At 41.0% G+C, this 144,179-nt stretch overlaps 4 protein-coding genes across 4 annotated transcripts; 1 reads left to right on the top strand and 3 right to left on the bottom strand.

Moving 5' to 3' along the window:
• Window positions 1-33,249: 33,249 nt before the first annotated feature.
• On the bottom strand, window positions 33,250-49,597 carry LOC116409627 (olfactory receptor 6P1-like). Its single transcript, XM_031898355.1, has 2 exons — window positions 49,490-49,597; window positions 33,250-33,990 (listed from the first exon to the last, which is right to left on the bottom strand). Exons 1-2 carry the CDS (start codon window positions 49,595-49,597, stop codon window positions 33,250-33,252), a joined length of 849 nt encoding a protein of 282 aa, XP_031754215.1.
• A 1,505-nt stretch (window positions 49,598-51,102) lies between these two features.
• On the bottom strand, window positions 51,103-72,865 carry LOC116409628 (olfactory receptor 10A7-like). Its single transcript, XM_031898357.1, has 3 exons — window positions 72,832-72,865; window positions 58,550-58,635; window positions 51,103-51,843 (listed from the first exon to the last, which is right to left on the bottom strand). The coding sequence occupies exons 1-3, from the start codon at window positions 72,863-72,865 to the stop codon at window positions 51,103-51,105; spliced, it is 861 nt and encodes a 286-aa protein (XP_031754217.1).
• A 132-nt stretch (window positions 72,866-72,997) lies between these two features.
• Window positions 72,998-74,617, bottom strand: or6c70 (olfactory receptor family 6 subfamily C member 70). Its single transcript, XM_004913247.2, has one exon. The coding sequence runs from the start codon at window positions 73,997-73,999 to the stop codon at window positions 72,998-73,000; it is 1,002 nt and encodes a 333-aa protein (XP_004913304.2). The 5' UTR covers window positions 74,000-74,617.
• Window positions 74,319-118,361, top strand: LOC116409629 (olfactory receptor 10A7-like; the record flags this gene model as incomplete). Its single annotated transcript, XM_031898358.1, has 3 exons — window positions 74,319-74,336; window positions 75,156-75,203; window positions 117,795-118,361. Coding segments are annotated over exons 1-3 (633 nt in total), but the record flags the coding sequence as incomplete, so codon positions are not given.
• Window positions 118,362-144,179: the final 25,818 nt, after the last annotated feature.

The raw sequence follows: 144,179 nt of genomic DNA on the forward strand, positions 1-144,179 counted from the left end.
AGCTTGACTTTGCTTTTGACAACCTTTTTGACTCTGATGCTTCTGTGCATGATCTTGAAACCCTCCCATAGAGCTCAATGGCACTCTGCAGCTCCAACCCGGCCCAAGGAAAGTCTCCCATAGGGCTCAATGGCACTCTGCAGCTCCAACCCAGCCCAAGGAAAGTCTCCCATAGGGCTCAATGGCACTCTGCAACTCCAACCCGGCCCAAGGAAAGTCTCCCATAGGGCTCAATGGCACTCTGCAGCTCCAACCTGGCCCAAGGAAAGTCTCCCATAGGGCTCAATGGCACTCTGCAGCTCCAACCTGGCCCAAGGAAAGTCTCCCATAGGGCTCAATGGCACTCTGCAGCTCCAACCCGGCCCAAGGAAAGTCTCCCATAGGGCTCAATGGCACTCTGCAGCTCCAACCCGGCCCAGGGAAAGTCTCCCATAGGGCTCAATGGCACTCTGCAGCTCCAACCCGGCCCAGGGAAAGTCTCCCATAGGGCTCAATGGCACTCTGCAGCTCCAACCCGGCCCAAGGAAAGTCTCCCATAGGGCTCAATGGCACTCTGCAGCTCCAACCCGGCCCAAGGAAAGTCTCCCATAGGGCTCAATGGCACTCTGCAGCTCCAACCCGGCCCAAGGAAAGTCTCCCATAGGGCTCAATGGCACTCTGCAGCTCCAACCCGGCCCAAGGAAAGTCTCCCATAGGGCTCAATGGCACTCTGCAGCTCCAACCCGGCCCAGGGAAAGTCTCCCATAGGGCTCAATGGCACTCTGCAGCTCCAACCCGGCCCAAGGAAAGTCTCCCATAGGGCTCAATGGCACTCTGCAGCTCCAACCCGGCCCAAGGAAAGTCTCCCATAGGGCTCAATGGCACTCTGCAGCTCCAACCCGGCCCAGGGAAAGTCTCCCATAGGGCTCAATGGCACTCTGCAGCTCCAACCCGGCCCAGGGAAAGTCTCCCATAGGGCTCAATGGCACTCTGCAGCTCCAACCCGGCCCAAGGAAAGTCTCCCATAGGGCTCAATGGCACTCTGCAGCTCCAACCCGGCCCAAGGAAAGTCTCCCATAGGGCTCAATAGCACTCTGCAGCTCCAACCCGGCCCAAGGAAAGTCTCCCATAGGGCTCAATGGCACTCTGCAGCTCCAACCCGGCCCAAGGAAAGTCTCCCATAGGGCTCAATAGCACTCTGCAGCTCCAACCCGGCCCAAGGAAAGTCTCCCATAGGGCTCAATAGCACTCTGCAGCTCCAACCCGGCCCAAGGAAAGTCTCCCATAGGGCTCAATAGCACTCTGCAGCTCCAACCCGGCCCAAGGAAAGTCTCCCATAGGGCTCAATAGCACTCTGCAGCTCCAACCCGGCCCAAGGAAAGTCTCCCATAGGGCTCAATGGCACTCTGCAGCTCCAACCCGGCCCAAGGAAAGTCACTATACCGAAGCTTGAATGATATCTGAAACCTTCATACTCGTTGCGACAAATACGATTTTGTCGCATAAATTTTGTCGCAAAGTACGAAAAAGTTACAGAAATACTTACGGAAAAAATCTTATTAGTCACAATAATATTGCAAAATGTTCATATCCAAACGATCGTAAATGGCGGGGAAACCTTTTTGACGTTTTTTTTTGTCGCATAAATTTTGTCGCAAAGTACGAAAAAGTTGCGCAAATTAACAAAAAAAAAATTCGCAGAAAATACACACAGTTCTATAAATTAGAAAAAAATACACATTTTTTTATATTCGGACTCAATCATACTTACATGAAAACTCACCCACGTTCTATTCACTTCTATGAGATTTTTATAAGCATATTTACCAAATGGTGAATTTTTCACCCATTCTAAAAATCCCATGGGAATAAATAGAACGTGAGTGAGTTTTTATGTGTTAAGCTCTAAACTCACATTTCGATAAATCTGCAGATTTACTAAAGGTCGTTTTTTTGGGGATTTTTTTCTCATTTTTCACAAATCATATTTTTTTAAGCACTAAAAATCGTGGATTTTATTATTTTTTTGGAAACCACATTTGTTGTGATTTATTAAAGAAAAAATCCAAGGAAAAAACATACAAAACATATAAATCTAAAAGCTGTTGAGATCATGTAGAAGTCAATGGGACCAGTCCTGGGCAAATTGAAAAAATCTTTCTTTGCTTCCTGTTTTGAGAGATTTTTTGTGTTTTTTTAATTGTAAGTGCACAGAAATTCTTACAAAAATGTTTTTTGATGGATTTTGAGGTTTCCGAGGATTCTTTTCCGTTTTTTTTTATTTATGCTGTTTATAAAAGGCTGTTTTAACATTTTTTTTCATTGTTTTAGTAGCTTCAAAAATCTCAATAATGTTGACAATTTGGCCTCCCCATGTTTTTAACATTATGAGCATTAGACGAGATAATTAAAGGGGTAATAAACTCCCCTTATTCAACATGAACTTGTGCTGACAATTTTTTAGCCTAGAATCAATTCAAAGAATCAATTCTTATTAGACAGAATCAAGTACAGGTATGGGATCCCATATCCGGAAAATCGTTATCCAGAAAGCTCTGAATTATGGAAAGCCTGTCTCCCATAGACTCCATTTTAATCAAATAATTCAGAATTTTAAAACTGATTTCCTTTTTCTCTGTAATAATAAAACAGTACCTGTACTTGATCCTAACTAAGATATAGTTACCCCTTATTGGGGGCAGAACAGCCCTATTGGGTTTATTTAATGGTTAAATGATTCCCTTTTCTCTGTAATAATAAAACAGTACCTGTACTTGATCCCAACTAAGATATAATTACCCCTTATTGGGGCAGAACAGCCCTATTGGGTTTATTTCATGGTTAATTGATTCCCTTTTCTCTGTAATAATAAAACAGTACCTGTACTTGATCCCAACTAAGATATAATTACCCCTTATTGGGGCAGAACAGCCCTATTGGGTTTATTTAATGGTTAAATGATTCCCTTTTCTCTGTAATAATAAAACAGTACCTGTACTTGATCCCAACTAAGATATAATTACCCCTTATTGGGGGCAGAACAGCCCTATTGGGTTTATTTCATGGTTAAATGATTCCCTTTTCTCTGTAATAATAAAACAGTACCTGTACTTGATCCCAACTAAGATATAATTACCCCTTATTGGGGGCAGAACGGCCCTATTGGGTTTATTTAATGGTTAAATGATTCCCTTTTCTCTGTAATAATAAAACAGTACCTGTACTTGATCCCAACTAAGATATAATTACCCCTTATTGGGGCAGAACAGCCCTATTGGGTTTATTTCATGGTTAAATGATTCCCTTTTCTCTGTAATAATAAAACAGTACCTGTACTTGATCCCAACTAAGATATAATTACCCCTTATTGGGGCAGAACAGCCCTATTGGGTTTATTTAATGGTTAAATGATTCCCTTTTCTCTGTAATAATAAAACAGTACCTGTACTTGATCCCAACTAAGATATAATTAATCCTTATTGGGGGCAGAACAGCCCTATTGGGTTTATTTAATGGTTAAATGATTCCCTTTTCTCTGTAATAATAAAACAGTACCTGTACTTGATCCCAACTAAGATATAATTACCCCTTATTGGGGGCAGAACAGCCCTATTGGGTTTATTTCATGGTTAAATGATTCCCTTTTCTCTGTAATAATAAAACAGTACCTGTACTTGATCCCAACTAAGATATAATTACCCCTTATTGGGGCAGAACAGCCCTATTGGGTTTATTTAATGGTTAAATGATTCCCTTTTCTCTGTAATAATAAAACAGTACCTGTACTTGATCCCAACTAAGATATAATTAATCCTTATTGGGGGCAGAACGGCCCTATTGGGTTTATTTAATGGTTAAATGATTCCCTTTTCTCTGTAATAATAAAACAGTACCTGTACTTGATCCCAACTAAGATATAATTACCCCTTATTGGGGCAGAACAGCCCTATTGGGTTTATTTAATGGTTAAATGATTCCCTTTTCTCTGTAATAATAAAACAATACCTGTACTTGATCCCAACTAAGATATAATTACCCCTTATTGGGGCAGAACAGCCCTATTGGGTTTATTTAATGGTTAAATGATTCCCTTTTCTCTGTAATAATAAAACAGTACCTGTACTTGATCCCAACTAAGATATAATTACCCCTTATTGGGGGCAGAACAGCCCTATTGGGTTTATTTCATGGTTAAATGATTCCCTTTTCTCTGTAATAATAAAACAGTACCTGTACTTGATCCCAACTAAGATATAATTACCCCTTATTGGGGCAGAACAGCCCTATTGGGTTTATTTCATGGTTAAATGATTCCCTTTTCTCTGTAATAATAAAACAGTAGCTGTACTTGATCCCAACTAAGATATAATTACCCCTTATTGGGGGCAGAACAGCCCTATTGGGTTTATTTAATGGTTAAATGATTCCCTTTTCTCTGTAATAATAAAACAGTACCTGTACTTGATCCCAACTAAGATATAATTAATCCTTATTGGGGGCAGAACAGCCCTATTGGGTTTATTTCATGGTTAAATGATTCCCTTTTCTCTGTAATAATAAAACAGTACCTGTACTTGATCCCAACTAAGATATAATTACCCCTTATTGGGGGCAGAACAGCCCTATTGGGTTTATTTCATGGTTAAATGATTCCCTTTTCTCTGTAATAATAAAACAGTACCTGTACTTGATCCCAACTAAGATATAATTACCCCTTATTGGGGCAGAACAGCCCTATTGGGTTTATTTAATGGTTAAATGATTCCCTTTTCTCTGTAATAATAAAACAGTACCTGTACTTGATCCCAACTAAGATATAATTACCCCTTATTGGGGGCAGAACAGCCCTATTGGGTTTATTTCATGGTTAAATGATTCCCTTTTCTCTGTAATAATAAAACAGTACCTGTACTTGATCCCAACTAAGATATAATTACCCCTTATTGGGAGCAGAACGGCCCTATTGGGTTTATTTAATGGTTAAATGATGAGTCCTATACCTATACAGGCCATAGATTCCTCAAACATTATCATGTATACAGGAATACCAAGTTAACATCTATAATACAAATATTGTATCATTTTTGTTAGTCCAAGAGAAAATGGGAGTTAAAGATTTCCTCTGTCTAATCCTCTGCCAGTCTAATATATGAGCAAAGATGATCTACTGGGAATACTTTCTGATGTCTGGCAACCCCAGTCCCCCCATTGGATTTGGGTCTTATCAAAACCAGTCTAAAGATTCTACAAAATTCTCATCTTCCAAGGAATTTTGTGAACAAATGTTTTGTAGGGATCGCATTCAACTTAATTACATTAGATAAAAGAATATACTGCCCCTTTGAATCCAAAGCTTTGTAGTCTAAGGAGAAAAGCAAATGAAAAATGACAGAAATTAAATATAAAAAGACCACAGAACTGCAACTGCTAATTTCTAAGATCTACACCCCCATAAATAATGTACGAACAAAGGTTGAAATCCATAACTGAGACAGAATTAAATTGATCACATATGGCCAGATAACATAGGAAATGACTGTGAGGAGAAGGGATTCTATGGCTGTAATATCCCAATAGGAGAAATTGGTGCAGATTTATTAAAATTTGGATTTTCTATATATTTTTTTAAATTTGAGAAAACTCAAAAATAAAATAACTCTTGAAAACGTCTTAATTCATTTTCAGTTTGATTTTAATGCTCTTAACTAGTGTTCTGGCCTGCCAGGTTATAGTATTATGGTCAAGATTCTAATCCAAAATGGATAATTTTATAAGGGCAAAATATTTAGAAACTCAAATGTAAAATGTCATCATCTAAAACAGCAGTTCTCAACCTGGGGGGCGAACAACCCTTTCACAGGAGTCGCCTAAGAATAATTTTATGGTAGGGGGTCACCACAATATGAGGAACTGTATAAAAGGGTTGTGGCATTAGGAAGGTTGAGAACCACTGATCTAAAAGCTTGTGAGTTCATGTAGAAGTCAGTTGTGTTGGGCAAAAAAGGGAATTTTCATAAAGTAGAGAATGACAGAAGTTTAAAAAAAATTACATCATAAAACCTTAAATATATGGTTTTTTTTGATCCATAGATAGGGCAGGCCTTTGATTAAAAAAAGCAAGGAATACATCTGTAACTAATGATGATGTCCATGGTGAAGGTAAAAAGGTTGTCCTAAAGATCACACTTTTTGTGAAACACGGTTATGAATAGTTCAGATATACAGTATCTAGTAGAATCAAGTCTAAAACAAGTGGATTTTTCTGAGTTTTTTTTTTTTAAAACATTTCACCACTCATCCGAGTGGCTTCTTCAGTTGATGACTGGTAGGGAATTCCCTTGGGGGTAGTACAGTTACAGACATGCAATCATAATGGTTTCATTGAACTTATTCAGTTGGGTGTTGGCTGAAACTGACAGGTGTAAGAAGGTATGATCCAGTCACAATGGTACCATGATTCTCATTGATGCAGGGGTTAATCCTTCAAAGTACATGAGTGGAAGTGTGAACTGTTGTGAAACTGCCGGGGTAAGGATGGCAAAGCGGCATTGTATGTTGACAAGTGGTGTCTCAGGCCCCTCCTCTGTTCAGGATGGTTGTTCCAGACTTGCATAAATGGCCTCTTTCACACATTTTTTTAAACCATCTGTCCTCTCGGTCCAAAATATGCATGTTACTGTCCTCAAAGGAGTGTGTCTTTTCCTTGAGGTGTAGAGAGACTGCTGAGTCTTGTCCTGAGGAGTTACCCTCCTATGTTGGGCCATTGTCTTACAGAGAGGTTGTTTTGTCTCCCCAATGTATAAGTCTGAGCACTCTTCACTACACTGGGGGCACAGACCCCATTACTTTTCATGTGCTTGGGTGTAGGGTCTTTTGGGTTCACCGGCTTCTGTCTCAGAGTGTTTCTGGGTTTGAAAAACACAGGAATGTGATGTTTGTTGATCTTCCAGCAACTTATGGGATGGCTATGTTGCTTTGCCTGCTGTGTTCCTCCCTTCTGTGTGTTGGGCTGGTCTTTGTGCTTGTCTTTGATTTAGACTCTACATCATGGGGCTGAAACTGTGGCACCCAATGCAGAGGCTAAAGAGAAGAAATACAGACATCTAAAAGGAGCTCTTAAAACTTGGCCCTTATCAAAACTAAATCAGAGACAAGCAAAAAGACCAGCCCAACACCCAGAAGGGAGGAACAAAGCAGGCAAAGCAACAAAGTAATCCCATATTTTGCTTGACCATCAGAAAAACTGTTGTGATTGGGTCTGGGACTGCACAACCCTCAAGGGTTTAAATGCCGGGGAATTCCCTATCAGTAGTGATGGGTGAAAAGTTTCGCCAGGCATGGATTCGCGTCGAATTTCCGTGTTTCGCCTTTAGTGGATTGTTTCGTGAAACGGATGAAAAATTTCGCGGCGGAAATATTCGCTGCACGTCCAAAAATTGTGACAAAATTGCGACAAAATAATAGCCGCGGGCGACAAAACAATAGCCGCGGGCGACAAAACAATAGCCGCGCGACAAAATAATAGCCGTGGGCGACGAAATAATAGCCGCGGGCGACAAAACAATAGCCGCGGGCGACAAAACAATAGCCGCGGGCGACAAAACAATAGCCGCGCGACAAAATAATAGCCGTGGGCGACGAAATAATAGCCGCGTGCGACGAAACAATAGCCGTGCAACAAAACAATAGCCGCGGGCGACGAAACAATAGCCGCACAACAAAATAATAGCCTCGTGCGACGAAACAATAGCCGTGCGACAAAACAATAGCCGCGCGACAAAATATTAGCAGCGGGTAGGGATGTAGCGAACCTCAAAAAAAAAATTGCGAATATTCGCGAACTTTGCGAACCCCATAGACTTCAATGGGAAGGCGAACTTTAAAAAATAGAAAAGCCATTTCTGCCCAGAAAACTGATTTTAAAGTTGTTTAAAGGGTGCCACGACCTGGACAGTGGCATGCAGGAGGGGGATCAAGGGCAAAAACCTCTGAAAAATTGACACACGCCGTTTTTCGAAATGATCGGTAATTTTGCGACTTTTTCGTATTTTCCGGCGCTTTCGTAAAGTTATCGTAAGTTTTGCGACTTTTTCGGAGCTTTCGTAACGTTATCGTAAGTTTTGCGACTTTTTCGGAGCTTTCATAACGTTATCGTAAGTTTTGCGACTTTTTCGGAGCTTTCGTAACGTTATCGTAAGTTTTGCGACTTTTTCGGATCATTCGTACCGTTATCGTAAGTTTTGCGAATTTTTCGGATCATTCGTACCGTTATCGTAAGTTTTGCGACTTTTTCGGATCATTCGTAACGTTATCGTAAGTTTTGCGTCTTTTTCGTACCGTTATCGTAAGTTTTGCGATTTTTTCGGAGAATTGGTACCGTTATCGTAAGTTTTGCGATTTTTTCGGTGCCGGCGAACCCAAATTGCGAACATCACGAAAAGTTCACGAATTTGCGGACTTGCGAACACCCGATGTTCGCGCAAATTAGTTCGCCGGCGAACAGTTCGCTACATCTCTAGCCGCGGGCGACGAAACAATAGCCGCGCAACAAAATAATAGCCACAGGCGACAATTTTTTTTTGTCGCACAACATTTTCGCCGTTTCGCGGATCTTTTGAAAGATTCGCGAATTTTTCGGCGAAGCGAAACGGAACAGATTCGCTCATCACTACCTATCAGTTATTTGAACTGAAGAAGCCACTCGAAAGAGTGGTGAAACGATTTCAAGATAAACTCAAATAAGTCCAGTTTTTTTAGACTTAATTCTACTAGAGACTGTATATAATGACCTGGATGAATGAGAATTTTCATAGACAGATATGTTGAGATACCCATTTTATATTCTTTAATTCATTTTGCTTATACAGAATATGACAATCTTCATAAGTAGATTTCATTTCTCATATACTTTAGAAGAACAGATTTTATCTCCTTGTTTCTCAAGCTGTATATTATTGGGTTGAAAAATGGGGTTCCAACTGTGTATAGAAGGGACAGCATTTTCTTTAAATTGAAGTTATGGCCCTTGGATGGTACCATATAAACTATTATCAGAGTCCCATAGTACGTGCACACAACTATTAAATGGGAGCTGCAAGTGGAGAAGGCTTTGTGTCTTCCTTCAGTAGAGGAGATCCTGAGAATGGCAAGGCCAATGGCAACATAAGTGTAAATGATGAAGCAAAAAGGGACCAACATAAACGGTATGTTCAAAATAATATCCGTTAGTTCCAGAGCTTTATAATCTGTGCAGGAAAGTTTAATAAGAGGGGTAAAGTCACAGAAATAATGATCTATAACAAATGGGCCGCAGAACTGCAAATTAAATGTCAGAAGATTCATAATCAAACACAATTTAAGGGCTAAGCCCCAAGAACAAAGACTCATATAGAGGCAAAGCCTGAAACCCATAATGGAGGCATAATGAAGTGGGGAGCAGATGGCCAGATATCGGTCATAGGCCATGGCTGTGAGGAGATAAAATTCCGCAACTGTTGAAACACAATAGTAGTAAAACTGTGTGATACAACCAGTAGCAGATATTGTGCCCCCTCCATTCAGTAATAACCACAAGAAATTTGGAGTAATACTGGTACTGAGCAAAACATCAGCCAGAGACAGCTGGGAGAGAAGGGCGTACATGGGAGATCTCAGGGCTGAGACTGTTATTACCAATATAATTATAAGATGATTCCCAAATAATGTCAAAATATAAATCCAGAGAAACAGAACAAAGAGAAACTCATTGATTATCTGAGAGTTCTGAAATCCCAAGAGAAGGAAAGATATACCTGATGTCTGATTCACCTTATGCATTGCCTGGAACCATAAAATAAGATATACAGTTGAGTCAGAGTGTGGAGCCACTTCAACACTCTCTAATAAAAAACATATAGGGGTCCCCCACCCAAAAAGAATCCTGTAGGGTGAGCAGTGCCATTGAGGAAAGAGCAGCCATAACTCTATACTGCATGGATAAGGGAAGCCATTTGGCATTACAGAGATGGGGTTTTTATACCTTTGGAAAGGAACATAACAGCCATTCTGTAACTATCCCCTGGGCCGTGTATAACACAGACACTCACAGGGAGCTCCCTGGGGCACAACCAGAAGCTGGTTATGAACAGCAATTTCTTTCAATGTTAATAAGATACTTATTAACTCCTAAAACAAATTAATTAAATTTTTTTTTACCCCAATCCAATCAAGTGGGCTCAATATTTTTATTTTTGGGTACTACTTACAAGGTCTACTTTTTTTCTAAACACATGAAATATTTAGCCCATTTTAGCAAAGTCCTTGTTGCTTGAAATGGAGATGTTGTGTTTTCAAAAATGCTCATCTTCGCTTCCCGCTGCTATGGTTGGGTAGGAGACTCATTATTCAGAGGCCCCAGGTTCCAGTGCCATTAGGCAAGTCAGCCAAAGCTAGTTATTTAAAGAGAACAGAACTAATTGTTGGACACTACCATTTCTAGGAATAAAAGACAGCTTTCACTAAAAAATTATACTTGAAAATACCCCAGATAATATAGTGCATACTCAGGTATTTATTCTGATTACTGATGAGCGAATCTGTTGCTTTGCCATAAAATTTGCGAAATGGCGAAAAATTCACAAACACATTTGTCACGAGATTCTTTTTTTATCAGCCGCATCTTTTTTGTCACCCGCATCTATTTTTTCTTGACCGTATCTATTTTTGTTTGTCGCCCTTTTTTGATGCGACTGCGTCTTTTTTACGTGGCCGCGCCTTTTTTGACAGGACTGCACCAAATTTGATGCCAAAGCAACCTTTTTTTTTTTTAATTATATTTTTATTGAGTTTTAAACCTAGTACAAAAATGGATCCATCTGAACATATGGCTATATAAAAGCATGGTAAGGCAAGAGAAAGGCATATCGGGTGTTATACATTTTTACAGAGAAGTCAAGAATACATTCCTATACATTCGGTTAGGGGGGCCAGCTGGTGAAGTCATGGAAGGTTCTTGAGTTGCATGGACTGGTTGTTAGCCATATGGTAGTGGATCGTCCAGCAGAATAATTAAAACATTATAACATTATAACAGGGGGATAAGAAAAAATAAAAAAGAGGGGACAGGATTTTGGGGGGGGAAGGATCAGAGGGGGATATAGAACTGGGATAGAAGGGTAGGTGAGGTAGGGGGATAGGGGGGATTGGGGGAAGTCCTGTCTGGAAAGGTTACAGTTATACCGTTCGTGTGATGCTCAAGAGCGTACGGATGAGTGACGGGAGAATCTTAGGAGGCTTTAGTGGGCTAGAAAAAGAGAATGAGTTTAATTCTGCTGGTTAGTAGGGTGCGCACATGGTGTCGGGGTGCCAGCCGAGGCCCGTGTTTAAATCTATATTGTTTGTCCCTGTTGGCTTAATCCCAAGTCTAGGTGGGGGAATTTTTGCAGTTAAGACCTTATGCGAGACATAAACGCCTGTAGGTGTCCTGTAGTAGTAAACTTCTGAGAGTCCACAGCAGAATTGGATTTCAGCTCCTCAAATTTATGGTTCTCTGCCACTTTGTGTAGCCAGTCCCTTATTGTGGGGCTTTCTGTGGTTCTCCATTTTACTGGTATAAGAGCTTTGGCTGTGTCTAACAATATTGGGACTAGAGAATTTCTATAAGTTTTAGTTGAGGAGAGAGTGTCATGTAGCAGAATTGTCGGGGCGGTATCTAGGATCTCTATGTCTGTGAGTGACTTGATGGTATCTAGTATTGTAGACCAAAAAGAGGTCAGTGCTGGGCAGCTCCAGAATATGTGCGTGAAAGTGCCTGGGTGTTTGCTGCATCTCCAGCAGTTTGGGGAGACTGCACTGTATATTTTATTTAATTTTGTGGGATATCTGTACCATTTGGTTAGTATTTTATTAATGAGTTCTTGTATTTTTGTACACTGGGAGGAGGTGTGTATTAGGCGAATCGTTTTGGCCCATTGGATTTCATCTATGTTAATGTTTTTACGATCATTCTCCCATTTTTTCTAAAATGGTCTGCCGGGTGCGGTCTAAGATTCAAAATCTGTTTGTATAGGAGTGAGATAGCCCTTTTGGGGGCTCTATCTTTGGACCAGATTGTTTCTATTTCTGTTGGTACTGGCTTCTCTTTGTGTGGTGGGAAGGTTGATTGTATGAAGTGCCTGATTTGGCAATATTTGAACCTATCTAGGTCGGTGGGGGAGATGTCACCTAGTATGTCTTCCAGGGTTTTGGGTTGGTTTCGTTTGTAGAAAAAGTTAATTCCTGAGTGCAGTTCTAGCTTCCATTTCTTATAGTTATCTAGAACTAGCCCTGGTGTAATGGCCGGGTTGCTAAAAACGGGGAGAAGAGGCGTGGGTGAATTGCTCCATTTTCCTGACTTGATTAGGGAGTCCCAGGTATCTAGGGTATATCTTAGTTTAGTGTCTGTTTTGTCTCTGTATATTCTTTCGAAGTGGGGTAACCAGATAGCTGCCCATAGTGGAGTGGTGGAAGATTCCTGTTCCACTCTAATCCATAATTTTGAAGTTCTATGGAAAGACCAGTCTAAACATCTGTTTATGACCGTCGCCTTGTGGTAACTTTCCCAGTCAGGAAGACTGAGGCCCCCGTCAGATTTTAGGGCGCAAGGTGTGTTTCTAGCCAATCTGGGATTTTTGTTGTCCCACACGAATGATTTAGTTAAAGCACTTAAAGTGTGAAATGTATTTTTTGGTGGGGGATATGGGATAGCTTGAGAAATATAAAGAAATCCATGATAAGGTTGGCTTAGACCAGTTGAGTAGGTCTGTTTTGATGGTGTTAAGAAAGTCTCCGTAATTTCTGTCTATTGTGAGCTTTAAATCTGAATAAATCTTATTCCTAGATGTGTGAAATAGGAGTGGAACGTTTTAATCGGAAAATTGTGCATTACCTCTGTGAACTCTGCGGGAGGGATAGATAGATTTTGGGCTACTGACTTCGTTAGGTTAATCTTAAAGTTGCAAAATTTTTGAGCTTGTTTAGCAGGTTGGGTAGTGTAATTCGTGGGTTCCTAAGGAAAAAGAGTAGGTCATCGGCGTAAGCAGCAGTTTTATGCTCTCTATTTCCTATTTTGATGCCGCTAATGTCTGGGTTATTTCTGATTCTACCTAAAAAGCTCTCTAAGGATAGGACAAATAAAAGTGGGGAAAGTGGGCAGCCTTGGCGGGTCCCATTGCGAATGTGGAATGGTAGGGAGAGTTCTCCATTAATGCGTAGTTTTGCAGTCGGGGATGTGTATAGTGTGGAAATCCACGCTTGCTTCCTGGGGCCTAGATTAATGGCAGCTAATGAGTTCTTTAAGAAAGTCCAGTCCACCCGATCAAAAGCCTTCTCTGCATCGGTGGAGAGGAGCATTGCAGGAATGGACTGTCTTTTACAGTGGTGCATTATGCTGAATAGTCTGTTGGTGTTATCTCATGCCTCTCGGCCCGGGATAAACCCGACTTGTTCTGGAGATATCAAATCTGCTAGAATCTAATTGAGCCTGAAGGCTATGACTTTAGCATATAATTTCGTGTCTGTGTTCAATAAGGAAATCAGTCTCTGGATCAGATCTTTTTTTGGTAGATGGGTCTCTCAGAAGAGAGTCAGTTAGTCTCCAGGTTGATGAATGGTGATGGGGTGTCACATGTAGAAGTGTACATGTGATGGGGGCATGATCTGACCATGATATCATGTCAATATCGGCTCCTTTCAGGAGTCCGATATCTGTGTGGCAGATAAAAATATAGTCCAGTCTGCTATACGTGTTATGTGGATGTGAGTAAAATCTCGCATTGTTGGGTTGGTGATACGCTATGTATCTATCAGTGTATGGGTTCTGAGATGCTTTTTAAATGTTTCAATTTTTCTGTAGGGTATACTTGAGCGGCCTGAGGAGGAGTCAAAAGTTGGTTCTAAGGTTACATTAAAATCTCCTCCCAGGATAAGTGTGCCTTCTTCAAACAAAGCTTGCAACACCTCTGTTAGGGCGGTATGTTGTTCAGTTGGGGGGAGGTATATTGAAGCCAGTGTATATTTAATTCCGTTTATGAGGCCTTTAGAAAAGCTCCCAAATCTGAGGAGCGGAGTTTGGTTTTTCTTAAAATGTGTTTCTTGAACAAGCATGATTTGTACCTTAAGGCGTTTCATATCTCGCGCAAGACTGTATCTTTTAATAGGTGAGTTAAGACCTTTCGCATTGATAGAGCCGATACGTATGTCTGTCATGATTTCTGTGTCGAGCGAGTGGGTCAGGTGGCATCCCCTAGCCCATGTGCGAACCGTACTGTTGGGATAAACAAAATGTGAGTTTTCCAGACAGGGTGGAGAAATGGAGGGGAAAAGGTACAGAGAAAAAAACTTATATACATAGCTGTAATATTTGCTAGAACCGGGGGTGCAGGGCAAAAATTGACCATACAGTGGGTGTGACTTAAGCCCCTGTCACATCCATGATATACCCAATAATGGTCTATCCCCTGGGGTGTGTGGGGTTGACTTCTTGGAACCATGTAAGTGTGGCTCCCGCTCGCAAGCCGTTTCTGGTGGTTTGGGGCGCAGACCTTTTTTGGCGCGACCAATTTTTCAGAGGAGAATCCATGCCTGACGAAAAAATTCACTCATCTCATTCAAAGTGGTACACCACAAGACTAATAGATCATATTGCTGTATGGCCATTATCTAGTGTTGTACGAGGGAAATAAGAGTAATGTTTCTGGTAGAATTCTACTAATAAAAAATACATGATATTTAATAGCTGGAAGTAAATGGCTTACATAGGAAAGCTCATGTCTGGGTTTTTACCTTATATTCCCTGAATGAAGATCAAATGATGATATGTCCCATCCTTTACATGGGGGGGCACTTACTTTTTCACATGACTAAATATAGAATATTCCCAATGAATATTAAAATAATAACCAAGCCATATAGAACAAAGACCAACTTTTATCTAATAGGGTTGTTCATCAATTTTCGAGTTTGTGAATTCGAGTTTTTTTTCTAGCCGCTTATTTATTGAAAAGGAAAACTCTTTTGAATAAAAACTCAAATATCTTGAATTATTTCGAGTTTATGAGCTTGAAAAATTTGAGTTTGAGAATATAGCTTGACTTTACCTATGACAACTCCCATTAACTTCTGCAGAAATTCGCAAGCTTTTACATGGCAAATTTTTACATTTGAGTTTTTGGGATTTTTCCACTTAATAAATACCAGACATTCAAGTTCTCAAACCATAAATCGAATTTGAGTATTTTAAGCCCAGAAAAAGTCGAATCGAGAAAAAAAATAAAATTCGACAATTGATAAATCATCCCTTTTATGTCACAAATGGAACAATGATATTTAGCTTTCACCTGTTGATACACTTCTAAAAATCCCACGGGAATGAAGCTCTGATCTCACATGTTGATAAATTTGCTTTTATGGGGAATATTTACCAAAGGTCTTTTTTTTTTCTTTTTTCATGAATCATATTTTTTAATGCTAAAAATCTGAGATTTAATTATTTTTGCTAAACCATTTATTAAACAAAAATCCAAGAAAAAACAAATACAAAAATTCTCCCTCTAAAAGCTGTCGAGGTCATGTAAAAGTCAATAGGAGCTGCCCCGGGCAAATTGTAACATTCTTTCTCTGTTTTTTTGTGTTGCTTTTATTTGTAAATGCACAAAAATTCTCACAAAATTGTTTTTTTTTCATGGATTTAGTGGTTTACAAGGATTCATTTTGTGTTTTTTTTTCATTCATGCTATTTTGAAAGGTTATTTATTTTTTTTTCTTTATTTTCGTGGTTTCAAAACCCTCTAAAAAGTTGATAATTTGGCCTCCCCATGTTTAAAACATTATGAGCATTAGACAAGAATATTAACAGGGTAATATACTCCCCTTATTCAACATGAACTTGTGATGACAATTTTTTTGTCTATTTTTTATTTTTCATTTTTGACCAGCATAGAGATGCAAAGTGTAGAAAACAAGAAAATAACACAATTAAAATGCAGAGACAGAATCAAGTACAGGCCAAAGATTCCCAAAACATTATCATTGTATGCATGAATACCAAGGTAATCTCTATACAAATATTGTATAATTCTTGTTAGGGAGGTGAAGATTTCCTCTGCCTATTATATTTAATGTCCCTTTTGTTTATCTGTTCTCTGATGGTACTTGTTTATTGATATATCCTCGCCATGGTAGCCAGACTGCCAAGTAATCATAGTATTTGTCCTTAATAGATGCTGTCAATTCCTCCATTAGGCATAGTTCATTGATTACTTTGAACCATTGGTCCTTTGTAGGGATATTGCTGGTTCGCCAGTGTACCAGTATTGTGGACTTAGTTGTCATAAGTAACTTTAATGCTAATTCTTTTTTGGCCCAGTCTACAGGTTCGTATCGGTGAAAGAGAAGTATCGTTGGGGCATTTATATCTATCTGGCTTCCTATGATTTCTTCACACACATCTTTCACTAGTTTCCAAAATGAGGTAAGTTTTATACATGTTAACCATAAGGGTTCTAAGGTTCCTGTAGATTGGTTGCATCTCCAGCATATATCATTAAGCATTAATCCCATCTTATGTAGTATTACTGGGGTTCTATACCATCTAGATATTAATTTATAGGAGGACTCCTGGAATCTGCTGCTTACTGAGCATTTGGCTATATTCATTTCCAATCTTCTTCCGTTAAAATTATATTTAGGTCTCGTTCCCATGCCTTGGTATACGTGGGTAATACTTTATATTTTTCTTCTATTAAGATTTTGTAGCTAATTAGGTTTTTAAAGGGTCAAACATTGCTGAGTGCACAGTGCAGAGTGAAAATTTTTCAACTTCCGTGCTCATGTGACAAAAAGTCATGTGATTTTTTGGATTCAGATTCGGTTCGGCCAGGATTCGGTCGAATCCAAATTCTGCTGAAAAAGGCTGAATCTTGGCCAAATACCAAACCAAATCCTGGATTCAGTGCATCCCCAAAGGGATCTTCTGAGAATACTTTTTGATGTCTGGCAACCCCAGTCCCCCAATTTGGATTTGGGTCTTATCAAAACCAGTCTAAAGATTCTACTAAATTTTCATCCTCCTAGAAATTTTGTGAACAATTTTTTTGTAGGGAACACATTCAACTTAATTACATTAGATTTGCTGAACCAGGAGAGATTCAGCTAAAAGATCTATTGACATTATGAAAAAAATGTTATACTGCCCCTTTGCATCCACAACTTTGTAGTCTAAGGAAAAAAGTTTCAAAAGCGGATGGGAAATTTCAGAAATTAAATATAAATAGACCACAGAACTGCAACTGCTAATTTCTAAGATCTACACCACCATAAATAATGTACGAACAAAGCTTGAAATCCATAACTGAGCCAGAATTAAATTGATCACATATGACCAGATAACAGTCATAGGAGAAGAAGGGATTATATTTCTGTAATATCACAATAGGAGAAATTGGTGCAGATTTATTAGAATTTTAATTTCCTCTAAATTTTTAAATTTGAGAAAACTCAAAAACAAAATAACTCTTGAAAGCCTCTTAATTCATTTTTAATGATTCTGACAAATGAGTCTTTACAAAGGGTAACATATTCAAAAACTCAAATGTAAAATGTCAGCATCTAAAAGCTTGTGAGTTCAAGTAGAAGTCAGTTGTGTTGAGCAAAAAAAAGGAATTTTCATAAAGTAGAGAATGTCAGAAAAAAAAATATGCCTCATAAAGCCTTAAGTATATAGTTTTTCATTGATCCATAGGTAGGGTAGGCCTTTGATGAAAACAAGCAAGAAATACATCTGTGACTAATGATGATATCCATGGTGAAGATAAAAAGGTTGTCCTAAAGATCACAGTTTTTGTGAAACACGGTTATGAATAGTTCAGAAATACAGCATCTAGTAGAATCAAGTGTAAAACAACTGGACTTTTCTGAGTTTATCTTGAAAACGTTTGACCACTCATCCGAGTGGCTTCTCCCATTCAAATTACTGGTAGGGAAATCCCTTGGGGGTAGTACAGTTACAGGCATCCAATCATAATGGTTTCATTGAACTTATTCAGTTAGGTGTTGGCTGAAACTGACAGTTGTAAGAAGGTACGATCCAGTCACAATGGTTCTCATTGCTGCAGGGGGTTAATCCTTCAAAGTACATAACTGGAACTGTAAACTGTTGTGAAACCACCGGGGTAAGGATGTCAAAGCGGCATTGTATGTTGATGACAAGCGGTGTCACAGGTCCCTCCCTCTGTTCAGGGATGGTTTTTCCAGGCTGGTATAAATGGCTCCTTTCCCAACGTCCTCGCGGTCCAAAATATGCATGTTACTGTCCTCAAAGGAGTGTCCCTTTTCCTTGAGGTGTAGAGAGACTGTTGAGTCTTGGCCTGAGGAGTTACCCTCCTATGTTGGGCCAGTCTCTTACAGAGAGGTTGTTTTGTCTCCCCAATGTAAAACTTCTATCTCAGAGTGTTACTGGGTTTGAAAAATACAGGAATGCAATGTTTGTTGAAAGTTTTTCTGATGTTCCAGCCACATATGGGATGACTATGTTGCTTTGCCTGCTGTGTTCCTCCATTCTGTGTGTTAGGCTGGTCTTTTTGCTTGTCTTAGACTCAACATCATCAGGCTGAAACTACTGGCATCCAACACAGAGGCTAAAGAGAAGGAATACAGACATCTAAAAGGAGCTCTGAAAACTTGTGGGTACCCAGACGTGGCCTTTGTCAAAACTAAATCAAAGGCAAGCAAAAAGCAAAAAGACCAGACCAACATACCTAAGGGAGGAACAAAGCAGGTGGAGCAACAAAGTCATCCCATATGTTGCTGGAACATCAGAAAAACTGTTGTGGTTGGGTCTGTGACTGTGCTACCCTCAAGGGTTTAAATGCCGGGGAATTCCCTACCAATCATTTGACTGAAGAAGCCGATCGAAAGAGCGGTGAAACGATTTCAAGATAAACTCAAATAAGTCCAGTTATTTTAGACTTAATTCTACTAGATACTGTATATAATGACCTGGATGAATGAGAATCTTCATAGACAAATATGTTAAGATGCCCATTTTATATTCTTTAATTCATTTTACTTATACAGAATATGACAATCTTCATAAGTAGATTTGATTTCTCATATACTTTAGAAGAACAGATTTTATCTCCTTGTTTCTCAAGCTGTATACTATTGGGTTGAAAAAAGGCGTTCCAACTGTGTATAGAAGGGACAGCATTTTCTTTAAATTTAAGTTATGGCCCTTGGATGGTACCATATAAACAGTAAAGAGACTCCCATAGTACATGCACACAACAATTAAATGGGAGCTGCAAGTGGAGAAGGCTTTGTGTCTTCCTTCAGTAGAGGAGATCCTGAGAATGGCAAGGCCAATGGAAACGTAACTGTAAATAATGAAGCAAAAAGGGAGCAACATAAACGGTATGTTTAAAATAATATCTGTTAGTTCCACAGCTTTATAATCTGTGCAGGAAAGTTTAATAAGAGGGGTAAAGTCACAGAAATAATGATCTATAACAAATGGGCCACAGAACTGTAAATTAAAAATCAGAAGATTCATAATCAAACACAATATAAGGGCTAAGCCCCAAGAACAAAGGCTCATATAGAGGCAAAGCCTGGAATCCATAATGGAGGCATAATGAAGTGGGGAGCTGATGGCCAGATATCGGTCATAGGCCATGGCTGTGAGGAGATAAAATTCTGAAGATGCTGAAACACCATAAAAGTAAAGCTGTGTGATACAACCAGTAGCCGATATTGTGCCCCCTCCATTCAGTAATAACCGCAAGAAATTTGGAGTAATACTGGTACTGAGCAAAACATCAGCCAGAGACAGCTGGGAGAGAAGGACGTACATGGGAGATCTCAGGGCTGAGACTGTTATTACCAATATAATTATAAGAAGATTTCCAAATAATGTCACAATATAAATCCAGAGAAATGGAACAAAGAGAAACTCATTGATTATCTGAGAGTTCTGAAATCCCAAGAGAAGGAAAGATATACCTGATGTCTGATTCACCTTATGCATTGCCTGGAACCGTACAACATAGAGGTAGAACACACACTGATATAGAGTAGTTAAAAATAATTTATTAGCATTTCATGATCTATATGCACATCTGTGATAGAAATAACAAAACCCTGCACTTCCCAGTGCCTCAAGCTTAACATATAAAGTTTAGTAGGAATGTGAAATTTGCAGCATCTGAGCAAACAAAGAGCAGCACCAACATCCAGCAGAATCCCATCCTACGGTAACTCAGGGCAGGTTCCTCACCTCAGTAAGTGAGCCGGCTACATATTTTAGAAAACTATAAAAAAGGTTGAAACATATTAGTTCAAAAGACTTGTTTACGTGGCAAATATAGCCTGTTACGTGAAATAATAATATATCAGAACATGTGAACAAGTTTGAGTTCAGTTCATGTTTGGGGGGACCTCAGAGCTTCCTTATATTACCTAATAGAGAGGTCCTAAATATAGTCAATTAATCTTATAATCACAAAGGTACCTATGATAAAATTTCAAAGAGGTAGAGGAAAGAATACTGTCAGATGATCAGCCATAACTCTATACTGCATGGATAAGGGAAGCCATTTGGCATTACAGAGATGGGGTTTTTATACCTTTGGAAAGGAACATAACAGCCATTCTGTAACTATCCCCTGGGCCGTGTATAACACAGACACTCACAGGGAGCTCCCTGGGGCACAACCAGAAGTTTGTTATGAACAGCAATTTCTTTCAATGTTAATAATTTGATATTAACTCTAACCTAAGGCAAATTAAGATATTTTTTTTACCCCAATCCCACCAAGTGCACTCAATATTTTTATTTTTCTGTACTACTTACAAGGTCTACTTACATGAAATATTTAGCCCATTTTAGCAAAGTCCTTGTTGCTTGAAATGGAGATGATGTGTTTTCAAAAATGCTCATCTTCGCTTCCCGCTGCTATGGTTGGGTAGGAGACTCATTATTCAGAGGCCCCAGGTTCCAGTGCCATTAGGCAAGTCAGCCAAAGCTAGTTATTTAAAGAGAACAGAACTAATTGCTGGACACTATCATTTCTAGGAATAAAAAGCTTACACTAAAATATTATACTTGAAAACACCCGATAATATAGTGCATACACAGGTATTTATTCTGATTAGTGATAAGCGAATCTGTCGCTTTGCCATAAAATTCGCGAAACAGCGAAAAATTCACAAAATTCACAAAATTGTCAACAGATTTTTTTTTCATTGCCCACGTCTTTTTTTGTCGCCCGCATCTATTTTTGTTTGTCACCCGTGCTTTTTTTGGCGTGACTGCGCCTTTTGTACGTCACCACGCCTTTTTTTACGGGACTGCGCCCAATTTGAAAAATTCTGCGCAATCAATTTTTCCACGGCGAATTTTCTCTGTCTTTTTGTGAAACAATTCACCAATGGCGAAATGGGGAAATTTGCTGCAAATCCATCCAAAAATTCACTCATCAGGCATTTTGATCTCTTATTTCAAAGTGGCGCACCACAAGACTAATAGATCATATTGCTGTATGGCCATTATCTGGTTTGTATGACGGACATAAGAGTAATGTTTCTGGTGGAATTCTACTAATAAAAAATGCATGAGATTTAATGGCTGGAAGTCAACGGCTTATATAGGAAATCTCATGTCTGGGTTTTTACCTTATATTCCCTGAATGAAGATCAAATGATGATATGTCCCCACCTTTACATGGGGGGCAATTAATTTTTCCCATGACATAATATAGAATTTTCCCAATGAATATTAAAATAATAACCAAACCATATAGACCAAAGACCAACTTTTATCTAATGGGCTTATTTGTGAATTCGAGTTTGTTTATCTAAATCATATAAACTTGCATATCAAATGGTCACTAATTTATTAAAAATGAAAACTATGAAGAATAAAAAACTCGAATATCTAAAATTTTTCGCGTTGATGAGCTTGAAAAATTTGAGTTTGAGAATATAGCTTGACTTTGTTTATGAGAACTCCCATTGACTACTATAGAAATTCACAAGCTTTAACATGGCAAATTTTTACATTTGAGTTTTGAGATTTTTTAATAAATACCAGACATTCAAATTCTTGAACTATAAATTGAATTTGAGTATTTTAATCACAGAAAAACTTGAATCGAGAAAAAAAAAATCAAACTCGACAATTGATAAATCATCCCTTTAATGTCCCAAACTGAACAATGATACTTAGGGGCAGATCTATCAGAATATGAGTTAAGTGTATTTAGCAAATGGTGAACTCTAACTTTCACCCATTGATACACTTCTAAAAATCCCATGGGAATGAATAGACTGTGGTTTTTATATATTAAGCTCTAATCTCACATTTTGATACATTTGCCTTACTAAAGTTAAGAACTTTTTTTTACTTTTTTCATGAATCATATTTTTTAGTACTAAAAATCTGAGATTTTATTATTTTCTCTTAACCACAAAAAATATGTGATTTATTAAACAAAAATCCAAGAAAAAAAAATACAAAACTTCTCCATCTAAAAGCTGTTGAGGTCATGCAGAAGTCAATGGGAGCTGTCCTTGGCAAAGTGCAATAATCTTTCTTTGCTTCCTGTTTGGGAGATATTTTTTTTTAATTGTGTGCACGAAAATTCTCACAAAAATGTCTTTCCGTGGATTTTGTGGTTTACAAGGATTCGGTTTGTGCGTTTTTTCATTCATGCTATTTAGAAAGGCTATTTAATATTATTTTTCATTATTTTTGTGGTTTCAAAAGCCTCTAAAACCATTAAAAATTAAAAAGTTGATAATTTGGCCTCCCCATATTTAAAAAATTTTGAGCATTAGACATGAATATTAAAGGGGTAATTCAACATGAACTTGTACTGACAATTTTTTCATCTATTTTTTTATTTTTCATTTTTGACCAGCATAGAAATGCAAAGTGTAGAAAACAAGAAAAAAACACAATTAAAATGCAGAGACAAAATCAAGTACAGGCCATCAATTTCCCAATCATTATCAGTGTATACAGGAATACCAAGTTAACATCTATAATAAAAATATTGTATAATTCTCGTTACTCCTAGAGAAAAAGGGAGATAAAGATTTCCTCTGCCTATTTTATTTAAGGGAGGAATATATATGTTGCCAGTACGGATGCATTGAATCCACTTTTTTGGATTCTGCTGAACCCCCAATCCTTAACAAAGAATTTGGGGGTTCAGCAGAATCCCAAAAAGTGCAAATACCGAACCGAATCCTAATTAGCACATGCTAATTAGGTTTTGGAAGGGCAAAAAGTTGGCAAGTGCGCAGCGAAAAATTTTCGTGTTTATGTGACAAAAAGTTGTGTGATTTTTTTGGATTCAGCCAAATCCAAATCCTGCTGAAAAAGGCAGAATCTTTGCCTAATACTGAACCGAATCCTGGGTTCGGTGCATCCCTAGTTGCCAGTATAATATACGAGCAAAGGTGATCTCCTGCAAATACTTTTTGATGTCTGGCAACCCCAGTCCCCCCATTGGATTTGGGTCTTATCAAAACCAATCAAGAGATTCTACAAAATTTCATCCTCCTAGAAATTTTGTGAACAATATTTTTTGTAGGGGATACATTCAACTTAATTACATTAGATCTGCCGAACCAGGAGAGATTCAGCTAAAAAATCTATTGACATTATGGAAAAAAATAATGTTGAAAAGAAGGTTATATTGCCTCTTTGAATCCACAACTTTGTAGTCTAAGGAAAAAGGTTTAAAAAGTGGATGGGAAATGACAAAAATTAAATATAAAAAGACCACAGAACTGCAACTGCTAATTTCTAAGATCTACACCCCCATAAATAATGTACAAACAAAGTCTGAAATCCATAATTGAGCCAGAATTAAATAAATTGAATATGGCCAGATAACAGTCATAGGAAATGACTGTGAGGAGAAGGAATTCTATGGCTGTAATACAACAACAGATAAAATTGGGGCAGATTTATTAAAATTTGAATTTTCTATATTTTTTTTAAATTTGAGAAAACTTAACTGTATCAGTCTGTACTGTAAAGATTTTTCCAACTCGAATTTGAGTAGCAAATTGAGTTTTTCCATAAGTTTGAATATTCCGAATTTTTTTTAGATTTTTTGATAGAACATGCATTACCAATAAATAAACATATAAAAGAAAAAGAAAGTGCATTTTATATAGGAACAGGAATGCTTTGAGAAAAAAATTATTTTAAAGTATTCTACGAAGAACTTTCTTTCCAGCTTTAACACAAAGTTGTAGAGAGATGTAACACGCAATACAACATCAAAAATCTTTAGTGTACAGAATGGAACATACCAACCTCAACACAAACTACCGGGGTAATATTGACTGAATTGATATAAAATATGAAAATAATATGAAAATGATTATATTGAATAAAACCACTGGCAGAAAACAAGAAACTTGAGCAGTGCGTTTCTCTACATTTTCTTTATTACAGCTCACATTTCAATTCAGTAGGAGAATTTGACTGCCACTAGTGATGAGCAAGTCTGTCCTAATTCATTTTGCTGAAAAATTCACAAAACTGCTGAAAAATTCACAAAATGCTGAAAAATTCACGAAATGCTGAAAAAAAAGGTTCTCATTTTTTTTCGTGCTCCAAGTGCATTATAATCAGTGGGTGTTTGTTTATCAAGTTTTTTTTCTCACTTCAATTGACTTAAAGTCCATGGGTGTTTTTTCTTGCTCCAAATGCATTGAAGTGAATAGGCTTTTTGGTTTTTTTTGCTGTGCGTTTCTTGTCACTAATGGTGAGACTTGGAATTCATTCATGAATATAGGTAAGGCCTTTGATGAAATACATCTATGACTAATAATGATGTCCATGGTAAAGGTAAAAAGATTGTCCTAAAGATCACACTTTTTGGGGTACCTGTATGAATCTTCATAAACAAATAGTTCAGATACACATTTTAAATTATTTAATTATTTTGCTTATACTGAATATGACAATCCTCATAAGTAGACTTGATTTCTCATATACTTTAGAAGAGCAGATTTTATCTCCTTGTTTCTCAGGCTGTATACTATTGGGTTGAAAAAAGGCGTTCCAACTGTGTATAGAAGGGACAGTATTTTCTTTATATTGAAGTTATAGCCCTTGGATGGTACCATATAAACTATTATCAGAGTCCCATAGTACATGCACACAACAATTAAATGGGAGCTGCAAGTGGAGAAGGCTTTGTGTCTTCCTTCAGTAGAGGAGATCCTGAGAATTGCAAGGCCAATGGAAACATAAGAAAAAATGATTCAACAAAAAGGGAGCAACATAAATAGTATGGTCAAAATAATATTTGTTAGTTCCAGAACTTTATAATCTGTGCAGGAAAGTTTAATAATAGGGGTAAAGTCACAGAAATAATGATCTATAACAAATGGGCCACAGAACTGCAAATTAGATGTCAGAATATTCATAATCAAACACAATATAAGGGCTAAGCCCCAAGAACAAAGACTCATATAGAGGCAAAGCCTGAAACCCATAATGGAGGCATAATGAAGTGGGGAGCAGATGGCCAGATATCGGTCATAGGCCATGGCTGTGAGGAGATAAAATTCTGAAGATGCTGAAACACAATAGAAGAAAAGCTGTGTGATACAACCAGTAGCAGATATTGTGCCCCCTCCATTCAGTAATAACCACAAGAAATTTGGAGTAATACTGGTACTGAGCAAAACATCAGCCAGAGACAGCTGGGAGAGAAGGGCGTACATGGGAGATCTCAGGGCTGAGACTGTTACCACTAATATGATTATAAGAACATTTCCAACTAATGTCAAAATATAAATCCAGAGAAACAGAACAAAGAGAAACTCATTGATTATCTGAGAGTTCTGAAATCCCAAGAGAAGGAAAGATATACCTGATGTCTGATTCACCTTATGCATTGCCTGGAAAAATACAACAGAGGTAGAACACACACTGATATAGAGTAGTTAAAAATAATTTATTAGCATTTCATGATCTATGTGCACATCTGTGATAGAAATAACAGAACCCTGCGCTTCCCAGTGCCTCAAGCTTAACATATAAAGTTTAGTAGGAATGTGAAATTTGCAGCTTCTGAGCAAACAAAGAGCAGCACCAACATCCAACTGTTAGAGATGTAGCGAACTGTTCGCCGGCGAACTAATTCGCGCGAACATCGGGTGTTCGCGTTCGCGCAAATTCGCGGACTTTTGCCGATGTTTTGGCACTTTGGGTTCACGGCGTTTTTTTTGGCGCCGCGTTTTTTCGCCTTGGGTTTTCCGCCACATTTTTTCGCTTCGTTTTATCGCCTATGCATATACATAGGAATAGCTTGCGTTTTTTTTTTTCGTTATTTTTTTTCGTTTTTTTTTTTTTGCATTATTTTTTTGTGTTTTTTTTTTGGCGTAAGTATTTTTCAGAGAAGTTTTTGCCCTTGATCCCCCTCCTGCATGCCACTGTCCAGGTGGTGGCACCATTTAAACAACTTTAAAATCAGTTTTCTGGGCAGAAATGGCTTTTCTAGGTTTTAAAGTTCGCCTTCCCATTGAAGTCTATGGGGTTCGCAAAGTTCGCGAATATTCGCGAGTTTTGGCGAAAGTCCGCGAACGGGTTCGCGAACATTTTCGGCGATGTTCGCTACATCACTACCAACTGTGCAGAGAATGAGAAACATCCAGCAGAATCTCATCCTACAGTAACTCAGGGCAGGTTCCTCACCTCAGTAAGTGAGCCGGCTACATATTTTAGAAAACTGAAATCACTATAAAAAAAAAAGGTTGGAACATATTAGTTTAAAAGACTTGTTTTTGTGTTTATGTGGTAAGCCTGTTACATGAAATAATAATTTTTCTTATAATGAAAAAGGTACCTATGCTCACAATTTCAAAGAGGGAAAGGAAAGAATCCTGTAGGGTGAGCAGTGCCATTGAGCAAAGAGCAGCCATAACTCTATACTGCATGGATAAGGGAAGCCATTTGGCATTACAGAGATGGGGTTTTTATACCTTTGGAAAGGAACATAACAGCCATTCTGTAACTATCCCCTGGGCCGTGTATAACACAGACACTCACAGGGAGCTCCCTGGGGCACAACCAGAAGCTTGTTACTAATAACAATTTGTTTTAATGTTGACTCCTAAAGCGAATGGCAGAAACAATTTGTTAAAAGATATTTTTGCACCCCCATCCCAAAAAACACACTCAGTGATTTTATTTTTGTGCACTCCTTACAAGGTCTAATTGTTAACAACGTTTTATAAACACACCAAAATATTTAGCCCATTTTAGGAAAGCCATTGTTGCTTGAAATGGGGAACTAAATCTAAATAATTTTATGAAACAAAATTTTGTATGATTTTTGTTCCGTGTGGGGGTTTCGAATTCTTGCCCCTACAATTATCATACTATGGCAATCCATTTTCAGAGGATCAGACAGGTTTGAAAATATCTGTCGGAAAACAGTATTATCTGTGCATGTATTGCCTACCCCCAATGTATTTCCGCAACATACCTTTCATACCATTGTTGTCAGATGACAATTATTAATGCCCAGAACATCATCGGACATTATTTGTAGGACTTTAATCCTACAATTTCAATCTGAATGTTCATTTTAGATCGTAATTTTAGGTAAATTTCTGAATGTTCATTACAAGAAAAGAAAATGAAAATGTGAACATGTGTGACTAGTGATGAGCGAATCTGTCCCGTTTTGGTTCCCTGAAAAACTGCAAATCTTTCAAAAGATTCGTGAAACAGGAAAAATGTTGCACGACAATAAGTTTGACGCGCAACAATTCTTTTGACGAGAGACAATTATTTTTTTACGTGAGAGACAATTATTTTTTTTACGTGAGAGACAATTTTTTTGTGTGCAAGACAATTCTTTTGATGAGAGAGACAATTCTTTTGATGAAAGAGACAATTCTTTCTGCCGCAAGAGACAATTCTTTTTGGTGGAATTCAATTCTTTTGATGAGAGACAATTCTTTTTGACAAGAGAGACAATTCTTTTTGACAAGAGAGACAATTCTTTTGATGAGAGAGACCATTCTTTTTGACATGAGAGACAATTCTTTTGATGAGAGACAATTCTTTTAGGTGGAAGAGAATTTTTTTTATGAGTCAATTCTTTTTGATGAGAGAGACAATTCTTTTTGATGAGAGACAATCCTTTTGATGAACAAGACAATTATTTTGATGCTCATGACAATTTTTGGCCCGCAGTGAATTTTTCCACTGCAAATTTTGTCGCCCGTTTCGTGAAAAAATCCGCCAATGGCAAAATGCAGAAATTCACTGCAAATCCATTCCTGGCAAATGTTTTCACCCATCACTATGTTTGACCAAATTAAGAATAATGTTATACCTACAATCTTGTTTTTGAAAATGAAAGGCACTACATGTTATCACTTCCCTCTTTAATAATCGGACAAAAGACTCATTATTCAGAGGCCCCAGGTTCCAGTGCATTAGTGTTGGTCACCTTTGCTTAGCAAAGTCCCATTGCTAGTTATTTAAAAAGAATAGACCTAATTAATGGGCACTACCATTTCTCAGGGAAAAAGATGGCTATTGCTAAAGAATTAAAGATTCGGGTTTCACATTAAAAACACCCCAGATAACATAGCTGGTTTTCAACTTTTATTTGAAAGTAGTACACCACAAAAAAAGGCTAATAGATTATATTACTGTATGGCTATTATCTGATGTTGTTTCCTTTTCTGTATTGCATTACATGTTGGAATATCAATGGAGTCATTTATCAAAAGATCCAAACTGAAAAAGTATTAACCAAAAAAGTTGTGAAAACCGCTCCTTTTTCGACTTTTTTTGTATTGCCGTACAAAAGCCAGCATAAAAAAAACCCTCTAAAACTATAAAGCCAACTGTACAAGGGACATCTGACTTTGACCTCTACAAGTTTTTGACAGGTTTTAGATGGTGTATTTTTGCCTTCAAAAATAATTCATGGAAAAGTTGTTGTTTTTCTCCACAACAAGCCTGGTATTTGGCATCAATATGTATCTTTTCATATGACTGAAACCCTGGAACTTTCTGCGGTGGAGCAAACAGGTAACCTGCACATTTCAGAGTGAAACCTGGTACAGACAAGGAGGAGGCTAAAGTGTAATTGGGAACAGGCCAAGGTAGGGACAGGCTGCAAGAATCAAATTCAGTAACCAGGAAGGAGTAAACAAAACAAATAACAAACATGGGCTTGAACAGGATCTGATAAACAGAAGTCAGCTTGGGCAAAGTACAGTGGGAAAGAGTGAGATTTAAAGGGCAGAGAACCAATAAGAAGTTCAAAAGTGTGAGTGACAAAAGGGAAACCCAATAAAAACCTTTAATTTTTTGTTTATAAACAATACCTGCGACACACACACTTGTGATATCATTACATGACAACATGTGATGTCCGCTGAAGACCCCTGAAGAGGACCCAATGGCCAGCGTGACTAAAGGTAAGAAGATGCGTCTGACCCCTCCACAAAATGAACTCAGCACTCACAGGACTCACTATAAAAGAAAGAAAAAATCAATGTATTATCAAGATGCCTCACAGTGTACACAACCCATTGAAATAACCCAGTGCAGAGTTTTGCGCCAAATTACATCATCATGATGTCACCAATTACAGTGTAAAGCTGCAGTATGAATTTTTTATGCTGAATTTTTTTGCCAGGCATAGATTCGCAACAAATTTCCACATTTCACCATGTTTTGTGAAACTTCCGTGAAAATTCGCACTGGAATAATTCATGGGCGCGGTCACATAAAAAAAGGGTGCGGTTGCGACAAAAATGTGGGTGACCAAAAAAGTCGCGGACGACAAAAAAAAAAGGTGCGACAAAAGCGTTTCGCGAATTTTTCGCAAATTTCATGGTGAAACGGGACAGATTCGCTCATCACTAGCCATACTGTAAATCTCCACATTCCCCACGCAGTTATAAACAATAGGAATAGGATATTACATTCATTAAGGTGTTGCGTCTCTCTTATATTTTTCTGTTCCTAAATACAGTCCTACTGTATCTATACAGTCACATATCTATGTGATTTTTTGCATTTTTGTGTAAAAGTAAAAACTGTGACCTAGTAGTTTTAATTTTTAACAAATCATATTTTTTAGCACTAAAAATTGTAGACTTTACTAATTTCTTTAAACCAGGAAAAAATCATAATTTATTGAATGAAAAATCCCCCAAAAAAACCCAAACTTCACCATCTAAAATGAGCAACATTTTTTGGCAAGTTTTGCCGCAAAAACACACCCATACACCAATGGTTGCAAAAAAGTGCAGGTTGAAGTCAATGGCAACTATTCTAGGCAAAATATAACAATCTTTCTTTACTTCATTTACTTTGTTGTTGTTATTATTTGTAAGTGCACAAAATGTGTTACAAAAGGTTTTTAAGGTTTTCAAATATTATTTTCATAATTTTTTATTTGTACTTTTTAAAAAAGACTGTTTAAATAAATTATTTTACTTTAGTAGTTTTAGGGATGAGTTTTTTGTGGTTTCAAAAAATGGCACCCAACATACAATATGTGACCAATGATAAACAGACTTGGGGCATTTTGCTTTGCAGAAAAGCTTGCCAAAAAACACAAAATTTCACCGAAATGCACTGGAATAAATGAATGGTGGTGACAACTTCTTCATCAATATTGAACTATCTAGATATCCTTTCTCCCATTTTCTGAAGCCAGAAATTCTCCCAACCCAACCAAATCTCTAACCTCCTACAAATTAATGTTAAGGACTGGGAGGGAGAATCTCTCCATGTTGCCAAAATAATGATTTCAAAAATCAGCCCAAAAGTTTTAGCTGGGAAACATTTGTGTATAAATTTTCCTATAAAGCACTTGTTTTTTTTTATGAGATACAATCTTCACAAATATTATTAAATTGAAGAAAAAATGTAAGGTTTTGTTCATTTTAGTAATGTTGGTGAGGATTGTTTATCATTAGTGATGAGCGAATCTGTTCCGTTTCGCTTCGCCGAAAAATTCGCGAATCTTTGAAAAGATCCGCGAAACGGCGAAAAATTCGCGAAACGGCGAAAATGTCGTGCGACAAAAAAAATTGTCGCCCGCGGCTATTATTTTGTCGCGCGGCTCTTGTTTCGTCGCGCGGCTCTTGTTTCGTCGCCCGCGGCTCTTGTTTCGTCGCACGGCTATTATTTCGTCGCCCGCAGCTATTATTTTGTCGCACAGCTATTGTTTCGTCGCGCGCAGCTCTTGTTTCGTCGCGCGCCTCTTGTTTCGTTGCGCGGCTCTTGTTTCGTCGCCCGCGGCTATTATTTTGACGCCCGCGACTATTCTTTTTTGACGCCGGCGACAATTTTTGGACGTGCGGCGAATTTTTACGCGCCGAAATTTTTCATCCGTTTCGCGAAACAATCCGCCAATGGCGAAACGCGGAAATTCGCCGTGAATCCATGCCTGGCGAAACTTTTCGCCCATCACTATTTATCATGGCTAGTGATGAGTGAATCTTTTCGCCAGGCATGGATGTGCAGCGAATTCCACATTTCGCCATTGGCAAATAGTTTCGCGAAACTCCCACAAAATTTCACCAACGTCATGATGATGTAATTTGGTCGTATCAAAAAAGTCATTCCATGCATTTTTTGCCATTTCACAAATTTTTACTTGGGGGCCCATTAATTAAAGCATGATTGACCACAATTGAGAAATATCCATTTCTTTGGTACAGTATGTGATACAAAAATGTTCAGTCTGGATAAGCAAAGTGTTTAAATTTCAGACCCAAGTCATTACTGTTTGAATAATCAACAAAGCATTCAAAATCACAATGTGCTACACAGAATTAGTAATAGATTGTCAAAGTAGCGCCCCATTTGGTACTTTTTGATTGGCTAAAGCTCCTTTAAAAGAAAGTGGGTAACCAAGCCTATTAGCCTATGAGTTAGTACCCCATAAGGCACAAAATGCGTTAGGGCTTTTTCTATGTCCTAATAAGGCATTTTTCTACATTTTTCTACTTTTAATTTACTTTTGGGTGTGGAATACTTTATAAGGTCTCCATATTTAATGTTGTTAAATCAGAACTCCTAAAACAGACCATTCATTTTTCATAAATAAATAATTGGTATATAGTCAGTTAGAGAAGAAACATTATTGCAGGAAACCATGTTCAAATAACTCTTACCTCCAATTCTGTTTCTGCCCCTCAGGCAGTGCGTCATCACAGTCAGCATCGTTAGTGATGAGCGAATCTGGCCGATTCGCAAAACCGTGAAAAATTCATGAAATGGCGAAAATGTCACACGGCAAAAAAATTGTTGCACAATTCTTTTGACATACAACAATTCTTTAGACGCGGGAGACAATTTTTTTTTGACACGGGTGACAATTTTTGGACGTGCAGCGTATTTTTCCGCAACAATTTATTTTCATCCGTTTCACAAAAAAATCTGCCATTGGCGAAACGCGGAAATTCTCTGTGAATCCATGCCTGGAGAAACATTTCACCCATCACTAATCATTAGTAGCGATGAGCAAAATTTTTCGCCAGGCATGGATTCACACCGAATTTCCACATTTCGCCAAACTTCCAAGAAAAATTTGGCGTGTGTAAAAAAAAAGTCAAATTGGGCACGGTCGCATCAAAATAGGTGCCAAAAAGTTGTGCGATTTTTCTCCTTTTTGCTAATTTTCTTGTTGTTTCATGAATTTTATGGCAAAGCGAAACGGGGCAGATTCACTAATCACTAACCGTTAGTCCTACAAGCATTCTTTCCTAAAGCATTCTCTCCTGTCCTAGCTATATTATAGTCCTACAAGCAGTGTGTAATAGCCTCTAGAATTGTTCAATACAAATTCCTCCTAGTGTAGCCTCTCGGCACTGGTGAATTTCTGCACCCCATCATCCCCTGCTAGGCCAAGCCTACACTGCACACCTACAGGCAGCAGCTTGAGGAGAACCCTGTCTAGCTTTCAGTCAATGAGATATATTGAGGCCTTTAGTGGTCAATAACCAGAAGGCCCTTGTACCATTTCACAGGGACCTTATAGTGACTGTGCCAACTTCTGAGATGAGGCCAATGCAATGAAACAAAGAGATACACATATAACTATTGATGATCTACCAAGCATCTAACTACCATAAAGTCAGCCCTAAAACATCATGATTTCAGTGCGAGTAAACAAAGGGAAAAAAAATGCCATAAGGAGACTTTAATAATATTTCCTTTGATGACAGGGTAAAATAAAAACATCATAAGGAGATTCCTTTTGACATAAATTTCAGAAGAACAACTTTAATGTCACTGTTTCTCAGGCTGTATACAACTGGATTGAAAAATGGGGTTCCAACTGTGTATAGAAGGGACAGAATTTTATTGATATTGAATTTATTTCCCCTGGATGGTACCATATAAACTGTTATGAGAGTCCCATAGTAAGTGCACACAACTATTAAATGGGAGCTGCAAGTGGAGAAGGCTTTGTGTCTTCCTTCAGTAGAGGAGATCCTAAGAATGGCAAGGCCAATGGAAACATAAGTGTAAATTATGAAGCAGAAAGGGAGCAGAGTGAAAGGTATGCCAAAAATGATATCTGTTAGTTCCACTGGTTTATAATTGGAGCAAGAAAGTTCAAGAAGGGGGGTGAAATCACAAAAATAATGATCTACAACAAATGGGCCACAGAACTGCAAATTATATATGAGAAGATTTATAACCAAACTCCATATATTGGCTAAACCCCAAGAACAAAGACTCATATAGAGGCAAAGCCTGAAACCCATAATGGAGGCATAATGAAGTGGGGAGCAGATGGCCAGATATCGGTCATAGGCCATGGCTGTGAGGAGAAAATATTCTGAAGTTGCTAAAACACCACAGAAGTAAAGCTGTGTGATACAACCAGTAGCAGATATTGTGCCCCCTCCATTCAGTAATAACCAGAGCAAGTTTGGAGTAATACTGGTACTGAGCAAAACATCAGCCAGAGACAGCTGGGAGAGAAGGGCGTACATGGGAGATCTCAGGGCTGAGACTTTTACCACTAATATAATTATAACAAAATTTCCAACTATAGTCAAAATATAAATCCAGAGAAACAGAACAAAGAGAAACTCATTGATTATCTGAGAGTTCTGAAATCCCAAGAGAAGGAAAGATATACCTGATGTCTGATTCACCTTATGCATTGCCTGGAACCATTAAAAAGAGCAGTTAGAAGATATACTAATTTCCTTCCGATACAAAACTAAACAAAACTGTGCTAATCTGATGCACGGTGGAAATTACAGAGGTTCAGATTTAAGATTTACATTTTGAATTTTTTAATATTTATGTTTATTTGTTGTGATTTAAAAGTTGGCAAAACGTGTACCCTCCTACGTTTGTATATAACTATTTCCCTTTCTAATCTGACTTTTCCTTAGCCTTATAACAGGGATCCCCAACCTTTTTTACCTGTGAGCCACATTCAAATATAAAAATAGTTGGAGAGCAACAAAAGCAAGCGGAAAAAATTCCTTGAGATGCCTAACTTGTCTCCAAGTCAACATCCAAGGGGTTGGTTGACCCCGAGGCACTGGTTGGAGATCACTGACTTAAATGCCCTCTGGTTGTTGGACATTATTGTTCTCAGCATCTACAAAATAGCTGTGAGGGTAGATTCATGACTAGCGATGAGTGAAACTGGCATCAGCAATAACATATACATTGCCCTACATTCCTAGAAACAGAAAAAGCCCCCATGTTGCCATTTTCTTACAAACATGGCAGGAACATCTCCATCAATATGGAAAATCTAATTATACTTTCTCCCAGTTGCTCAGGTCAGAAACTTTCAAATTGCATTGCCTAAATCTCCTTATAATTTTTCATTATTTATGCATTGCAGTATATTGATCTGTATCTCCAGAGAGCAAACAAAGAGGAGCAGGACTTTATTGCATGGCAGGCACCTTCTGATCCTATTGGTTGATGTGGAGACAAGGGGAGGACAGCAATGATGTCTATATTTTTTCCCAGTGGCTGTCTGAACTACAAACTTTCTTGAAATGTGTATCTGGTGAAAAAGTTTTATTCATCTTTATTCATGACATATCTTTCAATTCAGCCCCCTCTCCTGCTCACTATCTGGTTTGTCATTGAAGTTACTACCTGATTACTTAGCGTTAAATCCCTGGAAAGAAGAGAGAGCCCCCAACATAAAAGGTTGTATCACCGGAGAGCTGCTTTCCTAAACTACACCACTTTGCCCCCATTAATTTTTCACATAGAGATGAAACAAAGTATCACAGTGGGATTGACAGGCACCATGTCCCTGTAGGGGGTCTGCTCGGCTCCTGCTGGTGTTGTAGTCAGGACCAAGGAGGAAGCTTGAGTGCAGGCAAGCGAACAGTCCAAGTTGTGGTATCAGAAGGGCTTAAGAGAGCCTCTTTGTCAATTTCAAGGCAAAGGTTGCAATCAACAAAGTCAGGATCAAGCTGAAGGGACAAAAACATAAAGACAGTCAAATAAAGTAATTTAAGGCGCACTCAAGAACTCGTAGGAAAAGTCCTATACTCAGGCATTGAACCCGGGTCTTTGGCCAATATTTATTTAGAATTTTCATGCCAGACGCACCAGAGATGACATCACTGCACTGCGATCCACATGGCGGTGAAAGAGAAGGGAGGAACACTGGAGAAGAGAGGAGCATCATAAGGTGCTCCTCACATTTACACAGATAAATTGCTAACAACTAATTGAAAAAAATGAGCATGCAAGGTTGAAGCCAGGTTCCTATCAGCCTCAACTGTGTGTGCTCAGTGTTGGTGATTGCATACAGGAATTATTGGGGGGAAATTTGGTTCCGTTCAGAAAGGGTCTCTCCAGGAACACTACCTTTCATGTAAGATGACCAGAACTAGGGGTTAGGAAGAAGGTACACCTGCCTTGGGGACAATGGTGGTGCAGGGCAGGTCTTCTTCTGCCTACCTCTAGTCTGAGCTCTCTTGCCCCCACCACTGTATAAAGCACCAACATAAACTACAGTGCTGCACAATGGAAGGACATAAACATATAACATACAGGTTACATAAAAAAATGGTGGTGACAAAGAGGGTCCTTCCTATTTCTATGTAACAGTTCATAAGAGGAACATGTCAAGTCAATGAGATTAATTTTATAATAGAGAGTTACCTTTAAGGCTTGTTGGAAACCACAAACGGAAAATGAAAGAATCCTGTAGGGTGAGCAGTGCCATTCAGCAAAGAGCAGCCATAACTCTATACTGCATGGATAAGGGAAGCCATTTGGCATTACAGAGATGGGGTTTTTATACCTTTGGAAAGGAACATAACAGCCATTCTGTAACTATCCCCTGGGCCGTGTATAACACAGAGGCTCACAGGGAGCTCCCTGGAGGAGAATCTTGAAGTTATTTACACTGACTTCTAAAGTAAAGATGAGGAACAAATTATTTGTGATATTTTGCAACCCCATCCTCTAGTAGCACTCAGTATTTTGATTTTTGTGTAATCACATGATATAATATTTCTATTTTCACGATATAACAGATATTTAACTTCTTCAACATGAATTTGTTCCCCATGTTCCTAGGGAAATCCACAGTGGAGGCTGGGGGCATTTTCTTTTTAAATTAAAAAAAAAAGGCACCCGAGGGCCGCCCCCCAAAATGTGCTGCCCTAGGTACCAGACCTAAATAAGTTCCTACATCATTCGCGTGATGTCACTTCCCCCAAAGCCTGCGACCCCCCTCTTCCCCCAGCTCCATTGCTGGATTTTCTAGGGAAATCGACGGCGGAGGCTGGGGTCATTTTCTTTTTAAATAAAAAAAAGGGTGCTTTATTATAAATATGGATGTTGCTCCCAGTGGAGGTGCTTATTTTTGAATTCCAGGCTTGGGGGCAAGTTTTGGTTGTATAAAAACCAGGTGTACAGAACCTCTTGCTGCCAGTCCACATAGGTAACGATGAGCAAATTTTTTTCGCCATTGGTGAATTGTTTTGCGAAACTTCTGTGAAAATTCACGGCGGAAAAATTCACTGCACGTAAAATGGTTTTTTTTGGCCTTCAAATTAGGCGCGGTCACGTCAAAAAAGGGTGCGTCAAATTGGTTGTGATCACGTCAAAAAGGTGACAAAAAAACGCGCTACAAATGCCTTTTGCAGATTTTTCGCCGCTTTGCAAATTTTCTTGCCTTTTCGCAAATTTTATGGCTAAGCGAAACGGGACAGATTAGCTCATCACTACACATAGGGGTTACCAAATAGCCAATCACAGCTCTTATTTGGCACCCCTGGAACCTTTTTCATGCTTGAGTTGCTCCCCAACACTTTTTCCAATGAATGTTGCTCACATGTATAAAAAGTTGGGGATCCCTGCATTAAGGTGAGTGTTAGATGGGAAGTTACATAGCGTTTACTTGGTAGGTGTAGTTCCAGCAATGGTAGGGGTTAATTTTACCTGCGCCTCTCCCCCAATCAGCAACAGGAGAAACCTTTTTATAGACCCCGCCTTGCTTCACCCCTTGCCTGAGCAAACAGGTTCTGTTGTTTGTTGGAGTTTAGCATTTGGGCTGTAGCTAGAATATACTGTTGGGAAATCTGCCTCTGACCCTGCTAATCCCTAACCCCCTGGTACTGGGTTGTTGTTGGTTCTTGTGTATGACTTTGGCTGTTTCCTGACCATCCGCTTAGTCTCATCCATTGGTGCTGCATGTCTCTGATTTCTGTGTAGGAACCGGCTAGGCCCCTCCAAACTGCAATTTTGTGAGTCCTGATTGGCCCTTTCCCCCCCCAGACTGCCCCAACATTTGAACAGGTTCTGCCCCTCTGAGTTACTGCTCCTATCTGTGCCGGCACAGTTCCCTAGCCTGTAGTACTCATTCCTGGGGGGAATTCAGTGTAAGCCCCCTGCAGCCTGTTCTTGGGGGACTCCCACTGGGGTCTATGACACCCTTTATGTGATTCCCTAACATTTTGCTGAGGTCATATTGTGATAATATATATAATATATAATATAATATGGATTCCGTTGAGTCTGAAGCAATCTTAGCTGGTTTAAATCCGCAATTTACAAGCTTAGCCCAAGCAAACCTTGCAGATTCAGATTCACAACAGCTGCAAGGGCAAGTAGCCCAGGGAATGGCTTCTCCCACAGTAGCTCCTATTTCTGCTTTCCCAAGTGCTAAGATGTCCTTTCCTGATATAGTTGATGGAAATAGGGCTAAATATTGTAGTTTTATTAATCAATGTGAACTGCATTTTCTAATTCAGCCAATTCGTTTCCCTAATGATTGTTCAAGGGTTGGTTTTAGTTTAACCCTGCTCCAGGGCGATGCAGCAGCAACATGGGCTTCTCCCCTAATGGAGCAAAGGAGCCCTTTATTAAACAATTACAATGAGTTTTTGGCTGCTATGTCTATGATATTCCATGACACTAATCACTGTGTTAACGCAGAAACCTCCCTATTTAACCTTTCACTATCCCTGGCGGAATATTCTGCCTTATTTAGAAGGTGGGTGGCTGATACTGCCTGGAATGAGGCTGCACAGAAGTCAATTTGTAGGAAAGGTTTGGCTAAGAATATTAAAGATGAAGTGGCCGGAGTGGGTTCCCCTGAGAATTTTGCAGTAAAATTGACTTATGCCTCGTTGAGAGACAAATGGAGGAAAGGGAGGCACGTTGAGTAGTTACCCCAGTTACTGCCATTAGTGATGAGCACATCTGCCCCGTTTTGCTTCGGCAAAAAATTCCCAAAACTAGGGGAAAATTTGCAAAACCGCGTAAAGTTACCAAAACACAGTTGTAGCTCAACTATTCGCAATTATTTTTTTTGTGCGACTGTCCCTATTTGATGCGACTGCAACATTTTTTGACTTAAGTCGAATATTTCCGTGGTGAACTTTTGCTGAAGTTTCACAAAACAATTTGCCAATGGTGAAATGCAGAAATTTGCTGCAAATACATGCCTGCTGAAAAAATTCACTCATTACTAGCTGCCTCTTGGAGAGATATCTCTCCCCTAGCCAATAAGCCTCACCCAAGGAACCAATGCAACTTGGGTTTATTTGGGGCCCTATATCTTCAGCTGAAAAACGACGACGCAGACAGAATAATCTGTTTGTACTGTGGGGGACAGGGCCATTTTGCAGGTCTGTTAGAAAAAAGCCCAAGGTTCAATCAAGTTCAATCAAGTTTTGAGAAATAAATCACCCTCCCCCTCTTTAGCTCAGCCTCTTGAGATTGGAAACAATAATATTTCTCCCTCCCATTTTCTTCTTAATAAATATTTAACTGTGGTGGTTTGTTTGCAGCAGGGAAGCCACAAGATTGAGGGAACTGCATTGGGGAAACTCTTTCTTTTTGGATTCATCCAGCGAGCACAACTCCTTCCTAGTCCCAAGTCTCATCCTTGGGGACTCTCATCCTTCTGTTGTTCAAAATAAACAACATTGTGAAATAATATCTTTCCATACCCTTCCTTCCTTTGACGTTTGATATAGTTTTGGGATTCCCTTGGTTGGTTAGAAATAATGCCATTATTGATTGGGTTAAGGGAACGCTATTATTTCCTAACACCAATTAAAGGGGAACTAACACATCCAGTTCCCCTTCTTCCAATTTAACCTCTGTTCTTCCAATCCTCCCTTTGCCCTATCTTGAATTTTCAGATTTCTTCGATTAAAAAGAAGCTGATAAGATACCCCTACACCGTCCCTTTGATTGTCCTATTGATCTTCTACCTGGTGTTAAAGTTCCTTATGGCAGGGTAAAAATTAATCTTTATAAAAAAAAAGAATGGAACACTTCAGCCGTGTATTGATTACAGGGAGTTGAATGGGTCACGATCAACAATAGATATCCCTTACTAGGGATGCACTGAAGCCAGTTTTTTGGGTTCTGCCAAACCCATGTTAAGGGATTTGGCCAAATACCAAAACAGATCCGAATCCTAAGTAGCATATACTATGTGGAAGGGTTAAATGTTACACTTCTGTGTTTACGCGGAGACACTAACTCTTCAAAATCCTAATTAGCATTTGGTTCGCCCAGGACCAGGGATTTGGGTGAATCCCAACCCTGCCGAAAAAGGCCGAATCCTGGATTCAGTGCATCCCTATCCCTTACTCTTGGTTTCTCAACTTCTAGATTGAATGGGGGAAGCCCGTATTTTCACAAAACTAGATCTGAGGAGGGCATACAATTTCATTCGTATTTGACAAGGAGATGAATGGACGGTGGCCTTCAGAACTCGCTATGGGCATTTTGAGTACCTTGTGATGCCTTTTGGCCTCTGTAACGTTCCAGTTCTTTATTAATGACATATTTCATGATCTCTTAGATCAGTTTGTAATTGTTTAACTTGACAATATTCCCCTCTAGATGAGGGGTGGGAAATATTTCAATCGCAGTCAATCAGTCGAACCCTCCGTGGATCACTGGTGGACCGCGATGAAGCCGGGGATGAGAAAGTGTTGCGTGAATGCGTACATACGTATTTATGCCACACTTCCACATTCCCCGGTCGTTGGTCGACTGCGGAATGGAAAAGTCTGGCCACCCCTGCTCTAGATCAACACAGGACCCATGTCCTGAGATTTTGCTTTGGTTAAGGAAACATCACCTTCATGAAATGATAGAAAATTGCATTTCCCCTAATTAACTTTCTGGGTTCTGAGATTTCTCCAGATGGTGTTGCTATGGACCAAGATAAGGTTCGGACTATTGCACAATGGCCAGTTCCTTTCTCTATTAAAGAAGTACAATATATAAGAGATGTATCCGTGGTTTTTCTTCAGTCATTGGTCCAATCACTCCGCTAACTCATAAGAACATGCCTTTTAAATGGCCCGGTGCGTCTCATTCTGCCTTCTCTAAACTTAAGGGACTTCTGCACCTATCTTAGTGCATCCTGATCCTCATGTCCGCATTTTGCCACTGGCGGATTGTTTTGTGAAATGGGCGGAAAAACTTTTCCTGGCAAGGTAATAAGGGGCTTCTGCATCTTTGTGCCTTTCTCTCCTATAAGCTTAGCCAGGCAGAAAGGAATTATGATATTGGAAATGTTTGGCTATTTGGTGCACTTTGCCAGGCAGATTTTCTTCAAGATATTCAAGATGCCACTTTTGAACCCCAATTTTCAAATAATTCCACAGATTATTAGCTACATTGAGATCAGGATGTTGACTAGGTCATTGCAGGACATTCATCTTACAGGGCAGAAATGAGCATGGGTTCCTACTAGAAGATTATTTTGTAGTTTGTTAACCCTGAAATGCTGGGGATGTTTTCAGTGTCGGACTGGGGCACCTGGGGCCCACCAGAGAACTTGATCTCAAGGAGCCCCCATTAACTCGTGAAAAAACACAAGGGAAAATAAAGGAAATTCATACCAAAGAGAACATTTTTGTTTAGATTAAATTACTATTAAATAACATTAAGTTGCAACAACCGCTAAATAAATAACTGAAAAACACAATGTTATTCAAGTTGTATAAAAGAAAATCACTACACATACAGTATTAATGAGTATAACTAGTGATGGGCGAAATGTTTCGTGGCGAATTTCCGCGTTTTGCCATTGGCGGATTGTTTCATGAAACAGATGAAAAAATCCGCTGCGGAAAAATTCGCCACACATCCAAAAATTGTCACCGCCGTCGAAAAAGAATAGTTGCGGGCGTCAAAAGAATAGTGTGGGCGACAAAATAATAGCCGTGCGACAAAATAGCTGCAGCCGACAAAATAATAGCCGCGGGCGACAAAAGAATAGCCGTGCGACAATATAGCCGTGGATGACAAAAGAATAGTCACGGGCGACAATTTTTTTTGCCGCACAACATTTTCGCCGTTTCGCAAATTTTTCGCTGTTTCGCTGATCTTCTATAGTTACCTATAAAAAAAAAAGATTCCCTGCGTCTCAAATAAGCAATTTCTGCAAGAGGGAAGATGATTTTGTAAAGTTATCAATTATATCATCGTAAACAAAATTATTTGTAATGTCCCTTCAATATTAATTAGCAAAAGTGATTCAAGCAGCTCCTGTCCAATCATAGATTTTACTGGCTCTTTCCTCATCATCATCACTTCCCTCTATAGTGACAGTGGCAGTTCGAGGAAGGCTGGATTTTTTTAGTAGTGGATAGTTATCTTTAAAGTACAAAAGCTCAGATTTTGACTGAACAGAATCCATACCAGCAAAATCAGCGACTGTATTGAAGGATCCTGCTGGAATGTTCTCTTCCCTGATGTTACCGAACTGCTTGGGGTCTAGAAAGGCAAGATCTTGAATGAGTTTTTTATTTTTAGAGAATTTCTTGTCTATACTACCCACAGCCTGATCTATGACTGAATAGTATCTGTGGCCCTCAAATCCTTTCAGAGGATCTAGAGTAGGCTCATCTCTAGCCAACTCTCCAGGCAGCCTTTTTTTCCCTTTCCACTCTTTTCTGCAGAAGGCTCTTCTCTACCTCAGCACTGACAGACATTTCGTCAAGGGAACCAGTGTTACAAGCTTTGCAAAGGATGATTTCAGTTACTGAAACTGGCTTTTAGCCATTTCAACCATTCTCCAACCATTCTCCAACCATGCTCCAACCATGCTCCAACCATGCTCCAACCATGCACCAACCATGCACCAACCATGCACCAACCATGCATCAACCATGCACCAACCATGCACCAACCATGCACCAACCATGCACCAACCATGCACCAACCATGCACCAACCATGCACCAACCATGCTCCAACCATGCTCCAACCATGCTCCAACCATGCTCCAACCATGCTCCAAGAATGCAGGATGTCCAGCCCACTAGTTTGGAGATAATCTGAAACAGGTGTGGCAATTTCAAAAATTAGCATGAAGAGAAATGAAACAAGCAATGTTTCATATCGTGTCCAACCAAAGATTAAATATTTAGCCTCACCGACCACTTTGCTGTCAAACTGGGGGGACAAAGACATGTGCTGTTTTGACCGGAGCATGATCCAAAAATTATACTGAGTGCTCTTGCCTTACTCCACCAACAGGTGTCACCAAGTCTTGAAAGTGTTTCCTGCCCATGATGCAGGGAAGAGACGTTCTGTCCACACAGACAGCCTCTTGTAGGATTCTGAGAAAAAGCAAGCAGTCTTTTCTGAAAGGCCAAACAAAGATTTTACAGGTATTACACACTGGGTTATATCCATAATTACCAGATTGAGGATACGAGCATAACACCAGGTATAAACTGAACTGCAGCTCACATTTCTTATATGGGCCTGAACCCCATTGTAGCACCCACTCATGTTTGCTGCACCATCAATAGAGCAGCCAATAATGTTATTTACACTCAAAGATACCTTTTCCAGCTGCTTTTTGAGAGATAGGTAAAGTGCTTCCCCTGTTGTGCTCGTAACATTTGTGAGAGCAATAAGTCTTTCGTGTACATCTCTCTCTCTCTCACATATCTCAGAATGATGCTACACGGTTCCATGACACCAACTTCCTGAGCATGTCCTGCCTTCTGAACATTTCCACACTCAATTCTACTGCATCTGTAACTATCTGGCTAATTCTTTGCTTTACCATCATTCCCATGAGAATAATCAAGTTATTTATTGTAGTTTTACTTAAAAATGTTACCAGGCCACCTCTTCCTTTGCTCTGAGGATGTCTCCTTTTTCTTTCCTCACTTAGTGCTACTACCTCTTTGACATGGTTTTGTAGAACACTGTATTATCTACTAAGCAGCAGAACCAGCTCATGGTTCAGATCTCTATTCAGTAAGGAATGAGCAGCTTCATCCTGTCCTCTGTAGGCAACGCCCAGTTTTGCAAAATGCTGAATGATGTCAATTAACCTCATTATGATCAAACAATTATTCCTTATTTTTTTCTTTATCAACTAAATTTACATTGATTAGTGTTTCAATGTCTTTTTCTTTTGGCTGTGATATAGGATATTACTGACACCTGATGCAGGGCAGACTCCTCATGTTCCTTGACCCTTTCATTGACATGCACTTTAATAACTGGCCAGCCACTAATAAACATGCTTCGTTAGTACAGAAAGCCATGCATGTTGAACAGTAAAGTTTTTGGCACAGAAAGAAAGCCATTTTCTCTGAATTGTACTCCCACCAGGCACTAAAGGGAAGGATACTTTGTGTGCTTGGAAAGGACGTGTATGGGAAGCATCTGAAAGTGGCTTCACTGGGTGGGGATTTCATAAAATGTAGTTTAACAAATACATTGCAAGTTGGGTCTGGTGCACTGAATGGGTTACAGCTAGCAGAAGTTGAAGTAATTGGAGAAAGAACATCTGACTCAACATCAGCCGTACTTTCAAACTCTTTATCAGATCCCTCAGGGATAGGAGAGGGGTCTTTCTGTTCACCTTCCTGTTCTCTTATAAGCAATGAGGGCCCTTCACCTTCCTAATCAACTCTTGATGATGATGAAGCCATCACTATTGGCAAAGGGGTATCTTCCTGGGGTAAGACCTCAAGTTCTCCAGAGCTCTCACTGGGCTGGCTCTTTGGTTGCCCAGGGCAGTCCCTGCACCCACTAGGGCACTGAATGGTTTGGTGGTTGCAGGGGGGGCTTATTTGCAGTGGTAGTGGGACCAGGGGCCCACCGGGATTTTTCCCAATATCCCGTTGGGCCAGTCCGAGCCTGGATGTTTTTTAAACATTGTCGCTTTAAGATTGCAACTCTAATATTGCACAGCTCTCAGCATGTTTTAAATTTGACAAATTATTATCATTATAAAGCAACAATATATTCTGAAGCACTGTACAATGAATGAAACATAGAACATACAGATTACAAAAAAGAAAGAGTTGGCAGGCACCAATCATACAAAAGTGACTTCCCCCAAGCATATTGTCAGATACACAATACATACGCAGATTTTTTCATTAGCCGACTGAAATCTTTCTGTCCGATCGACTAAATGACTAACAGATAATTTGTACCCCACACACAGTCCGAAAATCATACAATCATACTGTACAACCTACAGTAGCTGCTCCGACCCCAGCTTTGTGCAGATGGAAGCAGTTTTATTTTTTATCCCTATAATCATAACTCCTTCTATCATTGTCATTGTATCCTACATCTGTATTGGCCATGAAATCCTAAAGATAGTGTCCAATACTGGGAGATCCGTGACCACAAATAAAGTTATTTCCCTTTTGTACACTGTAGGCTCTGCATTATTTAATCCCATGATTCATACTCTAAGGCAGGGGTCGGGAACCTTTTTGGCTGAGAGATCCATAAACACCACATATTTTAAAATGTAATTCCATGAGAGCCATACAATATGTTTGGCCACGGATGCTGCGGGGCAAGGTAGGGTGGGTCCCAAGGATGCTGGATGTAGATGCAATGTGTAGGAGGGCGTGGCCTGCGCTCTGTGGATAGAAGACATGTTCTAAGGCTTAGAACACGTCTTCTATCTGCCGAGTGCAGGCCACACCCCCCGTTATTTTTTTTCATTAAAGATTTGGCAGTGAGCCAGATGCAGCCATCAAAAGAGCCACATCTGGCTCCCGAGCCATAGGTTCCCTACCCCTGCTCTAAGGAATCAAGAAATGAAAGATTATTTTAAGAGGGTTCTAGGTGCATCACTGAACTTTCTTATGAAGCACAACCAGCAGAGCTTACCTGGCGAAGCCATAAGGGAATGTAGATACTTGTTGTTGCTTTTGTAGATACATTTACATTCCATTTAAACTCTAGAACCCTAGAATTTTTTTAACATGTCTCTTTCACTTCATACCTCAATGCTAGATCGGCTTGATACTAATTTTCTTCTTGACACTGCCTTCTATGATGCTCTATGGAATTTCTTATCCCACGTCTTTCTTTAATCTCACTTGACTTTTCCTGGACCCGATACCCTAGTGTGACAATTTGTTTGCCCGGTTCCCCCCTTATTTATAGACAACTGACTTGGGACAGAGTACAGCCTATATGTTATGCTTTATTTATAATGATGAGCAAAGTTTTTTGCTTGGCATGGCTTGGGTTCGCAGTGAAATTCCACAGTTCGTCATTGGCAAATGTTTTTGCAAAACTGCGGCAACAATTTGGTGCGGAAAAAAAATTTGCAGAGACAAAAAAGTCACCAAGACAAAATATAGCTGAGACAAAAAAGTTGCAGCAAAGAAAAAAAACCACCCATTGACGAATGCATTTGGAGTGCAAAAAAAATGGCCAATGCATTTGGGGTAAGAAAAAAAAGTTGCGTGTAAAAAATTGAGTGCAAAAATGTGTTGAATGTAAAAATTTTGGGGCGTAAAATTCATTGCATTTCACAAATTTTCCACCATTTCACAATTTTTTTGTGAAACAAAGCGGGGCAGATTCACTCATCACTATTTATTTATACATGGGCTTTACCTTTGCCCTGCTACTCAAATAATGTATTAGTTTGATTGTTGAGTAAAACATTTCTACAAAAAGAAGGTTGTAAGGCTTGACTACACACATTTACCAGTAAAATAAGTGCATCGGAAAACGAGAACCATTGGGTGAACTTTTATTGAAGGCGTTAATAGATATTATTTCAAAAAGAGTTGGCGCTTAATAACCACCCAATAAGTGAAAAATCAATTTATATTTATTTAAATAAATCAATATGTTACAACATAGTAAAAATCAGTTTTATACAATATTAAATTCACACAAATCACTAAATAAAAATATCCAATAAATTCTATATACAGGAGAATATCACAATAAGCAGAAATTCATTTAATACAAAGAAGGGAAACAGTACCTACAGATAATTTACCCTTGAATTACCAATTAATAAATAACACAAACCCCTCCTTGTCCCGGCCGGGAACTTACTTGGGATCAAGCTAAGAGAGGCACTCTGGTTGCCAGAAGCGGCGTGAACGCCATTCCCTTCCCTCCGGTGACGTCACCAGTAAGTGCCGAGTCCGTCAATACGGGTCCTCTCTTGTGCCAGTTACAAAGTCGACGCGTTTCGCGCTCTGCGCTTCCTCATGGACTACCAAGTCCCTAGGGACTAACCTCCCCCATTTACATACCCGCCTGCACTTAGCATCATTAGTGAATTAACCCATTGTTAGCCCTTCAAATACACCTTTTTAATGGATTAGCACTTCTTGTTAGGCACAGTAATTAAAAAGAGAATCGACTAACGAAATAAGGCTCACGAACATTACACTCAAATAAAGATAATACTATAAACCAAACAGAAAAAAAAACAAAAACAAAACCCACACTACTCCCATGCCCCTAGTAGTGTTATTGGAAGGGTATAGACAATAGTCATTTAGGGTATAAGAACCCATATTGAGGCTACCTAGCACACACGCTGGAATTATTCATTTGATGACTACATACCTAGATCCTATCCCACAATACTCTAGTATTCCAGTTTTCATTACAACCTGCTGGTTCACATATGTTTGGAAATCCAAATGGATTCTCTCTAGTGATGGGTGAAAAGTTTCGCCAGGCATGGATTCGCGGCGAATTTCCGCGTTTCGCCATTGGCGGATTGTTTCGCGAAACTGATGAAAAATTTCACCGCAGAAAAATTCGCCGCACGTCCAAAAATTGTTGCCGGCGTCAAAAAAGAATAGTCGCGGGCGACAAAATAATAGCCGCGTGCGACGAAACAATCGCCGCATGCGACGAAACAATAGCCGCGTGCGACGAAACAATAGCCGCGTGCGACGAAACAATAGCCGCGTGCGACGAAACAATAGCCGCGGGCGATGAAACAATCGCCGTGCTACGAAACAATAGCCGCGTGTGACGAAACAATCGTTGTGCGACGAAACGATCGCCGTGCGACGAAACAATAGACGCGTGCGACAAAATGATCGCCGTGCAACGAAACAATAGCCGCAGGCGACGAAACAATCGCCGTGCGACGAAACAATAGCCGTGTGTGACGAAACAATCGCTGTGCGATGAAACGATCGCCGTGCGATGAAACAATAGGCGCGTGCGACGAAATGATCGCCGTGCAACGAAACAATAGCCGCGTGCGACGAAACAATCGGCGTGCGACGAAACAATAGCCGCGTGCGACGAAACGATCGCCGTGCGACGAAACAATAGCCGCGCACGACATTTTTTTTTTTGTCGCACGACATTTTCGCCGTTTCGCTAATTTTTCGCCGTGTCGCGGCTCTTTTGAAAGATTCGCGAATTTTTCGGCGAAGCGAAACGGAACAGATTCGCTCATCACTAATTCTCCCTAAACCCTAGCTATCATTAGGTCAGCACCTTTATGCAGGAGGCATTATTAAGAAATATTAGTTAAACTACAAAAGATTTAATATTCCAATTCTCATTAAAACCTGCTGGTTCAAATGTATTTAAAGAAAACATCCAAAAGGATTCTCTTCTATCCAAAGCTGCCAACCTGTCCCCACCTCTATAGTCTAAAGGTGGCCATACACGAGCAGATCCGCTCGCTTGGCGATGTCGCCAAGCGAGCGGATCTTCCCCCGATATCCCCACCTACCGGCATTTAGGTTAAAAAAAAAATAATCCGATCGTTTGGCCCTGGGGCGGCAATGGGGCAGTCGGATCGGGGACCGCATCAACGAGCCGATGCGGTCCCCGATCCGACCAGATTTTCTAACCTGGCCGATCGAGATCTGGCCAATTTCAGGCCAGATCTCGGTCAGCCAGGCCGCTCTGCTCTCCCCATACACGGGCCGATTAGCTGCCGAATCGGTCCAAGGGACCGATATCGGCAGCTATAGTCGGCCCGTGTATGGCCACCTTAACTCTACTTGTTCAATGGCCCATGCCTTAAGATGCCTCACATCTGAGGCATGTACATCCTTAAAATGTTTTATATAATGGTATTTCAGAGGAACCCAATCTAATTTTCCGGATATGTTCATACAACCTCGTACGAAATGACCTTATAGTTCGTCCCACATATTTCTTACTACAACTGCATTCAACTACAGTATATCACATGTTGAGACCAGCAAGAAATATGATAATTTGATATTTTTTCTTTGTATTATAAAATTTCATGTTGGTAATTTTTCTCGGACAATAATTACATTGAGAACAACTGCCGCACGCATGCCAGCCCCCCGACCTCAAGTTCTTCCCTTAATCCTTTTCCTTTAAAGTGCTGCAAAAATAATCTAAAATAGACTCTCCCCTAGTAGCAGGGTTTTTTCTGTGTTGTCTCAAGACTGTAGGGGCTAGGATATCCCTTAAAGATTTATTTTTCTTATAGATCACGGGTAAACTTTTAGGTAAATTATTCTTCAAAAAGGGGGCATTCAGTAATATAGGCCAGTATTTTTCAAGCAAATGTATTCTCTCTTAATTTACAGTGGTACCGCACCACTAAAGCCAACTCGCCATACACTTTGGATGGCTCATTGACAGTGGGTTGTAACACTACCATTTCTTCTATTTTATTAATAAAGTACTTTTTCTGTTTGGTCCTCACTAGTGATCTTAATCTCTCCGAATCAATTACCTTTTTGTCTTTCGTTTTACCCTTGTTGTCAAACCTGCCCCTTTTGTCTCCCACACATGCCTCCCTAATGCATTCACTTTCAAGAAAGGAATCCAAAGCATCTTTCATCTGGGTATCCTGGGTCTTTTTTAAAAGGAATAGACCCTATTTGGTCCGCTCTAAAAAAAAACCTACCTAACCTTGGAAGAAAAACAGAAAAACTATTGCCCGCTACTTTAACAAATTCGCTTATAAGGTGCTTTCTGTCGTACATTTTTTCCACAAATCTCTGAAAGAGAAAAATACTCTGTTCCATAAAATCACACATTTGCGTTAATAGATATTCTTATTAGGCTCCATGTGTGAGACAGATTAGAGACTGCAGGAAACTATTGGAGCTTCTCCATATCCTGACCATAATGTGCTCCTTCCCAAGTTTGCGACTGTGCCCTATTGTCCTTCCATTTAGGGCTATAATATATATATACCTATAAGAAGCACCAGCACACCAGTTCACATCAATATCTTCTCTTTATTCACCATGCAATCCATTTTGGTCCCTCTTGGGACCTTTATCAAGGTCTTTCGTATAGGTATTTACATGTTTTGACCCAGTACCCAGTAATCCTCCTGTTATTTTCAATGTAGCCTCTCAACATGGCGAGCTTCAGCACCCCATCAACCTCTGCTAGGCCAAGACTCTACTGTACTCCTCTGCTGCAGATTTGGGAGAACCCTGACCAGCTTTCAGTCAAGGAAATATATCCAGGCTTTGGTGGTCAGTAACCAGAAGGCCAATGTACCGTTTCACCGGAACCGTATACTGACTGTGCCGGGTTCTGAGATAAAGCCAATGCAATGAAACAATGAGATAAATATATATCTACTGATGATCTACCAAACATCTAACTAATACTACTGTTGCTCAAATAAAATTGAACCTATACTTGAAAGTCAGCCCTAAAAGTTCATGGTTTTGGTGCGAGTGAACAAAGGAGATTAAATACTCATTCTAACAGAACAACCTCTACTGACCTGCTCCCCAACTCCTCTCTCATTCCCTCCTCACACACTCGCATTCAAGACTTTGCAAGGGCTGCCCCCCTTCTCTGGAATTCGCTCCCACAATCTATCAGACTTTCTCCCAATCTCTCTGCCTTCAAGAGATCTCTAAAAACACATTTATTTAGAGAAGCTTACCCTAATCTAGTTTAGCAACACCCTGTGCCCCACCTCTCACAACTCTGGTCATGCCCATTCCCACACCTTGTGTCTCAACCCTTTCTCCTTGTAGAGTATAAGCTCTTTTGGGCAGGGCCCTCTTCCCCTCCTGTATCGGTTATTGATTGCTTTATATGTTACTCCTTGTAGATTGTAAGCTCTTTTGGGCAGGGCTCCCTTCCCCTCCTGTATCGGTTACTGATTGCTTTATATGTTACTCCTTGTAGAGTGTAAGCTCTTTTGGGCAGGGCTCTCTTCCCCTCTTGTATCGGTTATTGATTGCTTTATATGTTACTCTGTATGTCCAATGTATGAAACCCACTTATTGTACAGCGCTGCGGGATATGTTGGGGCTTTATAAATAAATGTTAATGATAATAATAATAATGATATTAATGGGCAAAATAAAAACTTCATAAGGAGATTCCATTTGACATGAATTTCAGTAGAACAACTTTAATGTCACTGTTTCTCAGGCTGTATACTATTGGATTGAAAAATGGGGTTCCAACTGTGTATAGAAGGGACAGCATTTTATTGATATTGAATTTATTTCCCCTGGATGGTACCATATAAACTGTTATGAGAGTCCCATAGTACGTGCACACAACAATTAAATGGGAGCTGCAAGTGGAGAAGGCTTTGTGTCTTCCTTCAGTAGAGGAGATCCTGAGAATGGCAAGGCCAATGGAAACATAAGTGTAAATTATGAAGCAAAAAGGGAGCAGAGTAAAAGGTATGCCAAAAATTATATCTGTTAGTTCCACAGCTTTATAACTGGAACAAGAAAGTTCAAGAAGAGGGATAAAATCACAAAAATAATGATCTACAACAAATGGGCCACAGAAATGCAAATTATATGTGAGAAGATTTATAACCAAACTCCATATATTGGCTAAACCCCAAGAACAAAGACTCATATAGAGGCAAAGCCTGAAACCCATAATGGAGACATAATGAAGTGGGGAGCAGATGGCCAGATATCGGTCATAGGCCATGGCTGTGATCAGAAAATACTCGGACGTTACTAAAACACCATAAAAGTAAAACTGTGTGATACAACCAGTAGCAGATATTTTGCCCCCTCCATTCAGTAATAACCAGAGCAAATTTGGAGTAATACTGGTACTGAGCAAAACATCAGCCAGAGACAGCTGGGAGAGAAGGATGTACATGGGAGATCTCAGGGCTGGAATCTTTACCACTAATATAATTATAAGAACATTTCCAACTAAAGTAAAAATATAAATCCAGAGAAACAGAACAAAGAGAAACTCATTGATTATCTGAGAGTTCTGAAATCCCAAGAGAAGGAAAGATATACCTGATGTCTGATTCACCTTATGCATTGCCTGGAACCATAAAAAGAAAAAAATAAGATACACAGTTAAGTCAGAGACAGTCACCAATTTTCACACCAAAATCTATAGTCCTCCACTCAAAAAGAATCCTGTAGGGTGAGCAGTGCCATTGAGCAAAGAGCAGCCATAACTCTATACTGCATGGATAAGGGAAGCCATTTGGCATTACAGAGATGGGGTTTTTATACCTTTGGAAAGGAACATAACAGCCATTCTGTAACTATCCCCTGGGCCGTGTATAACACAGACTCTCACAGGGAGCTCCCTGGAGGAGAAGTTTGAAGATATTTTCACTGATTTCTAAAGAAAAGATGAGGAACAAGTTATTTGTGATATTTTTCAACCCCATCCTCTAGTATCACACAAAATAATAATTTTACTATATTTTTCAAAATATCAGATATTTGACTTTTTCAGTCGCCATCTGTGGGAAAATATTTGTCCTCAGTATTCTGTGGGATTTTTTTTTTTAAAGCAGAAGGAAATGCATTTTGGCATTTTATTGCCAATAGATTAGTCACAATAGTACAAGCTAGAACAGTATATTTATTCTGCAGAAAGTTTTACCATACATTACCAACATCAATACTGAGGGGCCCATTTACTAGACTTTTTTGAGATAATTTAGTATTTTTTTCAACTTTTTTTTTTTTTAACTTCTAGAACATTTCGGAATGTGTGCAAAAATTCCACGACTTTTTCGTGGTTTTCGTTAAAAAAACACAACAATTTAGTATTTTGCGTAAAAACTAGTGATGAGCGTTTTTTCTCACCAGGCATGGATTTGCAGCAAATTTCCACATTTCGCCATTGGTGAATTGTTTTTTGTTAAACTTCTATGAAAATTTGCCACGGAAAAATTGGCCACGGCCGTGTCAAAAATGAATGTGGTCACGTAAAAAAAATTGCGGGCAACAAAAAAAAGACACGGGTGACAAAAAATTTGCACCACAAATGCATTTCGAGAATTTTTTCCCCTTTTCACAAATTTTCTTGTTGTTTTATGGTGAAGTGAAACAGGACAGATTCGCTCATCACTGGTAAAAACTACGACCATTTCGGAATTCTTTAAAGCTTTGGCTAAAGTTTCCTCGGGACTATCTTTTTGCCAGGTTTGATCTGTCGAGAACCATTGAGTCCTGTGGAAGGCTTCCAAAGCCAGACATGGAAGGCATCAAAGCAAGAAAAATTTTTTTTGTGACTTTCGGAACGCGGTTGCGATATTTTCGTACGACCAAGAAAAGAACTTTCGTGACATTTTGGAACATCAGAAATTATTGTGGTTACTACGAATTTTTACCATATCGTGATTTTATCCCAAAAACCCATCGGATCTTAGTAAATGTGTCCCTAACTGTAGTTTTTAGTATCACAATAGCCTTGGACATTCTGCTTGTTCCAGAACTCATCCAACCAGTCTTATCTAGTCCTAGGGGCTTATTTACTAACCCACGAATCCGAATGGGAAAAATTATGATTGGAAAACGAATATTTTGCAACTTTTTCGTATTTTTTGCAATTTTTTGCAATTTTTCGTAAATTGTCACGACTTTTTCATAGCCGTTACGACTTGCGCGAATTGTCGCGACTTTTTCGTAGCCGTTACGATTTGCTTGTATCTTGTCGCGACTTTTTCGTATTGAGCGCACGTAAACGGAGGGCAAAACTTTCAGACTTAGCATGATTTTGGAAGCCTCCCATAGGGCTCAATGGCACTCTGCAGCTCCAAGCCGGTCCAAGGAAAGTCTCCCATAGGGCTCAATGGCACTCTGCAGCTCCAACCCGGCCCAAGGAAAGTCTCCCATAGGGCTCAATGGCACTCTGCAGCTCCAACCCGGCCCAAGGAAAGTCTCCCATAGGGCTCAATGGCACTCTGCAGCTCCAACCCGGCCCAAGGAAAGTCTCCCATAGGGCTCAATGGCACTCTGCAGCTCCAACCCGACCCAAGGAAAGCCTCCCATAGGGCTCAATGGCACTCTGCAGCTCCAACCCGGCCCAAGGAAAGCCTCCCATAGGGCTCAATGGCACTCTGCAGCTCCAACCCGGCCCAAGGAAAGCCTCCCATAGGGCTCAATGGCACTCTGCAGCTCCAACCCGGCCCAAGGAAAGTCTCCCATAGGGCTCAATGGCACTCTGCAGCTCCAACCCGGCCCAAGGAAAGTCTCCCATAGGGCTCAATGGCACTCTGCAGCTCCAACCTGGCCCAAGGAAAGCCCCCCATAGGGCTCAATGGCACTCTGCAGCTCCAACCCGGCCCAAGGAAAGTCTCCCATAGGGCTCAATGGCACTCTGCAGCTCCAACCCGGCCCAAGGAAAGCCTCCCATAGGGCTCAATGGCACTCTGCAGCTCCAACCCGGCCCAAGGAAAGTCTCCCATAGGGCTCAATGGCACTCTGCAGCTCCAACCCGGCCCAAGGAATGTCTCCCATAGGGCTCAATGGCACTCTGCAGCTCCAACCCGGCCCAAGGAAAGCCTCCCATAGGGCTCAATGGCACTCTGCAGCTCCATCCCGGCCCAAGGAAAGTCTCCCATAGGGCTCAATGGCACTCTGCAGCTCCAACCCGGCCCAAGGAAAGTCTCCCATAGGGCTCAATGGCACTCTGCAGCTCTAACCCGGCCCAAGGAAAGCCTCCCATAGGGCTCAATGGCACTCTGCAGCTCCAACCTGGCCCAAGGAAAGTCAACATACCGAAGCTTGGATGAATCCAAAACTTTTCTACTCGTTGCGACAAATACGATTTTGATGCACAGTATGAAACAAATCACACAAATTAGCGAAAATATGCACAGTACGAAAACTTAAACAATTTACAATTTTTTGTTATTCAGAAGCAATTGTACATTGATAAATGGGCCCTTATGAGAATCAGATAAGATTCTGGGAAACAAGGGAGGACCATTTTGTCATCCTTTCTATCCTTATTTCCAGAATGACTGCACATAAACATATATCACTTGTTTGTTAGTACTGAGTATCGATCTTCTAGACTTTATCTCTCCATTTATATTAATGCCATTAGATTGCAGATCCAATAGGTCCCCAATGCTGAGATTGGAGATTGGAGGATTCTTTTAGGGACCTACAATTGTTTGTGACTGTAGTTTTGGCTGTTCCTGTGGTTACTCACCTCTAGTTGGTGGCACACTCCTAACTTTTTAAAGAGCATGGTACTTATTACTTGTTGTTTTTCATTTTGTATTGTATACCACGTTTAGTCAAATGTTCCACATAGGAATCTTAAGGTAAAAATTCTTGTTATTTTGGCAGTGAGAAACATAAGCATTTAAGGGCAAATTTACTAAGCAATTATGAGATAAAGTCGATTTTTTTTCTTACTTCTAGATCATTTTTAGATTTACAAGTGAGTTTTCACCAGAACTCGATTTTTTCATTATTATTCCCAGAAAAAAATTGAGTTTTTCTAAAATAACTTCCGTAATTCGTGATTTATTAATGTTTAGTTAATTTATTTGTAAAATTGAGTCCTATGGAGGCTTAGAATAGTAGGGGAACAGAATAGTCAGTGACGGCCTGTCCTTGGCACATTTTCAAGGACAAGTTAATCCCATGATTGTTTTCAGTTTCACCCAGTTCAAGGGGAACTTAATCCCCTCGTTGTTTTCTATTTCACACTTTTCATTGTTTTTTTCATTGTTTTAAGTTTCACCCACTTTAAAGTGCAATACATTGTTGTTTTCCAGAAATGAGTGCCAATGCTTCTAAAATGGCTGCTGGATGGTTTCTGTAGGATGCTGAAACCTACTCCTGCTTCTCTTAACCTGGAAGAGTAAGGGGTTGACTAGGGTGTTTAGGAATCTTTGCCTCTCACTATATTTACAGTAATTTTGGCCTAATGTTCCCACTGCCTCTCATTGGTATCAAGTGTTTGGGGTGTCACTACTCTCTGCATCTCATTGCTGTTAAATTGATCTAGACCAGTGCTGTCCAACTGGCGGCCCGCGGGCCGCATGCGGCCCTCGACCCCCCTCTGTGTGGCCCCCCACCTGTCTGGCTGCTTTGATGGCTTAATTTGTGTAAACTTTAAATGGTATCAGTACTGAGATTAACTGGCCCCCTGCATGGTTATCACCTCAGATTCAGGCTGTAATCCCTCTGTATTGTTTAAATATGTAATCCCCTGTACTGTTCACACCTTTTAATCTCTGCATTGTTCACCCCCTGCAGTGTTCACACCTCAGGCTCAGGCTATAATCACCCACATTGTTAACCTCTTCACACCTCAGACATTGTATGTACTGCCTGACCTATGCTGCCTGTGTATAGGCAGCATGGGGTAGGCAGAGTATGGCACATAGGCAGCATAGGGCAGGGAGGGTATGGCACCCACAGGCAGCATAGGACAGGCTGAGTATGGCACCCACAGGCAGCATAGGACAGGCTGAGTATGGCACACACAGGCAGCATAGGACAGGCAGAGTGCTGCCTGTGTGTGCCATACTCTGCCTGTCCTATGCTGCCTGTGTGTGCCATACCATGCCTGCCCTATGCTGCCTGTGGGAGGTGAACCTGGCAGGGGTTTGTTCTGGGAGTTTGTAAGGTGTGTAATTATGTGCTGGGGGTTGCTGTGCTATCCACAGGGGAGCAGGAGGCACATGGATTTAAGGGTGTGTCTTAATATGACATAATATAAATTCTTTAACATATGAATGATGGTTGATATCCCTGCACCGACCATTGTAATAAAATGGGTGTGGTTTGAAGTGGGGGTGGTTTAAAATGGGGGAGTGGCCAAAACTGGTTTCCATTAGCGGCCCTCCACCATGTATTCGAGAGAAATTCCGGCCCTTTGCACTGCAGAAGTTGGACAGCACTGATCTAGACCATTACCAAGTGGCATAAGAATAGAAAAGCTGATAATAAACAGTTGAATTGTCTTAGGCACAATCTTAGGCACAATCCCCTTATCAGTTTAGCCGATGCAAAGGAAATTAGAAAATCAGAATTTTTTTCACTAGATCATGGAATTGACGAAACCTGGCTTTGATTTTTGACTTTCATCCCAAGTCAAGGAGAAGTCAAATAGATACAACATATGGATACATGAATATATAAGGTGGAGCCCAAGGATGTTACTCTGAGAGCCTGTGATGATGACTGCAATTAAACAAGGTGTCTCTGGTAAGTGACCAGCAGGTAGGAGCCTATGTGCAGTGTAACCCCCAGAACTCCCTTTAATGGCTGGATAGTAGCAAGGCCAAGTTAGGTGAGCAAAGATATTTAATGAAAACCGAACAAAACAGAACAAAAATAAGAGTTAATATACAGTCTGGCAACAGGCAAGTAGGTCAGGGCTGGCAGAATACTGGCAAGGTCCAAAAGGCAGGCTGAGGTCAGTGGCAGGCAGCGGGCAAAAGGTCAAGTAAACAGGCCGAAGGTCAAGACCAGGGAGATCCATAAAAGACAGGGTACCAGATGGGGACTGGAGAATGGACACAAGGAACCAGGCAGGGAACGCAGGAATTAGAAGCATGGATAACAGGATGTCAGAATCAGGACGGCTAGATCAGGCTCAGCAGCAATGATGATCGAGCACTGGGAGTTGCCAGGAGCAGGATTATAAAGGCCGCTAATTACATGACTAGCAACACATGCAATTAACAAGAGGGAAGCAGGTAGCATTTCTGGAAGCACATCAGGGCAACTGACTCCACATAACTCAAAGAGTGTCCTGTGGCTTGGTAAGTAAGTGCAACTGTAGTTCAGCACAAAGTCCAGGGTTTGATTCCCCACAGATCCTGACACAAGGAGGATTGGGAGCACCTAATTTAAAAATTCTAATAAAAAAATCAGCTTGAGTTCAACTTTCTTGGTAAAGCACTGTGTGGCATGTCAAAACTATATATGGTAAATTAAGTATACAAATGACTAATGATGATACTCATAAGAAGGACATCTAAATGACTATTTTGTGTCAAAGGTAATTTATGGGGCATTTAAACAGAGGGCAGAAAAAGCTTTACAGGGAAATTTGACAAAAATTTTATTACAGCAGCTTTAATGTCATTGTTTCTCAGGCTGTATATAACAGGATTGAAAAACGGTGTTCCAACTGTGTATAGAATAGACAGTATCTTATTCATATTGAATCCTTGTCCTTTGGATGGTACCATATAAAGGGTAATCAGAGATCCAAAGTACGTGCACACAACTATTAAATGGGAGCTGCAAGTGGAGAAGGCTTTGTGTCTTCCATTGGTGGAGGAGATCCTGAGAATGGCAAGGCCAATGGAAATGTAAGTAAAAATTACAAAGCAAAAAGGGAAAAGAATGAAAGGTATGGTAAAAATTAGATCTGTTAGTTCCACAACTTTGACGTCCGAGCAAGAAAGCTCAAGAAGAGGAGCGAGGTCACAAAAATAATGGTCTAATATAAATGGGCCACAGAACTGCAATTTACTTATTAAAAGATCTAAAACTAAAGCCACCATAAAGGCTAAACCCCAAGACAAAAGACTCATGGAGAGACAAAGCCTGACATTCATAATAGAACCATAGCGAAGTGGATTGCAGATGGCCAGATAGCGGTCATAGGACATGGCGGTGAGGAGAATGCACTCGAGGGCTGTAAAAAGAACATAGAAGAAGAACTGTGTGATGCAGCCAGAAACACGTATTTTGCCTCCTCCACTTAATAATAAAGTGAGCAATTTTGGAGTAATATTAGTCGTGATCAAGATATCGGATAGAGACAGCTGGGATAGAAGGACGTACATGGGAGATCTCAGGGCTGGAACTGTTAGCACTAATATAATGAGAAGAACATTTCCAACTAAAGTCAAAATATAAATCCAGAGAATAACCACAAAGAGCAATGTGTTCACTGACTGATTATTCTGAAACCCCAAAAGTAGAAATGATGTCACTGTAGTTTGATTCATCCTGACCTTTACCTAGAGATGATAAAATGAGAGTGATCAATAGTTGGTTCTTTGTCCTTGGATGGATTTAAGTAAAATGTATTTGACACATTATGACTCCCACATTTCTCCTATTTCACATACTGTAACGTTGGTTAGATATACTGTACCTTCCACTGATTTATCTGTGAGAATAAGAGACGATAGACAATAGAGAGATTATTCTGATAGATCTGTTAAGACAGGATCCATTGATTATGGCCTGAGCAAATTGTTAGGATACAAGTGTTAGCAAATTGTTAGGTCATACACAGAAGGGCTAGAAATGAATACCAAGGGGTAAGCAGGAGAAGAATCAGATTCCAGGCTGGGTCATACACAGAAGGGCTAAAAACGAGTACCAAGGGGTAAGAAGGAGAAGAATCAGATTTCAGGCTGGGTCATACACAGAAGGGCTAAAAACGAGTACCAAGGGGTAAGAAGGAGAAGAATCAGATTTCATGCTGGGTTATACACAGAAGGGCTAAAAACGAGTACCAAGGGGTAAGAAGGAGGAGAATCAGATTTCAGGCTGGGTCATACACAGAAGGGCTAAAAACGAGTACCAAGGGGTAAGAAGGAGAAGAATCAGATTCCAGGCTGGGTCATACACAGAAGGGCTAAAAACGAGTACCAAGGGGTAAGAAGGAGAAGAATCAGATTTCAGGCTGGGTCATACACAGAAGGGCTAAAAACGAGTACCAAGGGGTAAGAAGGAGAAGAATCAGATTTCAGGCTGGGTCATACACAGAAGGGCTAAAAACGAGTACCAAGGGGTAAGAAGGGTAAGAAGGAGAAGAATCAGATTTCAGGCTGGGTCATACACAGAAGGGCTAAAAACGAGTACCAAGGGGTAAGAAAGAGAAGAATCAGATTTCAGGCTGGGTCATACACAGAAGGGCTAAAAACGAGTACCAAGGGGTAAGCAGACAATAAAGAGATTATTCACAGCCTGAAATAGAAAGTTACCTTTTAAACTAGTTGAACATAAGTGAAGGACTATTGACAGCACCAAATGATAAATAGCAAAATGACCAATACTGCAGGATGGGAAATTATTTTCCGAATTCAAACAATCAGCAACCAGTAATACACATTATGCAAGACATGGATAAGGTGATTATTAACTGTACAGAGATGAGGTTTTTATACCTTTTAGAAATGAAGTCAAAGTCACATGGGGCTTGTATACCAAAGTTTCAGCAAAAGGCCCCAGGGATATGATGTAGCTTGTTACGAACAGAATTTGTTTTTAATGTCCATGAAAAATGTCTATTAATTTCTAAAGAAAAAAAGAAAGCTTGGGTCTTTGTTAGGAATTGTGGACAAGCCCCAAAATATCATTTACCCCTATGCTGGTTGGGCCAGCTTCCAGAGAAGGCTTTCCATAGCCTCCCACTGGCTCACTGTCTGAGCAAACGTGTTTCTGCTTAAGAGCTAGGGTGTTCCAGTAATTTAGCGTGAGGAAGTCAATGTGTTCTAGTAATCTAGTTAGTGTTTGAATGTTGGCCTGTTTGACCCTTTTTTGTAATTTCCTTTGGCACTGTGCTTGTGATCTCCTGTGTATGAACCCAGCCTGATATCCAATTCTTCTCCTGCTTACCACTTAGTATTCTTTTTAGCCCTCCTGTGTATGACCCAACCTGACATCTGATTCTTCTCCTGCTTACTACTTAGTATTCTTTTTTAGCCCTCCTGTGTATGACCCAACCTGACATCTGATTCTTCTCCTGCTTACTACTTAGTATTCTTTTTTAGCCCTCCTGTGTATGACCCAACCTGACATCTGATTCTCCTGCTTAACACTTAGTATTATTTTTTAGCCCTTCTGTGTATGGCCCAACCGGAAATCTGACTCTTCTCCTGCTTCTCCTGCTTACCACTTAGTATTCTTTTTAGCCCTTCTGTGTATGGCCCAACCGGAAATCTGACTCTTCTCCTGCTTCTCCTGCTTACCACTTAGTATTCTTTTTAGCCCTCCTGTGTATGACCCAACCTGATCAGATTCTTTTCCTGCTTACTACTTAGTATTCTTTTTAGCCCTTCTGTGTATGACCCAATCTGACATCTGATTCTTCTCCTGCTTACCACTTAGTATTCTTTTTTAGCCCTCCTGTGTATGACCCAACCTGATATCTGATTCTTCGCCTGCTTACCCCTTGGTATTCATTTTTAGCCCCTCTGTGTATGACCTGACCTGAAATCTGATTCTTCTCCAACCTTGCTTCCTAACAATTTGCTCAGGCCATAATTAATCAATCCTGTCTTAACAGATCATAGCAATGTCTCAAGCAATGCTATATCTGCAGACTCAGGTGCAGAATCTGCAGGGTAGCTTGGGGTACAATAGCTTCTAGTGGTTCTAAAATCCCCCTTCCAGACAAATCCGAGTGGTGCAGAGCTAAGTTTTGTGGGTTATCATTCAGTGTAAATCTCTCTAAGTTACAACCTAGTTGTTTTTCGAATGATACAATGAGAGTTTGGTTAATTCTAAGTTTACTTCAGGGTGAGGCATTGGCTTGGGTAACCAACAAAGTCCTTTATTAGATGATTTGAATGGGTTTCTGACAGCAATATCCACCTTATTTAGGGGTGTTTCACTGCTGAATGAGCCTTGTTAAGTATGTTACAGGGTCAGCTAACTGTGGCTACATTTTCAGTAGCTTTTAGGATGGAATTTATCAGCCCAAAATCAATTTTTAGAAAGGGGTAAGCAAGTAATATTAAAAGTAAACTTGCTAGATGCCCCCGCCCCAGATAGTCTTAAATAATGTATTAAACTTTGTATAAAGATTGGTATACATTAAGTGGAATGGCAGACGGAATTGGATGAACCGCAGCCAATCAGTGCAGTAGTTGTCCATAAAAGTGTTTCCTATCCTTCCCAAACTTTAAAGGGCAAGGAAACCCTAATTTTTTCTTGTTCTTTTTTCCCCATAAAAACAATCAATTTACCAGAGGCCCCCCTTTAGATTAGAAGAATGGAGCTTCCATTTGAAGCAGCATAGGGGGTTTTTCACGGTGAGGGCAGTGAGTTTGGGGAATGCTCTGCCGGGGGATGTTGGGTAGGGGGTTCCTCACGGTGAGGGCAGTGAGGGGGTTGGGGAATGCTCTGCCGGGGGATGTTGGGTAGGGGGTTCCTCACGGTGAGGGCAGTGAGGGGGTTGGGGAATGCCCTGCCGGGGGATGTTGGGTAGGGGAAAGCCCTGCCGGGGGATGTTGGGTAGGGGGTTCCTCACGGTGAGGGCAGTGAGGTTGAGGAATGCCCTTCCTAGAGCATAGGGGTTTTTTTACGGTGAGGGCAGTGAGGGGGTTGGGGAATGCCCTGCCGGGGGGGATGTTGGGTAGGGGGTTCCTCACGGTGAGGGCAGTGAGGGGGTTGGGGAATGCCCTGCCGGGGGATGTTGGGTAGGGGAATGCCCTGCCGGGGGATGTTGGGTAGGGGAATGCCCTGCCGGGGGATGTTGGGTAGGGGGTTCCTCACGGTGAGGGCAGTGAGGGGGTTGGGGAATGCCCTGCCGGGGGATGTTGGGTAGGGGGTTCCTCACGGTGAGGGCAGTGAGGGGGTTGGGGAATGCCCTGCCGGGGGATGTTGGGTAGGGGGTTCCTCACAGTGAGGGCAGTGAGGGGGTTGGGGAATGCCCTGCCGGGGGATGTTGGGTAGGGGAAAGCCCTGCCGGGGGATGTTGGGTAGGGGGTTCCTCACGGTGAGGGCAGTGAGGTTGAGGAATGCCCTTCCTAGAGCATAGGGGTTTTTTTACGGTGAGGGCAGTGAGGGGGTTGGGAAATGCCCTGCCGGGGGGGATGTTGGGTAGGGGGTTCCTCACGGTGAGGGCAGTGAGGGGGTTGGGGAATGCCCTGCCGGGGGAAGTTGGGTAGGGGAATGCCCTGCCGGGGGAAGTTGGGTAGGGGGTTCCTCACGGTGAGGGCAGTGAGGGGGTTGGGGAATGCCCTGCCGGGGGATGTTGGGTAGGGGGTTCCTCACGGTGAGGGCAGTGAGGGGGTTGGGGAATGCCCTGCCGGGGGATGTTGGGTAGGGGAATGCCCTGCCGGGGAATGTTGGGTAGGGGGTTCCTCACGGTGAGGGCAGTGAGGGGGTTGGGGAATGCTCTGCCGGGGGATGTTGGGTAGGGGGTTCCTCACAGTGAGGGCAGTGAGGGGGTTGGGGAATGCCCTGCCGGGGGATGTTGGGTAGGGGAAAGCCCTGCCGGGGGATGTTGGGTAGGGGGTTCCTCACGGTGAGGGCAGTGAGGGGGTTGGGGAATGCCCTGCCGGGGGATGTTGGGTAGGGGAAAGCCCTGCCGGGGGATGTTGGGTAGGGGGTTCCTCACGGTGAGGGCAGTGAGGTTGAGGAATGCCCTTCCTAGAGCATAGGGGTTTTTTTACGGTGAGGGCAGTGAGGGGGTTGGGGAATGCCCTGCCGGGGGATGTTGGGTAGGGGAATGCCCTGCCGGGGGATGTTGGGTAGGGGAATGCCCTGCCGGGGAATGTTGGGTAGGGGGTTCCTCACGGTGAGGGCAGTGAGGGGGTTGGGGAATGCCCTGCCGGGGGATGTTGGGTAGGGGGTTCCTCACAGTGAGGGCAGTGAGGGGGTTGGGGAATGCCCTGCCGGGGGATGTTGGGTAGGGGAAAGCCCTGCCGGGGGATGTTGGGTAGGGGGTTCCTCACGGTGAGGGCAGTGAGGTTGAGGAATGCCCTTCCTAGAGCATAGGGGTTTTTTTACGGTGAGGGCAGTGAGGGGGTTGGGGAATGCCCTGCCGGGGGATGTTGGGTAGGGGAATGCCCTGCCGGGGGATGTTGGGTAGGGGGTTCCTCACGGTGAGGGCAGTGAGGGGGTTGGGGAATGCCCTGCCGGGGGATGTTGGGTAGGGGGTTCCTCACGGTGAGGGCAGTGAGGTTAGTGAGGTTGAGGAATGCCCTTCCTAGAGCATAGGGGTTTTTTTTACGGTGAGGGCAGTGAGGGGGTTGGGGAATGCCCTGCCGGGGGGGATGTTGGGTAGGGGGTTCCTCACGGTGAGGGCAGTGAGGGGGTTGGGGAATGCCCTACCGGGGGATGTTGGGTAGGGGAATGCCCTGCCGGGGGATGTTGGGTAGGGGGTTCCTCACGGTGAGGGCAGTGAGGTTGGGGAATGCCCTTCCTAGAGATGTTGCAATGGCAGATTCTGTTAATGCCTATAAGAGGGGCCTGGATGAGTTCTTGAACAAGCAGAATATCCAAGGCTATTGTGATACTAATATGTAGAGTTAGTATTAGTGGTTGTATATATAGTTTATGTATGTGAGTGTATAAATTGGTAAGTATAGGTTGTGTGTGCTGGGTTTACTTGGAAGGGTTGAACTTGATGGACTTGATGGTCTTTTTTCAACTCTATGTAACTATGTTAGGTAGGAGGGTCATTGTAACTATGTAACTATGTAACTGTGTTAGGTAGGAGGGTCATGGGGAGTGTTTGTTGTGCACAGAGAACTGATTATCCATTTGCTACTTACAGTGTGATTTTATTGAATTGAGGCGGTTCCTTTATTTTGTGCATGGCTTGAGCAATGCTGGACACTGGGGCAACCTGATTCATGCACAACTAAATTATTATTTCTCTTGTTGCTACAAGTGCAATGAGTGCTTATTGTAATTTTGTGGATTGTATAGTTCCTGTTACCTTGACTACTTCCTTTTTGGTGCCATTTTGCTTGGGATAGGATATTTAGGATTTGTTTAACTCACAACTTGGTTTGTTGAAAGTTCACAGATATTTGACCGAAATGTTGGGCCACTGATTTTTGCACAATAGATCTTTTTGACCTTCACCTGTTGAGTGCAGTGCTGGTTACTGTTCTTTCTTACATACACACAAATAAGTATGGGATCCCTTATCCATTTCCTATTAACGGTGAACTTTCATGAAAGTGAAATTGTCTAAATGGAAAAATATGATGTAAACTATATTCTCCAATGCATTTGTTTAACAAAAATGTGTTGAACAAAAATGATAATTTGATGGTTAAGGTTCCTTTCTCTTAGAGCCAGTTCAAGTAATTGCTGAACAGCAGTAGCAACACCTTGTTGTGATGTCACAAAACCACTATTAAAGTCCCACTCACCTCTATGCTGAATTCAAAGCATCCTCCTAATATCTGATTGTCTTGAAACCTACGTCTAACTAAGGGCTCATACACAAGGGTATTTCAGCCCACAGGTATTTCACAGCAGGGGAACCCCAGAAAACCATATATTTTTGGAAAGTACACATTCAGGAAAATCCATAATGGGTTACCATGTTTTTCTACCCCAAACTACTGAGTTGCAAAGCTGTGCTAGAAATTAGTGGTTTTGATGAAATATCTCAAAATTGCCTCAATACTTACACTTTCCAGAATGTTATCTCCCACGATTTATTAGGTACCAAGTGAAAACATCCTAAATATGAATGCCAGGGGTCCACCAAACAGTTTGATACCCATTGTGCATAGGATTACCAACGTATCTGACATGTACAGGTCCCCAAAATGAGGTTAGGGCATACAACTTGTCATTTTAGCTACTAAAAAAACCAATACACTAACTGCATTTTATGTTGGGTAAAGCCACTAAATATTTTTACCCCCAAAACCATATATTTTTGGAGCAAATCCAAAATAACCATGTGTTTGTACTCCAAACTACAGAAGGCCTGGAAACCGGGCACAGCATAGGGGGGAGGGCCCACATGACTGGGCAGACAACGTGAGCGCCGATTGGGCAGCTCGGGGCACTGGGTCAGCAGGGATTAAAAGTGGGAGCAGAAGGAGGCGCAAACCACTTGCGCGGGAAGACAGTGAGGAAGAGTTAGGACAGCAGCCACACAAATCCCCATCCACCCTCGCCAATTGCCAATTCGGTAAGGGGTAGGCCCGGGAAGGAGCGGGATTGCACCCAGCATAGGGAACGAGATGGGCTACCCATGGTGGCGTACTAGTCACAGCTCTGGCGGGTCCCTTGCCAGTCTGCCGGGCATGTGGGTGTGGTTTGGACAATACTGGACCATTGGGGCAACCCCTAAGGTGGGTACCCATGGTGATGTTTAATATGTTCAGTTAATTTCCCCAGGGCTTGGTCCCTTGTGGATTGTTTCCGTTTAACAACTATGGTGTGGATATCACAACGCCACGCATACTCACTGAGCTAGGGGCAAGCGGCTAGTGAGCATTGCTGGCATTTGGAAGGGTAGACTGGCAGAGGGCTTTACCAAGGGTTACCGATTGTTACCAATTGTTGTCAATTGCTGTCAATTATTATTACCAATCGTTACAAGTTTGTGCCATTTTATTATGGACGTTTTTTTCTGCTATGTAAACAATAAAGTATTTCTACATGACTGTTGTACAAATAAAAGCTGTGGCCATATCATCCAACAGAGGTGATGTCACGCGTGGTTATTTAGTCCGGTTGGAGGGAGGAGTGAGCAATGGGGCGTGCCACTAGTCATGTACTGAGTTGCAAAGCTTTCCCAAAATTTGTGATTTTGATGAAATACCTAAAAAATTGCATCTTATCTCCCACATAACATTAGGTACTGTGAAAAAACATCCTAAAGATAAATGCCCAGGGGTCCAATAAACAGTTTGTTGCCCATTGTGTATAAGATCACCAAAGTATTTGGAATGAAGGAGCCACAAAATGTACATTGTACTTACATAGTTCATGGAACATATTTCTTACTTGCTTTTCATTTTCAGAAAACTCACATTCTGCCGAATACAAAATGGGTAAACATGCTTTTGTATAGTAAAGCACCAACAGCAAAGCTATGCTAAACTTTTTTAAACAGTTTTTTATGTGTAAGGTTTTTTTATGTGTTAGACGGAAATACCCGGGGATCCAAGCCGTCAGTGGTTCTTCAACTTAAACAGTAAAGGCTTTATTAACAGGATCTTGCACAAATCTTAGAGAAAACTAGGCACAAGGCACATGAAATAAACACACCTCAGAAGGAAATGGCACTTTATTATTCTCCCATGTGTGTTTAGGGAATTCTTTATTGAACTGGTACCATGTTTACCTGCGGTATAACAATGTGCACACACTCACAAAATCTTTTGGGGGTGCCAGGCAGCAAACCCACCCCTCCTGGCCCGCTCATACCTGCTGCAGTGGCATAAGAATAATAAAGCTGATAATTACAGATGAGTTTTCTTTGGCACGACACCCCAGTCAGTTTAGCTAATGCAAGTGGAGAAATGTATTTCTGAATCACCTGAGACAATAAAGAAGCTTGGCCCTCATTTTAGATGTTAAACCCTGGTCAAGTTTTAGGAGGCGTCTACTAGATGATAGATATGGATAAATAGATATATGTTGTGGTGACCCAGAGATTAGCACCACTATTCTAAGTACCTTTACAATTCTGATCACTATCTGCTTGAGTTGAACTTTGTTGGTGAAGCACTGTGTGACTAGTGACAAACAAACAATTTTTACAAAACCACAGAATTATTTTTGCAAAAATTAACAAAACACATTGAAGTCAATGGGTGTTTTTTACACCTTGATTTTTTTCTTGCACAAATGCATTGGAGTCAATGGGCATTTTTTGCTCCTTTGTAAAAATGCATTGGAGTTAATTGGCATCTTTTTGTCTTTTTTTTTCACCGCAAATGCATTGGCATTAATGGGCCTTTTCTTCATGCCAAAAATGCATTGGAATCAAAGGGACTGTCTCTCACATGTTTTTTTGCAGCAGAATTTTGCTGTGAATCCATGCCTATGATTAAGGTTGGTGGTACATTTAAACAGGGGGCAAAAAAAGAAATTTGACCAAAATTTTATTAAAGCAGCTTTAATCTTTTTGTTTCTCAGGCTGTATATAAAAGGATTTAAACACGGTGTTCCAACTGTATACAGAAGAGAACGTATCTTATTCATATTGAATCCATGTCCTTTGGATGGTGCCATATAAAGGGTTATCAAAGACCCAAAGTATGTGAACACAACAATTAAATGGGAGTGTCACGATTATGGCACTTCAGACGCATGTGACTTTAGGCGCGGCTGTCTAGAGGGTCCCCTGCTCAGTCTCACACACCCAGCACCCAGGTCAGACTAGCATCACAGCACCCCAAAGACCAACCAACGCTGACAAACTCATACACAGCTTGCTGCCCCCACTCTCATACTTCTTACACTGGCGATGAGAGATGCCAAGCACACTGGTAGAGAAAGGGTTAATGTAAAGAACCGACACACACACTCTCCTTACCAGCAGTCAAAGGGTTAATCAGCACACAGCATACAGAGGGCTAAGGCACACAACACAGTCACACACTCGGAGGGTAGGTACGTTTTAGAGCATCAAGGACAAACTTATTAAATTTTATATTTAATATTATAAAAAGTATAACAGTGCAATTTTAAAACAAGATGTTACAAAAAAGGACATACGATAAAACAAGTACAAACAGTTTTAAAATAAAAGGGAAAAATACAGAAGTCCTATACTATACCAAGCAAAGTCCTTCTAGTCCTGGAGGCAAGGGGAAACCACAGGATAAACTTCCAATAGAAATTGGTCCTCCACAGAATATCAGCGTATAGTCAGAAGAGCTGACTATTTATCCCAGTTTGCAGGGGATCAGGTAACTGGACACTCCCCCTCCCTCAGGAATGCAAGGGGTGTCACCATTAGCAGGACACAGTGTGAGTTTTATGGCCTCCTGTGTATGGACTGAGTGTATGGACTGGTCCAATGATACCAATGTCCATAACTACTTGTGGGAACATAATAGAAAGATGAAATTAGATTCATCAATTCTAAATGATCCCACCGGTCCCATACAGACTAAACATCACTACTGTGTGACCTGCCGCTGCCCAAATATTCCTATCTGACAAACCGAGAACCCAAATCTAGTCATGTTTGGACTTGTATGAACAGCCATAGTAAATGAAACATATACTTAGGTTTTGGTACCTCTAGTATAAATGGTATGGGTTCTGGGACAATAAATGTTTGTGCATTTGGGTTATGGTGTGACCTCCACATCACCTATGATGGGTCCCAATGTGAACTCTAATTCACCTCCCATGTGGACTTTCACTCCCCCACATGGCAGGGCTCTTATCAGCCAGGGATTAGAGTTGGGCATTCCAGGATGTGAGGCCTTTACACATGGCTGGTTCCAGACCCTAGTGACCAGAGGCCTGTTATATATCTGGTTCTGGCACACTAGGAAAGATTATTAGGATACCTTGGCCTGCTTGATTAACCCTTACAGGCCTATATCATGACAGGGAGCTGCAAGTGGAGAAGGCTTTGTGTCTTCCATTGGTGGAGGAGATCCTGAGAATGGCAAGGCCAATGGAAATGTAGTTAAAAATGATGAACCAAAAAGGGAAAAGAGTTAACAGTATGGTAAAAATAAGATCTGTTATTTGCACAACTTTGACGTCCGAGCAAGAAAGCTCAAGAAGAGGAGAAAAATCACAAAAATAATGGTCTAAAATAAATGGACCACAGAACTGCAAAAAGAACTAAAACTACAGCCACCAATAATGCTAAACCCCGAGACAAAAGACTTATGGAGAGACAAAGCTTGAAATCCATAATAGAACCATAGCAAAGTGGATTGCAGATGGCCAGATAGCGGTCATAGGACATGTCGGTGAGGAGAAGACACTGTATGGCTGTAAAAAGACAATAGAAGAAGAACTGTGTGATGCAGCTTGTGGAGCACCACAGTTGCTCCACAAGCTTCCCTCATATGAATACAATTCATAGCAAAGCTGTATGAATTCACACTGCTTTCGCTATATAGCTTGAGTTTGGGTGGAATTCCCGATTAAGTCTCACCCATACCTTTCTGGTGTGCTTCCAGGAGCATCTAGAACAATTGGGCAACAATTATATTACTCTAGCCTTTTATTTGTCTTAGTGAAAAAGGCTCCTTTCTGCAGATTGTACCATTTATTATTCTTAGTTCTGACTAATGAAAAGCAGCCCAACATGGGCTATGGTGTATTTTGTCAGTACCATTACAATATTCTGATATATTCTCCTGTTTTCGCAAACCATAGTTTTTAATTGGCATCTTGTGTGCCAGCATCCCATATAGGCAGTAATGCAGAGATCGATAGAGTGATATGTTTGACACACACCTACAGTGAAGTAAGGCATTGGAAGCATTGTGCTGTGGGAGTTTTTAACAAAAGGAACTGGTCACCTTGTTATAATAGAAGCATGAGTAGATGATGTAAAATCCATGGAAATGTATGTATCAGTCTTCTAAAAATCTAAATGTTGGTCAAAAGTTTGTTCTGCCCCCAATAAGGGGTAATTATATCTTAGTTGGGATCAAGTACAGGTACTGTTTTATTATTACAGAGAAAAGGGAATCATTTAACCATTAAATAAACCCAATAGGGCTGTTCTGCCCCCAATAAGGGGTAATTATATCTTAGTTGGGATCAAGTACAGGTACTGTTTTATTATTACAGAGAAAAGGGAATCATTTAACCATTAAATAAACCCAATAGGGCTGTTCTGCCCCAATAAGGGGTAATTATATCTTAGTTGGGATCAAGTACAGGTACTGTTTTATTATTACAGAGAAAAGGGAATCATTTAACCATGAAATAAACCCAATAGGGCTGTTCTGCCCCCAATAAGGGGTAATTATATCTTAGTTGGGATCAAGTACAGGTACTGTTTTATTATTACAGAGAAAAGGGAATCATTTAACCATTAAATAAACCCAATAGGGCTGTTCTGCCCCCAATAAGGGGTAATTATATCTTAGTTGGGATCAAGTACAGGTACTGTTTTATTATTACAGAGAAAAGGGAATCATTTAACCATGAAATAAAACCAATAGGGCTCTTCTGCCCCAATAAGGGGTAATTACACTCACCAAAAGGATTATTAGGAACACCTGTTCAATTTCTCATTAATGCAATTATCTAATCAACCAATCACATGACCATTGCTTCAATGCATTTAGGGGTGTGGTCCTGGTCAATACAATCTCCTGAACTCCAAACTGAATGTCAGAATGGGAAAGTAAGGTGATTTAAGCAATTGTGAGCATGGCATGGTTGTTGGTGCCAGATGGGCCGGTCTGAGTATTTCACAATCTGTTCAGTTACTGGGATTTTCACACACAACCATTTCTAGGGTTTACAAAGAATGGTGTGAAAAGGGAAAAACATCCAGTATGCAGCAGTCCTGTGGGCGTAAATGCCTTGTTGATGCTAGAGGTCAGAGGAGAATGGGCCGACTTATTCAAGCTGATAGAAGAGCAACTTTGACTGAAATAACCACTCGTTACAACCGAGGTATGCAGCAAAGCATTTGTGAAGCCAAAACACGCACAACCTTGAGGTGGATGGGCCTACAACAGCAGAAGACCCCACCGGGTACAAATCATCTCTACTACAAATAGGAAAAAGAGGCTACAATTTGAACGAGCTCACCAAAATTGGACAGTTGAAGATTGAAAAAATGTTGCCTGGTCTGATGAGTCTCGATTTCTGTTGAGACATTCAAATGGTAGAGTCAGAATTTGGCGTAAACAGAATGAGAACATTGAATCATCATGCCTTGTTACCACTGTGCAGGCTGGTGGTGGTGGTGTAATGGTGTGGGGGGTGTTTTCTTGGCACACTTTAGGCCCCTTAGTGCCAATTGGGCATCGTTTAAATGCCACGGCCTACCTGAGTATTGTTTCTGACCATGTCCATTCCTTTATGACCACCATGTACCCATCCTCTGATAGCTACTTCCAGCAGGATAATGCACCATGTCACAAAGCTCGAATCATTTCAAATTGATTTCTTGAACATGACAATGAGTTCACTGTACTAAAATGGCCCCCACAGTCACCAGATCTCAACCCAATAGAGCATCTTTGGGATGTGGTGGAACGGGAGCTTCGTGCCCTGGATGTGCATCCCACAAATCTCCCATCAACTGCAAGATGCTATCCTATCAATATGGGCCAACATATTCTAAAGAATGCTTTCAGCACCTTGTTGAATCAATGCCACGTAGAATTAAGGCAGTTCTGAAGGCGAAAGGGGGCCAGAAACCGTAATAGTATGGTGTTCCTAATAATCCTTTTGGTGAGTGTATATCTTAGTTGGGATCAAGTACAGGTACTGTTTTATTATTACAGAGAAAAGGGAATCATTTAACCATTAAATAAACCCAATAGGGCTGTTCTGCCCCAATAAGGGGTAATTATATCTTAGTTGGGATCAAGTACAGGTACTGTTTTATTATTACAGAGAAAAGGGAATCATTTAACCATTAAATAAACCCAATAGGGCTGTTCTGCCCCAATAAGGGGTAATTATATCTTAGTTGGGATCAAGTACAGGTACTGTTTTATTATTACAGAGAAAAGGGAATCATTTAACCATTAAATAAACCCAATAGGGCTGTTCTGCCCCCAATAAGGGGTAATTATATCTTAGTTGGGATCAAGTACAGGTACTGTTTTATTATTACAGAGAAAAGGGAATCATTTAACCATTAAATAAACCCAATAGGGCTGTTCTGCCCCCAATAAGGGGTAATTATATCTTAGTTGGGATCAAGTACAGGTACTGTTTTATTATTACAGAGAAAAGGGAATCATTTAACCATGAAATAAACCCAATAGGGCTGTTCTGCCCCCAATAAGGGGTAATTATATCTTAGTTGGGATCAAGTATAGGTACTGTTTTATTATTACAAAAAATGCAAATATGTTTTAAAATTTTGGGTTATTTGATTAAAATTTAATCTATGGGAGATGAACTTCCCGTAATTATGGAAAATGGGGTTTCTGGATAATGGATCCCAAACCTGTATCTGCAAGGAATTTGATTGGCCTTGGTCTATTTGAACTACCTGTAGGGTTTCTTTCTTCTCGGCTGAATGTCATTGGTACCTTAGACTGTAAGCTCCATTGAGCCAGGGACTGATGTGAATGTTCGCTTCCTCTCTAAAGCGCTGTGTGACATGTCAGCATTATATAAATAAAAGTTAATAATAATTACTGGTGTTCATAAGTAAGCTAAGAAAACCGCAATAATGTTTTTCTCAAACGACTGCTATTGTTGGTACATTCATGTAAAGAGTGAAAAAGCCTCATAAAGAGGGATGACATGCATTTGTGTAGAGCAACTTTGATCTCTTTGTTTCTCAGGCTGTATATAACTGGATTTAAAAATGGTGTTGCGACTGTGTATAGGAGAGACAGTGTCTTATTAATATTGAATGTATGATCCTTGGATGGTACCAGATAAACTGTTATTAGTGTCCCATAGAATGTGCAGACAACAATTAAATGGGAGCTGCAAGTGGAGAAGGCTTTGTGTCTTCCTTCAGTAGAGGAGATCCTGAGAATGGCAAGGCCAATGGCAACGTAAGTAAATATTATGAAGCAAAAGGGTAAAAGAATGACAGGTATAGTAAAAATAATGTCTGTGAGTTCCAAAACCTTGATGTCTGAGCAAGAAAGTTTAAGAACCGGAGAAAAATCACAAAAGTAATGGTCTAATAAAAATGGCCCACAGAACTCCAAATGACTCATGAGAAGATCTAAAACTAAAGCCACCATAAAAGATAAACCCCAACACCAAAGACTCATGTTCAGACAAACTCTGAAATCCATAATAGAGCTATAGCGAAGAGGATTGCAGATGGCCAGATAACGGTCGTAGGACATGGCGGTGAGGAGAAAACACTCTATGGACGTGGAAACACCAAAGAGAAAAAACTGTGCGAGGCAGTCAGTAACAAGTACTTTGCCTCCTCCTCTTAATAATAACCATAACAAATTTGGAGTAATATTGGTAGTCATCAAGATATCAGCCAGAGACAGCTGGGAGAGAAGGACGTACATGGGAGATCTTAGGGCTGGAACCTTTACCACTAATATAATAAGGAGAACATTTCCAACTAATGTCAAAATATAAATGCAAAGAATGACCACAAAGAGCAATGTGTTCACCGCCTGAATATTCTGAAAGCCCGAAAGCAGAAATGATGGAACTGTTTGATTCATCCTGAGCATTGCCTACGGGCAATGGCTTTATATAATGGTCACAATGTGTCATTGTATCTAGGGACATCCTGAATGCAGAAGGTCAGCTTGTTCATCTGGCCCATAACCTGGTTGTTGGGGCTTCAAATAAAGAACTTGCATCATTGAATTATTTATTTTTCACTCTCAATAAGTAGAAGCATTCCACTTTCAGCTCAGATGGTTCAAAGAAGAAAAAGCACTTGTACAAGATTTCCTGACTCTGATCATAGCCATACTGCTGTATATCACAAGGTACCCACCGGTTCTTTCCATTATTGCAATGCTGGTTGGAGACAATGCATTCGAGATGGATTTATGTGGCAGGGTGAGTGATTATTGAATATATAGAGTTAATTTAAAAGTAATACCACCTCACATTTACCTTTTAAGCTAGATAAATACAACTGAAGGGCCAATGACCAGAAGAAGGGGCTGTTTCTCCAACACTTAATCAGAAGAAGACATTCGTATACTCTGTGTTATTATGGGACTTATATTTGCTTTACAGAGGTGAGGTTTTTATATCCTTAGACTGTAACCAATGAAAGGCCCCAGAAGACACAATTAAGCTTGTTAGACTGTAACTTGGTTCAAAAGATAATTACCTTGACTTCTCGAGCAAATGGATGAATGTGCCTCTGCTCATTAAAGATTCATTTACTAATATTTTTTAAAACTAGAACTATTTTTGCAACAGCCAACATGGCTGCAAGGGCCAATGATAATGGAACTCTGGTTTGCCCTTTAGCTCTGGGGATGACTGGCCTTTGGTTTGGCCTTTGGCTCACCTGATTGTTGGCCTTTGTTTTGGCCTTAGCTTGCATGGCTGCTGGCCTTTGCTATGGTGTTTTTGCGGGAATCTTTGGCCCTGGGCACTTGTGGCCTCTGGTCTTTGCTGTGGGCTTTGCTGCTTGTGGCCTATAGCCTTTGCTGTGGCCCTTGGCACATATGACTGCCTGCCAGGGACGGGCTGAGCCAACCGGGCGCCCTAGGCTACCTCGCCCCTGCACCGCACATGCACCCCCCCTTTTGGTTTTGGCGCGCATGGGCAGTTTGAGAGTCGAGCACCCCCCCCCATTTTGTTTGGCGCGCATGCGCAGTTTGAGTATTGCGCACCCCCCCCCCCGTCTTGTTTGGTGCGCAGGCACAGTTTGAGAGCGGAGCGGGGCGATGTGCGGATCGCAGACTAGAGGTAGGCAGGAGAGGTTGCCTGGCGCCCCCCAATCATTGCGCCCTACACAGCTGCCTCTTCTGCCTACCCCTAGTTCCGGCCCTGCTGCCTGCTTTTGCTGTGGCCCTTGACAAATGTAGCTACCAACTTTTTCAGTGGCCTATAAAAGGCCCCTAAAGGATACAATTAAGCTTTTCAGACAAAAGTAACTGTAACGTGGCTCAAAAGATAATTGCCTTGTCTTCTTGGGCAAATGGATGAATGTGCCTTTGCCCAATAAAGATTCATTTACTGATATTCCTTAAAACAAGAACTATTTCTCTCCAACAACCAACATGGCTGTGTGGGACAATGACAATGGAACACTGGTTTGCTTATGAACACGGAAGGGGTCATTAGAAGGACCAGGGATGCAAGAGCGCTTGCTTCATTTTTTAAATTTTTATGGGGTTTTTTTAGTTATCAGGTTATTTATTCAGCAGCTTTTCTGTTTGTTATTTCTGCAGCTATCTGGTTGGTAGGGACTAATTTTTCCTAGCAACCAGGCAGAGGTTTGAGTGAGACTGGAATAAGTATAGTACTGGAACTGAATAGGAATATAAATAATAAAAATTAGTAATAAAATGTTTAGCTCAAAGAGCAATAGTTTTTTTGGCTGCCAGGGTCAGTGACCCCCCATTTGAAAGCTAGAAAGAGGCAGAAGAAGAAAGCAAATAACTATATAGAATAAATAATGAAGACAAGTTCCAATGTTGTTGGGAATAGGACATACTATAACAGTTGGGACTCAACCGGTGCTCCATAACTTGCATGTCTAAATGATGTTAAAGTTAGGGTAAGGGTAGGGACAGGTGCTATGTTTATATTCCTGAGCCTTTCTGCTTTAGCCTATAACTCTGGTGGGTGATGCCAAGGATACTAAAACCTAGGTCAAGCCCAGAGCTGTAGGAATATTTATGGGGACTATGAATGCATTCATGCAAGTGTATGGTATTAACAACATTTGATAAGTTGGTTTTGGAATGCTCTGAAGAAAATCTGTGATGTGGTGGGTGACCAACACCAAGATATCCTGGGAAGCCATCTGGAGATGATTGAGAAGTTTTTATAGTAAAGTAGAGAGACACACTGAGAATGAGTGTGCAAAGATTGGATGGAAGGCCAGGGAGAAGTCTTCTGAAGGTTATTCTCTATACACTTATTCCTGTGGGCACATTTTGAAAGACCTTTAAAAGACCTTTGTATTATTTGCTGTCTCTGGGCTGGACAATCGAAATAAATTGGTATAAATCTCCATTTTCCTGGCTGTGCTAAATAGTGGAATGTACAGTATATTTACTATACTATATACATATATCTACACCATACAACAAGAGCTACTCTGCTAACTTGTCTAATCCTATATCAGTCTTGTGATGAGCTATCATAGGAACTAGCCCTCACATTAGCTACTCCTTCATCTTCCTGGGTTTCCTGCCTCAGGTTCCTCAGCACCATCTCCCCCAACCCAGCAAGTCTAAAAATCTTGTGATTCCCTCACTTGATGATTTTTTTGTCATCCATGACCACAAAGAAACCACCGGCTTCCTCAGGGATGGTGAAATCCTCTTTCCTTCCAACTTTCTAAAGACCACATCCATTTCTTCCATGTCAGTACAGATGGGGTATTGCCCTGCCCAAACAAGGAGGTAGGGTCTATACTATACCTACACCTACCTACCTACCTATATACATTACCTTACTGCCCCCCACCATGAAGAACCATTTTCGCTGCTTTAAATGGAAGTTCAGTTCCTCAAGGCTAAAGGGGTGGTCTTTGGTTCTCCAGTTTAGCTAAATCTCTCTGCAAAGTAGCAACAACCTGCATGGAACTTCTAGTTTTGCACAATTTAGTATCATCAACAAAAATGGAAATGGTACTTACAATGCCCACCTACAGGTCACTAAAACATATTATAAAATAAAGAGCCAAGGACAGAAACCTGCAGTATTCCACAACCGATCCTGGTTTAATTAGAAATGACAAATACAGGTATGGATGGGACCTGTAATCCAGAATGCTTGGGACCTGGGGCTTTCCAGATAAGGAGTCCTACCTTAAGTCTACTAAAAATTAAATTTAACAATAAATAAACTCAGTAGGACTGTTTTGCCACCAATATGGGTTAATGATGTCTCAGTTGGAATCAAATACAAGATACTCTCTTATTATTACAGGAAAAAAGAAAATAATTTTGAAAAATGTAAAAAAAAAATTTTATAATGGGCTTTGTGTGATGATGGCCTTTTCATAATTTGTAGCTTTCTGGATAACAGATTTCCAGGTAAGAGATCCCATACCTGTAGTATGTTCCAGTTTTCTTAATGTAATCATTAATCTTCTGTGTGGTACTGTATCAAATGCTTTAGCAAAATCGAAGTAGATCACATCCACTGCCATTCCAAAATGTCTAGGTATCTGCTCACCTCCTCATAGAAGGCAATTACATTTGTCTGACAAGATCTAATATACATAAAACCACATAAACTCATAGTATTGTGATTTTCAGTGTATCCAAGTACCCTATCCCTTATTACCCCTTCCAAAAGCTTTCCTACCACTGATGATCCCTTTTTAAATAATGGCAGCACAATAAGACGTTGCCCATCTCTTGGAACAAGGTATGATATTCATCGTATTCATTATTTAACCATACTGGAGGTACCTTAGATTGTAAGCTTATAAGTAAACTGATATCAATGATAAACTTTCTCACTAAAGAACAATGTGTCATGTCAGCATTTTATAGATTTCTGTAGGGAAACTTGAATCTCTTTGTTTCTCAGGCTGTATATAATTGGATTAAAAAATGGGGTTCCAACTGTGTATAGAAGAGAGAGCGTCTTATTCATATTGAATGTATGGCCCTTGGACGGTACCATATAAAGGGTTATGATAGTCCCATAGTAAGTGCACACAACTATTAAATGGGAGCTGCAAGTGGAGAAGGCTTTATGCCTTCTATTGGCAGAGGAGATCCTGGCAATGGCAAAACCAATGGAAATGTAAGTAAAAATGATGTAACAAAAGGGTAAAACAACAAAAGGTATGGCCAAAATAAGATCCGTCAGCTTCACCATGTCGCTGTCTGAGCAAGAAAGCTCAAGAAGAGGTGAAAAATCACAAAAATAATGATCTACTATAAATGGGCCACAGAACTGCAATGTACTAATGAGAAGATCTAAAACAAAAGCCACCATAAGAGATGAACCCCAACACCTGAGTGTCATGGAGAGACAAAGCCTAATGTTCATAATAGAACCATATCGGAGTGGATTACAGATGGCCAGATACCGGTCATAGGACATGGCAGTGAGGAGAAGGCACTCTACAGATGTGGAAACAGCATAAAAGAAGAACTGTGCGAGGCAGTCAGTAACAGGTATTCTGGCCTCTCCACTTGATAATAACCAGAGCAAATTTGGAGTAATACTGGTAGTGAGCAAAATATCAGAGAGAGACAGCTGGGAGAGAAGGACGTACATGGGAGATCTCAGGGCTGGAACCTTCACAACTAGTATTATAAGAAGGAAATTCCCTGCTAATGTCAACAAATATATCCAGAGAATGATACCAAAGAGCAATGTGTTGACTGACTGATTATTCTGGAACCCCAACAGCAGAAAGGAAGTAACTGTTTGATTCATCCTGTGCTTTACCTTAAGTTGTGAGAATCTGGCTGTGCATAATGTTAGGGAAATTTAGGTGACGTATATCATGACTCTTCTTATAAATTATATCAAATTGTTCATGTGAAAAATAAATATACAGGTTGATATGAGGTACCTCTTATATTTTTGTAAAGTCTTATATGTAATCTGCTAGATACTGTATGGCTATAAATGATGGTGGCTACATGCCATTGGATCTAGGCACATCCTGCATAAAAAAAGGTCAGCTTGCTCGCAAAACCACTTGTTGGCTCCACAGTTGCACCTTATAGAATATTTCTGCTCGTCTCTTCAGGATTCCTGGTATCACTGGAATTATTTCCTTTTCCCTCTCAATAGAGGCATTCCACCTCCAGCTCTTACTGAGAACTTTGTTGTTGGCTTTACAGCTGCGGAATAAAGAATTGTTCTGCACCCCTCTACAAGGATGCTGGAATATGGAGATGGAAACGCTCTTGTTCAAGCTGAAAAATGTCTTACTCTGATCTTATATCATATTGTATTACATAGTAGACATGTGTTTGGTGCAGTAGTCTCACAAGATGCTTAGGAAGATCAGTTACTCTTTATAAGAAAGACTTCTTTTATATCCATTGCAATCGGCAGAGAATGTCCATATAAAGTAATACCACCTTAAATAGAAAGCTACCATTTAACCTGGATGAACATGACTGAAGACTGAAGATCTAATGACAATACCAGAACTATTTATGATATAGTGAAGAAAATGAATTGTTTTTGACTCCACTCAAGCAAAAAGCAGCTGTAGACATAGACATGTAGACATGTATACTCTGGATATGGGAATCATATTTGCTTCACAGGTGAGGTTTTTATATCTTTAGAAATGAATCTATAAAAGGCCCCTGGAGGAAACAATTAAGCTTGTTATACAAAAACTGTTTTCATGGCTCTAAAAATATTTCCCTTGACTCAAAATGGAAACGGAGGAATGCTTCTCTGCTCACTAGAGACTCATCCATTGATATTATGTCAAACAAGAGCTATTGTCCATAAGAACCAACATGGCTGCAAAAACTGTGCTTTGGCCACTGCCCTTAGAACCTGTGGATTGTGTAGTGGCAACGTGATCGCTGCTTTTGTTTATTAGTACAGGTATCGGACCCCTTATCCAGAAAACCCATTATCCAGAAAGTTCCAAATTACGGAAAGGTCATCTCCCATAGACTCCATTTTGATCAAATAATTCACATTTTTAAAAATGGTTTCCTTTTTATCTGTAATAGTAAAACTGTACCTTGTTCTTGGTCCCAATTAAGATATAATTACCCCTTATTGGGGCAGAACAGCCCTATTGGGTTTATTTAATGGTTAAATGATTCCCTTTTCTCTGTAATAATAAAACAGTACCTGTACTTGATCCCAACTAAGATATAATTACCCCTTATTGGGGGCAGAACAGCCCTATTGGGTTTATTTAATGGTTAAATGATTCCCTTTTCTCTGTAATAATAAAACAGTACCTGTACTTGATCCCAACTAAGATATAATTACCCCTTATTGGGGGCAGAACAGCCCTATTGGGTTTATTTCATGGTTAAATGATTCCCTTTTCTCTGTAATAATAAAACAGTACCTGTACTTGATCCCAACTAAGATATAATTACCCCTTATTGGGGGCAGAACAGTCCTATTGGGTTTATTTAATGGTTAAATGATTCCCTTGTCTCTGTAATAATAAAACAATACCTGTACTTGATCCCAACTAAGATATAATTACCCCTTATTGGGGGCAGAACAGCCCTATTGGGTTTATTTAATGGTTAAATGATTCTCTTTTCTCTGTAATAATAAAACAGTACCTGTACTTGATCCCAACTAAGATATAATTACCCCTTATTGGGGCAGAACAGCCCTATTGGGTTTATTTCATGGTTAAATGATTCCCTTGTCTCTGTAATAATAAAACAGTACCTGTACTTGATCCCAACTAAGATATAATTACCCCTTATTGGGGGCAGAACAGCCCTATTGGGTTTATTTAATGGTTAAATGATTCCCTTTTCTCTGTAATAATAAAACAGTACCTGTACTTGATCCCAACTAAGATATAATTACCCCTTATTGGGGGCAGAACAGCCCTATTGGGTTTATTTAATGGTTAAATGATTCTCTTTTCTCTTTAATAATAAAACAGTACCTGTACTTGATCCCAACTAAGATATAATTACCCCTTATTGGGGCAGAACAGCCCTATTGGGTTTATTTCATGTCAATTTAGTAGGGAACATTTGGGAAGCTAAGTGTTTATTAGAGGGGCTTATTAAAGTGTTCTTCAAACTCTTTGCAGCTTTTGAATGGGGGTCACTGACCCCGGCAGCCCAACCCTATTGCTCTGTGAGACTCCAGTTTTATTGTTATTGTTACTTTTCAGAACTTTTTTTTCTGATCCCTCCGTTAAGACACAGGGGCTCATTTACTAACCATTGATTATTTATTTTAAACTCAATTCAGATATTTCGTCGAAAAAGTTGTAGAGAAAAAATTCTGCCACTTTTCTGAGATTTACTTTGCGTTCAAATGGCTAAAAATCCAAATTCGACAATTCACCAGATTACATTTGCTGAGTTCATGCATAAGTCAATGGCAAAGGTCCATTCCCTTTTCTTGAAGTTTTTTCTTTTGTCTCAAAACTTTAGAGATTTCTCCGGGTTTTATCTGAAAAATTGACTTTTTCAAATTGTTCCAGTGACAGCTTGATCAGTTTGGGATTTTCACAGTGACAATTTAAAAAAGGTGAGTTTTTTTCGACTTTCCTTGCAACTTTTTTTTAGTAACTTAGATATTTGGGGAAAGAGTTTGGTCTAATTTGAAAATTTTAAAAAAAAAGAGAATTTATAGAGTTTTAGTAAAAACTGCCCCTTAAACTGCATTTGCTGTGGATTAATTATGTTGGTTGAAAAACCCCAAAAGACTGTTCTTCAAGTTTGGCTGATTTTTCCGCTTTTTCTTCTTCTTTTTATTCTTAGTGCCCCCCATTATCTAAACGCTAATCCTCCTACAGTTTTAGGGGTACAACACCCAAACTCCCCACACTTCTTCGCCCTATAGCGGAGCAGGTTGCTTGTGTGTATCTAAGCGATCCCGCCCCCCGTCTTTTTGTGGCGCCGCTCCGAACCCCCCATTTTTCCCATTGACTTTAACAGGGAAGATTTTCAAACTGCTGCCAAGCTTACAGCTTTGTCCAATAAAAAAATATATATGGGGGAGCACGAGACAAAATGCAAAATTTCTACAAAAAAAGTAATTTTATTTTTATGCCATACACAACATGTTTTGGGCCCCTTTCATGCCATATTTAATCACTTACAGCTTTGAAGCTACACCCCAAATGAAACAGCAGCATTTGATGGCCCAAAGTGGGAGGGGCCAACACCAGCCAATCAAATTTCACCCATTGACTTTAATAGGAAATTGAAACTGCTGCCAATCTTACAGCTTTGTGGCTACACTCCCCAAACTTGAATCACATAGTCATGGGCTCAGCCTGAATGAAAATATGACAATTGTTGGATGCCCAAAAGTAGGTGGAGCTGTGAACAGCCAATCAGATTTTACCTATTGACTTGGAGGAAATCCAACCTGCTGCCATTTTCACAGTAATATGCTGGGATCCCCAAACTTTGCAGAGTTAGGCACCAGGTAACTGTGGTTCAAGGTTAGAAAAAGTGGGTGGAGCCACCAACAGCCAATCAGATTTATTCTCACAGTATTAACACCAGGATCCCCAAACTTATCACAGTTGGTCACTTGGGGACTGCAGTTTTAGTTTTGAAATTTTCATGATATACCACATGGGTTCCCCAGTGTAGGGTTTAAACTTTGTTGCATTTAACAGCTATTGCTTATTTTATCTTTTCATATAAAGTTTATCTTTGCTGCAAAACTGTGTGTGATATAATTCCTAGTGGAATTCCCCTGAGGTGTGCTCCTCACTGCCACTAGGTGGTGGCACAGAATTCAGCCTTTCTGAAATAAGCACAGCCCAGAGAAGTGAGTGTAATCCAAATTTCTGCAGAAGGGTGCCAAAAAAGGGTTACACTTATATGTGGCATCAGTTCCTCCCATCATCCTTTTTATCTTTCTGCCTTCCATGTGTGAGGAGCAACTCCAGAAGTTAAGATGGAAAATATTCCTTTTTGATCTCTAGCATTTGTTCATCTGGTCCAACATTTGTTCACCCATGACAAATAAAGAAAATTTGTGGATTCCAAGTGTCTGGTGAGTTCTGCTATCTGGCACAGATTGCCCACAGTGGTTGTGCCCAGCTCCATACAGGCCCAGGGATATTATATATCATTTATATCAGTCCCTGCCCCACTGGATCTTACAATATAACGTCCATATCACACTGAGACACATTGGGGTACATGAATAATGAATCATAACAGACTAATTCTAATCACACATTTTGTTTATGAATCGAAGCAAATCTTATTCAGTCATGTTGCAGATAGAGGGCAAAGACTGTTTTGGCAGCAAATTGGCAACCAATTTCATATTACTACCCTTGCCTTTAAAAAAAGATGATGGTCAGACAGGTGGCCACATACTTTTTGCCATAACATGTATTGATACATTCATATTAACCTTAATATTTAGTTTGAGAGTCTTTTTTATAACCCCACTGACAATTCAGTTCATACAAAAGGAGAAATGTACTTCTTGACTTTCAACCAGGGCTGAAGGAACCTGACTTTGGTTTTTAGCATTTTATCCAAAACCATATAATTTTAGGAGAAGCGTATTAAAAGAAAGGAACTGATAAATAAATAAGATGATGGTTGGACTTTCTCTGGGTTTTCTTGGCTCCTGATTTATTTGACCCTAGTGGATAAATATGATAGGTACCTTAGAGTGTAAGCTCCATTGGACCAGGAACTGGTCTGATGAATGATGAACTTTCTCCAAGTGCTGAATGACATGGTGGCATTATATAAATAAAGGTTAACAATTACAATGACTAAAGATGGAACTCACAACCGTAATGAAAATTGACCCAAAAAATCATGATTATTTGTGATCTTAAATAAAGGGTGACAAAGCCTTGTATGGAGATTTGTGATACATTTCTGCAGGGTAACTTTAATCCCATTGTTTCTCAGGCTGTATATAACTGGATTGAGAAAGGGTGTTCCAACTGTGTATAGAAGAGAGAGTATCTTATTCATATTAAATGTATGTCCCTTGGATGGTACCATATAAACTATTATCAGTGACCCATAGTAGGTGCACACAACTATTAAATGGGAGCTGCAAGTGGAGAAGGCTTTGTGTCTTCCATTGGTTGAGGAGATCCTGGAAATGGCAAGAGCAATAGAAATGTAGGTAAAAATGATGAAGCAAAAAGGAAAAACAACAAAAGGCACGGCCAAAATAACATCTGTTACTTCTGCATCTTTGATGTCCGAGCATGAAAGCTCAAGAAGAGGTGAAAAATCACAAAAATAATGGTCTAATATAAATGGGCCACAGAACTGCAAATGACCTATAAGAAGTTCCAAAACTAAAGCCACCAGAAATGATAAACCCCAAGACCAAAAACTCATGGAGAGACAAAGTTTGAAATCCATTATGGAGTAATAGCGAAGTGGATGGCAGATGGCCAGATACCGGTCATAGGACATGGCGGTGAGGAGGAGACACTCTATGGAGGTTGAAACACAATAGAAGAAGAACTGTGTGAGGCAGTCAGTAACAAGCATTTCACCCCCTCCATTTAATAACAACCTGAGCAAATTTGGAGTAATATTGGTAGTGAGCAATATATCAGAGAGAGACAGCTGGGAGAGAAGGACGTACATGGGAGATCTCAGAGCTGGAACTGTAACCACTAATATAATAAGGAGAAAATTCCCTGCTAATGTGAAAGTATAAATCCAGAAAATGATAACAAAGAGCAATGTGTTCGTTGTCTGAATATTTTGAAACCCCAGAAGCAAAAATGATGTAACTGTTGTTTGATTCATCCCGAGCATTAACTAGAGACATAAGGATAGGGCAGAGATCCCCAACCAGTGGCTCCGGGGCAACATGTTGCTCCCCAACCCCTTGGATGTTGCTCCCAGTGGCTTCAAAGCAGGTGATCTTTTTTGAATTTCTGGCTTGGAGGCAAGTTGTGGTTGCATAAAACCAGATGTACTGCTAAACAGAGGCTGCCAGTCCAAATAGGGGCTACCAAATAGCCAATCACGCCTTTATTTGGCACCCCCAGGAACTTTTTCCATGCTTGTGTTGCTCCCCAACTCCCTTTACAATTGAATATAGCTCACAGGTAAAAAACGTTGGGGACTCCTGTTATAGAGTGTAATTGTCAACCTTTGCCTCTGTCTGTCGTGGAATATCACACAAATTTACATGAGACACATTATGACTCTCACTCTGGATAATCTCTTCCCTTTTCTCATTAATGGTGCAAAACGTTTCTGTGAGACATTACAAGTTCTTGCATTTCATATTCTTTGCTTATTGTAAAATATATCTTCCAAATGTAGTTATAAAAGACCCATCCTGTATACAAGATGTCATCTTGGTCATCTTGCCCATAAATTAGTTGTTGGATTCACAGCAGCGTAATGAAGAACTTTCCTGCACATCCCTTCAGAGGTCCTCAAACCATGGGGATAGTCTTTCTCCTAAAGAAGTAAGAATTTGAGCATTCCACTGCCAGTTTATCTGGAACCACCAGGAACTGAACTTGTTGCAAGAGGTTATGGATATTTTCCTATTTGATATTAGCCATATTATATCCCCCAACTGTGATATGTGGTACACATGAAGTCAATGCAACAGACCGAAAGGCTCATTAGAAGGTCATTTACCATTAAATGAAAGCCAGTGACCCATTTACTGTAATGGTGGCTGGATATACTGTACCTGGGACTAGTGTATCTATAAGATTGGGACTAACGACAAAACGATAATGGCAAAATGAAGAATCTTGTAGAACAAGAAATATTTTTAACACCACTCAATTAATAGGGATAATGGAATAAGCTGTACAGATTTGATGGTTTTTATACCTTTACAAGTAAGCCTAATGTCACAAGGGGTTTGTATAACAAAGACTCAAGGAAAGGCCCTGGAGGCTTGTTACAGAAGACATTCCTCACTAGAGATTCCTTCACTAATATTCTGTAAGGCAGTAGTCCATGACAATCAATGTTGCTAAAAAAATTCTGCTTGGGCCACGGCCCATTTTAAGGAAGCACATTGTGTCATACTAATCTTTAGTATAATAGTTCCCCTTCATTGCAATGTAAATTGATTCAGAAAAAAAACTTTATCTTCAGAGGCAGGGCTGAACTGTCTCTTCACTTACTCACAGAAAGCATTAGCAGCTAAAACCTCGCACAAGTCCCTCCCTGTGTCTTTCTGCCATCACAACATCAACCCAGCAGGTATTCCCCAACCTCCTCACTGCCCTCACTGTAAGGAACCCCCAACCTCCTCACTGCCCTCACCGTGAGGAACCCCCTACCCAACATCCCCCGGCAGGGCATTCCATAGTCCTCACTGTGAGGAACACCCTACGCTTGGCCTTTTGACAACTCCAATAGATATTCTTTCTTTAGTTGCCCTTTAGCACACATATTCATGCAGATGTGATGCTATTTTGAAGATGGAGTACGTTCTACTGCTAACTGCCCTCTATTTGTCACAGGCCTGATGAGTTGCAACTATCAGTGGAGAATACATTACTCATGACTCTCTCTCTCTCTCAGGTGGGCCTTGTTCTAGGATTGAGGAAAGAGGTATCACGCTAACATCTCACACATGTTTCACAGATATTTATTTATTTTGATCCCCAACCAGTGACTCAAGGGTAACATGTTGCTCCCCAACCCCTTGGCTCTCCGGTAGTTATTTTTGAATTCCTGACTTAGGGGCAAGTTTTGGTTGAATAAAAACAAGATTTACTACCAAATAAAGCCCCTGTAAGCTGATAGTGTGCATAGAGGCTGCCTAATAGCCAATCACAGCCCTTATTTGGCTCCTCCATGAACTTTTATGGTGCTTGTGTTGCTTGTGTCTTTCTACATTTGACTGTGGATCACAAGTAAGAAAGGTTGGGGATCCCTGGGTTAGAGTATGGGGTACATAGGACTCTGGAGGGTGTTGTTAAACTAAACCTCCCACTGCCAGAATGATGCAATAATGATGTAAAAAAGGGAAGCCAGAAGTTCTTTTGCAGCAAACTCAAACAGAACTAGTTCATTGTCAATACTCACAAATGCAGATGGAATGGCAGGTATAAAAAGGCACAAGATGCAGCAGTATCAAATGATGCACCACTATGGAGGACAAGCTGGGTCGAGTAGGCTTATATACTTTAGGGTCAGGATCCCTACAGCCAACTTGAATCAGGAAGAAGACTATGACTGAATTCTCTGTCACTACTGTGGTCCCTTTACTAAGGCAGTAGAGCCTGTAGAGGAGAATTCTTCCAGCTGTCTCTCCTGGTTGGAGCCAGTAAGCTACTCTTGCTAACTGGCTCACTTTACTAGAAATAGCTATGACAAGAACCAACCTGCTCTTACTATTCCTCATTCACAGGGACTCTGCTTCCCGACTTTAGAGGAAGTACTAGTCCCTCTGGTACCAGTACACAAACCCCTTCCTTACCCCATTTTTGTTTTGTTAGCTGGAGTACATTGTGAAGGGAAATTATCTGTGCACCTGAAATCTAAGTATCTACCTGATTTTTTTCATATTAAATTGAAAATGCTTAATTTTTCACCCCACCACCTGACTCGCCAATTTTTTGACCCCCTAACATCAACCATTTTTGACCAATATTTTCCCTATGTAATCAAATAATTAATCTAAATCTATAAAATAATATATCTAATTTTAGCATTAACTTTAAGAATAGTAGCATACAACATTCTGTCAGAAGAAGACCTTTCCTTCCCACTTCATAAAACTACTATTAGAGAGATAGGTACTTTGGACTAGTTTGATGCCATTTCACATAAAATATAATATGGAGTAGGTTGACCCCCATCAGAAACATATCTGATTCTATATGGACTAGCTTGAGGCCATGGGCTTTTATTCTAAAAAGGGCCCCTATAGGACTTTGTTAGCAATTGATCCTGCTCCATGCAGCCAGGGGCCAAGTGGATCAAGAATAGTTGGCTGTCATGGTAGAGGGGATTGGGGTTGATAGAGGGTGTAACTGAGAGAGACAGGTATGGGACTATGGGTAATAACAGATTGCTGACAAGTGCATTAAAGATACATTTGTTGGTGATTTACCAGCTAGGCCAGCAAAATACCATCTAGGTGGCAACCCTACTTACCCCTGGCTAGTGGCCCAATCCAGGTTACTAAAACAGCACAGAACTAATGCAATTCCTGGGGATGCCAGCCAGATATCATTTATATTTTACAAACTAAAGCGATGGAATTCTATCATTGTTGGTGTGCGCAATCAGGAGAGACTACGTCATACAGAGATTTATCATACATTTCTGTAGAGCAACTTTAATCTCCTTGTTTCTCAGACTATATATAACTGGGTTTAAAAATGGGGTTCCAACTGTGTATAGAAGAGACAGTGTCTTATTCATATTGAATGTATGTCCTTTGGATGGTACCATATAAACTATTATCAATGACCCATAGTAAGTGCACACAACAAATAAATGGGAGCTGCAAGTGGAGAAGGCTTTGTGTCTTCCATTGGTTGAGGAGATCCTGAGAATGGCAAGGCCAATGGAAATGTAGGTAAAAATAATGAAGCAAAAAGCAAAAACAACAATTGGCGTGGCCAAAATTAAATCTGTTACTTCCACAACTTTGATGCCTGAGCAAGAGAGCTCAAGAAGAGGAGAAAAATCACAAAAATAATGGTCTAATATAAATGGGCCACAGAACTGCAAATGACTTATAAGAAGATCCAAAACGAAAGCCACCAGAAATGATGAACCCCAACACCAAAGACTCATGGAGAGACAAAGTTTAATATTCATAACAGACCCATAGTGAAGTGGATTGCAGATGGCCAAATAACGGTCGTAGGACATGACAGTCAGGAGAAGACACTCTATGGAGGTTAAAGAACAACAGAAGTAAAACTGTGTGATACAAGCAGAAACAAGCATTTTGCCCCCTCCATTGAGTAATAACCAAAGCAAAGTTGGAGTAACACTGGTAGTGAGCAAGATATCAGCCAGAGACAGCTGGGAGAGAAGGACGTACATGGGAGATCTCAAGGTTGGAACGGTTACCACTAATATAATAAGAAAAAAATTCCCTGCTAAACTCATAACATAAATCCAGAGAATGATAACGAAGAGCAATGTGTTCACTATCTCTGTATTCTGAAACCCCAAAAGCAGAAACGACGAAACTGTTGTCTGATTCATCCTGAGCATTACCTGGAAACATCAAGGTGGAATTGAGGTTGCAACATTTTGCCAAATGTTAGGGAAATTTAGAAATATTATCACTCTCGTTCTATTACATTTCCTGATAACAGCGTAAGATTGATCTCACTATCTGTCAGTGGAAGATGATCGCAAATAGAGAAACAGTGATCATTTTAAAATAATGCCACCTTAAATAGAAAGTTAGCTCTTTAACCAAGAGTAGGGCTAAAACATGAACAAATAGAGAATACTGCAGAATACGGAAGAATATTGCAGCATGGAGAATGTATTCAACTTCATTCAATCAGTAGACACTGCATAGATAAGGGAAATATATTAGCTGTACAGAGGAGAAGTATTTATACCCTTAGAAATGAATCTATTGCCAATCTCTCCAATGCCCCATGGGGCTCGTATAACATAAAGACTCTGAGAAGGGCCTCAGGAGGATACTTTGTAGCTTGTAACAAACAGAATTTGTTTTCAGTATATAGAAAATATGTATGTGTCTTTCCTCGTTAGCATTGTCCATTTAAGCGATGGTCCATTGGTACTAAACTCTATTGTAACTGTTTCTAGGGCACCAACTAATTCAGCAGGGAGTAGGATTCCAGGCATCCATTAAAAAACATTGTGCCCGATTATGTCTTGGCCAGCTAATTTAGATGGTTTAAGGGGCCACCATGTGGTTACAACCAATAATATTACTTACTCCCAGATTACAAGGTCCTCATAGTCATGTTCCTGTTGGAATCTTTCTATAGCCTATTAGCGATGAGCCAATTTTTTTCACCAGGCATGGATACGCAGCGCATTTCGCCATTGGCAAATTGTTTTGTGAAACTTCCGTGAAAATTCAAAGTTGGAAAATTTGTTGCGCTGATCTTTTTGTTGCGTGTCAAAAAGGCAAAATTGGGCACGGTCGCGTTAAAAAAAAGCGCAGACGGCAAAAAAAATAGCTGTGGTGACAAAAATGATTCGGGTGACAAAAAAGAACCCCGCGGGCGACAAAAAAATCACGCGACAAATGCGTTTCGCAAATTTTCTTGCCGTTTCACGAATTTTATGGCGAAGCAAAACACGACAAATTCGTAAATCACTATGGCCTATCTCTTACTCTTGGAGTAAACTCTTACAGATTCACTCATCACTATTAAGTACATAAAAGAAACAAATAGAAAAACAACCAAACTAGACAGTATGTTTCTACTAGTGAGCTGGTCCAAGTATTTCTTATTAGAAGGTGTCTCCAACCCAGTGAGGCTGATGATGGCCTGTGGGTGGCAGAAGATTCCCAGTAAGTGAGGTCTAACAGTCAAAATGGTGAACTAATCCATGATACCATTGTTAAACATATCCATAGAGGTTTTGCTAAAAGCTTATACAATGCCCACACTGCTAGGAACGTATTGACTTTATTTTGTGCTTTCAAATGACGTAGCTGTAGCAGGTTTCCATTCTGTAGCAATTGTTATTGGTGCTATGGTCAGGATATGATTAATCAGTTTTTTATAGGTTTCCCTACTAGAAAGGTCATTAAACCTTTGGGTATATCGTTACGAAACATGATCATCTTTGTTCCATTATATTTGTTGTTTTTTTCATATTATAATTCTTATGTAAAGTTTCCCAAGTAATATTGTGTTACAGGGTCATGTCCTACAACCATTTACTAACCATTTGTGCATCTACTCTGATATGTTCTTATGTTGCCATTATGAATTAGGGGTTTAATTTAATGAGTCTTAATCTTGGGCTTGATTCATTAAAGTCATTTCATTGTCACATGTTATATCTCATTTTTAGACCTTATTTATTTGACCTCCTCAGTAAGGCCAGATATACCATTTAAAGTACCTCTTTAGCAGGGATGTAGATGTTCCTACTTTCCACAATATAATTTTGTGGCCAATCGAGGAATCAAAAAACTTTACATTTAAAATAATATACAAGATCATTTACAAAAATGTTTCTGACAGGGGCTCCTCAAACAAATAACGTCAACATCTGCTGCAGGCACTTCATATACTTTCCACAGGTCCATATGTATCTTCATTAGTTCTATCAACTACTCAGGACCATTGTGTGGGCACACCTCTCTGTGCAGATTAATGATGCAGTGTATTTTAACTTTGTCTCAGGCATTGTCTCTGGGCTGTGACAAGAAACATGTATCTGTGGGTGCCAGGGCAAAGGGGCTTTTGGTCTTCCAGATCACCCCCACTTCTCACTGTGACTACATTCCCTTTCCTCTACATCCAGTAAAAGACAAACTGCCAGTAACCATGGTCTTCCAGCTCAACACCACATACTCATGTCTCTCTGTTCATCTTGGATGGACTATCCACGAGCACATTTAATTTAGGACACCATCTGTGTGTTGCCATGAAGCTCCTGCTCTAGGTCTATATATACTGTAGAATAGATCCATCAGCATCGAGGATCTTATGAATACATTTCTTTTTAATTCTTAGTATCAAAGGTCCCACTCAAACCACCACAGGTTACTTCATAGATTTCTCATGCAACATAAATCTCCCCACCAAGGGGCCACCATTATTTAAATGAAGACCCATCAGCCAGCGAGCCAAATGGTGCCATCAAAAATGAAGATCTAAAACAGTGATCTCCAACCAGTGGCTTGTGAGCAACATGTTGCGATTCCAACAATTCAGTCCCATATTAGAACCTCTATCAAGGACAATACACATGTGAACAATGTAAATAAGGGAAAATGTCTATGAAGATTTTCATTCATCCAGGTCATGGTATATCTAGTATAAATAAATTTGAAACGTCTTCAATGATTACTAAACAAGTCCAGTTGCTTCAAATTTTTTTATACTAGATATAAATAAGGGAAAGTGAGAGGAGGTGCCAAAATTACATCACATAGCTCATTATCATTTTACATAAGCAGAAATAGCATAAAAATCAAATTAGCAATAAAAACTGGAGGGACTAGATATTTTTAAGACTGTGATATCTTCACAAATCAGTATCTGTATTATCTCGCTAAAGAGTATTGAGTGATTAAAATCCATAGTTACTTGGTTTCCATTTGCAGATAACATTCCCCCTGTGACATTCAGTAGCACAGCATAGTAGATAAGGCTGAAATAAAGACACAAGTTCAACCTTTAGAGACCTGCCTAACTACTAGTTGATTCAAAGAAAGGTGAAAAACTCCATCTGAAGCCTCTTCTATTTGCCTCAGAGAGAGGAAAACTATTTGTGTCGGACTCCCAAGAGGGCAACTGGACTAGTCCTTGGATCAACTTTGTACTAAGTTAACTTTGTATTTTCTCACTTTCTAAAAATTCCTTTTTCGAAGAGATCTAATGTTCCTGCCATCACAACTACCTCAGGGGAAGAGCAAAGTAAAAGATAAAACCATTGCTATTAATTGCTGCTCCAGTAAATCAATATGTATCATAATGGGCAACTTTACATTAATAAACAACTTAAGGCCAATTGGTCACTAAGGCCCATAGGGGCTACACAGTCTAATTTATGTATTGTATGAATTGAGTACAGAGGGTGAGTGTCACTGATACATTCTCTACTTGGAGTAAGGGTCTTATTGGGGTCCCTCAGGATTCTGTATTGGGTCTTTTGTTCATAAATGACTTAGGGGAGGGTATTATAAGTAATGTATCAGTGTTTGCAGATGGCACAAAACTCTGCAGACCAGTCAATTCTATCCAGGATGTGACATCCCTGCAGCAGGATCTTGGCCAACTGGCAATCTGGGCAGCTAAGTGGCAGATGAGATTTAATGTGGATAAATGTAAGGTCATGCACCTGGGATGTAAAAATATGCAAGCCCCGTATACCCTTAATGGGACTGCACTGGGCAAATCCATAATGGAGAAGGAGCTTGGAGTCCTTGTAGATAATAAACTTGGCTGTAGCAAGCAATGCCAGGCAGCAGCTGCAAGGGCAAACAAGGTTTTGAGCTGTATTAAAAGGGGTATAGATTCACGGGAGGAGGGGTTATTCTTCCCCTTTACAGAGCGCTGGTAAGGCCCCATCTAGAATATGCTGTTCAGTTTTGGTCTTTAGTCAAAATCAAACACTTAAACTGGTAAAGCATGGAAAGTCTCAATTATGAAAAAAAACAAATACAGAAAGAAGAAACAAACCATTGTTACAATACAAGCATCATATAAAAATCCAACCCGTATTATAAACAGCCTGGCATTATTTATGGTACAACACATAAAAAAAAATCTACAAGGAATTTCCTTTGCCCCCATTTTCACACAATGTAAAATGACCAAATTGTTCACACCCACCATACGTGCTTGTACCATGACACCCGGCTGTACAACCTGCAGTTTTTGTACATTAATAAACCAAGTTACTCAATTTTGTGAATTTTTTTCACAGTTTTGCCATTTTTTTGCTGAATTGAAACAGGACAGATTTGCTCATTAAAATAAATACCGTATTTTTATCCTTCAGCTTCCCCCAGGGCCCCCCTAAAGCATCTTTCAGCTTCCCCCAGGGCCCCCCAAAGCATCTTTCAGCTTCCCCCAGGGCCCCCCCAAAGCATCTTGCAGTTCCCACCTTCCCTCCCACCAGCTGCCTCCTGCCGCTCCGGCTCCAGTGGTGTATTCCGCTATGTGCTGCAGCTCCCCACTACTTCTGCACTTTAATAACGGGCACAACCTTATAAAAGTGCAGAAGTAGCGGGGAGCTGCGGCACATAGCAGAGGACACCACCGGAGCCGGAGGAAGCAGGGCCCAGGACGATTGTCCCCCCCCGTGCCCCCCTGATGGCGGCCCTGCCAGGAAGCAAGGTAAGTACCCAGCGTATAAGACGACCCCCCGACTTTGGCACGGAAAAAATACGGTATATAAAGGGGTCAAATAATAACCTCTCTAATGCTTTATTTACCAGTAGGACTTCCAGCAGACACGAGGGCCCCCACTCCATTTAGAAGAAGGGAGGTTCTTCTAAATCTAAAGATCTAAATGTTTGGAAAGGGATTTCCCAGTGAGAGCTGTGAAGTTGTGGAATTTTCTCCCTAAATCAGTTGTCAGATACATTAGATAGGTACAAGAAGGGGTTGGGTGAGGAAATAGAGGGTTATGGAAAAAAAAACTCTTAGGATCCAGGTTGATCCAGGTCCGATGGCCATTTGAAGTCAGGAAGGAATTTTTTTTTCCCCTTTGAGGCAAATTCGAGAGGAAGAAGGATTTTTTTTTTCAGATATGGAGGGTTGAACATTATATTTTTAACCCAACTTATTATTATTATTGGTATTATTAACATACCAAAATACAATTCATACAACCAAGTAGTAAGATGTTACTAATCTGTATATTTAATGCTTATATTGATTCTTTAGGAAAATTGAAAACACAACAAGCAAATTATTATTTAATTTTATAATTCACTTGGTGTTTTTTTTTGGTTTTTTAGAAAATATACAGAATAAAAAATGTCTTAAGAATAACGCATTACATGTGGGTACTTGAAAATAATATTGAGTGTGTTTGTTGGGATGGGGCACAAAAATATTTCCTGCCATTTGCTTTACGAGTCAATATAAATATCTTCTGAACATTAAAACTAATTTAAATTAATTGTTATTAGTAACAAGCTTCTGGTTGTGCCCCAGGGAGCTCCCTGTGAGTGTCTGTGTTATACACGGCCCAGGGGATAGTTACAGAATGGCTGTTATGTTCCTTTCCAAAGGTATAAAAACCCCATCTCTGTAATGCCAAATGGCTTCCCTTATCCATGCAGTATAGAGTTATGGCTGCTCTTTGCTGAATGGCACTGCTCACCCTACAGGATTCTTTTTGAGTGGAGGACTCCTATAAGTTTGTTATTAGAGAGTGTGGAAGTGGGTCCACACTCTGACTCAACTCTATATCTTATTTTATAGTTCCAGGCAATGCATAAGGTGAATCAGACATCAGGTATATCTTTCCTTCTCTTGGGATTTCAGAACTCTCAGATAATCAATGAGTTTCTCTTTGTTCCATTTCTCTGGATTTATATTTTGACATTATTTGGGAATCTTCTTATAATTATATTGGTAATAACAGTCTCAGCCCTGAGATCTCCCATGTACGCCCTTCTCTCCCAGCTGTCTCTGTCTGATGTTTTGCTCACTACCTGTATTACTCCAAATTTCTTGCGGTTATTACTGAATGGAGGGGGCACAATATCTGCTACTGGTTGTATCACACAGTTTTACTTCTATTGTGTTTCAGCAATTTCAGAATTTTATCTCCTCACAGCCATGGCCTATGACCGATATCTGGCCATCTGCTCCCCACTTCATTATGTCTCCATTATGGGTTTCAGGCTTTGCCTCTACATGAGTCTTTGTTCTTGGGGCTTAGCCCTTATATTGAGTGTGACTATAAATCTTCTGATAATTAATTTTCAGTTCTGTGGCCCATTAATAATAGATCACTATTTTTGTGATTCTTCCCCTCTTCTTGAATGTTTATGTACAGGTTATGGAGTTGTGAAGCTAACACAAATTATTCTGATCATACCTTTTACAATTCTCCCTTTTTGCTTCATTATTTTTTCTTATGTTTCCATTGGCCTTGCCATTCTCAGGATCTCCTCTACTGAAGGAAGACACAAAGCCTTCTCCACTTGCAGCTCCCATTTAATAGTTGTGTGCACGTACTATGGGATTCTGATAATAGTTTATATGGTACCATCCAAGGGACATAACATTAATATCAATAAAATACTGTCCCTTCTATACACAGTAGGAACACCATTTTTTAATCCAATAGTATACAGCCTGAGAAACAAAGACATTAAGGTTGCACTGCTTAAACACATGTGATCTCTTTAGGAGACCTTTATACACCCAGAAATGTGTTGAAATGTGTAATTTCCTAATAATAAATTATTGTTACTTAGGTTTATCATGGGTATTATCATTCGTCACATACTGTATGAACTTGTCTTTCACCCAGTAGGCTTCTTCTACAAATGGAGCTCTAGGTTTTGGGAAGTAAGGGCAAAATTTTGGACAACTCTCTTTCTCCCTCCATTTGGTGAAGAAATACATTTCTCCTTCTCTACTTACTGAGCCGGCAGTGAGACGCTTTAGGTTGTAGTTCTGCAGCAGATACAGTGCCAAACATGTATGACTCTATCTTCAGATCTAGAATTTATGTTCTCAGGTTAATAAGTAGTTAAAGAAAAATTATGAAAAAAAAAAAAATGAAAGAAACATTTTTGGTTTTTGAAAGTATTACCATAATAAACATGAGCAGTCTTTTGTAACATTTTTTATTAAGTTTAGAAATTTCCAGAAAAGGCTTACACACATTCCTTATGAAATACTATTATGTGAGATGGTATGAGAAGAGGAGGAACATTTTACAACACATGGCGTAAGTATATAGTAAGGCAGTTGGCTCCCCTTAGAGATAAAAATGATGGAAGAGGAAAGTAGATAAAGAAACAAAAGAAAAACTTAACCAAACTAGACAGTATGTTTCTACTAGTGAGCTGGTCCAAGTATTTCTTATTATTAGAACGTGTCTCCAACCCAGTGATGCTGGCAGAAGATTCCCAGTAAGTGAGGTCTAACAGTCAAACTGGTTAACTAATCCATGATAACATTGTTAAACATATCCATAGAAGGTATTGGGGGGATAAAAGCTCATAGGATGTCCACACTGCTAAGAACGTATTGACTTTATCTTGAGCTTTCTAATGGCATATTAGTTATAAGCCTTTAGTGGTCCTCTGCTGTAGCTGCAGCAGTTTTCCATTTTGTAGCAATTGTTATTCGTGCTATGGTCTGGATGTGAATAAACAGCTTTTGTGAGGAAGCTGATAGCTTTTTTTATTGGTTTCCCTATTAGAAAGGTCATTGGATCTTTGGGTATCTTTACAAAACATGATCATCTTTGTTCCATTATATGTATATATATTCTTATATTATAATATTTATGTAAAGAATTCTAGCTCTGCAATGTGCGTCCTTCTTTAACAAGTTTCCCAAGTAATATTGTGTTACAGGGTCATGTCCCACAACCATTTACTAACCATTTGTGCAGCTACTCTGATATGACAAATGCAAAACAATAGAAAACCTGCATCTACTGCGGTCACTTCAAATACTGAAACCTGTACAGCTTCTACTGTATGTCTCATTTCCACAGGTCCATATGTATCTTCAGTAGTTCTATCAACTAATGAGGACCATTGTGTGGGCACACCTCTCTGTGCAGTTTAATAAGGTCCAATGTAGGCCCTCACACAGTCTCTTGGATCTTGTGACACAAGGCTGGGCCAGACCCAGGCCAATCAGTAATAGCTGTCAAAGCATAGTTACATAGTAACATAGTTACATAGGGTTGAAAAAAGACCATTGTCCATCAAGTTCAACCCATCCGAGTAAACCCAGCACACAACCTATACTTACCAATCTATACACTCACATACATAGCATTACTGGTTGTATATATAGTCTAACTGTAGATATTAGTATCACAATAGCCTTGGATATTCTGCTTGTTCAAGAACTCATCCAGGCCCCTCTTATAGGCATTAACAGAGTCTGCCATTACCCCATCACTAGGAAGGGCATTCCCCAACCCCCTCACTGCCCTCACCGTGAGGAACCCCCTACGCTGCTTCCAATGGAAGCTCTGTTCCTCTAATCTAAAGGGGTGACCTCTGGTGCGTTGATTGTTTTTATGGGAAAAAAGAACATCCCCCATCTGCCTATAATCCCCTCTAATGTACTTGTACAGAGTAATCATGTCCCCTCGCAAGCGCCTCTTTTCCAGAGAAAACAACCCCAACAGTCTCACCTCATAGTTTAACCCTTCCATCCCCTTTACCAGTTTAGTTGCAGTCTCTGCACTTTCTCCAGCTCATTAATATCCTTCTTAAGGACTGGAGCCCAAAACTGCCCCCCATACTCACTGTTACTGACTCCCATACTCAAGGTGAGGCCTTACACCAGGGACCTATAAAGGGGCAAAATTATGTTTTCATCCCTTGAGTCAATGCCCTTTTTTATACAAGACAGCACTTTATTTGCTTTAGTAGCCACAGAATGACACTGCCTGGAATTAGACAACTTGTTATCTACAAAATCCCCCAGATCCTTCATCACTGAAGACCTGAAAAGCTTTTTCACCCAGAGTAGTAGGTTCCAAACCTGAAAATACTTTGTTCCTTCAAATTTCCATTGTGTGCCAGCTGTCTTGTGCCGGGACTCCCATAAGCTGGGCTGTATCACAGACATGACTTCGATGTTGGATTGGGCCAAACTCTTACATGGTGCAGTGTATTTTAACTTTGTCTCAGGCATTGTCTCTGGGCTGTGACAAGAAACATGTATCTGTCGTATGGACATATGACAAAGCTGCCTTGCTCTTACCAGGAGGTGAACAGGCGGAAAAGGTGACGGCAAAGTTGGCAATGGTGTAAGTAAACCTAATGCCTCTAAAGGCTACAAAAGGATAGTATGAGGTTGTGGGATAGTGGGGAGAGGATGCACTGAAGTTTCTGAGTGGCTGGTCCCCATTGCTCCGTATGTAAGCAAAGTTTTATTGTGGCTTGGGTGACATGCCGCCCCTAAATTTTTTGCCACCCTAGGCCCGGGGCTTTGTTCCGTCACAACAAATCCGGCTTTGGCTAATTTGCTTTGATTTACCAACAAAAAAGCTAGTTTGCATCTCCCTAGTTAATGGTGCACAAGCAATGGAGTGCCCTCATTCTCAGGCATCAGTAACACTGCACGTCCAGCTGAATCAAGACCCACAAGCAACTAACACTAACTGGGGGCTTGCCTGACGTTAAAAACAAAAAGGGTACAATAACCAGGTCTTGTAATTGGATAATTAATTTTGCATGTTAGTTGATAGTTTTACCTATCAATTCTCGAAGTTTTTAGCCTATGATTAAGTGCCCCAGTTTTAGGCATGAAACGCGTAAGGGTTTTTTTTGTGTTTGAAATGTTTTTTCTTTCAATAAAAATATGTTTTTACTGCACCACGTTATTTTGTGGTTCAGTCGGTGCCAGCTGTTTCCACCATGAAGTCGTTTTGTTAAGAACAGAAAGGTCAGCACTGGAGAGAGGCCGGAGGGCCAAGTAGGACAGTGGTCAGGGAAAAGCATAGTCAAACAAATCAGGGCAGGCAGCAGAGGTTCTTAGGCAAAGATTAAGCCACAAGTAAAAATAGGTAATCAGGAAAATAAACACACGACTCTAGGGTACAAAAAAACTTTATAACCAAACAGTTATAATAAAGTGCTTTGCTCCCTTTAAGACCAGGAGATGCACCTGGGTTGTCTTGTTGTGGGCATTTCCCTCAATTCTGATGCACCCTTGGAAAGCAGGCACCATCTGGGTTCCATTGGGGCAGAAGAACCTGGAGATGCAGCTGTGGTCTAGTAAGGCAGATCCTTATCTTGCACTTTACATTTTAATTTGGAACAGGATGTCATCTGTGTGTTGTCATGAAGCTCCTACTCTAGGTCTATAAATTGATCCATCAGCATCTAGGATCTTATGAATACATTTCTTTTTTATTCTCAGTATCAAAAGGTAAAACTACAGCAGTCTTCTTTGGGTTCAGGCCCAAACTCTCACACCACAGCCTCACAGACTAAACCAATATAGGAGGGATACACAATTCATGTGATTCAGACCCCTCAAACCACCACAGGTTACTTCATAGATATCTCAAGCAACATAAAGCCCCCCACCAAGGGCCACCATTATTTAAATTGAGACCCATCAGCTAGCGATCCAAATGGTGCCATCAAAAGACCTAAAACAGTGATCCCCAACCTTGTGAGGAACATGTTGCTCCCCAACCCCTTTAAAGTTTCTCCCAGTGGCCTCAAAGTAGGTCCACAATTTAGCTGAGCTGTTTAATATATGTAGTAGATATGGTTGAAATAAAGGCACACATCCATCAAGTTGGCCAACCTGCCTAACTACTAGTTGATTCAAAGAAAGATGAAAAATTCCATCCAAAGCCTCTTCAATTTGCCCTAGAGGGTAAAAAAAATCATTTCTGACTTACAAGGGGGCAAATTCTTCTTTATTTTAAGTTAGGTCCTTTTAATGATCCAATTCTAAGGCCCTCTCCACTGTCTTTAATTACATTTTCCAGATAGCCTCTCTGTTAGAACTTTTCACCCATTGCCACTAAATCAGTCTGTCTGTTAAGGATTTGAAAGCCAATATAAAGGAAGAAGTGATGATGGAAAATGAAGGAGCTGAAGCCTTATGGGTCCAGCAAATTAATGGTAAGGGTATGCTATAGACCCGCAAGTGTGTGAAGAGGCTCAGCTCTTTTACAAATAGAGAAGGCTGCTAGTTTGGGGTGAGTTATAATAATTTTAATTACCCTGATACTGACTGGGGCAATAGTACTGCCAGGGCAGTAACTGGGAACAAGTTTATAAACTTATTGCATGATAATTTTATGGTACAGGTTGTTGGGGAGCCAACCAGGAACCCTGCTATATTGGATCTAGTGATCTCTAATGGCCCAGAATGTATAGTAACTGTGAAAGTATTTGAACCCCTGGGTAAGTGACCATAATGACTGCTTTTTATGATGAGGTTAGTAAAAAGTCAGACAGTGGGGTCTGTTGGGCTTAAAAAAGATAGAAAACTGGCTACAGGATCGGGTACAGAGGGTGGTTGTTAATGGCACATTCTCTACTTGGAATAAGGTTCTCAGTGGGGTCCCTCAGGGTTCTGTACTGGGTCCACTTTTGTTTAACTTGTTCATAAATGACTTGGGGGAGGGTATTATGAGTAATGTATCAGTGTTTGCATTAGACACAAAACTCTGCAGCCCAGTCAATTCTATCCAGGATGTGACATCCCTGCAGCAGGATCTTGACCAACTGGTAATCTGGGCAGCTAAGTGGCAGATGAGATTTAATGTGGATAAATGTAAGGTCATGCACCTGGGATGTAACAATCTGCCCCCACTTATACCCTTAATGGGACTGCACTAGGCAAATCCATAATGGAGAAGGAGCTTGGAGTCCTTGTAGATAATAAACTTGGCTGTAGCAAGCAATGCCAGGCAGCAGCTGCAAGGGCAAACAGGGTTCTTCTAAATCGCAATATTTATATATTTGGAAAGGGATATTCACAGTGAGAGCTCTGAAGTTGTGAAATTCTCTCCATGAATCAGTGGTGCTGGCTGATACATTATAAAGGTACAAGAAAGGGTTGGATGGCTTCTTAGCAAGTGAGGGAATACAGGGTTATGGGAGATAGCTCTCAGTACAAGTGAGGGAATACAGGGTTATGGGAGATAGCTCTCAGTACAAGTGAGGGAATACAGGGTTATGGGGGATAGCTCTCAGTACAAGTGAGGGAATACAGGGGTAGGGGAGATAGCTCTCAGTACAAGTGAGGGAATACAGGGGTAGGGGGGATAGCTCTCAGTACAAGTGAGGGAATACAGGGGTAGGGGAGATAGCTCTCAGTACAAGTGAGGGAATACAGGGTTATGGGAGATAGCTCTCAGTACAAGTGAGGGAATACAGGGTTATGGGAGATAGCTCTCAGTACAAGTGAGGGAATACAGGGGTAGGGGGGATAGCTCTCAGTACAAGTGAGGGAATACAGGGGTAGGGGAGATAGCTCTCAGTACAAGTGAGGGAATACAGGGGTAGGGGGGATAGCTCTCAGTACAAGTGAGGGAATACAGGGGTAGGGGAGATAGCTCTCAGTACAAGTGAGGGAATACAGGGGTAGGGGGGATAGCTCTCAGTACAAGTGAGGGAATACAGGGGTAGGGGAGATAGCTCTCAGTACAAGTGAGGGAATACAGGGGTAGGGGGGATAGCTCTCAGTACAAGTGAGGGAATACAGGGGTAGGGGGGATAGCTCTCAGTACAAGTGAGGGAATACAGGGGTATGGGGGATAGCTCTCAGTACAAGTGAGGGAATACAGGGGTAGGGGGGATAGCTCTCAGTACAAGTGAGGGAATACAGGGGTAGGGGAGATAGCTCTCGGTACAAGTGAGGGAATACAGGGGTAGGGGGGATAGCTCTCAGTACAAGTGAGGGAATACAGGGGTAGGGGAGATAGCTCTCAGTACAAGTGAGGGAATACAGGGGTAGGGGGGATAGCTCTCAGTACAAGTGAGGGAATACAGGGGTAGGGGAGATAGCTCTCAGTACAAGTGAGGGAATACAGGGGTAGGGGGGATAGCTCTCAGTACAAGTGAGGGAATACAGGGGTATGGGAGATAGCTCTCAGTACAAGTTTCCCCAGGGACTGGTCCGATTGCCATCAGGACCAGGAAGGAATTTTTCCTCTTCCGTAGATGAGAGGCGTCAGATGGGGGGTTTTTTTGTTCTTTTTTTTTGGACATGGAGGGTTTGAATGTGATGGACATATGTCTTTTTTTCAGCCCATCTTACTATATTATTATGTAATAAACATTGTAAGGGTTCTTGACCGCAAATCCTAAAACAAGTAAAGCCATGGGAGCTCTCCTGCCGGGACAAAGACGTGCACGGGAACAAGGATGACACAAGCACAATGGAAGTTCAAACTTGTTCAATATAGGACATTATATCAAACCTTGCAAACATATCAACATTTAACCCTTTTACTGCCAGCCATTTTGGTCAAAGCGAAACTTGTATTGCCAGACAGTTTTTGAACATTTTACACTGTTTCACTTTAGGGGCCTTTCCTTGGGGGGACTTTTAGTTTACCGAGGAAAACAATATATAGTTTTTTTCAGAATAACCTAAGCTTTCAAAATATGGTAGAATTTTTGTGTAATTCCAATTCTGTAACAAGATATAGGCTTCTAAATGTCTAAAAATGCAAAAAAAATCAAATTTTCCATAATATAATCACACATACTAGAAACAAAAATTATTTTATGCACGAATATACAACTGATTTGGAAAGTCCCATGTCTCCTGAACGTGCCAATACCAAATATACAGTGGAGGAAATAATTATTTGACCCCTCACTGATTTTGTAAGTTTGTCCAATGACAAAGAAATGAAAAGTCTCAGAACAGTATCATTTCAATGGTAGGTTTAACAGTGGCAGATAGCACATCAAAAGGAAAATCGAAAAAATAACTTTAAATAAAAGATAGCAACTGATTTGCATTTCATTGAGTGAAATAAGTTTTTGAACCCCTACCAACCATTAAGAGTTCTGGCTCCCACAGAGTGGTTAGACACTTCTACTCAATTAGTCAACCTCATGAAGGACACCTGTCTTAACTAGTCACCTTTATAAAAGACACCTGCCCACAGAATCAATCAATCAAGCAGACTCCAAACTCTCCAACATGGGAAAGACCAAAGAGCTGTCCAAGGATGTCAGAGACAAAATTGTAGACCTGCACAAGGCTGGAATGGGCTACAAAACCATTAGCAAGAAGCTGGGAGAGAAGGTGACAACTGTTGGTGCGATTGTTCGAAAATGGAAGGAGCACAAAATGACCATCAATCGACCTCGCTCTGGGGCTCCACGCAAGATCTCACCTCGTGGGGTGTCAATGATTCTGAGAAAGGTGAAAAAGCATCCTAGAACTACACGGGAGGAGTTAGTTAATGACCTCAAATTAGCAGGGACCACAGTCACCAAGAAAACCATTGGAAACACATTACACCGCAATGGATTAAAATCCTGCAGGGCTCGCAAGGTCCCCCTGCTCAAGAAGGCACATGTGCAGGCCTGAAGTTTGCCAATGAACACCTGAATGATTCTGTGAGTGACTGGGAGAAGGTGCTGTGGTCTGATGAGACCAAAATAGAGCTTTTTGGCATTAACTCAACTCGCTGTGTTTGAAGGAAGAAAAATGCTGCCTATGACCCCCAAAACACCGTCCCCACCGTCAAGCATGGGGGTGGAAACATTTTGCTTTGGGGGTGTTTTTCTGCTAAGGGCACAGGACAACTTATTCGCATTAACGGGAAAATGGACAGAGCCATGTATCGTGAAATCCTGAACGACAACCTCCTTCCCTCTGCCAGGAAACTGAAAATGGGTCGTGGATGGGTGTTCCAGCACGACAATGGCCCAAAACATACAGCAAAGGCAACAAAGGAGTGGCTCAAGAAGAAGCACATTAAGGTCATGGAGTGGCCTAGTCAGTCTCCGGACCTTAATCCAATAGAAAACCTATGGAGGGAGCTCAAGCTCAGAGTTGCACAGAGACAGCCTCGAAACCTTAGGGATTTAGAGATGATCTGCAAAGAGGAGTGGGACCAACATTCCTCCTAAAATGTGCGCAAACTTGGTCATCAATTACAAGAAACATTTGACGTCTGTGCTTGCAAACAAGGGCTTTTCCACTAAGTATTAAGTCTTTTTTTGTTAGAGGGTTCAAAAACTTATTTCACTCAATGAAATGCAAATCAGTTGCTATCTTTTATTTAAAGTTATTTTTTCGATTTTCCTTTTGATGTGCTATCTGCCACTGTTAAAATAAACCTACCATTGAAATGATACTGTTCTGAGACTTTTCATTTCTTTGTCATTGGACAAACTTACAAAATCAGTGAGGGGTCAAATAATAATTTCCTCCACTGTATATAGTTTTATGGAGATTTCTCACTTGTATAGGTCAAAAACTCCCAGCAGTACATTACCAAATTCCCAAAGCACTGCTCCAAAAAAACTTTGGATTTCAATGCCAAAATTCCACTAACAGAAGGTTTATCCCAGAAAATTGTACATTTTTGGAAAGAACAGATTCTGGGGAATACAGAATAGGCACAACTGTCTGTCTACTCCAAACTATCAAGTCACAATGCTTTCCTAAAGTTATTGGTTTTTATCAAAATTTATGATTTTTTTTTAAAAATCGCTTCAAAGCTTCCAGTCTATAGTATCTTATCTCCTACAGGTCATAAAGTAACCAAATAAAACACCCTAAATATGAATGCCTGGGGTCCACTGAACAGTTTGATGCCCAATATGTATAGGTTTACCTAACTATGTGGCATGTAGGGGCCCCAATGTGAACATACCCCATATGAACTGTCATTTCTGTCATTTCAGCTCCTGCAAAATCAACACATTTACATCATTATATGTGGGATAAAGCTACAAAAAATTACGCTCACCCCAGAAAGCCATATATTTTTGGAAAGTACACATTCCCCCGAATCTAAAATGGGTACCCATGTCTTTCTACTCCTAAGTACCAAGCCGCACAGCTTTTCTAAAGTTAGCAATTTTGATGACATTTCCAAAAATCCCCTCAAAGCTTCCACTTTGCAGCATCTTATCTCCCACATAGTGTTAGGTACCAAGATAAAACACCCTATATTTGAACGCCAGAGGTCCACTGAACAGTTTTATGCCCAATATGTATAGATTTACCTAAGTATGTGGCATGTAGGGGCCCCAATGGGAACATACCCCCATATGATCTATCATTTCAGCTCCTGCAAAATCAACACATTTACATCCTTTATGTGGGATAATGCTACAAAAAAAGTACATTCACCCCAGAAAGCCATATATTTTTGGAAAGTACACATACCCCCGAATCTATAATGGGTAAATATTTCTTCTTGCTACAAAGTACCAAGCTGTAAAGCTTTCCTAAGTTTGCAGATTTATATGACATTTCGAAAATCGCATAAAAATGTTGCAATTTGCCGCATTTATCTCTCACAATTTCTTGATAAAGATCAGATCCAATATGCATAGATATACCAAAGTCTGCGGTGTGTACTGAACCCAAAATGAAAATAGCGCATAAGGATTTCTCGCCTGCCAGCTCAGCTTTTGCACACAGAGCCCCCTGTCAGTGTATTATGTGCCAAAACTTCCCCTAACTATACAGAAACCCCCACAAAACCATATATTTTTGGAAAGTACACATTCTGACAAATCCAACAAGTGTAAAGAGTCCTTTCTACACCAAAGTACCAAGCCGCAAAGCTTTCCTAAAGTTATCGGTTTTTATGACATTTCAGAAAATCGCCTAAAAATGTTGCAATTTGCCGCATTTATCTCACACAATTTCTTGCGTACAAAGGCAAGTCACCCCAAATAGGAACACCAGAGGTCTACTGAACAGTTTGATGCCCAATATGCATAGATATACCAAAGTCTGCGGTATGTACTGAACCCTAAATGAAAATAGCGCATAAGGATTTCTCGCCTGCCAGCTCAGCTTTTGCACACAGAGCCCCCTATCAGTGTATTATGTGCCAAAACTTCCCCTAACTATACAGAGACCCCCACAAAACCATATATTTTTGGAAAGTACACATTCTGACAAATCCAACAAGGGTAAAGAGTCCTTTCTACACCAAAGTACCAAGCCGCAAAGCTTTCCTAAAGTTATCGGTTTTTATGACATTTCAGAAAATCGCCTAAAAATGTTGCAATTTGCCGCATTTATCTCACACAATTTCTTGCGTACAAAGGCAAGTCACCCCAAATAGGAACACCAGAGGTCTACTGAACAGTTTGATGCCCAATATGCATAGATATACCAAAGTCTGCAGTATGTACTGAACCCAAAATGAAAATAGCGCATATGGATTTCTCGCCTGCCAACTCAGCTTTTGCACACAGAGCCCCCTGTCAGTGTATTATGTGCAGTAACCCCCCCTAACTATGCAGCGACCCCCAGAAAACCATATATTTTTGGAAAGTACACATTCTGATGAATTCAAAATAGGTAAAGTTATTTTTGTACACCAAAGTTACACCTGGCAAAGCTACGCTAAAAACAGATCAGAAACACATACTGTATACAGGGATAAAATGTGATAAAACCACAAAAATTGTGCAAATCAGTGAAACAACAAAATAAGTTACATGACAGTGTAATTAGTGGCCAGAATATCTGATCCAATAGTTACGCTGTCAAAATAAACAGTTTTTAGGTAAAAGAAAATAAAAACAAAGTGGTAAAATGAAAAAAATAAAACAAAAAAGCAAAACAAAAAAAAACCAAAGTGTTTGTGTATACATGTGTGTACATGTGTAAAAGTTGTGTGATAGTGTGTAAGTGTGTATAGGAGTGTAAATAAGTGTATAAAAGTGTGAAAAATGAAAAAAAAAAACAAAAAAAAAACAAAAAAAAAAATAAAAAAATGCTAAAATGTGTGCTCTAAGTGTGTGTAAATGTATGTAAGTGTGTATAAATGTATGTAAATGTGTGTCTAAGTGTGTAAAAGTGTGTAAATGCAAGAAAAAAAAAGTCCTTACCTGTCCTGAAGACCCGATCGCTCCTTCTTCATTTGGGCCGGCGCTGGGGGAGAGGGAGGAAGCAGGAAGCAGCAGACGCGATGCGATCGCGTCTGCTGCTTCCTGGAGGGTCCTGCGACCCGATCGATCGCAGGACCCTCATGACAGCCCCCCTGGCACATTGCCCAGGGGGGCTGTCATTGTTAGAAGCTCTCTGCAGCGGCAGCACATGCAGAGAGCAGCGCTTAAACGCCAACGACGTATGAGACACGTCGTTGGCGTTTAAGCCCTTTTACTGCCAGCACGTATGAGATACGTGCTTGGCAGTAAAAGAGTTAATTCATTCAAGCAAGTAGTAAGATATTATTTGTGTATTTAAATGATTATTGGGAAAATGGAAAGCACCACAAGCAAATGATTATTTTTTTATAATTTGCTTTTTATGGAAATAAAAAAAGATCACACATTAATGTAAAAAATATTGGAAAATAATACTGAGTGTTTGTTGGGATGGGGGTGCAAAAATATCTTTTTACCAATTATTCCATCTGCCTTAGGTGTCAATCTAAATAAATATCTTCTAAACATTGGAAGAAATTGCCGTTCATAATGAACTTCTGGTTGTGCCCCAGGGAGCTCCCTGTGAGTGTCTGTGTTATACACGGCCCAGGGGATAGTTACAGAATGGCTGTTATGTTCCTTTCCAAAGGTATAAAAACCCCATCTCTGTAATGCCAAATGGCTTCCCTTATCCATGCAGTATAGAGTTATGGCTGCTCTTTGTTCAATGGCACTGCTCACCCTACAGGATTCTTTTTGGGTGGGGGGCCCCTATATGTTTTTTATTAGAGAGTGTTGAAGTGGCTCCACACTCTGACTCAACTGTATATCTTATTTTATGCTTCTAGGCAATGCATAAGGTGAATCAGACATCAGGTATATCTTTCCTTCTCTTGGGATTTCAGAACTCTCAGATAATCAATGAGTTTCTCTTTGTTCCATTACTTGGTATTTATATTTTGACATTATTTGGAAATCTTCTTATAATTAAATTGGTAATAACAGTCTCAGCCCTGAGATCTCCCATGTACGCCCTTCTCTCCCAGCTGTCTCTGGCTGATGTTTTGCTCAGTACCAGTATTACTCCAAATTTCTTGTGGTTATTACTGAATGGAGGGGGCACAATATCTGCTACTGGTTGTATCACACAGCTTTATGTCTATGCTGTTTCAGGAGCTTCAGAATTTTATCTCCTCACAGCCATGGCCTATGACCGATATCTGGCCATCTGCTCCCCACTTCATTATGTCTCCATTATGGGTTTCAGGCTTTGCCTCTATATGAGTCTTTGTTCTTGGGGCTTAGCCCTTATATTGAGTGTGTCTATAAATCTTCTGATAATTAATTTTCAGTTCTGTGGCCCATTTGTTATACATCACTATTTTTGTGATTTTTCACCTCTTCTTGAACTTTTATGTACAGGTAATGAAGGTATGAAACACAAATTATTTTGCTCATACCTTTTACAATTTTCCCTTTCTGCTTCATCATTTACACTTATGTTTCCATTGGCCTTGCCATTCTCAGGATCTCCTCTACTGAAGGAAGACACAAAGCCTTCTCCACTTGCAGCTCCCATTTAATAGTTGTGTGCATGTACTTTGGGACTCTGATAACAGTTTATATGGTACCATCCAAGGGTTATTTCAATATCAATAAAATGCTGTCCCTTCTATACACAGTTGGAACCCCATTTTTCAACCCAGTTGTATACAGCCTGAGAAACAAAGACATTAAGGTTGTTCTGCTAAAACACATGTGAAACTGAATCTTGTTGGGAGACCTTGATATACACTGAAATGTGTTGAAATGTGTAATTCCCTTATAATAAGTTAGTACCACTTGTTTATGCACAGACAAGACATTTAGTTTGGGGACAAACTCTGTTACTTAGGTTTCTTTATCATGAGTATTATTGTTCATCACATATGAACTTGCTTCTTGCCTTTCATCCAGTAGGCTTCTTCTACACATGGACCTTTACGTCTTGGGAAATAAGGGCAGTTGCTGAAGAAATAATACATTTCTCCTTCTTTCCTTACTGAGCCGGCAGTGATACAGTGCCCAACCCATATGATCCTAGCTTTATCTACTAAAATTTATGTTCTCAGGTTTATAGGTATTGAAAAAAACTCTTGAATTTCCCCCTAGCCTGGGTGTGGTGGTACAGTAGTCCCAGGGTATTGCTAAGGGGTCTATAGCCACTACTGACTAGCACAACGTGAACTGCATACCAGTGCCATTATTAACCCCATGTGCATTGGCTAACCAGAAGTGATTCCCTTCCACAAATGTTAGCCAAAACAAAACATGGGTTCTATTGATGAAATTATTAAACAAGAAGTTTTTTGGATATTTGCTTTTCATACTAGGTTACAAAGCGGAATGAATTCTGATTTTGACATGTCTTGTTATTATCACTAAATTTTCATTCCTCCATATTGATATCAATTCAACGATATAAATATATATAAAACTCTCTCTTCCGGGTGCATCCATTTGCTTTTTTTTTTGAGATTATACATTTTTCCATATTCATCTAAATTCATGTATTTTCATACAATTTTTTCTCTATATTCATCTACATGCATTTTCTTCATGCCCTTCTTCTTACATAGGTGCTGTTCCTTTACATTTCTTAAGGATGTATAGTCCCCTCCTCTACTTTTCTTCTATTGGTCCTTGGCCTTTTAAATAGTAATGTGGTTGTATGTGCCATTGAGCCCTATGGGAGACTTTCCTTGGGTTGGAGCTGCAGAGTGCCATTGAGCCCTATGGGAGACTTTCCTTGGGCCGGGTTGGAGCTGCAGAGTGCCATTGAGCCCTATGGGAGACTTTCCTTGGGCCGGGTTGGAGCTGCAGAGTGCCATTGAGCCCTATGGGATATTTTCCTTGGGCCGGGTTGGAGCTGCAGAGTGCCATTGAGCCCTATGGGAGACTTTCCTTGGGCCGGGTTGGAGCTGCAGAGTGCCATTGAGCCCTATGGGAGACTTTCCTTGGGCCGGGTTGGAGCTGCAGAGTGCCATTGAGCCCTATGGGAGACTTTCCTTGGGCCGGGTTGGAGCTGCAGAGTGCCATTGAGCCCTATGGGAGACTTTCCTTGGGCCGGGTTGGAGCTGCAGAGTGCCATTGAGCCCTATGGGAGACTTTCCTTGGGCCGGGTTGGAGCTGCAGAGTGCCATTGAGCCCTATGGGAGACTTTCCTTGGGCCGGGTTGGAGCTGCAGAGTGCCATTGAGCCCTATGGGAGACTTTCCTTGGGGCAGATTTGCTCATCACTAGTGTCGAGTTCATGTATGTGGAGAATGCCATTATGAGCAGTAATCAGCATGGCTTTATGAAGGACAGGTCATGTCAGACCAATTTAATTGCTTTTTATGATGAGGTAAGTAAGAAGCTGGACAGTGGGGATGCAGTAGATATAATCTATTTAGATTTTGCCAAAGCATTTGATACCGTTCCACACAAACGACTGCTTTCTAAGCTAAGGTCTATTGGTCTTAGTGAAGCCGTTTGCACATGGATAGAAAACTGGCTACAGGATCGGGTACAGAGGGTGATTGTTAATGGTACATTCTCTACTTGGAATAAGGTCCTCAGTGGGGTCCCTCAGGGTTCTGTACTGGGTCCACTTTTGTTTAATTTGTTCATAAATGACTTAGGGGAGGGTATTATGAGTAATGTATCAGTGTTTGCAGATGACACAAAACTCTGCAGACCAGTCAATTCTATCCAGGATGTGACATCCCTGCAGCAGGATCTTGACCAACTGGCAATCTGGGCAGCTAAGTGGCAGATGAGATTTAATGTGGATAAATGTAAGGTCATGCACCTGGGATGTAAAAATATGCAAGCCCCGTATACCCTTAATGGGACTGCACTAGGCAAATCCATAATGGAGAAGGACCTTGGAGTCCTTGTAGATAATAAACTTGGCTGTAGCAAGCAATGCCAGGCAGCAGCTGCAAGGGCAAACAGGGTATTGAGCTGTATTAAAAGGGGTATAGATTCACGGGAGGAGGGAGTTATTCTTCCCCTTTACAGAGCGCTGGTAAGGCCCCATCTAGAATATGCTGTTCAGTTTTGGTCTCCAGTGCTCAAACGGGACATTACTGAGTTAGAGAGGGTCCAGAGAAGGGCAACTAAGCTGGTAAAGGGTATGGAAAGTCTCAGTTATGGGGAAAGGCTGGCCCAGTTGGATCTGTTTACACTGGAGAAGAGGCGCTTAAGAAGTGACATGATAACTATGTATAAATATATAAAGGGATCATATAATAACCTTTCTAATGTTTTATTTACCAGTAGGTCCTTCCAACGGACACGAGGGCACCCACTCCGTTTAGAAGAAGGGAGGTTCCATTTAAACATTCGGAAAGGATTTTTTACAGTGAGAGCTGTGAAGTTGTGGAATTCCCTCCCCGAATCAGTCGTGCTGGCTGATACATTATATAGCTTTATATAGGGGCTGGATGGATTCTTAGCAAGTGAGGGAATACAGGGGTAGGGGGGATAGCTCTCAGTACAAGTGAGGGAATACAGGGGTAGGGGAGATAGCTCTCAGTACAAGTGAGGGAATACAGGGTTATGGGAGATAGCTCTCAGTACAAGTGAGGGAATACAGGGGTAGGGGAGATAGCTCTCAGTACAAGTGAGGGAATACAGGGGTAGGGGAGATAGCTCTCAGTACAAGTGAGGGAATACAGGGGTATGGGAGATAGCTCTCAGTACAAGTGAGGGAATACAGGGGTATGGGAGATAGCTCTCAGTACAAGTGAGGGAATACAGGGGTATGGGAGATAGCTCTCAGTACAAGTGAGGGAATACAGGGGTATGGGAGATAGCTCTCAGTACAAGTGAGGGAATACAGGGGTAGGAGGGATAGCTCTCAGTACAAGTGAGGGAATACAGGGGTAGGGGGGATAGCTCTCAGTACAAGTGAGGGAATACAGGGGTAGGGGGGATAGCTCTCAGTACAAGTGAGGGAATACAGGGGTATGGGGGATAGCTCTCAGTACAAGTGAGGGAATACAGGGGTATGGGAGATAGCTCTCAGTACAAGTGAGGGAATACAGGGGTAGGGGGGATAGCTCTCAGTACAAGTGAGGGAATACAGGGGTAGGGGAGATAGCTCTCAGTACAAGTGAGGGAATACAGGGGTAGGGGGATAGCTCTCAGTACAAGTGAGGGAATACAGGGGTAGGGGAGATAGCTCTCAGTACAAGTGAGGGAATACAGGGGTAGGGGGGATAGCTCTCAGTACAAGTGAGGGAATACAGGGGTATGGGAGATAGCTCTCAGTACAAGTGAGGGAATACAGGGGTAGGGGAGATAGCTCTCAGTACAAGTGAGGGAATACAGGGTTATGGGAGATAGCTCTCAGTACAAGTGAGGGAATACAGGGGTAGGGGAGATAGCTCTCAGTACAAGTGAGGGAATACAGGGGTAGGGGAGATAGCTCTCAGTACAAGTGAGGGAATACAGGGGTATGGGAGATAGCTCTCAGTACAAGTGAGGGAATACAGGGGTATGGGAGATAGCTCTCAGTACAAGTGAGGGAATACAGGGGTAGGGGAGATAGCTCTCGGTACAAGTGAGGGAATACAGGGGTAGGGGAGATAGCTCTCGGTACAAGTGAGGGAATACAGGGGTATGGGGAGATAGCTCTCAGTACAAGTGAGGGAATACAGGGGTAGGGGGGATAGCTCTCAGTACAAGTGAGGGAATACAGGGGTAGGGGGGATAGCTCTCAGTACAAGTGAGGGAATACAGGGTTATGGGAGATAGCTCTCAGTACAAGTGAGGGAATACAGGGGTAGGGGGGATAGCTCTCAGTACAAGTGAGGGAATACAGGGGTAGGGGGGATAGCTCTCAGTACAAGTGAGGGAATACAGGGGTAGGGGGGATAGCTCTCAGTACAAGTGAGGGAATACAGGGGTAGGGGAGATAGCTCTCAGTACAAGTGAGGGAATACAGGGGTAGGGGGGATAGCTCTCAGTACAAGTGAGGGAATACAGGGGTAGGGGAGATAGCTCTCAGTACAAGTGAGGGAATACAGGGGTAGGGGGGATAGCTCTCAGTACAAGTGAGGGAATACAGGGGTAGGGGGGATAGCTCTCAGTACAAGTGAGGGAATACAGGGGTATGGGAGATAGCTCTCAGTACAAGTGAGGGAATACAGGGGTAGGGGGGATAGCTCTCAGTACAAGTGAGGGAATACAGGGGTAGGGGAGATAGCTCTCAGTACAAGTGAGGGAATACAGGGGTAGGGGGGATAGCTCTCAGTACAAGTGAGGGAATACAGGGGTAGGGGAGATAGCTCTCAGTACAAGTGAGGGAATACAGGGTTATGGGGGATAGCTCTCAGTACAAGTGAGGGAATACAGGGGTAGGGGGGATATCTCTCAGTACAAGTGAGGGAATACAGGGGTAGGGGAGATAGCTCTCAGTACAAGTGAGGGAATACAGGGGTAGGGGAGATAGCTCTCAGTACAAGTGAGGGAATACAGGGGTAGGGGAGATAGCTCTCAGTACAAGTGAGGGAATACAGGGGTAGGGGGGATAGCTCTCAGTACAAGTGAGGGAATACAGGGGTATGGGAGATAGCTCTCAGTACAAGTGAGGGAATACAGGGGTAGGGGAGATAGCTCTCAGTACAAGTGAGGGAATACAGGGGTAGGGGAGATAGCTCTCAGTACAAGTGAGGGAATACAGGGGTAGGGGGGATAGCTCTCAGTACAAGTGAGGGAATACAGGGGTAGGGGGGATAGCTCTCAGTACAAGTGAGGGAATACAGGGGTATGGGAGATAGCTCTCAGTACAAGTGAGGGAATACAGGGGTATGGGAGATAGCTCTCAGTACAAGTGAGGGAATACAGGGGTATGGGAGATAGCTCTCAGTACAAGTGAGGGAATACAGGGGTAGGGGAGATAGCTCTCAGTACAAGTGAGGGAATACAGGGGTAGGGGGGATAGCTCTCAGTACAAGTGAGGGAATACAGGGGTATGGGAGATAGCTCTCAGTACAAGTGAGGGAATACAGGGGTATGGGAGATAGCTCTCAGTACAAGTGAGGGAATACAGGGGTAGGGGAGATAGCTCTCAGTACAAGTGAGGGAATACAGGGGTAGGGGGGATAGCTCTCAGTACAAGTGAGGGAATACAGTACAAGTGAGGGAATACAGGGGTAGGGGGGATAGCTCTCAGTACAAGTGAGGGAATACAGGGGTATGGGAGATAGCTCTCAGTACAAGTGAGGGAATACAGGGTAGGGGGGATAGCTCTCAGTACAAGTGAGGGAATACAGGGGTAGGGGAGATAGCTCTCAGTACAAGTGAGGGAATACAGGGGTAGGGGGGATAGCTCTCAGTACAAGTGAGGGAATACAGGGGTAGGGGAGATAGCTCTCAGTACAAGTGAGGGAATACAGGGTTATGGGGGATAGCTCTCAGTACAAGTGAGGGAATACAGGGGTAGGGGGGATAGCTCTCAGTACAAGTGAGGGAATACAGGGGTAGGGGAGATAGCTCTCAGTACAAGTGAGGGAATACAGGGGTAGGGGAGATAGCTCTCAGTACAAGTGAGGGAATACAGGGGTAGGGGAGATAGCTCTCAGTACAAGTGAGGGAATACAGGGGTAGGGGGGATAGCTCTCAGTACAAGTGAGGGAATACAGGGGTATGGGAGATAGCTCTCAGTACAAGTGAGGGAATACAGGGGTAGGGGAGATAGCTCTCAGTACAAGTGAGGGAATACAGGGGTATGGGAGATAGCTCTCAGTACAAGTGAGGGAATACAGGGGTAGGGGGGATAGCTCTCAGTACAAGTGAGGGAATACAGGGGCAGGGGAGATAGCTCTCAGTACAAGTGAGGGAATACAGGGGTAGGGGAGATAGCTCTTAGTACTAGTTGATCAAGGGACTGGTCCGATTGCCATCTTGGAGTCAGGAAGGAATTTTTTCCCCTCTGCGGCAAATTAGAGAGGCTTTAGATGGGGTTTTTTGCCTTCCTCTGGATCAACTAGTAGTTAGGCAGGTTATATATAGGCATTATGGTTGAACTTGATGGATGTATGTCTTTTTTCAACCCAACTTACTATGTTACTATGTTACTATGTAGAAGTCAATGGGATCTGTCCTAGGCAAACTGCAATGTTCTTTCTTTGCATCCTGGTTTGAGAAATGTTCCTGCTGTTTTTTTTTTCATCGATGATTTTTTTGTAGTTTATGAGGATTCTTTTTGTGTTGTTTTTTTTTCATTCGTGCTTTTTTAAGTTCCCACAATCCACGAATAACTGTGTGGCCTCTAGATTTCTAATCCCTAAATTCAGCGTTTAGGACTGACAGATAGAAGCCAGCTTTGTCCTTACAAGTTGCCATAGGGCAGGCACCGGGGACCCGACAAGGCTGCCCCTGTTCACCATATCGAACCTTTGACCCAAGCAATATGGGAAAACTTTACCAATCAAGGATTCCTAGTGGGTCCTATCCATGAGAAAATACAGCTATACACTAATGACACTTGGGCAACAGAGGCAGGTTGCTACAACATCTGATTGTGATCACAAAGCAACTGGGGGAAGTATCAGGATTAAAAGTCAGTCTGACAAAACCATTGTTGATCCCAACTGACCTTGGAGGAAACACTGTCTGATTGTCCCTTAGACGTGGCATCGCTTCAAACAGTCCGTTGCGAGCGGCCCAAGTGCCCAACAAACGACTGCTTTCTAAATTAAGGTCTGTTGGGCTTAAAAACGATAGGAAGCTAACTACAGAATTGGGTACAGAGGGTGAGTGTCACTGGTACATTGTCTACTTGGAGTAAGGGTCTTAGTGAGGAACCTCGGGCTTCTGTATTGGGTCCATTGTTCATAAATGACTTAGGGGAGGTTATTATAAGTAATGTATCGGTGTTTGCAAATGACACAAAACTCTGCAGACCAGTCAGTTCTATCCAGGATGGGGAACCTTGCAGCAGGATCTTGGCCAACTGGCAATTTGGGCAGCTAAGTGGCAGATGGGATTTAATGTGGATAAATGTAAGGTCATGCACCTGGGATGTAACAATATGCAAGCCCCGTATACCCTTAATGGGACTGCACTAGGCAAATCCCTAATGGAGAAGGAGCTTGGAGTCCTTGTAGATAATAAACTTGGCTGTAGCAAGCAATGCCAGGCAGCAGCTGCAAGGGCAAACAAGGTTTTGAGCTGTATTAAATGGGGTATAGATTCACGGGAGGAGGGGGTTATTCTTCCCCTTTACAGAGCGCTGGTAAGGCCCCATCTAGAATATACCATGTCGTTTTGGTGCTCAAACATTAATATTAATGTATTAAATAGGGTACAGAGAAGGGCAATTAAACTGGTAAAGGGCTGAAAAAGTCTCAGTTGTAAGGAAACAAATACAGAAAGAAGAGCACCGCACCGCTATCAAACATATTTTCAGATACTGTGTGTATTGGTACAGACAAACCATTGTTACCACAAAGACTCCATAACTCTGCACAAGCATCATACAAAAAGGCAGTGAGAGCGGTGAAGTTGTGACATTCTCTCCTTGAATCAGTGGTACTTTTTTTTTTTTTAGCTTTTTATAAAATGTACAGAATAAAAAAAGATCATGCATTACATGTGGGTACTTGGAAAATAATACTGAGTGTGTTTGTTGGGATGGGGGTGCAAAAATATATTTTTACAAACGATTCCTTCCATTTGCCTTAGGAGTCTATATAAATGTCTTCTAAACATTGAGAGAAATAGTTATTAGTAACAAGCTTCTGGTTGTGCCCCAGGGAGCTCCCTGTGAGTGTCTGTGTTATACACGGCCCAGGGGATAGTTACAGAATGGCTGTTATGTTCCTTTCCAAAGGTATAAAAACCCCATCTCTGTAATGCCAAATGGCTTCCCTTATCCATGCAGTATAGAGTTATGGCTGCTCTTTGCTCAATGGCACTGCTCACCCTACAGGATTCTTTTTGTGTGGAGGACTTCTATAAGTTTGCTATTAGAGAGTGTGGAAGTGGGTCCACACTCTCTGACTTAACTCTATATCTTATTTTATAGTTCCAGGCAATGCATAAGGTGAATCAGACATCAGGTATATCTTTCCTTCTCTTGGGATTTCAGAACTCTCAGATAATCAATGAGTTTCTCTTTGTTCCGTTTCTCTGGATTTATATTTTGACATTATTTGGGAATCTTCTTATAATTATATTGGTAATAACAGTCTCGGCCCTGAGATCTCCCATGTACGCCCTTCTCTCCCAGCTGTCTCTGGCTGATGTTTTGCTCAGTACCAGTATTACTCCAAATTTCTTGCGGTTATTACTGAATGGAGGGGGCACAATATCTGCTACTGGTTGTATCACACAGCTTTATGTCTATGGTGTTTCAGGAGCTTCAGAATTTTATCTCCTCACAGCCATGGCCTATGACCGATATCTGGCCATCTGCTCCCCACTTCATTATGCCTCCATTATGGGTTTCAGGCTTTGCCTCTATATGAGTCTTTGTTCTTGGGGCTTAGCCATTATATTGAGTATGACTATAACTCTTCTGATATCTAATTTTCAGTTCTGTGGCCCATTTGTTATAGATCATTATTTTTGTGATTTTTCACCTCTTTTTGAACTTTTATGTACAGGTAATGAAGGTATGAAACTAACACAAATTATTTTGCTCATACCTTTTACAATTTTCCCATTTTGCTTCATCATTTACACTTACGTTGCCATTGGCCTTGCCATTCTCAGGATCTCCTCTACTGAAGGAAGACACAAAGCCTTCTCCACTTGCAGCTCCCATTTAATAGTTGTGTGCATGTACTATGGGACTCTGATAATAGTTTATATGGTACCATCCAAGGGGCATCATTTTAATATCAATAAAATACTGTCCCTTCTATACACAGTTGGAACCCCATTTTTCAACCCAGTTGTATACAGCCTGAGAAACAAAGACATTAAGGTTGTTCTACTCAAACACATGTGAAACTGAAAAGAGACCTTGATATACACTGAAATGTGTTTGTTGAAATGTGTAATTCCCTTATAATAAGTTATTACCACTTGTTTATGCACATACAAGACATTTAGTTTGGGGACAAACTTTGTTACTTAGGTTTCTTTATCATGGGTATTATTGTTCGTCACATATGAACTTGCTTCTTGTCTTTCATCCAGTAGGCTTCTTCTACACATGGACCTTTATGTCTTGGGAAGTAAGGGCAGTTGGTGAAGAAATACATTTCTCCTTCTACAGCAGATACTGCGCCAAACCTGTATGATTGTAGCTTTAGATCTACTAAACTTTATGTTTTCAGGTTTATAGGTATTGAAAACAAAAAATATAGAAGAAACATTTCTGGTTTTGGGTTTTTAAAGTATTAAGATAATACCCATGATAATGTTTGTGCCATTATATTTTTTCACATTATGATACCTAAGTAAAACTGTCACGGTCGGCACCCTAAACCAGAACAGATGCCAAGTTCCCTTGTCTGGGCTCGGCTTCACCAGTGTTGTGACCGCCTTTGGCTTCGGGAGGAGCCCTCAGCTACTCAGATGCCACCTGGACTTAACGAGGGGAACGAGGCAGGAGTTCTGGCAAGCAAAGGGGCACGACTGTAGATAAAGTCAGTTAGGCCGAAGATCACGGTACAAATAGGGTTAAACAAGGTCGTCGTCAGGCAGGCTAGGTCGGGGCGGGCAGCAATCAAGGATAGTCAGACAGGCAAGGGTCAAACCGGAATAATCAATACAGCAGGATGAGACGAAATCGTAGTCGAAGTACAAGCCGAGGTCAGATATGGATAATCAGAATAGTCAGGAGCAAGCCGGGTCAAAAACACAGGAAGGCAACAAGCAGGATACAGGAACAAAATACACAAGGCTCAGAAAGGCACCAGGAATGAAATCCTATCACGGGCAATCAATCTAATACAAATGGCCCTTTAAATATTTTGAATTTCGCGCCTTTGCGCGCTGACGTCATGACATCAGCGCGCATGCGCCTTTAAGACGCGAAAGAGCCGGCACAGGGGACGCCCGCCGCGCCGGTAAGGCATTTTTCTTTACATTACCCCCCTCTCTAGGGGGGGCCACTGGACCCCCAGGCTTCTCAGGAAACCTTAAATGGAATTGTTTCCTGAGGCGATCAGCCTTGATGTCATCAACTGAGACCCAAGAGTTCTCCTCAGGACCGAAGCCTCTCCACCTAGTAAGATATTGAAGTTTACCTCTCACACGGCGGGAGTCGAGGAACTCTTGGATCTCATACTCAGGCTGACCTTCAATCAACACCGGGGGAGGAACAGACTGATGGCGAGTGTTAGCAGCAGGTTTAAGGAGAGAAACATGAAAAGTATTAGAAATTCTGAAATTAGGAGGTAACTGAAGACGGACAGAAGATGGGTTAATTATTGCAATGATGGGATATGGACCAATAAACCTGGGACCCAGTTTGGGAGAGGGAATCTTTAACTTAATATTCCTGGTTGATAACCACACTAAATCCCCCACCTTGTACTGGGGAGCCTCCCTACGGGATTTGTCAGCAGCTTTTTTCTGGGCTAGGGAAGCTGCCGATAGTGAATCATGAACTAGCGACCAGACTTCAGAAAATCTTAAGACAGAGGAATTGGCAGAGGGTACAGGGGAATTAGAGCCAGAAAAAGAAAATGCTTTGGGGTGTAACCCATAAACGATAAAGAAAGGAGACCTCCCTGAGGAGGAATGGGTAGCATTATTGTATGCAAATTCTGCCCAGGGAAGCAGTTCAGACCATGTGGACTGGTTATCGGATACATAGCACCTGAGATACTGTTCAAGGGACTGGTTCACCCTTTCAGTTTGACCGTTAGTTTGGGGGTGATAGGCAGAGGAAAAGGATAATTCCGTCCCAACCAAAGTACAGAAAGCACGCCAAAATTTAGAAACAAATTGAACCCCCCTGTCACAAACAATATTTTCAGGAAATCCATGAAACTTGAAAATATGCATAATAAATAAATCAGCCAGGGTCTTAGCAGAAGGGAGATGTGGAAGAGGAATAAAATGAGCCATTTTACTGAACCTATCAACCACCACCCAAATCACTGTTTTACCCTGAGAAGGGGGCAACTCTACAACAAAATCCATGGAAATGTGAGACCATGGTTTCTCTGGGATGGGTAAGGGATTTAACAGACCTTGGGACCGATGATGAGATGACTTAGACCTTTGGCAGACTGAACAGGAACTGACAAAAGTTTTAACATCCTGTTTGAAGGAGTGCCACCAAACATGTCTGGACAATAAACAAATGGTTTTTGCAATACCTGGATGACCCGCCACCCTAGAATCATGAGCCTCTCTTAATACTTGCTCCCTAAGTACCTCAGGAACAAACCATTTACCAGATGGGGTTTCAGCAGGAGCAGAAGACTGTAAAGGGGACAATAAGGAAGAGAGGTCAGACCTCAAGGTTGCAACAATTATTTCCCTGGGAATGATAGGAGTGCACTCACTAGAGTCGGAGGAAATTGAGTCGAAACTCCTAGAGAGTGCATCCGCCTTGGTATTCTTTGAACCGGGCTTAAAAGTTAAAGAAAAATTGAACCTTGAAAAGAATAAAGCCCACCTGGCTTGCCTTGGATTCAGGCGCTTAGCGGATTCAATATAAAGTAAATTCTTATGGTCGGTATAGACCGTAACTAGATGTTTAGCCCCCTCTAAAAGATGGCGCCATTCCTCGAAAGTCAATTTCACGGCCAGCAATTCCCTGTTCCCTATGTCGTAATTGATCTCTGCAGGTGAAAACTTTCTAGAGAAAAAGGCACAGGGATGCATCTTGTTGGTTATCGGGTGTCTTTGAGACAGGACTGCCCCAGCTCCTACCTCAGAGGCATCTACCTCTACAATGAAAGGGAGAGCGGAATCGGGAGGTCTAAGGATAGGAGCAGAACTAAACTCTTTTTTGAGGGTTTCAAACGCTTGTACAGCCTCAGGAGGCCATATACTGGGATCAGCGCCCTTTTTAGTTAAATTCGTGATGGGAGCTACAATTAGAGAAAAATTCTTAATAAATTGACGATAATAATTGGCAAAACCAAGAAACCTTTGTATTGCGCGTAACGAAAAGGGTTGGGCCCAATCTAGGACAGCTCTCACTTTACCTGGATCCATCTCTAGACCCTTGCCGGAAATAATAAAACCCAAAAACTGAACAGTAGAAACTTCAAAGGTACATTTCTCTAGTTTTGCATACAAGTTATTCTCCCTTAGCCTTTTTAAAACCTCACACACATGTTTACGATGTTCATTTAGATTAGAAGAGAAAATAAGAATATCGTCAAGGTAGACCACTACGAATACCCCCAGTAGGTCACGAAAGATGTCGTTGACAAATTCTTGAAAAACTGCGGGGGCGTTACAGAGCCCAAAGGGCATTACTAAATACTCGTAGTGGCCGTCCCTGGTGTTAAAAGCAGTTTTCCACTCATCCCCCTCTCTAATACGGATGAGATTGTATGCACCTCTAAGATCAAGCTTGGTATAGATCTTGGCTGTTTTAACCTGGTCAAATAACTCAGAAATTAGAGGGAGAGGGTAGCGATTTTTAATAGTGACTTTGTTTAAGCCCCTGTAATCTATACAAGGACGGAGACCCCCATCCTTCTTACCCACAAAGAAAAACCCTGCACCTGCAGGAGAATTAGAAGGCCGGATAAAACCTCTTTCGAGGTTTTCTTGGATATATTCCTTCATGGATTGGGACTCAGGTAGGGAAAGAGGGTATGTACGACCACGAGGGGGAGAGGAACCTGGAACCAGATTAATGGGACAGTCATACTGTCTGTGTGGGGGTAAGGTCTCGGCCGCCTTTTTGGAAAAGACATCGGCATAAGCCGAATAGGCTGCAGGTAACCCCTCAAGTGAGGTGGCTGCTATAGTTGAGGGAATACAGATACCCCTACAACAAGAACCCCATTGAGAAACCTCCCCAGTAACCCAATTAATCTGGGGGTTATGAACCTGGAGCCAGGGTAAACCCAAAATGAGTGGAGAAGAGGCACCTTCAATAAGAAAAAGGACTATCTCTTCAACATGGAAATCGTTCACACATAAGGATAAAGATAGTTTTCTTATTTACTACACCCGACCCTAAAGGTCTTTTGTCCACCGTTAATAACCTCATGGGAACACTGAGAGGGACTACAGGAATGCCATGTTTAGCAGCAAATCTGGCCTCAATAAAGTTACCCTCTGCCCCAGAGTCCACGAAAGCGGACAAGTTAACGGAGCCCGTAGGCCAGGACAGTTTGACCGGTAGCTGAACCTTGGAGGCCAATTGGGGAGAGGAAACGCCTGCACCCAAATGAAGCTCCCCTTCTTCATTTAGGCTTGGGCGTTTCCCGGCCTCTTGGTGCATTGTTTGAGAAAGTGACCCTTGTCCCCACAATATAAACATAACCCAAGGGTCCGCCTGCGTGTCTTTTCCTCAGGAGAGAGATGGAATAGGCCTAGTTGCATAGGCTCCTCCTGAGGTGGAGACACCGGGGAAGCCGAAGACTTAACATTGGTCACTAAGTCAGGCCTCATATAAGTAACCCCAGAAAAATTAGTATGACCCCTTTCACTCCTTCTTTCCCTTTGTCTCCTATCAATCTGGATGGCTAGGGACATGAGATCATCCAGACTGGACGACAAGGGGTAATTCACCAGGCTATCTTTAATAGAGTCGGATAGCCCGATACGGAACTGACTGCGCAGGGCTGCATCGTTCCACTCAGTTTCTCCTGCCCACCGGCGGAACTCTGTGCAATACACCTCTGCATCCCGTCTCCCTTGGCGCAGTTTACGAATCGCTGAATCGGCAGATGATGCACGATCCGGGTCATCATAAAGGATTGCCATGGAATGAAAGAATACATCAAGGGAAAAGCGGGCTGGATCAGAGGGAGGCAGCCTAAGGGCCCAAACTTGGGGATCTCCCAGAAGAAGGGTCATAACAAATCTTACTTTCTCCTCACCAGAAGGGAATGAATGAGGGAAAAAGCTAAGATATAATTTACACGCCTCTTTGAAGACGAAAAACTTTGACCTGTCCCCAGAGAATTTCTCGGGAAATGCAATCTTAGGCTCCTGGGGCCTATAGGTGTTACCTCCCATAGCAGATGCCCCCACAGAAGGGGAAGAACTAGGAACAGGTTGCTGCTGCGAAGATTGCGTAGTCTCCAGCTGGCGGGTTAGATTGTGGAAACCCTGCAGGAGATAATTCTGCTTTTGCTCCTGATCCTCCAAGCGCTGTAGCAGGGCAGTAAGAAGCGCTTCAGTGGTAGCAGATGTAGTGGGAGGAGCAGCAGCGGACTCAACGTGATCTTGGTCCTCCATGGCCCGTGATAATGTCACGGTCGGCACCCTAAACCAGAACAGATGCCAAGTTCCCTTGTCTCAGCTCGGCTTCACCAGTGTTGTGACCGCCTTTGGCTTCGGGAGGAGCCCTCAGCTACTCAGATGCCACCTGGACTTAACGAGGGGAACGAGGCAGGAGTTCTGGCAAGCAAAGGGGCACGACTGTAGATAAAGTCAGTTAGGCCGAAGATCACGGTACAAATAGGGTTAAACAAGGTCGTCGTCAGGCAGGCTAGGTCGGGGCGGGCAGCAATCAAGGATAGTCAGACAGGCAAGGGTCAAACCGGAATAATCAATACAGCAGGATGAGACGAAATCGTAGTCGAAGTACAAGCCGAGGTCAGATATGGATAATCAGAATAGTCAGGAGCAAGCCGGGTCAAAAACACAGGAAGGCAACAAGCAGGATACAGGAACAAAATACACAAGGCTCAGAAAGGCACCAGGAATGAAATCCTATCACGGGCAATCAATCTAATACAAATGGCCCTTTAAATATTTTGAATTTCGCGCCTTTGCGCGCTGACGTCATGACGTCAGCGCGCATGCGCCTTTAAGACGCGGAAGTGCGCGCGCGCGCACCTAAGAAAGAGCCGGCACAGGGAGCAGACGGCGCGGCGGGCGTCCCCGCCGTGCCGGTAAGGCATTTTTCTTTACAAAAACATTCTAGCTCTTCAATGTGCGTCCTTTATGAATTAGGGTTTTACCTTCACATGAGTCTTCCATTTTGGGCTTGATCAATTAAAGTGATTTCATTGTCACATGTTGTTATATCTCATTGTTAAACATTATTTATTTGACCTCTTCAGTAAGACCAGATATACTATTTAAGGTAACAAGTGTATAGATCCATTGTATCTCTTTAGTAGGGTTGTAGATGTTTCAACTTTTCACAATATCTTTTTGGGGCCTATCAAAGAATTTGAGGTAATTTACAATGACTGTGGATGCAATTGCTAGGACTAAGTGGACTTAAAAACTCTTCCCTTAGTGCTTATTCAAAAAGGACTTGTACCCATGGTTTGACTGTGCACTGCCCCTAGTGGCAGATTTCATAGCACAGCTGATATACAGTATGGCCATATCACACCCCAAAGCACCAATCACCCTCCTGAAGTTTCCACAAGTTCCCAACCATAGGTATAAGCACGGAGGGACCAGGGCAAGTCCTTTTGATTCTGCGACAGTTGTTAATATAAACATTCGAGTCAAATTCATTCCTTAATTCTTCATTAAGGACTGAAATATCTTCAGCTCGGGTCTGGGAAAAGCACAAGTACTAGATATTTTATGTCTATAAAATAGACACTTAAAAGACACTGTCACTGACAAAATCCCAATAGTCGTATCATCCGTGTCACAAAATTATTTCATTTACTTAAATTTATTGTGTCCCCTTGCCAAATAGATGTTCTGTCAGGAACTGCAGGGAATCAAACCCTGGACTTGGTGCTGGACTGCAGGTGCACTTGCTTACTGAGCCAGAGGAGGCTCTTTGAGCTACGAGGGGTCTGTTGCCCTTATGTGCTTTTAGCATCTCTACCCATTTTCCTTCAGTCTCAACCCAGCCTGTTTATCACATGTGTTGCTTTTGTAGTAATCACCAGCCTATATAAACCCTCTCCGGGCAACACCCAGTTGCTCGATCATCGTCCCTGCTGAGCCTGGTCTTGCCACTTCCAATTCCGTGTTCACAGTCTGTGCCCTGCCTGGTCCCTGTTTGGTTTCCTTGATTGACTTCTGGATCTGCTTGAACCCTGCCTGGACCGACCCCTGCCTGATTAACGGAATTGCTTGAACTCTGCCTGGACCGACCCCTGCCTGATTATCGGAATTGCTTGAACTCTGCCTGGAACGACCCCTGCCTGATTATCGGAATTGCTTGAACTCTGCCTGGAATGACCCCTGCCTGATTATCGGAATTGCTTGAACTCTGCCTGGAACGACCCCTGCCTGATTATCGGAATTGCTTGAACTCTGCCTGGAACGACCCCTGCCTGATTATCGGAATTGCTTGAACTCTGCCTGGACTGACCCCTGCCTGATAAACGGGTCTGCTTGAACTCTGCCTGGACTGACCCCTGCCTGATAAACGGATCTGCTCGAACCCTGCCTGGACTGACCCCTGCCTGATAAACGGGTCTGCTCGAACCCTGCCTGGACTGACCCCTGCCTGATAAACGGATCTGCTTGAACCCTGCCTGGACTGACCCCTGCCTGATAAATGGATCTGCTTGAACCCTGCCTGGACTGACCCCTGCCTGATTAACGGACCTGCTTGAACCCTGCCTGGACTGCCCCTGCCTGATTAATGGAATTGCTTTAACTCTGCCTGGACCGACCCCTGCCTGTTTTACGGATTTGCCTGTTGCCTCATTACAGGCTTGTACTTTACTCTTATTTTTGTTTCGTTTTGTTCTCATTAAACTACCTTTTTTCATCACACTTGGCTCTCTGGCCCTTAAAGGGAGTTCTGGGGGTTATTTACATATAGGCTCCTACCTGCTGGTCTCTTGCCACAGGCCAGTCCTGACATGTTCTCACATCCCATAATATCCTTTTGTGGCCTTTAGAGGCATTAGGTTTGTGCCCCAGCTTTGGGAACAAAGCGCATAAAGGCTTTTTTGACTTTTTTCTGTGCCGGCTGTTTCCACCATGGAGTAATACTGTTAAGAACAGAAAGCTCAGCATTGGGGAGAGGCCGGAGGGCCAACATAGTAAGTTAGTAACACAGTAAGTTGGGTAGAAAAAAGACGTATGTCCATCACGTTCAACCATAATGCCTATATATAACCTGCCTAACTTCTAGTTGATCCAGAGGAAGGCGAAAACCCCATCTGAAGCCTCTATAATTTGCCGTGGAGGAGAAAAAAATCCTTCCTGACGTCAAGTAGCACAATAAAGTGCTTTAAACATTGGAGATGCATCTGAGTCATCTCACAGGCATTTCCATCAATTCTGATGCAACTGTGATCTGGTAAGGCACCTTACACTGCTCCTTACATTGTAATTCTGAGAAAAAAATGCTTCTTTGGGGGTTTAAAAACATGGCCACTTAAGTCTGATGTTGGGCTTTGCACACTGAACTTGTATTTATAAATGAATCTCCATTCAATCTCCATTCAATATGCTTGACTCGACAAAGTCAGCGCTGCGTACATAAGTAGCGCTTTATAAATAAAGATATACATACATAATAAAGATATACAAAGTAGTAGAGGAAAAACTTTTTGGGGATAGGAGGCCCCCTCAACAGCTAATGGCACCCTACCATTGCATTTTCCACATTAAAGGGGCACGGGAGAGGGAACACTGTGTGTGTGAGGATGTAAGGGGATCGTCTGGATTTGCTGTAACTTATATTTACTCAAAATAACTGGCCTCCAATGCCCCGGTCTGTATATTGCCATCCCATGAGAATTACTTGGTAAGGTGTCAACTTCTTACAGCAAAGGCCCACCCAACCCATTTGGAGTCTTTCAGTTACCTATAGCTCCATTCTAAGTTGGTCTCCTAAGCTAGAACAAAGTTCCCAAATAATCCTAACATTCTAGTTTGGAACACTCCAAACATTGTATAGTATTACGACTATGTTTGGACCAAGATTTTCCCATTCTAAATTATACTTGTGTACTGACAAAGAGTCCTTCAAATCTACCCAGCAGCCAACCTAAGAATCTTTTTAACAGAGTGGGTCTCCTGGCACTTCAATTAACAGTGAGAAGCAAGAAGGTCTTCAGTCTAAGTCCATTTCCAGCACAAGGACATGATCTGACGTTCTCCAGTTAGCCAAGTAGGCTTATGTTTTAGACGTAACATAGTAACATAGTAAGTTGGGTTGAAAAAAGACATACGTCCATCAAGTTCAACCATAATGCCTATATATAACCTGCCTAACTACTAGTTAGGTTTTTAGTTAGTGATTATTTATCTATTCATTCATGAATTCAGTTATTCATATATATATATATATATATATATAGAGAGAATCCTTGGTAGCTGGGGTTTCCAAATAAGGGATCTTTCCACAATCTCCATACCTTAAGTCTGCAAAAAAATAATTCAAAAATGAATTAAACCCAAGTTCTGCCCCCAATAAGGGGTAATTATATCTTAGTTGGGATCAAGTACAGGTACTGTTTTATTATTACAGAGAAAAGGGAATCATTTAACCATGAAATAAACCCAATAGGGCTGTTCTGCCCCCAATAAGGGGTAATTATATCTTAGTTGGGATCAAGTACAGGTACTGTTTTATTATTACAGAGAAAAGGGAATCATTTAACCATTAAATAAACCCAATAGGGCTGTTCTGCCCCAATAAGGGGTAATTATATCTTAGTTGGGATCAAGTACAGGTACTGTTTTATTATTACAGAGAAAAGGGGATCATTTAACCATGAAATAAACCCAATAGGGCTGTTCTGCCCCAATAAGGGGTAATTATATCTTAGTTGGGATCAAGTACAGGTACTGTTTTATTATTACAGAGAAAAGGGAATCATTTAACCATTAAATAAACCCAATAGGGCTGTTCTGCCCCCAATAAGGGGTAATTATATCTTAGTTGGGATCAAGTACAGGTACTGTTTTATTATTACAGAGAAAAGGGAATCATTTAACCATGAAATAAACCCAATAGGGCTGTTCTGCCCCCAATAAGGGGTAATTATATCTTAGTTGGGATCAAGTACAGGTACTGTTTTATTATTACAGAGAAAAGGGAATCATTTAACCATTAAATAAACCCAATAGGGCTGTTCTGCCCCAATAAGGGGTAATTATATCTTAGTTGGGATCAAGTACAGGTACTGTTTTATTATTACAGAGAAAAGGGGATCATTTAACCATGAAATAAACCCAATAGGGCTGTTCTGCCCCAATAAGGGGTAATTATATCTTAGTTGGGATCAAGTACAGGTACTGTTTTATTATTACAGAGAAAAGGGAATCATTTAACCATTAAATAAACCCAATAGGGCTGTTCTGCCCCCAATAAGGGGTAATTATATCTTAGTTGGGATCAAGTACAGGTACTGTTTTATTATTACAGAGAAAAGGGAATCATTTAACCATTAAATAAACCCAATAGAGCTGTTCTGCCCCAATAAGGGGTAATTATATCTTAGTTGGGATCAAGTACAGGTACTGTTTTATTATTACAGAGAAAAGGGAATCATTTAACCATTAAATAAACCCAACAGGGCTGTTCTGCCCCAATAAGGGGTAATTATATCTTAGTTGGGATCAAGTACAGGTACTGTTTTATTATTACAGAGAAAAGGGAATCATTTAACCATTAAATAAACCCAATAGGGCTGTTCTGCCCCAATAAGGGGTAATTATATCTTAGTTGGGATCAAGTACAGGTACTGTTTTATTATTACAGAGAAAAGGGAATCATTTAACCATTAAATAAACCCAACAGGGCTGTTCTGCCCCAATAAGGGGTAATTATATCTTAGTTGGGATCAAGTACAGGTACTGTTTTATTATTACAGAGAAAAGGGAATCATTTAACCATTAAATAAACCCAATAGGGCTGTTCTGCCCCAATAAGGTGCCATGTGGTATGAGACACAGTAGGAAGGAGGTCCCTGCCCCGTAGAGCTTACAATCTAAGTGGTTGGGTAACATACAGGCATAAATTTAAAGGTAAGAGTGCACCAGATATGGACATTGGCCCGTAAGGAAAATGGCAGGATGAAGCTGGGAACTGTAATCTAAGACTAGGAAAACATGTATTCTTTAGCAGATAAATAGGACACAGAAATCCATAGAAATTAGGATGTGGTTTCATGGTCACATGGAATATGCCTAATAGAGTGATAGAGGATACATCTAGCCTATTGTTTTTAATTATCTTGCATGTTCATATCATTGTTGCTTTCTCAATCAACCCAACAGGTTATTGAGTAGTCCACCATGACAGAAAATACACGTCAAACATAGTTACATACCTAACAACATTAATTTGGATTAAAAAAGGCATTAAGGGGCTCATTTACTAATCATCGATTTTTTTATTTTAAACTCGATTAGGATTTTTTTTCTAAAAGGTCCCAGAGAAAAAACTCTGAGATTTGCTATGCGTTTAAATGGCTAAAAATCCGAATTCGACTATTCGCCAGGTTAAACTTGCCGAGTGTATGCAGAAGTCAATGGCAAATGTCCCTTCCCTTTCCTTGATGTCTTTCTTTTGTTTCAGAACTTTTGAGATTTCACTGGGTCTTGTCCGAAAATCATGGCTTTTTCTCAAATTGTGGCAGCAACCATTCGATAGCCGAAGTTGGGATTTTCACGGCAACCATTTTAAAAAGTCGAGTTTTTTATGACTTTTTTCGGAACGACTTTTCCCTGCTGCTTTTTTTTTTCGTAATTAAACATCCGGGGAAACGAATTTAGTTGAATTCGAAAATGAAAAAAATGAGAAAAGTTCAACGTCTCCAATAGGGATGTAGCAAACCTCAAAAAAACGCCAAAAAGCGCGAATATTCACAACTTTGCAAAGCCCATAGGCTTCAATGGGAAGGCGAATTTTAAAACCTAGAAAAGCCATTTCTGGCCAGAAAACTGATTTTAAAGTTGTTTAAAGGGTGCCACGACCTGGACAGGAGCATGCAGGAGGGGGATCAAGGGCAAAAATTTCTCTGAAAAATACTTTGTTGACAGCGCAAAAAACAAACAAACCGCAAGCTATTCCTATGTATACGCAAAGGCAGCTGGCAGACCTAGCGGAAATACGCGGCATTTTTTGCTATTTCGCACTATTAGCACCATGGAAACGGGATTTGCTTACACCAGTACTAGGCTGAAAAACGCCATGTGTGGCTTGTGCGGCGTTTTTAGGCCGAGAAAAAACGCAGCGGAAAAAAAAACGCGGCGAACCCAAATTGCGAACATACGCGAAAAGTTTGCGAACTTCCGAACACCCAATGTTCACGCGAATTAGTTCGCCGGCGAACAGTTCGCTACATCTCTAGTCTCCAAATGATTCCCAGCATATACATGTAATACTGGTAGGCTAGTACTACTGCAAGCCTCAGCTACAGCCCTACAAAGTAATCTATTTCTACTTTGCCACCATTATACAATGTAGGGCACCTAATGGCCGTTAATGACTAAGATTTAATTTTATCTACCTTACCTAATAACATAACTTTAAGCACAAACTAGCTTGGATATGAGATTCATTGCTAAAATGTATGTATTAGTAGAGGCAACCCTCTCCTACCATCTCTTTCATCACCAGAGAAAAAACCCAGCACCACTTATTATCCACATATTATATTTTATTGGAATTACCTTAGGTCTGTATGTGTCTTGGGGACTAATGACATCTCCTTCTCCTTTCCTTTCTAAGAGAGTTAAATCTAGCTATGGGCTATAGAGAGTTACATAGTTACATAGTTACATAGGGTTGAAAAAAGACCAGTGTCCATCAAGTTCAACCCATCCAAGTAAACCCAGCACACACAACCCACACCTACCAATCTATACACTCACATACATAAACTATAAATACAACCACTAATACTAACTGTAGATATTAGTATCACAATAGCCTTGGATATTCTGATTGATCAAGAACTCATCCAGGCCCCTCTTATAGGCATTAACAGAATCTGCCATTACCCCATCTCTAGGAAGGGCATTCCATAACCTCACTGCCCTCACCGTGAAAAACCACCTACGCTGCTTCAAATGGAAGCTCCTTTCCTCTAATCTATAGGGGTGACCTCTGGTGCGTTGATTGTTTTTTGGGAAAAAAGAACATCCCCCATCTGCCTATAATCCCCTCTAATGTACTTGTACAGAGTAATCATGTCCCCTCGCAAGCGCCTCTTTTCCAGAGAAAACAACCTCAACCTCGACAGTCTCACCTCATAGTTTAACCCTTCCATCCCCTTTACCAGTTTAGTTGCACGTCTCTGCACTCTCTCCAGCTCATTAATATCCTTCTTAAGGACTGGAGCCCAAAACTGCCCCCCATACTCAAGGTGAGGCCTTACCAGGGACCTATAAAGGGGCAAAATTATGTTCTCATCCCTTGAGTCAATGCCCTTTTTTATACAAGACAGCACTTTATTTGCTTTAGTAGCCACAGAATAACACTGCCTGGAATTAGACAACTTGTTATCAACAAAACCCCCCAGATCCTTCTCCATTAAGGATACCCCCAACTCACTCCCATTCAGTAGATAGTTTGCGTTTATATTATTCCTACCAAAGTGCATAACTTTGCACTTATCAACATTGAACCTCATTTCCCAGTTTGCTGCCCAGTTTCCCAGTCAAATCGCTCTGCAAAGCGGCACATCCTGCATGGAACTTATAGTTTTGCACAATTTTGTGTCATCAGCAAAAATAGAAACAGTACTGTCTATGCCCACCTCCAGGTCATTAATAAACAAGTTAAACAGCAAAGGCCCAAGGACTGACCCCTGCGGTACTCCACTAACCACACTGGCCCAATTAGAAAATGTTCCATTTACAACCACTCTTTGTACTCTATCCTTCAGCCAGTTCTCTATCCAATTACAAATATTATGTTCTAGGCCAATATTCCTCAATTTGATCATTAACCTTCTGTGAGGTACTGTATCAAACACTTTAGCAAAATCTAAGTAGATGACATCAACTGCCATTCCAGCATCAAGGTTCCTGCTCACCTCCTCATAAAAGGCGAGTTGGAGTTGGAATTCATCATCTATTGGTTAGGCGTGTTTAGCTTATTGGCCAGGGATGACAATTGGGTTCCGTAGTCCATACACAGTAAGGAGATTCCACATTTTTCCTTATTGGACTATATTTTTTGGATGGGGTGCATGGTGCTAAAGGACCTGAGGGAGGAGTTCTCAGGAGGAGCAAGAAGACCTATGAGAAAGGACTAGATAATGAGAGGATTATCTCCTGTCCTGTTTCACTTTGCCGAAAAATTTGCGAATCTTTCTTTTGTCGCTTGCGGCTATTCTTTTGTCGCCCGCAGCTATTCTTTTGTCGCCCACGGCTATTTTTTTGTTGTCCGCGGCTATTCTTTTGTCGTCCGCAGCTATTCTTTTGTCGCATGGCTACTCTTTTGTCGCCTGCGGCTATACTTTTGTCATCTACAGCTATTCTTTTGTCGCACGGCTATTCTTTTGTCACGCGGCTATTCTTTTACCTCCTGCGGCTATTATTTTGTCTCCTGCGGCTATTCCTTTGTCTTGCGGCTATTCTTTTGTCACCCACGGCTATTCTTTTGTCGCCCACAACTATTCTTTTGTCGCCCACGGCTATGCTTTTGTCGCCCACGGCTATTCTATTGTCGCGCACCTATTCATTTTGTCGCCCGCCTATTCTTTTGATGCACGACTATCCTTTTGAGATGGGTGACAATATTTGGATGCGTAGCGAATGTTTCCGCGGCAATTTTTTTCATCCAGCCAATCGCATTACTATATACTTACGCCATGTGTTGTAAAATGTTCCTCCTGTTCACATACCATCTCACATAACTGTTCATAAAAAATTTTATAAGCCTTTTTTGGAAATTTCTAAACTTAATAAAAAATGTTACAAAAGAATGATCATGTTTATTATCATAATACTTTAAAGACCCAAGATGTTTCTTTCATTTTTATTTTCATTTTTCTTTGACTACTTATAAACCTGAGAACATAAATTCTAGTAGATCTGAAGCTAGATTCACACATGTTTGGCACTGTATCTGCTGCAGAACTACAACCTAAAGCGTCTGACTGGTAAAATGGGAGAGCTGGAGGTACTGGCGTTGGAGCGGAAATATGATGGGATTGGAGTTGCTGAAACTTGGTTGAATGAGTCTCATGACTGGGCTGTTAATATTGGGGGGTATACATTGTTTCGGAGGGACAGGGGCAATAGAAAAGGAGGAGGAGTGTGTTCATTAAGCAGGAATTAAAAGCAAATATTAAGGAGGAAGTGATGGGGGTAACAGAGGGAGCTGAATCCTTATGGGTTGAGCTTCTCACAGATAGTAAGGAATCTACCAAACTAATTGTAGGGGTATGCTATAGACCCCCTAATGTAAGCGAAGAGGAGGAGGCCCAGCTCCTGTTGCAAATAGAAAAGGCTGCTAGTTTGGGGCAAGTGATAATAATGGGAGATTTTAATTACCCTGATATTGACTGGGGCAATAGTACTGCCAGGACAGTAACTGGGAACAAGTTTATAAACTTGCTGCACGACAACTTTATGTCACAGGTTGTTGAGGAGCCAACCAGGAACCATGCTATACTAGATCTAGTGATCTCTAATGGCCCAGAACGTATAGCAAATGTGCAAGTGGTTGAACCCCTGGGTAATAGTGACCATAATGTTATTTCATTTGATGTTTGGTGCAGGAAACAAATTTACACGGGGGCAACAAAGACACTGAATTTTAGGAAGGCAAATTTTAGCTCCTTAAGGGCAGCGCTTCAGGGCATAGATTGGGGCATTATGTTTTCTGATAAAAATACAGAGCAGAAATGGTTGTCATTTAAAATGATATTAAATCATTACTGTTCTCAATTTATTCCATTAATAAGAAAAAGTAGAAGTGTTAAGAATCACCCTATGTGGCTTAACTCTGAGGTAAAGAAGTTAATAGGGAAAAAAAGGAAAGCTTTTAAGAAATATAAGTCAGAGGGGACAGTAGCTGCGTTTAATGATTATAAACACTATAACAAGTGTGTAAAACAGCAATCCGGAAGGCAAAGATAGAAAATGAGGAGCGCATCGCGGCCGAGGCCAAGACTAACCCCAAAAAGTTTTTTAAGTATATTAATAGTAAAAAGATGCAGGTTGAGGGTGTGGCCCCATTGAGTTATAATAACAATATGGTTACAGCGGGTACAGAAAAGGCAGATGTGCTTAACCAGTTCTTTTCTTCTGTGTATACAGTAGGGGGAGCCAGTGGGCCAAGTCCCACCCAATAGCTGCACTGTTGCCTCAGCTCCAACTACACAGTGGTTGGCACAGGATATGGTGCTTAAAGGGTTACACACGATAAATGTAAACAAGGCACCGGGGCCAGATGGAATACACCCTCGGGTACTGAGAGAGCTAGGGGCAGAATTGCAGTGGCCCTTGTTTCTGATATTCTCAGACTCGCTTTCATCAGGTATGGTACCTAGGGATTGGAAGAAGGTGAATGTCATTCCCATATTTAAAAAGGGAGTAAGATCTCAGCCTGGCAATTATAGGCCTGTAAGTCTGACATCCGTGGTGGGCAAGTTATTAGAAGGCTTGTTAAGGGATCACATTCAAAATTATGTAGTGGAGAATGCCATTATGAGCAGTAATCAGCATGGCTTTATGAAGGACAGGTCATGTCAGACCAATTTAATTGCTTTTTATGATGAGGTAAGTAAGAAGCTGGACAGTGGGGGGGCAGTAGATATCATCTATTTGGATTTTGCCAAAGCATTTGATACTGTTCCTCACAAACGACTGCTTTCTAAGCTAAGGTCTATTGGTCTTAGTGAAGTCGTTTGCACATGGATAGAAAACTGGCTACAGGATCGGGTACAGAGGGTGGTTGTTAATGGCACATTCTCTACTTGGAATAAGGTCCTCAGTGGGGTCCCTCAGGGTTCTGTACTGGGTCCACTTTTGTTTAATTTGTTCATAAATGACTTAGGGGAGGGTATTATGGGTAATGTATCAGTGTTTGCAGATGACACAAAACTCTGCAGACCAGTCAATTCTATCCAGGATGTGACATCCCTGCAGCAGGATCTTGACCAACTGGCAATCTGGGCAGCTAAGTGGCAGATGAGATTTAATGTGGATAAATGTAAGGTCATGCACCTGGGATGTAAAAATATGCAAGCCCCGTATACCCTTAATGGGACTGCACTAGGCAAATCCATAATGGAGAAGGACCTTGGAGTCCTTGTAGATAATAAACTTGGCTGTAGCAAGCAATGCCAGGCAGCAGCTGCAAGGGCAAACAAGGTTTTGAGCTGTATTAAATGGGGTATAGATTCACGGGAGGAGGGGGTTATTCTTCCCCTTTACAGAGCGCTGGTAAGGCCCCATCTAGAATATGCTGTTCAGTTTTGGTCTCCAGTGCTCAAACGGGACATTATTGAGTTAGAGAGGGTCCAGAGAAGGGCAACTAAGCTGGTAAAGGGTATGGAAAGTCTCAGTTATGAAGAAAGACTGGCCAAGTTGGGTCTGTTTACACTGGAGAAGAGGCGCTTAAGAGGTGACATGATAACTATGTATAAATATATAAGGGGATCATATAATAACCTTTCTAATGTTTTATTTACCAGTAGGCCTTCCAACGGACATGAGGGCACCCACTTCGTTTAGAAGAAGGGAGGTTCCATTTAAACATTCGGAAAGGATTTTTTACAGTGAGAGCTGTGAGGTTCTGGAATTCCCTCCCCGAATCAGTCGTGCTGGCTGATACATTATATAACTTTAAGAAGGGGCTGGATGGATTCTTAGCAAGTGAGGGAATACACGGTTATGGGAGATAGCTCTCAGTACAAGTGAGGGAATACACGGTTATGGGAGATAGCTCTTAGTACTAGTTGATCCAGGGACTGGTCCGATTGCCATCTTGGAGTCAGGAAGGAATTTTTTCCCCTCTGCGGCAAATTAGAGAGGCTTCAGATGGGGTTTTTTTGCCTTCCTCTGGATCAACTAGTAGTTAGGCAGGTTATATATAGGCATTATGGTTGAACTTGATGGACGTATGTCTTTTTTCAACTTACTATGTTACTATGTTACTATGTTACATGTCTCACTGGCAGCTCAGTAAGTAGAGAAGGAGAAATGTATTTCTTCACCAACTGGAGGGAGGAAGAGTCTTGTCCATAATTTTGCCCTTACTTCCCAAAAGTTGTAGAAGAAGCCTACTGGGTGAAAGACAAGGAGCAAGTTCATATGTGAGAAATGATGATACTCATGATAAAAAAAACCCAAGTAACATAAATTGTGCCCAAAATACATGTTTTCTGTCCGTGCATAAACAAGTGGTAATATTTTTAGGAAATTACACATTTCTGTGTGTATAAAGGTCACCTAAAGAGATTCAGTTTCATATGTGTTTAAGCAGTACAACCTTAATGTCATTGTTTCTCAGGCTGTATACAACTGGATTGAAAAATGGGGTTCCAACTGTGTATAGAAGGGATAGTATTTTATTGATATTGAAGTTATGGCCCTTGGATGGTACCATATAAACTATTATCAGAGTCCCATAGTACGTGCACACAACTATTAAATGGGAGCTGCAAGTGGAGAAGGCTTTGTGTCTTCCTTCAGTAGAGGAGATCCTGAGAATGGCAAGGCCAATGGCAACATAAGTGTAAATGATGAAGCAAAAAGGGAGCAGCACAAAAGGTATGATCAAAATAATTTGTGTTAGTTTCACAGCTTTATAATCTGTACATAAAAGTTCAAGAAGAGGTGACAAATCACAAAAATAGTGATCTATTAAAAATAGGTCACAAAACTGTGAATTAAGTATCAGAAGAGTCATAGTCATACTTAATATAAGGGCTAAGCCCAAAGAACAAAGGCTCATATAGAGGCAAAGCCTGAAACCCATAATGGAGACATAATGAAGTGGGGAGCAGATGGCCAGATATCGGTCATAGGCCATGGCTGTGAGGAGATAAAATTCTGAGCCTGCTGATGCACAATAGAAGTAAAACTGTGTGATACAACCAGTAGCAGATATTGTGCCCCCTCCATTCAGTAATAACCTGAGCAAATTTGGAGTTATAGTGGTAGAGAGAAACATATCAGCCAGAGACAGCTGGGAGAGAAGGGCGTACATGGGAGATCTCAGGGCTGAGACTGTTATTACCAATATAATTATAAGAAGATTTCCAAATAATGTCAAAATATAAATCCCAAGTAATGGAACAAAGAGAAACTCATTGATTATCTGAGAGTTCTGAAATCCCAAGAGAAGGAAAGATATACCTGATGTCTGATTCACCTTATGCATTGCCTGGAACTATAAAACAAGATATGCAGTTAAGTCAGAAAGTGTGGACCCACTTCAACACTTGGTAATAACTAACTTATAGGGGTCCAGCAACCAAAAAAGAATCCTGTAGGGTGAGCAGTGCCATTGAGCAAAGAGCAGCCATAACTCTATACTGCATGGATAAGGGAAGCCATTTGGCATTACAGAGATGGGGTTTTTATACCTTTGGAAAGGAACATAACAGCCATTCTGTAACTATCCCCTGGGCCGTGTATAACACAGACACTCACAGGGAGCTCCCTGGGGCATAAAGAGAAGTTCGTTACTAATAACAATTAGTTTTAATGTTCAGAAGATATTTATATTGACTCATAAAGCAAATAGCAGAAAATATTTTTGCGCCCCATCCCAACAAACACACTCTATTGTTTTCGAGTACCCACATGTAATGCGTGATTCTTAAAGAGCAAGGAAAGGCTACTACTGTAGCCCTTAATATAGTGTAGAGCTCCCTTGCCCAAAGTAAACAGCCAAATTTGTTTTTTAAAATAATGCTCACATGTCCCAAAAATTTGCTTGTAAGTTAAGTTTATTTGCAGCCTGTCACGCCCGCCATCTTGGATTCCCCGCTTGCACCCCCGTGATCTAACAACACCGCCTGCCCCACCGCTCTCACCCCCGCTCTCACCCCCACTTGCACCCCCCAGTGCCGATAAACCCCCCGCAACACCCCCCACCCCGTTGCTCGCTTCCCGCTTGCCTCCTTGCTCCTTGCCTGTCCCGCGCTTCACTGTGTCAGTGTGTGCAAGAGGGGAGGGGAGTGGAGGGGAGCACGCCAGCTTCTCACTAAAACCTACCACAGCGCATGCGCCGCCTTCAGTGTCCCGTTCACACAGTCAATGTGGGAGCGAGGCATTATGGGAATCCTCTGTACCCAGCTCAGCGTTTTTTCTTCTGGTTTGGCTTCAGATCTTCTGAACAGGTGAAATATGGGGAGACTTAAGGGCACTATTGAGACAACTGAAGGTATGCCTGCAGCTTGAGATTAACTCTTTACTAGCCTTTCCTTCTCCTTTAAGACATTTTTTATTCTGTGTATTTTCTAAAAAACCTAAAAAAACACCACAAGTGAATTATAAAATTAAATACTAATTTGCTTGTTGTGTTTTCAATTTTTCTAAAGAATCAATATAAGCATTAAATACACAGATTAGTAACGTCTTACTACTTGGTTGTATGAATTATATTTTGGTATGTTAATAATAATATAGTAAGTTGGGTTAAAAATCTTATGTTCAACCCTCCATATCTGAAAAAAAAAATCCTTCTGCCTCTCGAATTTGCCTCAAAGGGGAAAAAAAATTCCTTCCTGACTTCAAATGGCCATCAGACCTGGATCATCTTGTCCTAAGAGCTTTTTTCCCATAACCCTCTATTTCCTCACCCAACCCCTTCTTGTACCTATCTAATGTATCTGACAACTGTTTTAGAGAGAAAATTCCACAACTTCACAGCTCTCACTGGGAAATCCCTTTCCAAATATTTAGATCTTTAGATTTAGAAGAACCTCCTTTCTTCTACTAGGGGTGGGTGCCCTCATGTCTGCTGGAAGGACCTACTGGTAAATAAAGTGTTAGGGGATCAAATAATAATCTCTCTAATATATTTATTAGTGATGAGCAAATGTGTCCTATTTCAATTCAACAAAAAATGGTAAAACTGTGAAAAAAGTCACAAAATTGAGTGACTTGGTTTATTAATATATAAAAACTGCAGGTTGTAGATCTGGGTGTCATGGTACAAGCACGTATGGTTGGTCCTTATAATCCCCTTCCCATTTATGAACAATGGACCAAATAGTGGGGTCCCTCAGGGTTCTGACCCTTACTCCAAGTAGAGAATGTACCAGTGACTCTCACCCTCTGTACCCAATTCTGTAGTCAGTTTCCGATGTTTCTTAAGCCCAACAGACCTTAGTTTAGAAAGCAGTAATTAGTGGGGCACTTGGGCAAAATCCCAATAGATCCCACCTACTGCACCCCCACTGTACTAATCTCAGCATAAAAAACAATCATTATGGAAACTATTACCCAGGGCTTCAACTAGTTTCACATTTGTTATATGTTCTGGATCAATAGGGATCACTAGATCCAATATAGCAGGGTTCCTGGTTGGCTCCTTAACAACCTGTGCCATAAATTGTCATGCAATAAGTTTATAAACTTGTTCCCAGTTACTGTCCTGGCAGTACTATTGCCCCAGTCAATATCAGGGTAATTAAAATCCCCCATTATTATCACTTGCCCTAAACTAGCAGCCTTTTCTATTTGTAAAAGAGCTGAGCCTCCTCCTCTTCGCTTACATTAGGGGGGCTAAACCATACCCCTACCATTAATTTGCTGGACTCTTTACAATCTGTGAAAAGCTCCACCCATAAGGCTTCATCTCCCTCATTTTCCATCATCACTTCTTCCTTTATATTGGCTTTTAAATCCTTTTTAACAAACAGACTGATTTGGAGATGATGGGTCAAAAGTTTCACAGAGAGGCTATCTGGAAAATGTATTTAAAGAAACACTGGAGAGGGCCTTATAATTAGATCATTAAAAGGACTTAAAATAAAGAAGAATTAATAAAAAAAACATAACAATAAGGTGGATTGTGAGTTAATATAGTCCCTAAAGCCAGCAAGTTGAAAAAATGTGTTCAAAAATTGGTCACAAGTAAAATTACCATGAGCGTTTGTAACTTAGAAAGCTAAATAAGCCAAAGTTTAGTTTATCAAATGGGAAGAAACCTCAAAAACAGTTGGGGCCAAGTGACCCAGTAGATAAATATGAAAAGCCATCCATGAGTAATTTCCTTACACCTAGACCAGGAGTATTTAGATACAGGGGCTTTAACAGGCAGTTAGAGAGAGGCTGGCCATGCATAGGGCAAGCATAAGAGCAGCTATGGATCCTGATAGGCTTAGAAAAAGCAAAAATAAAAACAGGACAACTCACAACAAGCAGTTGCTAGGCATTGGGCAGCAACTAAACATGGCCCTGCCGCATTCAGATGCGTAACCATAGATCATATACCAGTGCAATCAAGGGCGATGATAGGGATAAAGAATTATTACAACAAGAGGCATTCTGGGTACATAAATTAGAATGTGTAGCCCCTATGGCCTTAGTGACCAATTGGCCTTACGGTTTTTTTAATGTAATGTTGCCCATTATGATACATATTGAATTACTGGAGCAGCAATTAATAGCAATGGTTTTATCTTTTACTTTGCTCTTCCCCTGAGGTAGTTGTGATGGCAGGCACATTAGATATCTTCAAGAAAGGGTTTTTTTTAGAAAGGGTATTAGAAAATACAAATGAAATGATCTCTTAGTACAAAGTTGATCCAAGGACTAGTCCAGTTGCCCTCTTGGGAGTCAGGATTTCTTCAGATGGAGTTTTTCATCTTTATTGAAATCAACTAGTAGTTAGGCAGGTTTCAAAACTTGATGGACGTGTGTCTTTAGTTCAACCTTGTCTGCTATGCTGTGCTGCTTCACTGGGGGAATGTTATCTGCAAAAGGAAACCAAGTAACTATGGATCACTCAATACTCTTTAGCGAGATCATACGGACACTTATTGGTGAAGATATTGCAGTCTTTAAAAGATGTAGTCACTCCAGTTCTTATTGCTAATTTAATGGCTTTTAATGCTATTTCTGCTTATTTATAATGATAATGAGCTATGTGATGTCATTTTGGCACCTTCTCTCACTTGCCCTTATTTACATGTGTGTTATCCTTGATAGAGGTTCTAATATGGGACTGAAATGTTGGTAAGAAGGCGATAGTATGTACAAGTTACAAGGACCAGCACTCTATAATTATGAGATCTATTGGCCATGCACCCAGACACTAAATGGTTTAAGGGCAGGCTTAATTTGCATTTATTTATATATATTTAACATTCCAGCTAGCTTCAAGTCAGAAATTCTAAATTGAGAACCTACTTTGAGGCCACTGGGAGCAACGTTAAAGGGGATCGGGAGCAACATGTTGCCCCCTAGCCATTGGTTGGAAATCTTTGTTTTAGATCTTAAATTTTGATTGCACCATTTGGCTCGCTGGCTGATGGGTCTCAATTTAAATAATGGTGGCCCCTTGGTGGGGGGATTTATGTTGCTTGAGATATCTATGAAGTAACCTGTGGTGGTTTGAGGGGTCTGTATCACATGAATTGTGTATACCTCCCATATTGGTTTATTCTGTGAGGCTGTGGTGTGAGAGTTTGGGCCTGAACCCAAAGAAGACTGCTGTAGTGGGACCTTTGATACTGAGAATTAAAAAGAAATGTTTTCATAACTGTATATAGACCTAGAGTAGGAGCTTCATGACAACACACAGATGGCGTCCTGTTAAATGTGCTTGTGGATAGTCCAGCCAAGATGAACAGAAAGACATGTGTATGTGGTGTTGGGGTGGAAGACCATGGTTCCTGGCAGTTTGTCTTTTACTGGATGTAGAGGAAAGGGAATGTAGTCACAGTGAGAAGTGGGGGTGATCCGGAAGACCAAAAGTCCCTTTGCCCTGGCACCCAAAGATATATGTTTCTTGTCACAGCCCAGAGACAATGCCTGAGACAAAGTTAAAATATTCTGCATCATGTAAGAGTTATGACTCTGTTGGGGGAAACCAGCAAGGAAACCTTTGATGCAGCCCAGCTTATTGAAGTCCTGGCACAAGACAATGAAAGCTGGCATACAATGGAAATTTGAAGAAACAAAGTATCTCCAGGTTTGGAACCTACTACTCTGGGTGAAAAAGCTTTTCAAGTCTTCAGTGATGCTGCTTTGACAGGTATTACTGATTGGCCTGGGTCTGGCCCAGCCTTGTGTCACAAGATCCAATAGACGGTGTGAGGGCCTACATTGGACCTTATTAAGCTGCACAGAGAGGTGTGCCCACATGATGGTCCTGAGTAGTTGATAGAATTAATGGAAGATACCTTTGCACCAGTGGAAATGAGATATAGAAGCTGTTCAAGTTTCAGTCTTGCATGCAGAAAGTAAAAGAGTATTTGAAGTGACCGCAGCAGATGTTGACATTATTTGTTTGAGGAACCCCTGTCAGAAACATTTTTGTTTGATTCCTTGATTGGCCACTAAATGATATTGTGGAAAGTAGGAACATCTACACCCTACGAAAGAGGTACTTTAAATGGTATAGCTGGCCTTACTGAGGTGGCCAAATCAATAAGGTCTAAAAATGAGATATAACAACATGTGACAATGAAATCACTTTAATGAATCAAGCCCAAGATGTAAGACTCATGTGAAGGTAACCCCCTAATTCATAATGGCAACATAAGAACATACCAGAGCAGATGTACAAATGGTTAGTAATGGTTGTAGGACATGACCCTGTAACACATTATTTTTTGGGAAACTTGTTAAAGAAAGACGCACATTGAAGAGCTCAAATTCTTTACATAAGAATTATAATATGAAAAAAACAACAAATATAATGGAACAAAGATGATCATGTTTCATAGCGATATACCCAAAGGTTTAATGACCTTTCTAGTAGGGAAACCTATAAAAAACTGATTAATCATATCCTGACCATAGCACCAATAACAATTGCTACAAAATGGAAACCTGCTACAGCTACGTCATTTGAAAGCACAAAATAAAGTCAATACGTTCCTAGCAGTGTGGGCATTGTATAAGCTTTTAGCAAAACCTCCTCATCAAAAATGCTATCCCCCAATACCTTCTATGGATATGTTTAACAATGTTATCATGGATTAGTTCACCATTTTGACTGTTAGACCTCACTTACTGGGAATCCTCTGCCGCCCACAAGCCATCATCAGCCTTACTGGGTTGGAGACACCTTCTAATAATAAGAAATACTTAGACAAGCTCAATAATAGAAACATACTGTCTAGTTTGGTTAAGTATTTCTATTTGTTTCTTTTATCTACTTATTAGTGAGGAGCGAATCTGTCCCATTTCGCTTCGCCGAAAAATTTGCGAATCTTTCATAAGATTTGCGAAACGGCAAAAATGTTGCGCTTCAAAAAAAATTGTCACCCACGGCTATTCTTTTGTCGTCTGCAGCTATTCCTCTGTCGCATGGCTATTTTTTTTTGTCCGCAGCTATTCTTTTGTCGCCCGTGGCTATTCTTTTGTTGCCCGCGGCTATTCTTTTGTTGCCCGCAGCTATTCTTTTGTTGCCTGCAGCTATTCTTTTGTCACCTGTGGCTATTCTTTTGTCTCCCAGCTATTCTTTTGTCGCCCGCAGCTATTC

The sequence above is a fragment of the Xenopus tropicalis genome, chromosome 3 (genome assembly GCF_000004195.4).
Source record: "Xenopus tropicalis strain Nigerian chromosome 3, UCB_Xtro_10.0, whole genome shotgun sequence".
NCBI classification, from domain to species: Eukaryota; Metazoa; Chordata; class Amphibia; order Anura; family Pipidae; genus Xenopus; species Xenopus tropicalis.

Coding starts and splice junctions, on each gene's coding strand:
- LOC116409627 (XM_031898355.1), bottom strand. CDS start 49,597: ATGAAAGATGCTTTGGATTCCTTTCTTGAAAGTGAATGCATTAGGGAG. Junction 33,991..49,489: donor GTAAAACGAAAGACAAAAAG/GTAATTGATTCG, acceptor CTTCTCTCCCAG/CTGTCTCTGGCTGATGTTTT.
- LOC116409628 (XM_031898357.1), bottom strand. CDS start 72,865: ATGACATTCAGCCGAGAAGAAAGAAACCCTACAG. Junction 58,636..72,831: donor AGAAGAAAGAAACCCTACAG/GTAGTTCAAATA, acceptor TTCTTTTTACAG/CCCTCGAGTGCATTCTCCTC. Junction 51,844..58,549: donor GCTATGGTTCTATTATGAAT/GTCAGGCTTTGT, acceptor CTTCTCTCCCAG/CTGTCTCTGGCTGATGTTTT.
- or6c70 (XM_004913247.2), bottom strand. CDS start 73,999: ATGCTCAGGATGAATCAAACAGTTCCATCATTTCTGCTTTCGGGCTTT.